General features: G+C 43.8%; 7 protein-coding genes across 8 annotated transcripts; all 7 read left to right on the forward strand.

Moving 5' to 3' along the window:
• Nucleotides 1–3,035: 3,035 nt before the first annotated feature.
• Nucleotides 3,036–16,103, forward strand: LOC120033025 (myc-associated zinc finger protein-like). The gene is made up of 7 exons (XM_038979315.1): nucleotides 3,036–3,867; nucleotides 4,161–4,311; nucleotides 10,426–10,793; nucleotides 10,959–11,227; nucleotides 14,675–14,738; nucleotides 15,362–15,533; nucleotides 15,751–16,103. Exons 1-7 carry the CDS (start codon nucleotides 3,835–3,837, stop codon nucleotides 16,080–16,082), a joined length of 1,389 nt encoding a protein of 462 aa, XP_038835243.1. The 5' UTR covers nucleotides 3,036–3,834; the 3' UTR covers nucleotides 16,083–16,103.
• Nucleotides 16,104–17,460: 1,357 nt separating this feature from the next.
• On the forward strand, nucleotides 17,461–30,980 carry LOC120033006 (serine/threonine-protein kinase NLK2-like). Its single transcript, XM_038979296.1, has 11 exons — nucleotides 17,461–19,002; nucleotides 19,188–19,317; nucleotides 19,776–19,831; nucleotides 20,160–20,266; nucleotides 20,545–20,630; nucleotides 22,944–23,153; nucleotides 26,263–26,364; nucleotides 28,730–28,816; nucleotides 28,979–29,177; nucleotides 29,320–29,413; nucleotides 29,531–30,980. The coding sequence occupies exons 1-11, from the start codon at nucleotides 18,689–18,691 to the stop codon at nucleotides 29,577–29,579; spliced, it is 1,434 nt and encodes a 477-aa protein (XP_038835224.1). The 5' UTR covers nucleotides 17,461–18,688; the 3' UTR covers nucleotides 29,580–30,980.
• Nucleotides 30,981–33,161: 2,181 nt separating this feature from the next.
• Nucleotides 33,162–53,330, forward strand: LOC120033215 (ceramide synthase-like). The gene is made up of 7 exons (XM_038979500.1): nucleotides 33,162–33,741; nucleotides 36,014–36,638; nucleotides 36,817–36,900; nucleotides 40,695–40,920; nucleotides 41,374–41,469; nucleotides 41,844–41,953; nucleotides 49,718–53,330. Exons 2-7 carry the CDS (start codon nucleotides 36,514–36,516, stop codon nucleotides 49,992–49,994), a joined length of 918 nt encoding a protein of 305 aa, XP_038835428.1. The 5' UTR covers nucleotides 33,162–33,741; nucleotides 36,014–36,513; the 3' UTR covers nucleotides 49,995–53,330.
• A 4,987-nt stretch (nucleotides 53,331–58,317) lies between these two features.
• LOC120032909 (major vault protein-like) lies at nucleotides 58,318–79,779 on the forward strand. Of its 2 annotated transcripts, none has more exons than XM_038979177.1 (17): nucleotides 58,318–58,479; nucleotides 61,119–61,288; nucleotides 63,304–63,499; nucleotides 63,822–63,945; nucleotides 64,751–64,882; nucleotides 65,023–65,117; nucleotides 65,973–66,209; nucleotides 66,398–66,523; nucleotides 66,761–66,964; nucleotides 74,657–74,892; nucleotides 75,119–75,316; nucleotides 75,471–75,615; nucleotides 75,807–76,018; nucleotides 77,804–77,920; nucleotides 78,285–78,411; nucleotides 78,593–78,781; nucleotides 79,133–79,779. In XM_038979177.1, exons 2-17 carry the CDS (start codon nucleotides 61,119–61,121, stop codon nucleotides 79,253–79,255), a joined length of 2,631 nt encoding a protein of 876 aa, XP_038835105.1. In that variant the 5' UTR covers nucleotides 58,318–58,479; the 3' UTR covers nucleotides 79,256–79,779. The 2 variants fall into 2 exon arrangements, with proteins under 2 accessions (XP_038835105.1, XP_038835097.1); XM_038979169.1 differs by having other exon boundaries at nucleotides 58,319–58,479; nucleotides 66,758–66,964.
• An 11,752-nt stretch (nucleotides 79,780–91,531) lies between these two features.
• LOC120043926 (trafficking regulator of GLUT4 1) lies at nucleotides 91,532–97,632 on the forward strand. Its single transcript, XM_038988527.1, has 4 exons — nucleotides 91,532–91,700; nucleotides 93,676–93,962; nucleotides 94,549–94,681; nucleotides 97,628–97,632. The coding sequence occupies exons 1-4, from the start codon at nucleotides 91,532–91,534 to the stop codon at nucleotides 97,630–97,632; spliced, it is 594 nt and encodes a 197-aa protein (XP_038844455.1).
• An 11,039-nt stretch (nucleotides 97,633–108,671) lies between these two features.
• Nucleotides 108,672–115,748, forward strand: LOC120033043 (zinc finger protein 436-like). The gene is made up of 3 exons (XM_038979330.1): nucleotides 108,672–108,941; nucleotides 109,200–110,118; nucleotides 115,237–115,748. The coding sequence occupies exons 1-3, from the start codon at nucleotides 108,734–108,736 to the stop codon at nucleotides 115,439–115,441; spliced, it is 1,332 nt and encodes a 443-aa protein (XP_038835258.1). The 5' UTR covers nucleotides 108,672–108,733; the 3' UTR covers nucleotides 115,442–115,748.
• A 210-nt stretch (nucleotides 115,749–115,958) lies between these two features.
• Nucleotides 115,959–119,371, forward strand: LOC120033016 (zinc finger protein 235). The gene is made up of 2 exons (XM_038979306.1): nucleotides 115,959–116,248; nucleotides 116,544–119,371. The coding sequence occupies exons 1-2, from the start codon at nucleotides 116,056–116,058 to the stop codon at nucleotides 117,740–117,742; spliced, it is 1,392 nt and encodes a 463-aa protein (XP_038835234.1). The 5' UTR covers nucleotides 115,959–116,055; the 3' UTR covers nucleotides 117,743–119,371.
• Nucleotides 119,372–120,826: the final 1,455 nt, after the last annotated feature.

Raw genomic sequence — 120,826 nt, forward strand, 5'->3', positions numbered from 1 at the left:
TCTGCACTGAGACACACTACAAGGCTCACCACACCGTCCCTCTAGGAAGAGTATGGAGAAAGGAGGGCTCAGCTGGAAGCACAGGTGCAGAAGATGATTCAGGAGCGACAGCTGAAGGTTGAGGAGTACAAACACTCCGTAGAGCTCAGCAACAGAGACACAGAACTTGACATAGCAGACGGCGTGCAGGTGTTCACTGCTCTCGTGTGCTCCATTGCGAGAAGCCAGGCTAACTACATTTAGAATGTTAACGAGGAGAAGAAAAGTGCAGAGAGGTGGACTGGAGTGTGTATCGGAGAGCTGGAGCAGGAAATCACTGAGCTACAGAGGAGACGCACTGAGCTGGAGCAGCTCTCACACTGTGGACCACCTCCTACAGAACGTGTCATCCCTGCGCCCCCCCACACTCACCCAGGTCCAGGACTTGTCTGAGATCAGTTTTCACAGTGCTCTGTGTGGAAGGGGTGTGAAGAGAGGAGTGAGGAGCTCTTTGTCTCAGCTGGAGGAAAAGGTGAGGGGGGCTTTTTATGAGCTTGAGGAGAAATGTCTTAACTGAATGGGGAAGTTTCCTGATTTGATGCTGAAGAAGATGCAGTGTATGTGACTCTGGACCCTGATACAGCAAATCCCAGACTCTTCCTCTTTGAGGACGGCAAAACAAGTGAAAGATTAATTCACAACAAATAAACCTTTTCCTTATGAACTACAATATGATCCAGAGGTGGCACCACAGGTTCAAATGTATGTATTTTCTGGGGCCTGGAGTTCTCTTGATCTGGTGACCTGGTCAGGTAAAACTCCTATTCGTTGGCTATTCTGGAAAATAATTATTTTCAACTTTCATTTAGAACTGAAAATGAACCTGGTTTCAAAGTCCGGAAAGATACCATTTCAACATCCTGGAAAATATGTACTCTGAAAAAAATATATAATCGCAACATGTAAAGTATTGGTCCCATGTTTCATGAGCTGAAATAAAATATCCCAGAAATGTTCCATTTGCACAAAAGGCTTATTTCTCTCGAATTTTGTGTGCACATTTTTTTACATCCCTGTTTGTGCGTGTTTTCCCCTTTGCCAAGATAATCCATCCACCTGACAGGTGTGGCATATCAAGAATCTGGTTAAACAGCATGATCATTACACAGGTGCACCTTGTGCTGGGGACAATAAAAGGCTCTAAAATGTGACGTTTTGTCACACAACATAATACCACAGATGTCTCAAATTTTGAGGGAGTGTGCAATTGGCATGCCGACTGCCACCAGAGCTGTTGCCAGAGAAATGTAATGTTAATTTCTCTACGATAAGCCGCCTCCAACGTTGTTTTAGAGAATTTGGCAGTACGTGCAATTTCACTGCACAGAGATACCGTGACGAGATCCTGAGACACATTGTCATGCCATTAATTCACCGCCATCACCTCATGTTTCAGTATGATAATGCACGGCTCCATGTCTCAAGGATCTGTACACAATTCCTGGAATCTGAAGTCGTCCCAGTACTTTCATGGCCTGCATACTCACCAGACATGTTAACAATTGAGCATGTTTGGGATGCTCTGAGTCGACGTGTATGACAGCGTGTTCTAATTCCAGCAACTTCGCACAGCAACCCCCAAGTGACGAAAAGCATTCCACAGGGATGCTGGTCCATGTTGACTCCAATGTTTCCCACAGTTATGTCAAGTTGGCTGGATGTCCTTTGGATGGTGGACAATTCTTGCATTCTTGATGCACACTGGAAACTGTTGAGTGTGGAAAAACCTAGAAGCGTTGCAGGTTTTGACACAAACCGGTGTCACCTGGCACCTACTACCATACCCTGTTCACCATCTAAATGATACACATACACAATCCATGTCTCAATTGTCTCAAGGCTTAAAAATCCTTCTATAACCTGTCTCCTCCCCTTCCTCTACACTAATTGAACTGGATTTAACAAGTGACATCTATAAGGGATCATAGCTTTCACCTAGATTCACCTGGTCAGTCTATGTCATGGAAAGAACATTGTTCATAATGTTTTGTACACTCAGTGTATTTATCACAGAACAACCAAGAAATGAAGAGTGACATCAAGGCTGTCATTTAGGGCTTTTATGTAGCTCTGCAATGATATTATTTAAAGACAGGACAGGAACACATCAGTCTTCAATGCACAAGTTGTTCTTTCTTGCTCAGTATTTTCAAGGACTGAGAAGAAAGGGGGCTACGAGTAGTAACAGGGTGCTAGCAGTGATGTAAGCACCCAGATGAAATAAAATACATTCAATGAACTAAAAACAGAAGATGGTATCTTCCAGCTACTGTAGCTGCCTCCTAAACATCAATAGGCACTACTAGTAGCGCAACAAATGAAAATATAAACCAAAAGTTAAGTTCCTGGAGATAATAGCAATCTGATTCCCCCTCCTGTCTGAACTGGGCTTGGGCCACTGACCATTAACCTAGATGTTCTGTTCTGCCTTGTGTACTGTTCCAGTAATTTGAAGTTTGATGGAATAACCATTGTAACTCTCCTACAACAGTCAAATTTGCAGCAGCATTATTTTACAACCAGAGATGCAGATATGAGTAAGAAGTCCAGTATCTCTGGAGCATTAGCCTACCTCACTTCTAGCCTTAACAATCTATTGAAAACAAAAACATTTTTGTCATTTTGATGTATATTCCTATTACTATGAAGCTGTTGCACCTGAAGCATGTATATTTACCTTTAAGATGCGTGTGATCTTGTTTTATTGCCTTAATACGTTTCTATTGATGTCACCCAGTTGGGTATTCTCAATATTATCTTACTATAAGGATGTTGTGATATGTAAGTTTGGAGTTGTGCAATCTTACGCAATTTTATTGCATTACTAGCTGTTGATAAAATAGGTATTTATGTCGGCCCAACTCGCGGGGGCAAGAAGACGGACGCACAGGTCTATTGAAAACAGCGCACGCCACGGAGGAGACGGGAACAGAGAGGAGGGTGCATAAGCTACACTAAATACTTTCCCTTTAAACAGGGGACACGGCGGCGGGGGATAGATAGAGAGGGGAGAGGAGAAGAGATTTAAAAAAAATAAAAGGAAGAAAGACAGCGAGGGTGGGAGGGAGAGAGAAATAGAAAAAAAAAAGAAAGATGTCGTCCTCTCGTTTGAAAAGCCGAGGCGAAGCTTTGGATTGCGGCCGATCGGGAACTCTCTAGTTAGGGACACGATTTTACGCAACACCGAGGCTTTGGAATCCACCACCGCTTTGGCCTCTCGGAGCTATCGAAATAAATGACTCTTCGTCCACGTATTTACAAACAACTGCGGACTTATTATTATTACTTTTTATATATTTTTCGTTATTTGTAATAACCAAATTCTGCATGGATTTGAGAATAGGATTTCTTCTTAGGCTATAATATAAATATACAATGTAAATTGCATTGTAAATGCATCATTAAAAGCATGCATCAACCATTTTGTCGCATTTTAGTTATAATATCATGTTGCATCCTTTCGTCCCACACCATATAACAACATTTTAGTTGAACATTATCATTACTGTGATATAATATTGTCATATGGCTGACAGCCTTTCAAAATTGATCATTCATCTTCAATAATAATTTATGCTATTGAATGCACCGCGATTTAAACTTTCACACAGAGATATTCACCTTTGATATCTGAAACTGCAGAGAGGAATTAGGTAGACTGCAGACATTATAGCAGGTGGAGTGATTCATCAGTTGGCCCCAGCCTATGGTTGGTTGGCCACCAAGTCTCAGGCGGATATATATTTCTAGTTTTGACTCTTGGACTAAAAGTATCTGACATCATCCTGCTTCAAAATGGATTCTTCTTGGAGTAACTTTCTGTTTCAGGTAAGTTTGTGTGTGTGTCTGAGAAAGAAAGATATAAATTGTGTTTATTGTCTCATCAGAGTGCTATGGATGCAGGATCCTGGGATCATACACATGCTTATTATGTTTGTGATGTCACATAAGTCTTAAGCTGACAATTTGCCAACTGTGCCCCTTACAGATTTGTTGTAGTATTGATTATGAGGGCAAGAGTGAGAGCTTGTGTGTGTTCTGATTGGGGTCAAAGGTGGCATGATCCCCCAATGATGTGTATTTCAAGCCTCAGCAGCTAATTCCTGCTCTCGTTTCCCCAGACTCCGCCCTCACAGACCCAGTCTGAGACAGCCCTCCGATCAGAGCTGCTTCCGGACATGACTGGCTCCGCCCAGAACCCCCCTACAGAGCACATAGCCCCGCCCCCATCCACAGTGGACACAGCCGCCCTGAATGAAGAGCCTTTACCTGGTGAGCATGCAGGTTCTATATCCCAAAAGGCACCCTATTCCTTATATAGTACACTACTTTTGACCAGCAGCCATACGGCTCGGGTCAAAAGTAGCGCACTGTGCATGGAATAGGGTGGCGGTTGCCATTTGAGATACAGCCAGGATCAGGTACAATTTACTCAATTGATCAATTCTACACAGTCTATAATGATAATATTAGGATAATAAAATATGCCATTTATAAGACACTTTTAATCAAAGCGACACACATACATTTTTGTATGCGTGGTCCCAGCGGATATCGAATCCTGGCATTGCAAGCGTCATGCTCTACTGACTGAGACACGGAGGACCACTATGTTTATTCAATATTATTCTAATTCAATAAACACATATGGAATCCACAATAAACTACTGGATAGGAGAGGAGTGAAGGGGCAGAGAGAGTTTTTCTTGTTGTCAAGAGTCAATGCTGCTGCAGACTCAGCGGAAGCACCTTGATGTCCTCTCTTTACATATCAAAGCTGAAAACACGCACATACAATCTGATATCTCATCAGCCCCACCCTGAACCATGGGATTTCTTACCTCAGGAAATAATGTCCTTTTCACACTCCCTGTGTCTGTTGCATATGTTTGTGACAGACAGAGGGGGGTAGAGAGGGAGGTAGAGAGAGAGAGAGAGAGGGAGAGAGAGAGAAGGACTAAAGAGAGAGGTTGTGAGAGAGATGAAAAGACAAAGAAGAGAGAGAGAGAGAGAGAGAGAGAGAGGAGGACTAAAGAGAGAGGTTGTGAGAGAGATGAAAAGACAAAGAAATTTAATAAAAAAATAATGAGTGAATCGTCTACATCTGTGATGGTGAGAGCAGTGCAACAATGCTACATCACAGTTTCTGCCCAGCACGCACATAATGTTCTGAGAACCATACACTACCGTTCAAAAGTTTGGGGTCACTTAGAAATGTCCTTGTTTTTTAAATAAAAGTACATTTTTTACCCATTAAAATAACATAAAATTGACCAGAAATACAGTGTAGACATTGTTAATGTTGTAAATGACTATTGTAGCTGGAAACGGCAGATTTTTTAATGGATATCTATATAGGCATACAGAGGCCCATTATCAGCAACCATCACTCCTTTGTTCCAATGGCATGTTGTGTTAGCTAATCCAAGTTCATTATTTTAAAAGGCTAATTGATCATTAGAAAACCCATTTGCAATTATGTTAGCACAGCTGAAAACTGTTGTTCTGATTAAAGAAGCAATAAAACGGGCTTTCTTTGGACTAGTTGAGTATCTGGAGCATCAGCATTTGTGTGTTTGATTACAGGCTCAAAAATGTCCAGAAACAAAGAACTTTCTTCTGAAACTTGTCAGTCTATTCTTGTTCTGAGAAATGAAGGCTATTCCATGCAATAAATTGCCAAGAAACTGAAGATCTCGTACAACGCTGTGTACTACTCCCTTCACAGAAAAACGCAAACTGTCTCTAACCAGAATAGAAAGAGGAGTGGGAGGCCCCGGTGCACAACTGAGCAAGAGGACAAGTACATTAGAGTGTCTAGTTTGAGAAACAGACACCTCACAAGTCCTCAACTGGCAGCTTCATTTAAGTAGTACCCGCAAAACACCAGTCTCAACGTCAACAGTGAAGAGACGACTCCGGGATGCTGGCCTTCTAGGCAGAGTTGCAAAGAAAAAGCCATATCTCAGACTGACCAATACAAATAAAAGATTAAGATGGGCAAAAAAACACAGACACTGGACAGAGGAACTCTGCCTAGAAGGCCAGAATCCCATTCATTATTGGTTTTGGGTGTGTTATGCCAAGGCCAGAGTGACAACTAACAGGACGGTTGACCCCCAGGGCCAGGACTGAGCAGTCCAGCACCTAGGGATTGCCTAAATAGGTATCTCCCCTGACGTGGGCATGTTTTCAATACCGACTCCTTTTGTCATACTGTATTCCATATAAGGCATGCAGACCTTATGAAAGTTGCCCAGTATATACCTTTAATCTTGGATGGCAACAACAACTGCCTGAGTTACACCAGGAATGCACAATCCCTCCATCAGTGCTCAGACTGTCCGCAATAGGCTGAGAGAGGCTGCACTGAGGGCTTGTAGGCCTGTTGTAAGGCAGGTCCTCACCAGACATCACCGGCAACAACGTCGCCTATGGGCACAAACCCACCGTCGCTGGACCAGACAGGACTGGCAAAAAGTGCTCTTCACTGACGAGTCGCGGTTTTGTCTCACCAGGGGTGATGGTCGGATTCGCGTTTATCGTCGAAGGAATGAGCGTTACACAGAGGCCTGTACTCTGGAGCGGGATCGATTTGGAGGTGGAGGGTCCGTCATGGTCTGGGGCGGTGATTCACAGCATCATCAGAATGAGCTTGTTGTCATTGCAGGCAATCTCAACGCTGTGTGTTACAGAGAAGACATCCTCCTCCCTCATGTGGTACCTTTCCTGCAGACAATGCCACCAGCCATACTGCTCGTTCTGTGCGTGATTTCCTGCAAGACAGGAATGTCAGTGTTCTGCCATGGCCAGCAAAGAGCCCGGATCTCAATCCCATTGAGCAGGTCTGAGACCTGTTTCATCGGAGGGTGAGGGCTAGGGCCATTCCCCCCAGAAATGTCCGGGAACTTGCAGGTGCTTTGGTGGAAAAGTGGGGTAACATCTCACAGCAAGAACGGGCAAATCTGGTGCAGTCCATGAGGAGGAGATGCACTGCAGTACTTAATGCAACAGGTGGCCACACCAGATACTGACTGTTACTTTTGATTTTGATCCCCCTTTTTTCAGGAACACATTATTATTCAATTTCTGTTAGTCACATGTCTGTGGAACTTGTTCAGTTTATGTGTCAGTTGTTGAATCTTATGTTCATACAAATATTTACACATGTTAAGTTTGCTGAAAATAAACGCAGTTGACAGTGAGAGGATGTTTCTTTTTTTGCTGAGTTTAGTACGTTCTATGGACGGTCTTAAACTGCAGTAATTTATGTCTAAGATTATATGAACATGACTGGGCATTCAATCATATTTGTATCCATGCATGATCATCAATATCTTTTACCAGGTCTTCCTCACATTGTTGTTTTACATGCTTTGTGTCATCGGGAAAAGCCTATTTTAACCCTTGTTACAGTTTGGAAATGAACTTTGGAGGTATGTCAGACTGCCTTAAAATAGTTTCAATCTTTGAAGTATCTGGCTTGTCCATTGTTTGCTGCACAGAGAGAATAAAGTGTATCGGCTAAAATTCACCTCGCTCTGTCACAGACTGGTCTTCCATGGCTGCCTGACCCTGCTGAGACCCATCACCATCTGGTCCTCCTAAAATGAGGCATGACAAAGAATTACCTTGGTGTACATTTATACATTTTATTATCCAAGAATAGAATCAGTGGTTCAATAGTTGAAATGACCATTATTCCCAGATCCCAGACAGAAGCTTTAAGCTTAACATGTTGTCCTGTAGCTACTGTAGGTCTACCCAGCAACTCAAGATGGAAATTCCCTGATGTTGTGAATATACTGCAAAATTCACCTGAGCTCCGTAGACTGGTCTTTCCTGGCTGTCTGACCCTGCTTTGTGTGTTATGGGGCTCCTGAGTGGCGCCCCCGAGTGGCGCAGCTCTTGCATTTCAGTGCAAGAGGTGTCACTGCAGTCCCTGGTTCAAATCCAGGGTGCGTCACATCCGGCCGTGATTGGGAGTCCCATAGGGCGGCGCACAATTGGCCCAGTGTCGTCAGTGTTTGGCCGGGGTAGGCCGTCATTGTAAATAGGAATATGTTCTTAACTGACTTGCCTAGTTAAATACAAATAAAATTAAACTGTCGCCATCTGATCCTGCTAAGACATGATGATCATAGTGTTGTGTACTGACGGTGCACCATGACAGTGAAGCCTGTAGAGCTGTTTATTACTGTGTCAGTTTTAAAAATAGGGAATTAGTTAGGGAAACTGACAAATCAATAACATTACATTGCTATACTGACTCTAATAAAAAGTCACATTCCACAACAACAAAAAACATCAGAGTTATCAGTCTTCAATCGTTTGGCCGCTGGTTTCATCGTTTGATTCAGGTCTAATGTGAATGAGGCATAAATAATACCTACTTTTGGCCAGCTCTCTCTTTGATGGTACATCAACTGGTGAAAGCTAGCTAAGTTAATTTACTTCTGTTGAAATGGGACAAAAGGGCTACAGAACATTTCCATACAAACAGCTGTTAGATATTAATTAATGCCACCTCATATCGCTATCTGACAGATAGCTACAGGCTAGAGGTGAACTGACTGTGGTAGCTACTAGCTAACTAATTCATTCACCTCAGTCAAGAGGGTATAAAACATTAGCTAAAGTTACATATCAGTTACACTACTAGCTCAGCACTGGGAACACTCATTTTTTTCTTCTATTAAGTTAAACAGCAGTTACCTTTCCAGCTACATCAGTCAACTAAAGAGTAGCCAGTTTCTGCTTTGCTTGCTTTTACAACTCAGAGAAAGAGCTCAACACATACACACTGAGAGCAGCTGCCTCTGTTCAACGCTCCTGTGCTGGTTCAGCCAGTTTTCAAAAGTGTTGCCTTCACACAGCCTATCCACCCGCTCTCTGGTGTCCGTGTGGTCCTAAATCCAGCTGTCTGAAACCTCCAAACAGCCTACCCGACCGTTCTAAAGCGTCTGCATGGTCCTAAACATACCGACGCCGTTTTTGGTATCACAGTGCAATGATAAAACTAGGGGGGGACAAAAATGCAATTTCTCTCGGTGAAAGTTGTGCCCCTGACTTTAACAGAACGTTTACTAAAAGTTCAAACATAGTTACATTTAATTACAAATTTGGTAATGTTCTCCAACTGGTTTGACTTTGAGAATGTTCTCAAATAGTTCAGAGAAGGTTAAGAAACACATTCTTCTGTGGGAATTTCAGTACTTCAGCATAACGTTTGTTACAGGTTTCCTCATGGTTCTATTTGAAGTCATGTTCTCACATTGTCCCAAGAACGTTAAGAAACAACGTTCTTCTGTGGGAATTTCAGTACTTCAGCATAACGTTTGCTACAGGTTTCCTCATGGTTCTATTTAAAGTAATGTTCTCAAATTGTTCCGAGAATGTTAAGAAAACGTTCCATAAAAAAAACACAAGAAAACTTTAGTAACGTCCAGAGAACGTTCTAAGAATGTTATTTAAAAACATATACGTTCCGTTCTCAGAATAAACAAAACTCTTTCTATCCTCTTATCTTATTGAGTGTGTTGGCTGCACCAACTAATTGGCCACACCTGATCTTAATGAGTGCTTGTTTCCTTTGAAATGGGGTCTGTTTGAAAAGACAAAAATGTGAAAAAAATTGCCGTTCTAGTTCATCCTGGTGGCGCAGTGGACTAATTCTATAGATAGAGAACAGAAGATCATAGGTTTAAACCTCACTGACGTTGTGCCACAATCAAAAATAAATGTGTTTGCATGTTTAATGCCTAAGCAAATTTACTTCCATGTGTCCTATCTATGCTTGGATTTCAAAACAGTTAACCCAAACTAAGTTAGCAGTGTTATTAAAAGTTTTACAGAAACATGTTCTCAGAACATTATTTAATTACCATCAAATTACCTATAATTTCCCTTCTCAGAACGTTAATAAAATCTTCCAGGAAAACTCTCAGGAAACCATAGTAAAATGTTCTGAGAACCTCCCTGCAATATAAAAATTAACGTTCACAGAACAGGCAAAATGTTCACTTCTGTTCTCAAAACATTTAGAAATTTTTACGTTTTACCGGTCAGGGGTCAAGAAACGTATGGCTTCATTCCCAGAACCAATGGGAAATCAAAAACGTACATTCCCACAACTTCCAAGGAACCAAATGTGCTAGCTGGGTGGTCATTCACCAGATGCTTTCATCCTAAACAACTTACAGTATACAAATGTAGAGGGACCCAATAAGCTTACTTTTTCAGTATGTGGGGCCCATGTAGGAATCCAACCCACAAACTCTACCCGTAGTTCCCTTTCAGGAGTTACGTTCTCTCACACTTTTGTTTTCCCGCTTTCCCTTTCCCCTCTATCTTTCTCTCTCTCTTTATTTTCCATCTCTCCTTTAGAGAAGGCCGTCTCCAAGCCTGGCCGGCCGACACACATCTGCGCCACATGTAACAAGCAGTTTAAGAACAACTACAACCTCCGGCGCCATCAGTCGGTGCACACTGGCATCAAAATGAAGGACAGAGCAGCCAGAGAGAGGGAGGACGGGAGCAAGGGAGGAGGAGGGGGGCGGCAAACAATCCCTCTCTCCCTCCTCCACCTCTCTCTGCCCTCTCATCCTCCTCCCGCAGAATCCCTCCCCCATCCCTCCCCACATGGAAACCAGGAGGGCCAACCTGTTGCGGTGTCCATCGCCCCAGCGACCGTCACCATGGCTGCGCCCCAGGTGCTCCAAGCTGCAGTTGTGGTTGCCGGGACAATGGTACAGGTTGGTTGGTGCCTGTTTTCTCATAATTATTGAAGAATCATTTGCTGCTCCCTATGCCGTTCTCGCTCTCTCCTCGCCTACTTTATTGTGCAATGTAGCCAGAGTAGCTATACTTAACCAACAGCCAGCAATAGCCAACTGTCACTTTCTTCTCATCCAACGTAGAACCAGAACCAAGGGCCTCAACCCTACCCCAACCCTAGCCCCAACCAGGTGAGGAAGAACCATGCATGTGAGGCCTGTGGGAAGGCCTTCCGAGATGTGTACCACCTGAACCGCCACCGGCTTTCCCACTCGGACGAAAAGCCCTACCACTGCCCAATCTGCCAGCAGCGCTTCAAGAGGAAAGACCGCATGAGCTACCATGTACGCTCACACCAAGGAGGGGTGGAGAAACCTTACATCTGCCCCCACTGCGCCAAGGGATTCTCACGGTGAGAAGGGGGATGACTGGGTGGGGGGGGGGGGGGGGGGGGGGGGGGGTTCAATTGTGAAACAAGTATACACACATGCACATACAGTACCAGTCAAAAGTTTGGACACACCTACTCATTCCAGGATTTTCTTTCTTTTTTCTATTTTCTACATTGTAGAATAATAGTGAAGACATCAAAACTATGAAATAACACATATGGAATCATGTAGTCACTAAATAAGTGTTAAACAATATATTTATATTTGAGATTCTTCAAAGTAGCCACCCTCTGCCTTGTTGACAGCTTTGCACACTTGGCATTCTCTCAACCGCTTCATGAGGTAGTCACCTGGAAAGCATTTCAATTAACAGGTGTGCCTCGTTAAAGGTTAATTTGAGCCAATCAGCTGTGTTGTGACAACGTAGGGGTGGTATACAGAAGATAGCCCTATTTGGTAAAAGACCAAGTCCATATTATGGCAGGAAACAACAGTCCATCATTACTTTAAGACAGGTCAATCAATCCGGAAAATTTCAAGAACTTTGAACATTTCTTCAAGTGCAGTCGCAAAAACCATCAAACGCTATGATAAACTGGCTCTCATAAGGACCGCCACAGGAAAGGAAGACCCAGAGTTACCTCTGCTGCAGAGAATGAGTTCATTAGAGTTACCAGCGTCAGAAATTGCAGCCCAAATAAATGCTTTACAGAGTTCAAGTAACAGACACATCTCAACATCAACTGTTCAGAGGAGACTGCGTGAATCAGGCTTTCATGGTCGAATTGCTGCAAAGAAAGCACTACTAAAAGACACCAATAAGAAGAAGAGACTTGCTAGCAATGGACATTAAACCAGTGGAAATCTGTAATTTGGTCTGATGAGATTTTTGGTTCCAACCGCCGTGTCTTTGTGAGATGCAGAGTAGGTGAACGGATGATCTCCGCATGTGTGGTTCCCACCGTAAATCAAATCAAATGTATTTATATAGCCCTTCTTACATCAGCTGATATATCAAAGTGCTGTACAGAAACCCAGCCTAAAACCCAAAACAGCAAGCAATGCAGGTGTAGAAGCAAGGTGGCTAGGAAAAACTCCCTAGAAAGGCCAAAACCTAGGAAGAAACCTAGAGAGGAACCAGGCTATGAGGGGTGGCCAGTCCTCTTCTGGCTGTGCCGGGTGGAGATTATAACAGAACATGGCCAAGATGTTAAAATGTTCATAAATGACCAGCATGGTCAACTAATAATAATCACAGTAGTTGTCGAGGGTGCAACAAGTCAGCACCTCAGGAGTAAATGTCAGTTGGCTTTTCACAGCCGATCATTGAGAGTATCTCTACCGCTCCTGCTGTCTCTAGAGAGTTGAAAACAGCAGGTCTGGGACAGGTAGCACGTCCGGTGAACAGGTCAGGGTTCCATAGCCGCAGGCAGAACAGTTGAAACTGGAGCAGCAGCACGGCCAGGTGGACTGGGGACAGCAAGGAGTCATCATGCCAGGTAGTCCTGAGGCATGGTCCTAGGGCTCAGGTCCTCCGAGAGAGAGAAAGAAAAAGAGAAAGAGAGAATTAGAGAGAGCATACTTAAATTCACACAGGACACCGGATAAGACAGGAGAAATACTCCAGATATAACAGACTGACCCTAGCCCCCCGACACATAAACTACTGCAGCATAAATACTGGAGGCTGAGACAGGAGGGGTCAGGAGACACTGTGGCCCCATATGATGATACCCCCGGACAGGGCCAAACAGGTAGGATATAACTCCACTCACTTTGCCAAAGCACAGCCCCCACATCACTAGAGGGATATCTTCAACCACCAACTTACCATCCTGAGACAAGGCCGAGTATAGCCCACGAAGATCTCCGCCACGGCACAACCCAAGGGGGGGCGCCAACCCAGACAGGAAGACTACGTCAGTGACTCAACCCACTCAAGTGGGACGGCATGGAAGAGCACCAGTAAGCCAGTGACTCAGCCCCTGTAATAGGGTTAGAGGCAGAAAATCCCAGTGGAGAGAGGGGAACCGGCCAGGCAGAGACAGCAAGAGCGGTTCGTTGCTCCAGAGCCTTTCCATTCACCTTCACACTCCTCGGCCAGACTACACTCAATCATATGACCTACTGAAGAGATGAGTCTTCAGTAAAGACTTAAAGGTTGAGACCGAGTCTGCGTCTCTCACATGGGTAGGCAGACCATTCCATAAAAATGGAGCTCTATAGGAGAAAGCCCTGCCTCCAGCTGTTTGCTTAGACATTCTAGGGACAATTAGGAGGCCTGCGTCTTGTGACCATAGCGTACGTGTAGGTATGTACGGCAGGACCAAATCGGAAAGATAGGTAGGAGCAAGCCCATGTAATGCTTTGTAGGTTAGCAGTAAAACCTTGAAATCAGCCCTTGTCTTAACAGGAAGCCAGTGTAGGGAGGCTAGCACTGGAGTAATATGATACAATTTTGGGGTTCTAGTCAGGATTCTAGCAGCCGTATTTAGCACTAACTGAAGTTTATTTAGTGCCTTATCCGGGTAGCCGGAAAGTAGAGCATTGCAGTAGTCTAACCTAGAAGTAACAAAAGCATGGAATAATTTTTCTGTATCATTTTTGGACAGAAAGTTTCTGATTTTTGCAATATTATGTAGATGGAAAAAAGCTGTCCTTGAAACAGTCTTGATATGTTCGTCAAAAGAGAGACCAGGGTAAAGCATGGAGGAGGAGGTGTGATGGTGTGGGGGTGCTTTGCATTTAGAATTCAAGGCACACTTAACCAGCATGGCTACCACAGCATTCTGCAGCGATACGCCATCCCATCTGGTTTGCGCTTAGTGGGAACATCATTTGTTTTTTAACAGAACCATGACCCAAAACACACCTCCAGGCTGTGTAAGGGCTATTTAACCAAGAAGGAGAGTGATGGAGTGCTGCATCAGATGATCTGGCCTCTACTATCACCTGACCTCAACCCAATTGAGATGGTTTGGGATGAGTTGGACTGCAGAATGAAGGAAAAGCACCCAACAAGTGCTCAGCATATGTGGGAACTCCTTCAAGACTGTTGGAAAAGCATTCCTGGTGAAGCTGGTTGAGAGAATACCAAGAGTGTGCAAAGCTGTCATTAAGGCAAAGGGTGGCTACTTTGTAGAATCTCATATAAAATATATTTAGATTTTTTGCTTACTACATGATTCCATATGTGTTATTTCATAGTTTTGATGTCTTCACTATTATTCTACAATGTAGAAAATAGTAAAAATAAAGAAAAACCCTTGAATGAGTAGGTGTGTCCAAACTTTTGACTGGTACTTTATATGTACATGCCCACATTTGTGAAATTAGTCTGGAGTTCTAATAGAATTCAGTTCTAACTGACGTCTGTTGTGCAAGGGTAGCTCTATCGACGAGAAATTACCGATAAGACACAGATAAGACACATGTGGGGTTTTAATCCTTTCTCTTGTCTGTTCCAGACCCGACCACCTCAACAGTCACGTCAGACAGGTGCACTCCACTGAGAGACCCTTCAAGTGCCCGGTAATCCTCTTCTTTCTAACTCACTTTAACTCTTTCACTCTCTCTTTTCTACTCTCTGCATGTATTATTGACCCCCGCAATGAATCTGTCTCGGTCCATTTGTCATAGTTAATAAGTCACTTGCGATATCTCAGATGGGTCTTGCCATAAAGATCAGTCATTTACAAAATTACAATGATTGGCCAGATGGTGGCGCTATAACAAGCGATTAAAACTTTGAAAGGTCATGCCCCTCAACCAAGTCTTTACATTCGGTACATAGGTCCCGGCTCACAAGGAACACATTTTACTCAGGGACGCATAAGGTCCGTCATGATGGATTTTACGCTATTTTGGATTTTGTGAAAAACACTACTACTCTGGCACTGAATGACCGATCTGCACGAAACTGCATCATTCGTGGGGGACAACATTTTAACTCTTGCCTTGTTCTTTCTCCCTATTTTCAAACTTGTTTCCTGTCGTATGTCCCTTGCTTCTCTGTATACACTGTATGAATTTTTAGAGGCAATTTAATGACATTGACCTGCCTAGCTTCTAAAATATAATGGCGAAGAAAAATGTCAAAATGTCCAAGATTCAACAATGGTTTGTGTGTGTGTGCGGGCGCGTGTGCTACACAGACCTGCACGTCTGCCTTCGCCACTCGGGACCGTCTCCGTGCCCACCTGATTCGACATGAGGAGAAAGTGCCGTGTCACATCTGTGGCAAGCTCCTCTCTGCCGCCTACATCACCGATCATATGAGGGTCCACAACCAATCACAGCACCACGCCTGCCACCTGTGCAACCGCAGTGAGTGGACTTCCATGTTCTTTTTTACATTTGTGAAAGGAGAGGAGAATACCTGTGTAACGGAGGTGGTTACACAGGTATCCCTCTCTCATTCCTCATCTCTCATATGTCCTCTTTTGTTCCTCATCTTTTGTTCCTCGCCTTTTCTTATTTCTCAATGCTCTCCCTCCCTCTCTCTCCCGCTCTCTTCCTCCCTCTCCCTCTCGTCTCCCTCCAGGCTTCACCACCCTCACCTATCTGCGCGTCCACGCTCAGAAACACCACGGCCAGGAGTGGAAGGAGAGCGGCGGGACGCGGGGCATGTTCGGCGGGGCCGGTGCCGGCGGGGTGCTGCTGTGCCAACTGTGTGGGGTGCAGTGCAAGACACCCACCCAGCTCCAGGGCCACATGGGCACCCACGCCGTCACCCAGGTCCAGGGCGCCCCCAGCCCCAGCAGTAGCCCCGCGGGGACCGGTACCATGGCTGTAGCCGTGTCTCTGTCAGGCAGCTCAACCGTGGGCCTGCTGGTCACTGACTGCTCCAGCATCGCCACCCAGCCTCTCAGCTAGCAGCCAGGCCCATTGGAGAGAGGGAGGGGGAAGGGGGGGAGGGGATGGAGGTAAAGGGGTGCCGTGGAGACTGCAGTCAGGACAGCTTGAAAGAGGAGTGGATGTGGCTCCGGGGTGAAATTTCTCCTAAGTACAGATGTACTGTAGGATCAGTTTCCCCTCCCCCAATCCTAACCATTAATGGGGAAAATAAAATACTGGCCCCGGATCAGCATATAGGGGCATTCACCCCCCAGGGCCCCATTTGTTTTTTTACCTTTATTTTACTAGGCAAGTCAGTTATGAACAAATTCTTATTTTACAATGACGGCCTACCCCGGCCAAACCCTAACCCAGGCAACACTGGGCCAATTGTGTGCCGCCCTATGGAACTCCCAATCACAGCTGGTTGTGATACAGCCTGGAATCGAACCAGGGTCAGTAGGACTGAGATGCAGTGTCTTAGACCCCTGCGCCACTTGGGAGCCCTTTGCATTCGATCCTATTTAAGATGTTGCTGTTGTTTACGCAACAGTCACTTTATCAACTGCCATTGGTGGACACGAGAGAGAAGAGGAAAGGAGAGATCGTGGAATCCCCTTTTTAAAAATTAAATTCTACTGAGCGAAAGAGAACGTTTTCCGGTTCAATATGCCACTTTTCCATTCACATAGAACCCAAACTCCCATAACGATGTTTGGGATTTTACAAATGCATCACTATTTATTTTCCTTGGAAATATTGATTATACAGTATATGATCACACAGACACAGTATGAGCTGTGGTCCTACATTGGCTTTTTAAGATGAACAGTATCCCAAGAAAGGACTGTTGCCTTTTCAACAGAAACATGTCATCACCATGTAACTTCACCCTTTCACTTATAGACAGATAGCATCAAATGGGTATTTATTTGTCTGTATATTTGGCCACTGAATGCTCGTCTTTCTTTGCTTCCTATGATCTTGTTGTTATTATTCTGGATGCTCTGATTTTTAATTCTCTCAAAGTTGAATTGGTCTGAAAAGTATTTGTACTTTTGTGACACGTTTTTGTGAGATTGCATTCTAGACTGTTCATCTGTTGATTTAGAATCTCCTCTGTTAATGTCACTGTATTAAAGCGGTAGTATGTATAACCTATATGCACTTTATCTGTGAACATGTACAGCATCTGATATCAGAGATGCAGTAGAATAGAAAATTATTATTTCTCTGGAGAAAAATGTAATTCTTATTTAACTTTTTTTTGTTTGTCTCTATATAGATGTAGATATGATAACCTGAATAGAGATTATATGAACCGTTGATCTATTGTCCATGGCATTGTTTACACCAGTGGTCTAACCCTCCCCCACCTTTTCTCCTGTCCTTTGCTATCCACCCCCCAACTCCTCCTACTCACTATTTCAAACAGCTGTTTTCCAAGAAAGAAAGGGATCATTCGGAAGACATGGTTAGCAGATGATATAGAGAAGAGCGATGAAATATATCACACAGTAGCTGGTTTAATCTCTCTTGGCACTTTTCATTTTTATCATTGGGTATGATAGGGCTAGCTTGTTAGCAACTTAGCTAGCTGGCAACCCCGGCTAACGTTATTTAGCTAACGTTAGTGATGTAAAACTGACTTTCGTTGTGTAAAATCAAAAGAGAACTTCCTCGCGCTGCGAATTACGCTAGTTTGTTTTTCATTTCGTTTCGTCTACTGAAAGTGTTTTTGGTCAAAGCAAATATATAGGTCACGACAGTCTGCTAGCTAAATACCCGGCTGTCTATATGGGCCATGGAACAGCTGGTTAGCATTCGGGCTAATGCCAGCTAGCTAACGTTCTTCGAATCTGAATTTCATTGACCGACATCTCGAGTTGGAAGAACCGGGCGTTTGCTACCTTTTATTTGGCTACCTCTGCAACTGGTTAGCTATATAATAAGCTAGTGTAATTACTCCGCTAACTATATGCAAACACAGGTGTGTGTACTTTTCGGTTTAGCTAGCTTGTTAGTTAACAACCAGACAAAGGTAGCTATCTGAGCCCGGGCAATAAACTCATGTAGCGCGAGCTGGTAGCCAGGTAATGTAACATAGCATTGTTAGATAAGGGGAGACTTCTTACACATCGTAAAATTAGGCCACAAAACAGAAAGCACAAATGTATTAACAGTGGTAGGCATTGCTTTCCCCAGCCAGACTGATTGATTATGTGATCTCTGGTCAATTAGATAGCGTTTGTGTCGATATAGCTCAGGAATTTCTGGACCCGACAGTGTTTTCGATCACATTGCTGACGTTATATTTTTGGTTTTCTGTCGTGACCTAACGTTACTAAAGCCAATAAGTCACTAAAGCTAATAATGGTGATTCCACGACAATAGTCTAATAGCAAGCTAAATAACACTGCTCCTGTTATTATATAGCTAACAAGATAGCTGCTAACCATATAAGACATGGTTTACATTATCTGTTGCATGTTCTACAAGCAAGGAACAGAGTCACAATCATGCCTGCATAGAATACTGAAGTCAAGCTCTCGGATCATGTATATGTAATGCATGCAACGCTCAAAGCGAGTACATTATTAGACATAGCTCCAAAACTAACCCTTCTGATAGGGGTTTGAAATAGAATGGCATTCCATGGTACAGGCCTGCAGCAGACAGTATGTGGTAACCTGTTCCCCGGATCTGAGTTGGGGCATAACAAGTATTTTTGCGTCAACACCTCAACTGGATCCACTTCCACGGGCCTCAGTGCAACACCGAGTCTAACTGGACCCACTGCCCCGGCGGGGACGCCTCGACACCCGACGTCTCTTGGGGGAAGCACCGGTGGCGGGGCCGCTGTACCACAGCCTCATAGTAGTCCTGCCAGTGAAGTGCCAAGCCCTGCTGAGATGGAGCCTGATCGACCTATCGGTTATGGCGCATTTGGTGTGGTCTGGTAAGTTGTGCCATTTCAAATGAGAATGAAGTCTGATTTCCATGTGAGTTTTTGCATGTCTTTTTTCCTTTCCAAAAAGTGTGTGTATCCAACAAGGGAATGAAATAGACATACTGTGTATGCGCATGCACGTGCCCTCACAATGGTGACCAGTGCTAACAGACCCCTCCATCTTTCTCCTGCAGGTCAGTGACAGACCCTCGTGACGGGCGTAAGGTAGCCCTGAAGAAGATGCCCAATGTCTTCCAGAACCTAGTCTCCTGTAAGAGGGTCTTCAGAGAGCTGAGGATGCTCTGCTTCTTCAAACACGACAACGTAAGAATGGATAGCAGTACATCTATACACAGGACTGCACAACACACACAGGCTGCGTCCTAAATGGCACCCTATTTCCTATACTCTGGAGTAAGGTGCCATTTTGAGCCATTTTCATACAGTATTGCATCCATAATAGAGGCATAAGACACAGCGATGCGTCTCCCCACTGCTCATTGATATGTTTCCATACAGAGGCTAGCTCTACAAATAGCACTGTGAAGTTAGAGGACGAGAAGTGCCATATCAAATGTCGGCTGTGAACGCTAGATCACTTGCTGAGTGTTGACAAACGGTGGCGATTCAACGTGTACAATCATCAGAAAATGAACACGAAATGACGGCCAACGATAGGATGGCCACTCACTGCTTTTAACCGTTCGCCTGTCTGTTTTGTCTTTTAGAGCTCTAATCATTAAAACAACGAGAAGGGTGATGATGATGATGTGTGTTTACAGGTGTTGTCAGCGCTGGACATTCTGCAGCCTCCGCAGATCGACTGCTTCGAGGAAATGTATCCTTCACATGCACATTCACGTGCGCACACACACACACTTGCACACATGACTGTTATGTGTCAGCCATTGTTCACTCGTGCACTTTCTCTGTCTATGTATTATCATGTCCTCCTCCTTTCAAAACAGTCTGAATCTACATAATACATTCTACATCAAGATTAACCTCAACCGAGATGATACCATTAGAGATAGTCTTGTGTTATGATAGATAGCTACATTTTTAACTTTACTATTGATAGAAAGCTTAATAATCCATCTATGTGCTCCAGCCACACCCTATAGACGTCTGTTGTTTCCTTGACCACGGGCAATGCCTGACTGTAGCTACGTGATCACTGAGCTGATGCAGAGTGACCTCCACAAAGTCATCGTGTCTCCTCAGCCCCTCACCACCGACCACATCAAAGTGTTCCTCTACCAGATCCTCAGAGGTGAGTGGGACAGAGGGAGGAGTAGGGAAAGGCGCAGTGTTGAAAAGGAGTTGGAAGTCAAGGTTAAAGTTTGACTCCTGAGCCCAAAAACAACCCATTTGTGAGTTTGCCCCCCCCCCTAGCCTTTCTTGGTTTGCAGGTTTAAAGGAGCCAGCTTGTTTCGTGTGATGGAGCCATATTGATGGATTCATGTTGTCATTGACTGCAAACACTGAAGGGGAATTGGCTAGGGGCTATATTTGGACCGTTATGAGTAACAGTGATTCTCCTTCTCTCAGGGCTGAAGTACCTGCATTCTGCTGGCATCCTGCACAGGGACATCAAACCTGGGAACCTGTTAGTCAACAGCAACTGCCTGCTCAAGGTAACTGTGTGTGTGTACACGTTTGTTTAGGCGTGTGTCCGCATGTGTGAATCTGTGTGTGAAAAAGCATGATGCCGGGCACAGAAAAAAATTACTTGGTACAGAAGAATATAATCTATATACCTTTTGACAAACCTACAAGTGTATTATGCTGTAATTACAGTGGTCAACCTACACTGGGTATACCAAACATTACAAACACCTTCCTAATATTGAGTTGCCCCCCCATACCTTTTGCCCTCAGAACAGCCTCAGTTCATCAGGGTATGGACTCTACAAAGTGTTGAATGCATTCCACAACGATGCTGGCCCATGTTGACTCCAATGCTTCCCACAGTTGGCTGGATGTCCTTAGGATGGTCGACCATTCTTGACACACATGGGAAACTGTTCAGTGTGAAAAACCCTGCATCTTTGCAGTTCTTGACACACTGAAACTGTTGCAACTGGCACCTATTACCATACCCTGTTCAAAGGCACTGAAATACACTGCTCAAAAAAATAAAGGGAACACTAAAATAACACATCCTAGATCTGAATGAATGAAATATTCTTATTAAATACTTTTTTCTTTACATAGTTGAATGTGCTGACAACAAAATCACACACAAATTTATCAACCCATGGAGGTCTGGATTTGGAGTCACACTCAAAATTAAAGTGGAAAACCACACTACAGGCTGATCCAACTTTGATGTAATGTCCTTAAAACAAGTCAAAATGAGGCTCAGTAGTGTGTGTGGCCTCCACGTGCCTGTATGACCTCCCTACAACGCCTGGGCATGGTCCTGATGAGGTGGCGGATGGTCTCCTGAGGCATCTCCTCCCAGACCTGGACTAAAGCATCCGCCAACTCCTGGACAGTCTGTGGTGCAACGTGGCGTTGGTGGATGGAGCGAGACATGATGTCCCAGATGTGCTCAATTGGATTCAGGTCTGGGGAACGGGCGGGCCAGTCCATAGCATCAATGCCTTCCTCTTGCAGGAACTGCTGACACACTCCAGCCACATGAGGTCTAGCATTGTCTTGCATTAGGAGGAACCCATGGCCAACCGCACCAGCATATGGTCTCACAAGGGGTCTGAGGATCTCATCTCGGGACCTAATGGCAGTCAGGCTACCTCTGGCGAACACATGGAGGGCTGTGCGGCCCCCCAAAGAAATGCCACCCCACACCATGACTGACCCACCGCCAAACCGGTCATGCTGGAGGATGTTGCAGGCAGCAGAACGTTCTCCACGGCGTCTCCAGACTCTGTCACGTCTGTCACATGTGCTCACGTGCTCAGTGTGAACCTGCTTTCATCTGTGAAGAGCACAGGGCGCCAGTGGCGAATTTGCCAATCTTGGTGTTCTCTGGCAAATGCCAAACGTCCTGCACGGTGTTGGGCTGTAAGCACAACCCCCACCTGTGGACGTCGGGCCCTCATACCACCCTCATGGAGGCTGTTTCTGACCGTTTGAGCAGACACATGCACATTTGTGGCCTGCTGGAGGTCATTTTGCAGGGCTCTGGCAGTGCTCCTCCTTGCACAAAGGCAGAGGTAGCGGTCCTGCTGCTGGGTTGTTGCCCTCCTACGGCCTCCTCCACGTCTCCTGATGTACTGGCCTGTCTCCTGGTAGCGCCTCCATGGTCTGGACACTACGCTGACAGACACAGCAAACCTTCTTGCCACAGCTCGCATTGATGTGCCATCCTGGATGAGCTGCACTACCTGAGCCACTTGTGTGTGTTGTAGACTCCGTCTCATGCTACCACTAGAGTAAAAGCACCGCCAGCATTCAAAAGTGACCAAAACATCAGCCAGGAAGCATAGGAACTGAGAAGTGGTCTGTGGTCACCACCTGCAGAACCACTCCTTTATTGGGGGTGTCTTGCTAATTGCCTATAATTTCCACCTGTTGTCTATTCCATTTGCACAACAGCATGTGAAATGTATTGTCAATCAGTGTTGCTTCCTAAGTGGACAGTTTGATTTCACAGAAGTGTGATTGACTTGGAGTTACATTGTGTTGTTTAAGTGTTCCCTTTATTTTTTTGAGCAGTGTAGTTTGTCTTGCCCATTATTCAGCCTCTGAATGGCACACATACACAATCCATGTCTCAAGGCTTAAAAATCTTCTCCTTCTACACTGATTTGAAGTGGATTTAACAAGTCACATCAAAGGTAGTTTTCACCTGGTCAGTCTGTCATGGAAAGAGCAGGTGTTCTTAATGTTTTGTATACTCAGTGTATATTATTATCATGTAACTAAATTCCCCCTCTTCCACTCACCTCTCTTTTCTCTCTCCTTCCCTCTCTCTCGCTCAGATCTGTGACTTTGGGCTGGCCCGTGTGGAGGAGCCGGACCAGTCTCGTCACATGACCCAGGAGGTGGTGACTCAGTACTACCGGGCTCCTGAGGTGCTGATGGGCAGCCGCCATTATGGCTCTGCCATAGACGTCTGGTCGGTGGGCTGCATCTTCGCTGAACTACTGGGTCGACGCATCCTGTTCCAGGCCCAGAGCCCCATACAACAGGTAGAGCTGGGTAGGGCTGTTGCGGTAACCGTATTACCGCCACATCGGCGGTCACAAGTCATGAAGGCAGTCGAATTCCATGTGACCGTTTGGTCACGGGAGTTAGGCTTCTCCAAGCTCTGATGCTGTTGATGGTCATTAGTAGCCTACCAAACTTGCTAACTGCCTGGTACTCAGCACTCTATTGTCCCTCTAATCACTCTGACATCAATGCAAATGTAATTGAAAATCTAATCAAACACTTCATGAGAGCCCATGAGCTCCTGTTGCGCAACATTGATGGCCTCTAATAAAAAGAGGATCCCATCCGCTTTCTATAGGCTAGGCCTACTATATTATTTATTTCTCAACTTTCCTAATATTAAGCCAATTGCTTATCTTTGGCTGCCATGAAAATGAACCATGGGAAAAGTGTCCGCCATTCGCTATTTAAGTGCATAGATGCCATGTATTTCCCCCCCTGCCCCTGTTTCGATACAAACAATACCAATCAGAAGTTTGCACTCACCTACTCATTCCAGGTTTTTATTTTTTTATTTTTTTTACTATTTTCTACATTGTAGAATAATAAGACATCAAAACTAGGACATAACACGTATGGAATAATGTAGTAACCCAAAAAGTGTTAAACAAATCAAAAATATATTTTAGATTCTTCAAAGTAGCCACCTGGAATCAAACCAGGGTCAGTAAGACTGAGATGCAGTGTCTTCGACCGCTGCGCCACTTGGGAGCCCTTTGTATTCGATCCTATTTAAGATGTTGCTGTTTGCCTTGTTGACAGCTTTGCACACTTGGTATTCTCTCAACCAGCTTCATGGGGAATGCTTCTTATTGGTGTCCTTTCGTAGTGGTTTCTTTGCAGCAATTTGACCATGAAGGCCTGATTCACACAGTCTCCTCTGAACAGTTGTTGAGATGTGTCTGTTACTTGAACTCTGAAGCATTTATTTGCGCTGCAATTTCTGACGCTGGTAACTCCTAATGAACTTATCCTCTGCAGCAGAGGTAACTCTGGGTCTTCCATTTCTGTGGCGGTCCTCATGAGAGCCAGTTTCATCATAGCGCTTGATAATCATAGCGCTTGGTAGTTTTTGCGACTGCACTTGAAGAAACTTTCAAAGTTCTTGACATTTTCTGGATTGACTTATCTTCATGTCTTAAAGTAATGACTACCTCATGAAGCTGGTTGAGAGAATGCCAAGAGTGTGCAAAGCTGTCAAGGCCTAGGGTGGCTACTTTGAAGTATCTCATATATAAAATATATATTTAAACAAATCTCACTTTTTTGGTTCCTACATGATTCCATGTGTGTTATTTCATAGTTTTGATGTCTTCACTATTATTCTATGATGTAGAAAATAGTAAAAAATAAAGAAACTCTTGAATGAGTAGGTGTCTAAACTTTTGACTGGTACTGTATTATTTAATATATGTAAAGACAAGATTTAATTAAGAATAGTCTGATGGGTGACAATATTATTATCACTTGTGAATTATATATTATCACTTGTGAATGATGCGACTTTTTCGAATCATAGTCGCACACCTCATGTAGCTTAGCACCTAGGCCTATATGTTTTGATAAGGTTTGTGTCACAACTAAAGTGGCTAAATAACTTCTTAAAATTAAGCACATTAATTCATTTTACAAGGGGTGTGGAGCCTAACTGGCATACATAAAAGCATTACATGCATAATCGCATTTGCGGTCAGCCACATTGAGTAAAACATGATTATTTTTATGTATTTCTCGCACGAATAGAATAGTTTTGTACTATGGGGGTATAGCAGATTTGCATAGGCTAGTGCTTTTGTTGTTCGTTAGGGCTTCTCATCTTATTGGCTGACAAAATAAATGTGGACAGTTCTTCCACTATCTTTAATATGCACTTCGGAATTGGATAAGGACGTGCGCAGTTGCGTCCCCGATGTGTCGGTCTTCACTTGTAGCCTGTGAGAAAGACCCGATCACGTGATGGAGAGCAATGTGAGTGATGCAATGTGAGGTGCATCGGTGCAAGTAGCACTCAGGGAGAAGGGCACAACGCAGCACTCCGGGCCAAGGGCACAACGGCCACTGGCTGCTAAAGGCATGGATTTTTTTAGGGTGTATTACGGCCAAACAAAGGGGATGCCGCCGTGAAATTTGAGGCATTATTAAGTGCTTGTCAAGTTGTGAATGAGAGACTGATGAAGTGTGTATAGCCCGCGGAAAAAACTATGGAGCTCATTCCTTTTTTCTAGCAACTTTTTTCAAATCATCATTATTTGCATCATGCAGCCTTGCAATGTATTAAAAATCGAAATATTTAGCCCAACGTTTGTAGAACAACTAAAGTTACATTTAATAACTCTAAATTAAACATATAGGAGTATATTGCTTTGTTAACGGCTCAACACAGAATAGTTTTAATGTGTGGGTACTCCCTCAAATCGTTTGGAGAAAATATCCTTTCTATTTTATTCAGCTTTGTTCAATTGTATTCTTCATAATATAAAATAATGCCACGGAATTCTAAGCAAATTTTGTCTGCTAAATGAACTAGTGTAGCCTACAGCCATTTGGCATAGCCAGATCAGGACCTAACATAAGGACAACTCAGAGTATGCTATTCTGTTCTTCTGAAATAGACAACATATCATGCTTCTTTAGACCTGTCTAAAATAAATAATTGATTTCTTGTGAAGGTGTAGGCTATATTACATGGATTTCTAAACCTTTTAAAATGTAGATGCTCCAAAGATCTGCATCAGTGGCTTGTGTGGAAGCCAGGAGATGCGAAATGTGTTTGTTAATTAATGGTCAATTACCGTGAGACCGACAGTTCTTTGCTTGACAGTCACCGGCTGACTACATTTTGTGACCGCCACAGCCCTAGTAGAGGGGTGGGGGGCACAGAACCCTGGGAGGGAGGAAGGAGGGAAAGCCATCTAAAGGTGTAATCTGTCTGGGCAATTTTTTAAAACTTTTATCTAATAATTAATAATCAAGTAATGTATCGAATTTTTGGCACTTGTGGATGGTCGGTTTTTATTTATTTAGGTTTGTTGTCAAATTAAATCTTCTCTCTCCCCTCACTCACTATTCTCTCCCTCTACCCCTCAGTTGGATCTGATCACTGATCTGCTGGGTACCCCTCCTCTCTCTGCCATGGCATCTGCCTGTGAGGGGGCAAGAGCTCACATCCTGAGAGGACCTCACAAACCGGTACTACCCCCTCACTACTCACTAACTGATCTGACCTTTATTTTGTATTACTATGAGACAGATGTGGTCAAATATTGCCCTACTTGCACCTTACAAATGAAAACACCTTACTTCCAACTAGGGTTGTTACTGTGACCATATCACCACACCTGCGGTCACGAGTCATGACTGCAATCAAATTCCACGTGACTGTTTAGTCACGATAACTAGGCTTCTCCAAAACTGGGCTCTGCTGCCGCTGATGGTCATCAGTAGCCTACCGAACTTGCTAACTGCACTTATTGTTCTTCTAATCACTCTGACGTCAATGCAAATGCAATCAAAAATCAAATCGAACACTTCATGGGAGCCCATGAACATTTCTATAGGCTATGCAATTTCGTGAGAAAATAGAGTTTTGAAGGCCTCTATTAAAACGACGAGGGAGGATCCCATCAGATTTCTGTAGGCTAAGTCTACTGTTTATTTCTCAAATTTCCTAATATTAAGCACATTGCTTCACTTTACAACAGGAGTATGGCCTACCTGGCTGGTATGAAAATGAACTGTAGGAAAAGTGTCCTCCATTTGCTATTTGTGCATATGAGGACATGTATTATTGATTTTTTTTCCCCCGCCTCTGTTCCGACGGGTGCATGATAGTCATAGTCACACACCATGTAGCCTAGTCCATAGGCCTATATGTTTTAAGGTTTGTATCACAACTAAAGTGGCCAAATAACTCCAAACCTAGCCTAGGCATAGGACCCCTGGAACACGGTTGGAGAGCCCATAGCCTACAGAGCCTAGTGAAACGTGTTCTTATAAGCCCGGCCGTTGCGCAATCGCGTGTGTAAAGACTTTTGGCTGGCCATTATTTAAAAGAGGGTCCCAGCTTACTTGTGATGCTATATTTCTTGCTCACTTCTTAAATTGACGCACATTAATCTGCTTTACAAGCGGTGTAGCCCACCTGGCATACATAGACGGCGTGTGAGTTAACTTAGGGGAAGATCATTTCCCCCATTAAAAATGCACCTTTTATATTAAGAGCATTACATGCATAATCGCATTTGCAGACTTATGTAAGAGAGCCTACTTACTATTCGTAATGTGATGAATAGATTGGATAGTCATAATTTAGGCTAACAATAAAACTCAAATCAGTGTTAGCAAAAAATAATGGTCAATGCATGCTTTAGTATCCTATTTTTTATTGTTTTATTTATTTCTCTATATAATTTTGTCAATTCTATTTACTTTCGGGAAAGCTTAGCTTCCCCTAGTCTTATGGACGCGCCACATATTCTTGCATAATAAAACGTAACGTCCATTTGCTATTCATTTGCAGGCAACAGATTACAAGTATTATATTTTTTTGTGGGCCATTCTAAATCAAAAGTAATTCCACACATACACTATATATATACAAAAGTATGTGGACACCATTTCAAAATAGTGGATTCGTTCAGCCAGCTGTTGCTGACAGGTATATAAAATCAAGCACACTGCCATGCAATCTCCATAGATAAACATTGGTAATAGAATGGCCTTATTGAAGTGCTCAGTGACTTTCAACGTAGCACCATCATAGGATGCCACCTTTCCAACAATTCAGTTCGTAAAGATTCTGCCCTACTAGAGCTGCCCCAGTCAACTGTAAGTGCTGTTATTGTGAAGTGGAAACGTCTAGGAGCAACAACGGCTCAGCCGCAAAGTGGTTGGCCACAAGCTCACAGAACAGTCTGTCCTCGGTTGCAACACTCACTACCGACTTCCAAACTGCCTCTGGAAGCAACGTCAGCACAATAACTGCTCTTCGGGAGCATCGTGAAATGGGTTTCCATGGCTGAGAAGCTGCACACAAGCCTAAGATCACCATGCGCAACGCCAAGCATCGGCTGGTGTGTTGTTGCTCCTAGACGTTTCCACTTCACATTAACAGCACTTACAGTTGACTGGGGCAAATCTTGTCTGCTAAATGAGCTGGTCTAGCCCATAGCCAGATAAGGACTACTCAGAATATGCTATTCTGTTCTTCTGAGTTATGATGTACGCTATATTAAATACATTTCTTGTACTTTTTGTACTTGGATTGGAGGCTGTGCGTGTAAGCCAGGAGATGCCGAACGTGTATGTTAATACCCCCCAAAAAATATTTTGGAAGAAATAGAGAAACGTGCAAGGGTGCCAGAATATTACTGCTCATGGCCCAGTTTCCCAAAAGCATCTTGAAAGACTAAGTTCATTGGTGAACTTAGCCTTAGGATGCTTTTGGGAAACCGGGCCCAGATATGATCTATACCCTACCCACAATCCTTATCTAAAACTAGGTGCAGCAGTTCATGAAGTAAAATCTCCCCCCCCCCCCCCACTTCCCCCTCAGCCGTCACTCTCTGTGCTATACATGCTGTCGGACGGGGCGACCCACGAGGCCGTGCACCTGTTGTGTCGTATGCTGGTGTTTGATCCGGTGAGTACAGACAGAAGTCTATAGAGAACTGTCACTCTAAAGGCTTCCTCTTTTTAATAGGGACATTTTAAGCAAGAGCTGAAAAATGTAGTTAGCTACAGTAAGGGAGAAAATACAAGATTAGAGGGGGACCAACTTTCTCTCCATGTGTGTGCGACTCAGGCCAAACGGATCTCTGGCAGCGACGCCCTCTCCCACCCCTACCTGGACGAGGGCCGTCTGCGCTACCACACGTGCATGTGCCAGTGCTGCTACTCGGTGCCCAGCGGGCGTGTGTACACGCGGGACTTTGAACCGCCCGCCGACCGCAACTTCAGCCACAGCTACGATAACAGCCTGCTCTCTGTCTGGCAGGGCAAAGGTAGGAGCTATCTGGTGCTCTTCCCTCTACTCCTCTTTCTCGTCAGTTCTCCTGTCTTTTTTCCAACCCGGCTTGTTATTGAAATTGATGGCCTGTTGCGATCTCGTTCTCGCAATCTCTCCTCTCTCTCTCGCTCTATCAGAGCTCATCCATCACTTCATATCAGAGCACCAGCAGGGGAAACGAGTGCCGCTGTGCATCAACCCCCAGAGTGCCGCCTTCAAGACCTTCATCAGGTGAGGAACACCAAGGGAATGATGGACCAACACAACTAACATACATGCAGCTTAAAATACTGTTTTGCCATGTACTATCTACATCTCTCTTTGTTTATCTTTCTCGGTCTCTCTCAGGTCTACTGCGTGGCATTCCTCCAAAGTCTCCAGGAAGGAGGAGAGATGAAGGGGAGTGTCGTTCATGTACAAGAGGAATCGTGGGAAATTCAGTTTGATAAAAAGAACAAGATTTGATTTGGTCCATATAATAGAGATAGGCTTGGGTTTCTTTGGATGAAGGGGAGGTGTGAATGAAACCGTACGCCAACCTCTCCGAGAGAAGAACAGTGTCTGTCAGGGGAAATGCTCACTTACTAAAGACTACATTTCCCTTCAATGAAAACTACAGTTCAACTATGAAAACTACTATTGACACTGGTGAAGACTTGACGACACCAACGCTATAGGCATTTCTGAAAACTAAAATGTGCTGCTGAATTTAAAAAAAGGAATAAAAGAGCGAAGAGTGGCAGAAGAGGAAAATTATTGGAAACATTTATTACTAGAAGAGTTGTAGTTGGTTGTGTTGTGCTCCAACGTGGTTGATGGCGGAGAGACAAAGGAATAGCTGTTTTACTATTTATGTTGAATAATTGTTCTGCTCTGTTAAGTCATTCTAGCCGCGTGCAATGTGATGAAAAGCAATGTGCTCCTGGCAATACCGTACTCTCTTACCTGTGCGCTCAGTGACTTAGGCATGTTAATGTCACATTGATGACCCTACCTTTTATCATTGATTCTATTGATTTGGTTTGATAGTTTTCCTGTACCCATTCTCAATATCTTCGGTAAACTGGTCTTAGATCTGCGCTACAATGCAACCTCTGGCCTTGAGCGTCGCTCCGTGCTACTTGTGAATCTTCCATCCCAATCTGCCCTTGTCCATAAGACCAAACCATTTCCAAGACAACAAATTGACAGGGTTCTTTGATTGGGTGGGGCCACAGCAGGGGAGGAGCTTCTGGAACTCGAGGTAGATGGAGCCTCGCCCATGTTTTTAAAATCATATTATTTTAATTTATCGTTTGATTTAGCTCCTTTGAGTGGCAGTTTGAGCTTGAGCACATGTCGTGCCCATGTACTGAGTAGTCAGCCATTCCGGTGTGTGTGTGCTCACGTGTGTAGAGTTTAAGGGAATGTGCAGTTTTCTACTTCAATGATCTCATTACCTCAAACAGTTGGCGTCAAAAAGGGAACCCAGAGAGAGTCTACTGGGTAAAGTGTACATAGACCCAACTCCACTACTACGTACTGTAACGTGATGTCATTCCTTTGTACTAAATATCTGTCCTTAACCTCTCTCTGTCACTCCCCTCCTTTCTCCCTCTTGGAGAGAGAGAGAAGGATGGAGGATGAGGGACAGATGGCAGGAAGAACAGCTTGTTGAAATGTATTGGTGAAATGCTGCTGTGTTTTTGTTTTCCTTTATTGGTTGTTGGTTTATTTCCAGTTGAGTTCACGGCTCAGGTGTTCCATTGCAAATACTGTGGACCCGACCACACAAATACACACAGATATTATTCACCGATAACATTGTGCCTCAATTTTTTTTTACCCACAAAGAGGAACCGCAAAGCTCTGTGCGCTGAAGCTCTGACTGGAGCTAGTACTAACTAAAATGAGGCTCCTGAAGACGCTGTACTGTGCTTGTTGGCATTGCTGTCATGGCAGTGGTCAGGCCCTTGTCCCGCCACTTGATGGTGCTATTGGCAGTGTAGGCTAGGGGGTGATGGGGATTGCCAAAATGTTTCACTTAAACCTGCATGTGTGTATTTATGATTAAAAAAAAGGAAGAGGATTTGGATACAGTGCAATGGGAGTTGTCGCCATGGACAAACCTTCCTTGTGGTGATGTTAATTAGATTTTAGGAAATATTATTTGTTTTAATGTGTTTTTATTTAGTACTGTTTTGTGATGTGATTCATTTAAAAAAAAGTTTTTTTGGTTTCACAAGTTGGCTATTGTCTTTAGTAGAGAGCCCAAGCAGGCTGGGTTTTAGAAGAGATCCCCAGGGTCCGTCTCTCTCTCTCTCCCTTACACCCTCCTTTCTTCTCTCTATCCCCCTCACACTGTCCTCTCGTCTCTGTTTGCCTTTATAGCAGGGTCATATTCACTAGGCACCAAAAAGAAAAGACTAAAACTGTGAGGGACTACTTGAACTTGTCCAATAAGAAACTTGATGCAAAATGTTTTCCTACAGTGTGCACTAAGGAATATGACCCAGCTATGCTTGAGGTAGAAGCCAATAAGGACATCTTCCTCATTGGAGGAGCTTCCTCTGGCAGTTAAATAGTTTAAAGCAGCTTTTCATCATCTCCTTCTTCCCTTTATTGGCACTGACAGGAGAAGACGGGTTAAAGCAATGTAGTAGAGAGAAGCTCAGTTGGGGAGTTGCTTTCACATGTCCAGTTCTCTTCAGGCCAGATCTAGGATCTGTCCCAAATGGCACCCCATTCCCTTTCTAGTGCACTACTTTTGAGGGTCAAAAGTAGTGCACTATATAGGGAATGGGGTGCCGTTTGGGACGTACACCCTACTGAAGGAAAGGAAGCAAGTCTATCCTTCGTTTGTGCCATCAATAGGCACGGGAGAGAGACTACACCTGGGAATGTAGATGTTAGAAAAGCGGGAGAAAAAACTGATACTTGTGTTTTTGATTGTTCTGAATATGAAACTGATGTTTTGAAGAAAAGAAAAGAAAAATTGTCATGATATTTTAGGAAACGTCTTTGACTTGTGTTCCCAACAAATACTTGAATTTCTTAAGAAAACAACTAGAGTATAGTAGTGGATGAATAAATGGATAGTCACTGGATAATATTCCTGTATGGTGTCTGTCCGCTTATCAATGGGGAGGGGGCTCAAAGGGCAACGTTACAGTGTACTGTGTCAGGTTGTTGACTTCAGGGCTGCTGTCTCAAATTACTAGTTATTTTTTTGCCTAGTGTTTTATTTTTTGAGGGTTGTATTTTTCTCGCGTTCAGAGAGGTTGGTTGTAATGTTCATTCTCTATGGCAATTTTTCAACAGGTTCAATTTCAACGTGTCTGATATTAACTGCCTATTATGTCTATTGCATTATAGCCCTAATATATGATACTGAGATATAATCAGTTTATACATATGACAAGTGTGTATTATCCTTCAGTAAAGTGTTACCCAATTTATCACACATTATTGTACAGCTTATCAGTTTGAGGTTGACCCAACTGCGGATGTTGTGCAAATTTAGATTGCTTCTGTATTTTCTATCCTTGTGCTAAACATAATTTCCAAGATCAGACATGTTTAGGGAGATGTAGGCCTATAGACCTATTTAAGCACTGTAGGCTGGTTTGTTTATCGGACCCCACTGTTTGTGGAACTTTTACAGTCCTATCTGATTGAGCATAGCTACTTTCATAGTCAAGTTAATAATTCAACCCATGGTTTGACAACTTGCAGTTTGATGTCTTATAAAACTAAAGGACTTTTTCCTAGCCAGCTTGATCTGAAAATGACACAGGCTATTATTAGTCCGTTGCCCTTGAAAAGCAAAATTCTTTATCCAGGGACAGCTGTGGTCTATCACAACACGGCTAGTCCTAGGAGTCATAGCCAATGAGGCGACCTCATCCGCCAATTACACTTGGATATTAGCCTACCATACCCGGGAGCAAGGGGGAGGAGATAGAGGTGGTAGCGAACGGGCAATGTAGCCGGTTTAATGGCAACACTTTATCCACAGCGTGACTGTATCATGCATACACTAGGATTTTTTTTCCTAGACTGTTTGCTGACATTAGTTGTACGACAGGTCCTAAAATAATCTGCAGCGAAGACTTCACAGTGAATGTATCGAATATTATCCGCCAGGCAATAGGGTCGGTCGATATGGCATAACGGTTCAGATATCAGTAGCCGAGTACTGCGGCCAAAGGCGAGAAGAGCAGTGCCCTCGCAATATAAATCAAAACACTCGAGCGAACCATCGACTTCAAAAGCATTTCGCCTCGGAAATAAAATTGCTGAAGCAGCGATCCGACAGCAGCACGTCGGGCGGGAGTCATATTCTGATTCGGACCAAGACAAGAGACCATACGCCAGAAGCGGGGAGGACACACACATCAATTTGTCTTGCTTGACGCACGTTCTCATTTCTTGAAGATATCCCAAATACGGAATAAGACAAAACACAAAGAGAATGTGGAACAATTCTCGATTTGAAGTCTATCACCTGGACCAAACACATTGATTTCCCCTTGATCCGACCGACCGGGCCGCAGAACGGGACGCCGCAACAACCAAATGTAAATTTAGCCTATCCATCTCTTCTTGTTTTACTCTCCCTTTTAGTACCCCCAACACCCAACTCTTCTTCATTCTCACCAACCCTGCTCCGAGGTTAAACAAGAAACACCATGTCTGTAATAAATGTTGTGCCTGTGTGTGTCGCAACGGTCACGTTTTAGCCTATACAGGCCTGAATAATCTGTCATCCATCGCATGTTGGTAAGCAAGCAAGCATGCATTGTCTGTAAAAAACTGAACCCAGGCTAGACAATTTATCCCTTGCGTGTGTGTGTGTGTTGTTAATAGACAACCCGCGTGCCACGCAACCTGTTACAAGCTTCAATCACTCTTGTGCATGAAACGACTGTAGGTAAAAATGTATCGAATGCAAATCTAGCGAGCTCGCAGTCACACTCATAGTTAAATTGATTTGTCCGGTTTGTAGTCTACACTGGCCTACAGTAGCTAGCAAACATGACAAAGGTTAGCCTATGCAGATTTGGAGCCGTGCCAAGACCGGCACAAGTCTCCCATTTTCAAAACAATATGTTGCTTATTTTTGTTGAGTTTACTCGTATTTAGTGCAAAACAGACTTGTCCCGATATTTTTTAATAGAGGACCGTGTTACTTAGGCTACTTACGCGCATTGCGTATTTTGACAATTAAGTCTGAGACACGTTTTTGCACGGGCCTGCCAGCTAGGTTTTGACGCAAACGAGCCTGTGTTTTCTGCCAAATTAGCGATATAGCAACGTCAAGATATGCTTGGGGTTATGGAGGGGGCCAGTGGTTTTATTCCCCCCTCCATGTAAATTGCTGGTAGTCTACTGTCAGAAGGTGCAGCCTATGCACTGCTGTGCAGAACAAAAGAACACAGCTAGCCAAGATAAATCTGAAAGTATTTATATTATGACCAGATAGGCCTTTATCAAAACCGCATGCAAGTGCACCCATTTGTGTTGGTTATGGGATGAACCTGTTGTGTTGTGATTGTGCATCACCTTCCCCTATTGTCCAACAGCCTAGGATGGAACAATAGGCCCCGCCCCAACATCCTCTTCCACCCAACCCCTCATATCCCTCATCATATCCCATCTGTACTGTAGGTACTCCCCATTGTCAACTGTCCTTCCATCTCCTCTCTCTCTCTCTCTCTCTCTCTCTCTCTCTCTCTAATTCCCTCTCTCCCAGCTGTAATCTGTCTAAATCTCATGCTTTTCTAATCCCTTTCTAAATCTATTTTGGTTTCAGCCACCTTTTTTCTTCTCCACCTATTCATCCCGTCTCTCTCCAGTCCCTCTGTGACTACATGCATTTACCTAGAGAGCGTTGACAGTGGAAAACCTAAATTAATTCATTCCCCCCAATGGAGTCAGCGTATAGCTGGTACATCCAGCCGACACATGACGCCTACAGCGTAGTCAATGGATTTGTCAGCATTTGTGAGATTAGAGTGTAGTGTAGGGCTGTCTACACACAAGGTAATTAAGTACGATTTTCATAATGTTTTAAAGGCTGCATGATGACGCTGAATAAATGTGACATTCATAGGAACACTACGCTGACAGTTTTTATATGTGCATATGTAACGATGTTAATCGTACTATCCTTGCATCGTGTTTAGTTCATAGAAATCATCCCAGCCAGTGGTCCCAGTTGACCGTTATTTATTATATGTGATTAAACAGGAAACGGCACGTTAGTTGTGCAGGGCTTAATGATGTTGATGGCTGTCGATGGTCAAATCTGTAGCATGAAAACAACTGTGTTAGCAGTGAACTTACGTGACCTATTACATCGGTGCATGCTGGCTAACGCACTTATATACAGGCAATCATATACCAAAGCACATCCCCAAAAGCCCCTCAATCCTTAACAGGTACCATATACCCACACATGTATGAATCAGGAATGTACACATTGTAAAATAGAATACGGTATTCAGAACGTGACCTACCCCTTGCATCACATTTTCATACTAGGGAGACCTGACATTCACGATCTCCCCCTATCTGCAAGCAGGGCCAATAACAACACGCCTTATAGTCATCGGAATTGAACCAACCAATAAGAGTGCTTGAACATTAAATACACATTTCTTTAGAGGCAAGTGGGAACGACCAACCCTGTTACACATACCTGATTTCTTGTACATTTACTGCACTCTTAATCGAGGTGTGTGAAACGGATTTGATTGATTGTGTCTCTTTTTTTTTCTCCCTCTGTTCCTCATCCCCCCCACCATCTCTCTGTCTGTTTGTTCTCTCTCTCTCTCTGTGTGGACCCAGAAGCCACCCAGGCCTCTGCTGGTTATGAGCAGGGGGTTGGGAGGGAGGTGTGGGGAGTTAACAAACATACCACCCACGGCTGTATCGTAGCCCTCTCTTTCTTTCCTTATGTATCTGTTTTATTAACATTGACCGTAACCACTAGCAAGTCCATTTCCATTCCCAAAATATCCCCAGAACTAGCCTACTAAAAACAAATGCAGCATTTGACCACATACTGCATTAGCATAACATAGCATAACATTACTACTAGCATAACAGTATTATTAGCATAACATTACTAACATTTGTGTTCTATTGACAATACTTACACGCTGCCACGCATTTTAATGATATACCTTCCACCATCTAGCAGCAAGTGATAGTTGGAAACTCTGCTACAATAGCTTTGAAAGTACCCTGCATAGATCAGTCATTCAACCTTTCCCACTTGTCAAGTGGTTTGAGGGCAGTAGTGAGGCACCTGTTAACACACACACACACACACACACTCTGGGACCATGCTGAGGATCCTGGCTGCCGGCTCCATCTTCTTCCCGGGCCTGTTCCTGCTGTCTAAGAGATGCCTGAAACAGGCCCCAGGCCTGGGCTTGGGCGAGGGAGACGCCGCCATCGTGTCTGCCAGGTACACACACACACACTTACAAGTCAGATACATGAGTCAATGTGAGGACTATGCCTACCTATCATACCTTTTATCTTATGCTATTCTGCTTTGCTGGACATTTTAATACTATTCTGAGTTGTGGGTATAAATATGTCAATTGAAACCCCACTCTCTCTGACCTCTCTCTCCCCACTAGGCTGGTGTCATCCATCCAAGCAATCATGGCTTCCTCAGCTGGCTACATCATCGCATCCTCCTGTGAGGACATCATCGAGGATCAGTAAGTACAAAATAATGATAATGCATTAGTAGTTGCTGTAAAGTTGTGTTCCAGGTGTGTGTGTGAGCACATGCGTCTTTGCCCTTCCAGTCGCTTAAGTGCCCTTTGTTTTGGGTATACAGTTTTTGTCATTGTTGTTTTGAACCCACTGCCCGCATGTCATTGTTAAATAAATGTAATTGAATTAACCATTAAGATGTGGCCATCTATTGCCTTTATGTAACTAAACAATCAGTCATAATTGCTCAACGAATCATTAACCGCAGTTTACGAATGTTTTTTTTTTGTGTGTGTTTTTAGCACTTGTGTCCCCCCCCCAAAAAGTCTGCACGGCCCTGTGTGTGTCTGTGTATCAGAGGTGTGACATCTAAAATATTTGGGTCCTTAACTACACAGCAAATTCTCCAGTGTTAAATCAACACTAGCTAGGTTTCCATCCAAATTGGCGACAGATTTTCATGCGAATATTCTAAAATCTGCATAAAGAAAATATGCATATTTTCGCACCAATAGTGTGTTTCCACCAAATGGACTGGTTGCAGATGAAAGTCAATGTGTGATGACGTAGTGCACACAAAATGTGATTTTTCACTTAAGTTTTCATGTACCGAATAAGTCTAAAGTTCAATGTTTTTCCCTCGTATTTTAAACTCTATGTATAGTTTTGTCACAAAGACTGGTCTTGGCACGTGCGCTCTAGCCAACAGCTTGCAGATACAGTGGTATGGCTATACAGTGGTAGGCTGGTCTACATGATGAAATGTATTGTTTTATTTGTCAGACGGCCTCATGTCACCAGAATAAGACCCTCGATATTTATTGGGACGGAGCATCAAGATAACCATGTACTTTCACCAACCTGTGAAGTTAATTATCATTTATTTAATCTGAAGCTTAATAAACTGCATGGTTTCCCGAGTCATAGTGGGAGGACCACACACCATATCATCGCGTGACTCCAAGTTTACTTTAATATGATGGTTATTATATAAATATTTGTGCGTAAAGCCGTTTCCACCACCATTTCTCACATAATTATTTTTACCAACACAAAAAGATCACACGATGTCCAACGAACACATTCTGTCTGCATTTATAAAATTCTACCTAAACTACCTATTTCCATCAGCATATTCCAATTTATTTTATACGGTATGACTTTACTCGCATAAACCTGTGGATGGAAACGTGGTTACTGACAGTGTTAAATTTAACACTGGACTAGTGTCTATACGGGTCTACACTTTTCAGTGTTAAATTAACACACTTAGTGCTGACGCTGTTACACTTTGTCAGTGTTAGGGAATTAACACTTTTAGTGTTATGCAATAACACCCCCTATAGTATTTTTAACCATTACGCAAGAGGTCCGAATCTCTTGACAAGGTCGCTCGTGTTGGATTAAGGACATAACAAGTCTTTTAATGCCACATGCTCTTATGTAAGCATTTACAAAGACTTCAGGACTGGTAGCAGACATGCTCAAACTTTAACATAACCGTAGACCAGTTAAACTGGTACAACACTTCTACTCACGGGTGGCCAAAAGCAACAAATTGAAAGCCGCTCCCCCACTTAGCCACTCCTCCAATATAATTTCCCAGTGTGCCTTGCCTTTTCGAGTGAGTTGTAGAGTTACACCCATGACTGTATTTGTTGGTGACAGAGATATGGTGGTTGAATTTGTTAATTTTCAGTCCTGTGGACTTCACCAAATTAGTTCCTACTGTAGACAAATGTTATCATTAAAATTAAGCTCTTTAGGACAATACATTACATATATCATAAGGCCTTAGTTTGATAGCCAAGTTTTACTCTACCACAGTGGCGTTAGAAACCTCCTGGTTTACAGGCCACATCAGGCCTGAAAGTCACATTCTGCTGGCTTGCAAAGTGATATGATTTCTATTGGAATTCAGCCAGTTAGGACATCCAACAGTTGGACATTTTTATTCACCCACAGCTGCATTCAGAATGACTGTTAGGGTTAGTGACATTGTGAGGAGACTACCTAAATCAGGGGTTCCCAAACCTTTTGGTCCGTGACCCCATTTTGATATTAAAAATGTTTCACAACCCCACCATGTAAAAAAGTGACGTAATCAGCAACCAATGTTAACTTCTTTAATTGGCGCTATGACAGTCTGTCAAACATTGTTTTAGACTCATTTGTAATAATGTTTCAATCTGAAGTAGGGTTTAAAATGCATCCGAAAGGATTTGGGAAGTTCAGGATTTAGTATGATGTGTATGATTTTCAGTGTAGAAAAGAACCATCATTGATCATGTTATTTTTTTTTTTTCACCAGTCTGATTTACTGCCTGGTCCTGTCCACTCTATTCTGAGGGAAACAGAAGACACGTGTGTTTCTGAAAGTCTTATGTTTTCAGGGGTCATAATATTTTGTAGCTTCAACCATTTAAAAGTTAGAGCAACATTTCTAGGAATAAAACGGAAACTTACAGCCGCACCCCCCCCCCCAGAGTTTCTTTCGCGACCTAACCAGTTTAAACTGGAACAACCATTTTGGTAAATTGTGCAATAAATCTAACTGATTGGATCAGTTTAGAAGAATGTATGTTATTTGTCTTTGTGTAGCATAAGATTTAATCAGTCAATGTACATGCAAAAAAAATATTAAAAACAATCCTGAAAAAGTTTACCTGCAGTAGAGCATGCTGGGAAATCTGATAATGATGGGTGTGGATTGATGGGAATGTTTTACTCTCCTGAGTAAAACTGACACTCACACTCAACACTAGTTATAAACCCCCACATTGGAGAGATTTTAAACCACTGAGTGTTAATTTCACTCTTACAGAGTTAATTTAACTCCACAATCAACACTAGAAATGTGACATTGAAAAATCAACATGTTAACTCTGGGCAATTTACTGTGTATGTTTAACTTTCGATCCAAATAAAGTATTCGTGCGTGCGCGCGTGTAATAATCTGTCATTCTCTCCCTGCTCACCTTGTCCCTGTTAACCGAATTAGTATTTCAACCCAATTAACCTCTATTTGTCCCAAAGCCAGCAGCACTATTTTAGTATCTGTAATGCAGTCACTCAGAAGCTAGAAACCTAGACTGCAGCATGCTGCTATGGAACTGTAGGAGTAGCTACTCAAACATGTCTCCACTGGTTATACAACTGCAACTTTGTTAACAGTGGACTACAGCAAAACTATATGAAATGCACACTGAAAGTGTCATGTTTTTGGTTAGAGGAGGAAGGTTTGTTTTTGGTTGAAGGAAGAGGAGGATTGGAGGAGAGGAAAAGGAGAGTAAGAAAGGAAGATTCTTTAGACTAGTGAGATGCTGTGATTCTCTGAGTCAGACACTGTTGTCCTAAGAACTCACAATGTGACACAGCTGCTCTTCTTAACCCCCTCCCTCCCTCCCTCCTCTTCCCCCTCATCTCTCCATCAATTAGGAGGAGGAGGAGGGAGATACTGCCAGTCACCGACTCCCTCCCTCCGACCTCATTTGCCAATCAAAGTCGGGAGGTGCGAGTGCCGGCTCATTTGACTACCAAATCACGAACCCATCCAAATCACGCACGTGCCCAGAGCAGTGCATCCTGGCCAGTCACTTAACCCCCTGATGTCTAGGCTGGAGCCTCACTGAAATAGGCAATAGTGTATTTACATGGTAGTCACATAGGCAGCTACAGTGTACACGTAGGTACACATTGTTGCATAGAAAATTAAACTGTTGCACCTTCTCTCTCTTTCGCTCTCTCCTTTCTCACTTTCTCTGTCTCTCTCCCCCCTTGCGCCCCACCTTTCCAGACACTGGCTTACCAGTACCTACATCCTGTTTGCGGTGCCCTACTTTGCGTACGACATCTACGCCATGTTCCTGTGCTACTGGCACAAGCTGCAGGTCAAAGGGCACGAGGAGGAGGGCGGCAGGCCTAAGCCAATGGGCTCGGCAGTGGCCAGCTACCTGCGCAGGGAGTTCCTCATGGTGCTGCACCACGTCGTCATGGTGACCATCTGCTTCCCCGTCTCCGTGGTAACTATCGCTGTAACTAGGGTGGCTTTAGCGGACTATTTTGTTAGTCTACCGTGGCATGGTGTGTCTTGTCTAAAGGGGGAAAAAATAACTAATGGTAAATTATACACATGTACACACACTAACCCTTTAAGTCTTGATAGAAAGAGATGAACCGTTGGTGATTTGGTTTCTGATGGCTAAAATTGTCCCTAACCGGCAGCCATCTGCAGACTAGACTCTCTCTTGCTCCAATCCCCATCTGCCTCCCGTTGCTACTGGCAGCGGCATGGGCAGCCAATGTTTAACATCCCTTCTATGGACATGTGTTTTTAAGGGGAGATGAGGTGTGCGTGTTTTGAGTTTTCTTTCAATGGTCTGTCTATAAACTTTATCAGCCATATCATGGCCCTCTATCTCACTCTTGCCCTCTTTCCCCCCCCACTCCCCTCTTTCTCGCTCTCTTTATGTTAGTTCTGGAGGCAGGGAAAGGGGGATTACTTCCAGGGTGTCATGTTCATGGCTGAACTCAGCACTCCGTCCGTCTGCCTGGGGAAAATCCTCATCCAGGTAATACTCACTCACTCCTCTACCTCTCCCCCTCTCTTTTAACACCTGTTCTTTCTTTCGCTCGCTCTCTTTTGCTCTCTTTCTCTCTTTCTCTTTTTCTCTCCTTCTCTTGCTCTTTCTATCTCTTTCTTCCAGCTTTCTCTCTCTGCACCTCTTCTTCCTTGGTCTCTTACTCTCCTTGCAGCAGTCTAAGAACCTTAGAAGTCTCTCTGATTTTGAAGTGCTCACTTACTAGCTTTCATGTTAACATTCTTGTCTCCTGTGATTTTGGGTTAACATTTACCCAAGCTCTTTCTCTGCCCTTCCCCCTGCTCTTGTTTTCCCCCTCCCTTGTTCCTGCCCTCTCTCTTTCTATCTCTCTTTGTCCCCCTCAGTACAAGAAGCAGCACACTCTTCTTCATAAAGTGAATGGCGCTCTCATGCTGGTCACTTTCTTCATCTGTCGAGTTCTGCTCTTCCCCTACCTCTACTACGCCTACAGCAGGTAACATACTGAACTGTCTGCCTGTCTCTGTCTGCCTGTCTCTGTCTCAAATCAAACTTTATTCGTTCACATGCGCAGAATACAAAATATCTTTGATAAGATGGCGCCGAAAGAGGATGGCTGACGTTTTACATGCTCCTAACCAAACTGCTATTTTGTATGTTTTTCTTTTGCGTTTAACTTATTTTTTACATAATGTTGCTGCTACCGTCTCTTATGACTGAAAATAACTTCTGGATATCAGAACAGCGATTACTCACCTCGAACTGGAAGAAACGTTTTCCTTTAACTAGTCCGACGAGAAGGATATGCTGCTTTTTCAGAAACAGGCCCAAATCCCTGTCATTTGCGTGAAGACGGAGTAAAAGGGGGCGCAGGTCGGGCTGCCTTCTGAGAATTCGTAGGTTGAGCGAGTCAACTCCCACTGCCATCCGTTCTATTGGCTAAAGTGCAATAAAATTGATGACCTACGATTTAAGATTATCCTTCCAATGGGACATTAAACTGTAATATCTTATGTTTCACCGAGTCGTGGCTGAACGAAGACGCGGATAATATAGAACAGGTGGGATTTACCATGCACCGGCAGAACAGAGAAGCTACATCTGGTAAGACGAGGGCTGGGGTGTGTGTCTATTTGTCAATAACAGCTGTTGCGCAATGTCTAATATTAAAGAGTACTTTATGATAAGCTGTAGACCACACTATCTACCAAGAGTTCTCATCTATATTATTCGTAGCTGTCTATTTACCACCACAGACCGATGCTGGCACTAAGACCGCACTCAACCAACTCTATAAGGCCATAAGCAAACAAGAAAATGCTCATCCAGAAGCGGCGCTCCTAGTGGCCGGGGACTTTAATGCAGGCAAACTTTTTATCCGTTTTACCAAATTTTTACTAGCATGTCACATGTGCAACCAGAGGGGAAAAAAACTCCAGACCAACTTTACTCCACACACAGAGATGCATACAAAGTTCTCCCCCACTCTCCATTTGGCAAATCTGACCATAATTCTATCCTCCTGCTTACAAGCAAAAACTAAAGCCGGAAGTACCAGTGACTCGCTCAATATGGAAGTGGTCAGATGACGCAGACGCTACGCTACAGGACTGTTTTGCTAGCACATATTGGAATATGTTCCCGGGATTCATCCAATGGCATTGAGGAGTATACCACCTCAGTCATCGGCTTCATCAATAAGTCCATCGACGACGTCGCCCCAACAGTGACCGTACATACATATCCCAACCAGAAGCCATGGATTACAGGCAACATCCACATCGAGCTAAAGGCTAGAGCTGCCGCTTTCAAGGAGTGGGACACTAATCGAGACACTTATAAGAAATCCCTCTATGCCCTCAGACGAACCATCAAACAAGCAAAGCGTCAATACAGGATTAAGATTGAATCCAACTACACCGGCTCTGACACTCGTCGGATGTGGCAGGGCTTACAAACTATTACGGACTACAAAGGGAAACCCAGAGGTGAGCTGCCCAGTGAACGAGCCTACCAGACGAGCGAAATGCCTTTTATGCTCGCCTCGAGGCAAGCAACACTGAAGCATGCACGAGAGCACCAGCTGTTCTGGATAACCGTGTCATCACGCTCTCGGTAGCCATTGTGAGGAAAAACATTTTAAATGGGTCAACATTCACAAAGTTGCGGGGCCAGACGGATTACCAGGACGTTTACTCAAAGCATGCGTGGACCAACTGGCAAATGTCTTCTGACAACCTCTCCCTGACCGAGTCTGTAATACCTACATGTTTCAAGCACACCACCATAGTCCCTGTGCTCAAGGAAGCAAAGGTAACCTGCGTAAATGATTACAGCCCCGTAGCACTCACGTCGGTAGCACTCACGTCGGTAGCCATGAAGTGCTTTGAAAGGCTGGTCATGGCTCACGTCAACAGCATCCTCCCAGATACCCTAGACCAGGGGTGGGCAACTCCAGGCCTCGGGGGGCCTGATTGGGGTCACACTTTTTCTCCATCCCTAGCAAACACAGCTGATTAATCAAATTGCATTCTAAACTGAAGATCGTGATTAGAGTCAGGTGTGCTAGCTGGAGCTGGGGCAAAACTGTGACACCAATCAGGCCCTCGAGGACTGGAATTGCCCACCCCTGCCCTAGACCCACTCCAATTCGCATACCGCCCCAACAGATCCACAGATGACGCAATCTCAATCGCACTCCACACTGCCCTTTCCCACCTGGAGAAAAGGAACACCTGTGAGAATGCTGTTCATTGACTACAGCTCAGCGTTCAAAACCATAGTGCACACGAAGCTCATCACTAAGCCTGGGACTAAGGACCCTGGGACTAAACACCTCCCTCTGCAACTGGATCCTGGACTTCCTGACGGGCCGCCCCAGGTGGTAAGGGTAGGCAACAACACGTCTGCCACGCTGATTCTCAACACTGGGGCCCGTCAGGGTTGTGTACTTAGTCCCCTCCTGTACTCCCTGTTCACGCACGACTGCGTGGCCAAACACGACTCCAACACCATTTAAGTTTGCTTAACAATGCTGACGACACAACGTGGCCAGATTGACGACAACGATGAGACAGCCTATAGGGAGGAGGTCAGATACCTGGCAGTGTGGTGCCAGGACAACAACCTCTCCCTCAATGTGAGCAAGACAAAGGAGCTGATTGTGGACTACAGGAAAAGGCGGGCCGAACAGGCCCCCATTTAAAACGACGAGACTGTAGTGGAGCAGGTTGAGAGCTTCAAGTTCCTTGGTGTCCACATCACCAACAAACTATCATGGTCCAAACACACCAAGACAGTTGTGAAGAGGGCACGACAAAACCTTTTCCCCCTCAGGAGACTGAAGAGATTTGGCATGGGTCCCCAGATCCTCAAAGTTCTACAGCTGTACCATCCTGACCGGTTACATCACCTCCTTGTACGGCAACTGCTCAACATCTGACCGTAAGGCGCTACAGAGGATAGTGCGTATGGCCCAGTACATCACTGGGGCCAAGCTTCCTGCCATCCAGGACCTATATACCAGGTGGTGTCAGAGGAAAGCCCATAAAATTGTCAGACTCCAGTCACCCAGAGACTGTTTTCTCTGCTACCGCACGGCAAGCAGTACCGGAGCGCCAAGTCTAGGACCAAAAGGCTCCTTAACAGCTTTTACCCCCAAGCCATAAGACTGCTGAATAATTAATCAAATGGCCACAGGACTATTTACATTGACACCCCCTCCATTAGCTTTGTACACTGCTGCTACTCGCTGTTTATCATCTACGCATAGTCACTTCACCCCTACCTACATCTACAAATTACCTCAACTAACCTGTACCCCCGCACATTGACTCGGGAACCGGTACCCCCTGTAATGGCCTCGTTATTGTTTTATTTTCTACTATTCGGCGCATGTGACTAATAAAGTTTGATTTTGATTTTAGCTGTCTTTTTCTGTCTGAGTGCTTGTCTGTTCCCAACTGTAAAAACATGTGTTTTTGGAACATGAGTCGTTATGTTTCACAGTGCTTTTAACATAGTGTTTTCAACTTACATATTTGACACACTTTGACATACGGAGTGTACAAAACATTAGGAACACCTTCCTAATATCAAGTTGCTCCCCCCTGTTCTGAGGACCAAGGTTTAATTTGCTGGTCCTTGTTGACTCCTGCTCATTGCATCCCACAGTTGTCAAGTGGGCTGGATGTCTTTTGGGTGGTGGACCATTCTTGATACACACGGAAAACTGTTGTGTGAAAAACCCAGCAGCATTGCAGTTCTTGACACACTCAAACCGGTGCACCTAATACCATACCCCGTTCAAAGGCAATAAAAAAAAAATCTTGCCCATTAACCCTCTGAATGACACACATACACGATCCATGTCTCAATTGTCTGAAGGTTTAAAAATCCTTCTTTAACCTGTCTCCTCCCCTTCATCTACAGTAAGTGAAGTAGATTTAACAAGTGACATCAATAAGAGATCACAGCTTTCCCCTGGTCAGTCTGTCATGGAAAGAGCAGGTGTTCCTAATATTTTGTACACTCAGTGTACAGGACTACATTGTGTATGTTTATTGATGTGTCCTAACCTGGGATTTGCACTCACAACCTCTTGGTTCACGGCATCCCGATCTTTGTGCTACGTCATTACGTCGGTGTCAACTGATTTCACCTGTATTTCTACACTTTGGACATCAAAGTGAATCTCAGCTTTGTTTAAAATACTCAAGAAAACTAATATTTATCCTAGTTATTCAGGAGTAACATTTAAACAGAATATTATGCCACACCAACATTAGACAACTACACAAAAAAAACTCAAATTACTGAAATAAGTCAATGGAATCAATGATGAGAGAATAGTCAGATTAAATGATAACTAAAATAGCAGTGCAGATGGCACTCTTGTTAAGTGCAGAGATGTACTTTATTATAGGTTATTAATGTGTAGGGAAGTGCTACAGACTGTGGTGCAGCAGATAAGTCAGTGTACCTCAAATCCAGAGGTTGAGTTCAAATCCTAGGTGGGGTCATATTTTAGCTAAACAGCGTACTACCCCTTAATTTAAAACCACTAGAGCTGTCCCCAACTAAAGAAAATCTTAGTCGACCAAGAGTTGTCTGTTCTTTCAACCAATCCTTTGGTGTAAATTTTAAAACGTGTGTTCTTCCAAATGTAGACGCATTCTATGTGTTTTAATCAACTATATTCACTGAGCTTGTCTGATGCTTTAAGCACACTGTTTGATTAAATAATTATTAAATGACTAGAGGGAGTCCGACCAGCAATTGAATTGATTTGTGCCAAGCTCAGACTTGCTGCACTGTGTTAAAAAAAGACCGAGTGACTGTGTGACTAGCAACCGTTGTCTCTCTCCTCCCTGCTGCAGTGACCACCACAGTGTTTATCGCGCTGTCCGTGTTGCTGAAGCTGCAACACAGTTACAGCCATTTCTGACTGAAAAGTTCTGTTACAGAAATCCCTCATCCGTTTAGGAGAAACATTCCCTATTACCTCAACCTTGGTCTTGTTACGTGACCAATAGTGCCTGACCTATAGCATACCATAATCACATCAATAAATTGGTTATAACAAACTCTGAACAAGTAATAGCAAAATAGATGCAGAGGATGTGACCAACTCGAAAGGGGGATATGTTTAGGCTACTGGTTGCTCAGGCGGTAAAGGGGAAGTCAGATGTGTGGAATAAATGTGACTAGTTGTGGAAAATACTGGAGATTAAGAAAAATAAGGTAAGGAGCCAGCGCTGCATAAATATTATGTTTGCTAAACAGGTGTTAGATTACAATATAATTTTTCTGTCTGGAGCAATGTAAAGAACACTAAATAAATGATAAGCGTACCAGTCTACTTTTTTTTTTTGTTACAGCGAAGACTAAAAACAGTCGCATTCATTTGAAAATGGAATGGTTTATTGTTTAAGCTAATTATTCAAGGCTTGCTTTATTTTATTTGAAAAGTAAAATGCTGGGTTGCATTTCACATCATGAATGTCTCATATGCCGTCTGACAAACAAATAAATTATTGATTGATACAGTAGGCTACATAAGTATTGAAATATAGGCCTAAGTAAGTTCTGGTGTTAAGACTTAACAGGATGTGCTCTTAGGCCTACAGCTCAATGGTGGTTATACAAGGCTGCTATACTAAGCATACTAATAATCATGACAAAGCAAAGATTAAAAGGAGCTGAATTTGTGAAATTATTGTGAGGCTTGGTGCTCACAGAATCAGTAGGCTATTAAACAAACAAACAGGCCACAGAAGTAGGATCTGTCTTATTTCTGTATATATATATATTGTGGATTTATAAAGCACATTGATTATAGACTTAAGTTGGGGTTTCCTCTCCTCACTTTTCTTAGACAATTAAGGCAAGGTCTGTTTTCTCGTCTTCTAACTCTGCTACTGCCTCCACCGCATTGTTCTCAACACCAATATGTTGGTTAACTTAGCTATTATGCACATAGCAACATGGTCTAGGAAAAGGCACCAATTCAACAGAGCACTGTGTTTTAGAACCACGGACAGCGACCACTATCCAATTTTTATTAGTGTTGCACCATTGTTCTTATGTAATACAACCACATACAATTTCAGTTGTACATGTCAGAGTGATGGACTCGAAGGCCTCCACAATGGATTAGTCCACTCAGACAGGCGCGTGTCAGACGGGTGTCTTGTACACCATGAGATATACGGTTGAAGTCAGAGCAACAGTCCTGAATCTTCTCCATTTGTAGACAATTTTTCTTACCGTGGATTGATGAACGCCAAGGTATTTAGCAATGCTTTTGTAACCTTTTCCAGCTTCGTGCATCTCTATAATGCGTCTTCTAAGGTCCTGTGAAAGTTGCTGGGATCGTGGCATGGTTCACACTAACCAATCTTTCTGGGGAAGAACAGATTTGTCAGTAACCAGGCTTTGTGTGCCTTCATTTAAAGGGCAGGGCGCCTGTGCAACCCACAACTCCAAACTCATCTCCTTAATTGAAACACCTGACTCCAAATATATTTTGGAGAAGTCGTTAAGAGGTTCACTTCTTCCAGCCTGCACTGTGAATGATTACTCAATGTCTTCAATAAAAATGTGAAAAGTACAACTGTTTGTGTTATTAGTTTAGTCAGATTGTGTTTGTATATTATTGTGACTTAGATGAAGATCAGACCACATTTTATGAGCAATCAATGCAGAAATCCAGGTAATTCCAAAGGGTTCACAAACTTTTTCTTACAACTGCTACTAAGGAGGCTGTTGGTCTACTGAGATCTATCAACCAAACAATAGACCAGTCGACTAAATGGGGTCAGCCCTAAAAAAAAAACACCATACCATTTCATTACTTCACTTATAATGGTTGGTGATGATTTGTGACAATCTGGGACCATCACGCGATGTCCTGACGACTGTTAAAAACAACAAATGCCTTGCAAGCGTCTTAGCATGGTCCCAAAACGACTTGAATTTCACGATCTTATGTGAAGTTAATGTGACAACCTGTAAAGCAACGTGATAACATGAATCTACACGTTACAACGTGAGTACATGTGAAAACATGATCTCGTGGGAAAAATGTGACCCATGGGGATGCAAATATGAAACCACACGTGACATGTCAGCACGTGTGACATCATGATCTCGTGAAGTGTTCCAAAAACATGTTTTCACATGTGAAATTTACATGTGAATTGTTCTAAAAACACGTTTTCCCATGTGAAATGTTGTCACGTGTAGTTTGATGTTATCACGTGTTGCTTCACATGTTTTCACATTAACTTGTGTTTCACAATGTGAAATGCGTGTATTTTATCTGTAAGGGAAGCATTCTTCCTTGATTATTTGTATCAAATCAGATTGTTCAGTTTAAAGTCATTAGCCATAAACCAACATCCTTAAAGATAGGGGTGGCAGGTAGCCTAGTTGTTAAAGCTTTGGACTAGTAACCGAAAGCTTGCAAGATCGAATCCCCGAGCTGACATAGTAAAAATCTGTCATTCTGCACCTTAACAAGGCAGTTAACCCTAGGCCGTCATTGAAAATAAGAATTTGTTCTTAACTGACTTGCCTAGTTAAATAAAGGTTAAAAAAAATAATTGCTAGCTTGAAACAAGGTGTCTTGTTTTAGAACTTGTTCAAATGAACAAGTTTGCAATAATTACATTTTAAAAATCTGGGTAAGCTTATTAGCTTGCAACATTTTAAGTGAACATTAACCCTCATTCCTCCCCTCCTCCTCCTTCTGTTGCAGGTATGCCTCCATCCCCCTCTACACAGTGCCCTTTGGGGCTCCCTGGCAGTACAACGTGGGGGCCTTCTGTCTCATGGCTCCACAGATCTACTGGTTCACCCTCATCTGCAGGGGCGCCTTCCGCCTCTTCACCGGGGCCTCACGCTCCCGGCCCCCGGCTGCACTCAACAAGCCAGATGGGGGCTGCTGCTCCAGCCAGGGAGCCCCTTTACCTCCCCCAGCCAACGGCTACAGTCCCGTCCCCCATCAGGCAGACAGAGAGACCGACACGCACTGAGAAAGAGGGAGGCAGAGATGGAGAGGAAGAGAGATCACTGTGGGGACGGGGTCAGCCAGACCAGGCCGGGGGAGAGAAGACCGAGGTCTATCAAGGGAATCTATTGTACTGTATTGCAATGACACTGTAACCTAGGAGAGAGGGAGAGAGAGATTGTTTCTCATCCTCTACCACTCTCTCCCTCCCTCCATTGTCCCTTTAGAGTTACACGGACCTCTGGAGGAAGAGAGCAACAGATTGAAAGAGGAGAGGGTACAGAAAGAAATGAATAAGGGAGCGAGATGGAAGCATAGACAGGAGAAAGACTTGTGAAAGGACAAGTATTTAAATATTACGTGTCTGTACACACTGATTTCAAACAATGGGGGGGAAATGAATGGATTGAAAAGCAAAAGGATGAGAGAACACATTGAAGAGCAATAGTGATAGTGATGCAGAGAAGAATACAGGCGGTTTAAGCAAGAGTGATAATCTTATTTGACTGAGTTAAAGGAATAGATAAAAAGTATTCTTCTCTTGAAAGAGAGATTCAACTGCTGTTCTAGATTAGGGAAGGATGCAAAATGAATATCAATGTATAGAAATATGTAGTAAACTATTATTTGGTGACCAGTTGATTTTGGTGACTGCGAAAAGGGGGACAAAGACAATACCAGAATTTCAACTTGTGATCCTGGTACTGTATTATTTGTCCACCAAGATGATCCACTCTGGATCGATTTGAGTGGGTCTTGTCTTTGAAAATGACAGATGGACACGCAACAGCGCCTCTGGTATCGCTTCGTTCAGCCTTCTCTCCCCTCTGAAGTTGTCTTTCTCCCTTTTCTCCTGTTAGAAAACTAATGTGGGCGGAGGGTGAAGGGGGTTTATAATAGTAGATGAGTAAATGTAATTTTAGGTTTTTATATTGCTCTCATTCAAAGCATTTATTTATTTATTTATTCATGTTGATCGTTTTTTTAATGTATATTGTGATTTCCTCTTGTACTCACTCCCCACTTCAATCAAAAGAGGAGAGGAAGAGAGAGAGAGAGAGATTGAATGTTGGAGAGATTCATAGAGGGGGAGAGAAGGGGGGAGTAGTAGACTCAAATGGGACAATGATGCAGCTACGCTGTCCCAGTCTGCCTTCCAGCGTTACTCAACTTGGGTGGCTGTCTTCAATACACGACTGGGTGGGTCTGTGCAGCTTACCAGATCTTTGCAATGCCTGGAGAGGTGTTTAATGTCTCAGAACCCCCCCCCCCATCAACATGATATAATGATCAGGAACACTGCTACCATCACCATGGTTCTGTGATGATAGGGAAGGCTGTTGTGGAATAAGGTCTCCTGCCGGCTAAACAAGGTAACCACATTTTAGAATCTAGATGTGTTCTCCAGGCGTTCTACAGTCTGCTGATGTAAGGGATTCCTAGATGATCTGAAGCAGTATTATGAAGGATTTAGAGAAAGTAAGTTGTAGTGTGTTCAACGGTATGGGTGGAATTCGAAGTAGATTGCACTGGCAACTGTGGTACTCTCTTTTATGTATTGAGGGGTTTGTGCGATAGGACCGAAGAAGAAACACATTGACGATGCACTGAGAGAAGGGACTGATAAGGTTGGATGGGGGGGAGGGGTGCAAATACAGGTTCCAAGTTCTCATTTTTCACCACTATTTTGTTTTACTTGGGATTTTATTTCTGTTTTGGTGCCGTTTACTCATGTTGACACAGTGTGCAATGGCACCAATGTAGCTATCTACTGTATCTAAGGTTGTTTGATAAACGCCATTTGGGACGAAGCCTAAGTCAAGAGGGTTGAAATGTGGTCCTTGAAGCTCAATCCCAAGGTGAACGGACCTTGAACACTTGACCACTGCCTTGGGTTGTGACTTGGGAGTTGGTTGACATTGGGACTCTACTAGCCTGATCCCAGATCTCTCTACCGGTACATGGAAGAAAAGTGAACAGATAGAGGGACTACTGTATAATACGCTGGACTATACTTATTGCATCAGGCTGTTTTCTGCTGTGTAGCTGCATGATAGGAATGAGAGAATGGCTTTTTGACCATTGGCCGATATTAACCTGGGAACACTGTAACACTTAACTTAGTTACTATTTACAATGGTCAGTTATGGTACTGTTTATAATGGCTTATTGAGGACTTATTCATCTCCGCACCCAGAACCAAATCAGTTACTCGATTTTTAACATTTTGAAATGTTTTATGATGGATATTTTTTTACATTTTCATTCATGCTTTATAACTGATTTAAAGGCACTGATTTTAAAGGTACATTGGCAAATTGTATGATCAACATTATTTTCCATGCCAAAAAGTAGACCTAAGCGTCCGGCAAGGGGTATAAAACTGTGGAGTTGATCATACAAAGCAAATGTCATTCCTCAAATGAATGATCATACAAAGCAAATGTCATTCCTCAAATGAATTATGTTCACAAATGTCAGTTGTAACAAAGAGTAGGGTCAAAGTTCAGCTTTACAGCGTGATTGAGATGTAAAGGCAGTGTTCCTCGTCTGACTGAAAGAGGTCGCTGAAACTGCCACTGAGTATCATTTGCACTCGATTGCAAAGTTTAGTTCCAGAAGATACGCTTTGAGTGAGTGAGATAGGTGTTGGAGTTAAAAGACAAGATGGTGATGATTTAAACCAAAACCTGTATCTTCTTCTAGTGTCTACTGTTGCAACTAACCCCCTCTAGTCTATTATAAATGATGCCTTCATGTTAAACCCTATGAGCAAAAAAACGTATTTTCACCAATTTTGCTCACTGGGAAGTGTTAACTCCCAAAAGAAAACAACATCATTCATTTTACCAGTGTACATGTCCTCTGTCATGGAAAGTATTACAAAAACAAATCTTCCATATTGTTTATTTTATTAATTTATTTTAATGTGTCTGTTATTTATTGAATGGGTTTGAATGTACATACGAATACATGTATAAATGATATATATCCTGTACGTATGGGTTTGTTGACTGCTGCCTGACTAACTGTGGGCTCTACTGTGTAAACTCCTGTCTATCTGAAATGGCAACCTGTTCCCTACATAGTGCACTACTTTTGGCCAAAGCCTTGTTAAAGTAGTACACTACGGTATGTAGGGAACACTGGGGTGCCGTTTTGGACACAGAACTGTTCTGTTGGCTGACATATACTCTGCTCTCCTCTTCTGCTCTGACTACCAACATGACATCCGGATTCTACCATTCTAGCACCACTGCACTGCTTTTGAAAATAAGCACCAGTCTCATCGTGGTGAAGAACTTTGAGTGAAGTTTTGCTTTACATGCAACAGATTGACCAATAAAATCCTCCCCATTGTTTGTCCATAAAGGAGATTCCTGGAGTCCATTTATTTCATTCAAGAATCACTATACTTTGAACAATGATATCAATTTAAATGGCATTCATTGATCAATTCTCTCAAGACTGCGGTTGGGTGTACTTCCTACTGTCCATGGCCCACATTCATAGAGTAAGTGCTGATCTAGGATCAGGTTCCCCCCCTGTCCATGGAATCGTAATCATTATGATCTCAAAAGCTAAACTGATCAGAGTTCAGCACTTTCTCTGAGACACTATGAATATGTACCCAGGGCTCTGCAATTCTGTTTCTCAAGGGTCAAAGTAGGACTACTGCTGGTTGTTAAATACTGCCAATACTGTCTGAACTGCATGTCATGTCTGTACCTATATTTAGAAAAGAATGATTTCATTTCTATTATAGCTCAATTTGAGGGTAGGCTAGTCTGAAACTTGAGTGGGATTCTATAAATGGAAAATATTCTAGGCTACTGTATTATTTTTTTCATATATTGTATTTTAGTTGAACATAGACTAATTCCTTTTAGCAGATAGAAATATAACATATTAGTTTGTGGAGAATTGTGTACAGTGCCAATAGAAAGTCTACACCCCCTTGAACTTCTTTCTCATTTTGCTGTCTTAAAATCCAATCTAAAAAGGGATTCAATTAGATTTTGTTCTACAATTCTACACAACCTACTCCAGATATTCAAAGTGAAAGAAAGTTTTTGAACATTTTCCAAATTAAGAAAAAATAACTATCCATCCCCCTGAGTTAATACTTGTTGTAAGCACCTTTGGCAGCCATTACAGCTGTGAATCATTTTCATTAAGATTTTACCAACTTTGCACCACTCATAGGGCATTATATATCCATTATATATCCATATTTTTGGTCAAATTTGCTTAGGCTCAGTACATTTGGTTGGGCATCATTGATGGACCGCTTTATTTAAACCTCTCTGATTTCTTAAGCAGGACTGAGACTAGACCACTCAGGAACACTTAACACCTCTTGGAAAGCAATTCTGGTGTGTATTTGGCATTACATTTTGTGATATTGTCTCGCTGAAAAATAAACCTCTATTCCAGGTTTAGGTTTTCAGAAGACTGAGGCAGTTTTCCTCTAACCTTTTACCTAGCCTTTGCTCCTTTCATATTTATTTTGATCCTGACAAACTCCCCAGTCCCTGCCGATGACAAGCATACCCATAACATGATACTGCCAACACAATACTTGGCTTCTTATATAAATAGTCTGGAAGCTGCTGAAAAGGCCAGATATTTAAACAAACAGGATTAAGTGGGCCTTGAAATGTGTCCCTTTGCTATGGGAGATGCCGACTGGACAAACGATCTGAGTCACCATTATCTCACACATATGATATTCCAATGATTTATATATGCACTAGATGACAGACAGGGGGCGCTGTTTTGACACCACCGCGCCTCCATCTTTGCACTCCCCCACCGTTGTAAATCAAATATTTTGGAAGCTATCGAAATGCATTTACTAATGTCTACATTAGCTTTTGCAACGTGTATTTTCTTACATTCCAATGCATACTTTTAAATTATATTATGTGAGCTAAATCTTTTTATTCTTCCTTAAAGTATAATTTTTGGAAGTTTTAATTTTACTGTCCCCACTACAACAAAAAATACTTAAATACATGTAATTATGTCCTTGAACCATTAAACATGAAATACTGTATAATTCCATTCATTCCTATGGAGGACTGCTTTTCTGAGGAGTGCCAATATGGCCAATCAATGGCTTCGAAGCATCTCATTGGCCAAAACATAGCATTACACGGAACCCAAACCGGCTGCGCGCGTGCGCTATCGTGCATTCATTTATTTTGCCCCCCCCACACCAAACGCGATCACGACACGCAGGTTAAAATATCAAAACAAACTCTGAACCAATGACATTAATTTGGGGACAGGTCGAAAAGCATTAAACATGTATGGCAATTTAGCTAGTTAGCTTGCACTTGCTAGCTAACGTTAATTTGTCCTATTTAGCTAGCTTGCTGTGGCTAGCTAATTTGTCCTGGGATATAAACATTGACTTAATATTTTACCTAAAATGCACAAGGACCTCCGACAATTAATCCACACATAAAACGGCCAACCGAATCGTTTCTAGTCATCTCTCCTCCTTCCGGGCTTTTTCATCTTTGAATTTATATGGTGATCGCATCTAAACTTTCATTGTATTACCACGACAACCGGCAACAAAGTTTGTCTTTCAGTCACCCACGTGGGTATAACCAATGAGGAGATGGCACGTGAGTACCTGCTTCTATAAACCAATGAGGAGATGGGAGAGGCAGCACTTTCAGCTCGATCTGCGTCAGAAATAGGAATGACTTCTATTTTAGCCCTTGGTGTCGCAGACGCTCGTTGGCGCGCACGAGCAGTGTGGGTGCAATAATTGAATAACATGAATTTCTAAATTTATTTTGCGACGCTCGCGCACGCGACGTGTCCGGTCTGGTCAGCATGTTAGCAATCCAGGGTTTATATACATTATTGGTATCATCACACAATTATAAAGTTGCCATGGCACCCTAGTAGCAGCCTAAGCAAAGACCTCCTGTAAATGTGTTGCTACATATTTAGATATTTTTTAGGTGTTTTCAATAATTGTTTTTTATGCAGCTCTTTTGTTTTTGATAACATTGAGATTTTATTGGATTTTTTATTTATTTAACTAGGCAAGTCAGTTCTTATTTACAATGACGGCCTACATTGGCCAAATCCTAACCCGGATGCTGCCCTATGGGACTTCCAATCACGGTCGGTTGTGATACAGCCTGGAATCAAACCAGGGATTGTAGTGACGCCTCAAGCACTGAGGTGCAGTACCTTAAGCTTCGAACACACCGACTGTGCCATTGCGTTTTGGTACACCAGAAGTACATTCATTTCCAATGGAATGCTGCGTTTGCCTTGCAGCATTGCGTTGGAGAGGCAGTTGCAGGCCGTTCTGTGTGGTGCAGATGCATCAAATTGTACGGTAAACTTGACAGAAAGTAGCAAATTGTGAATGTTGAATTTTGTTGCAAACATATCCAGTAAAAACTGTAATTACATTATAAAAACATTTTGATTGCACCATTTCTTTACATATGTTATTCATTTATTTGCCAAGGTGCATACATATTATTTATTCGATGACATCTAAAAATGTATTGTGAGAGCCTACAATATAATTCCCCTCCAAAATGCATAGTTTTGGAGTAAGATGCAATAATAAATAGTCAAGATAGCAGAGAGTAGGCTCTTCCAACAATGATACCAACGTTGAGGAAGGTGGTATTGATCGCGTTGTTGGGCTGGGACCAACCCCGCGGAAAGCACATGTCTGTGTGGGTCCAGAGATGGTTGAAGTCCCGAAAGCATGCAGGTGAGTTCCACCGTCTCATTCAAGAGCTTCGACAATTTCGAGAGGAATTTAGAAGTTACCTTCGTCTGGACCGAAGCGATCACCTGCTCCAGATGGTTGGAGCCAGGATCGCCCGGATGGATACCAACTACCGGGAGTCCATTAGCCCAATTGAACGCCTGGCGATTGTCTCCTGTAAGCTAAATTCTAGTGGATTTTTAAACCCTTTGATACCGTAATTTATTGATATTAGATACCTAGCTAGCTAAAGGGCTCTCTAGTTAATAGACCCTATGTGACATGAGATGTACTTTTATAGAATGTTCATTTGGACTATAACTTTTCCCAAAGTTGGTTTAAAATCCTTATTCGGAGCAAGGTTAGTTTTTGAATGCGCCTTTGGGATTCTGGCAGCCCGGTGGAGAATGTATCGGAGAGTGCTTGGTCTCAGCCACTCAAATGTCGATGCCTGCGTGAAGTTCTCCACAACGACCTGCAGAGGTCATTCCAGGAGCCGCTCCGAATGGAGAAGGGGACGCCAAATGGTCACCTACCTGATGTCACCAGGGAGGGGCCAACAACGCCCCCAGACAGGCACTCCAGGTGAGAGAAGCTGACCACCTACTTCTCATCGCCAGCAGGTGAAGTCCCATGGCAGCATCCCGTGGAGTGGAACGGCTCTTTTAAGAGGCCCCTAACACCACGTTTATTTTAAGAACCATCCACCATTGTACATAAAATTGTATTTTTGCCCCCAGATTATTTTATGTCTCCTTGTCTTTCTTCATTTGGAAGTTATATTTAAGTGAAATTTGGGAGCAAAGACCACACCTTAACCCTTCCCTCTCCCATTAACATCAGGTGAACAGGACCTCTAATTAGGTTATACGACATACAGTTAATATGATAACAATGGGAAAAGGTAACCTAGGGTCCAACCGCATGCGACCGTCTGCAAAAGATACCTGCATCAGTATAGTTGCCTAGCTGTGCAAAATGTTATGCAGCATTGATGCAATGACACAGTCGGTGTGCTGTGTTCGAAGCGACTGATGACGTGAAAGAAACCGAGCGATGGTAGCCTACCACAGGGTTATGCCGCGTTCGTGTACCAGTCGGAACTTGGAAACTCGGATATTTCAGGCTTGTTAACCGTTTGAAGTTATACACGTACCGCGTTCACCAGTCGGACATTTCTACGTTTCCTTGTTCCGACTGGCACTTGAACGCAGCATTTGTTATAAAAAACATGTGTCAGTACTGCGTCAATAGGCTCCTAGAGCAAAGGAACTAGATAGTACGAAACCCATTGTAGTATCAAGCGTATCTAGTACATTTATGAATATCTACATAACAGCAGTCGTCCAGTAAATCACGTTACTCGTAATCGTTCTTCCGGGATTGCTTCAGCATGGTTTCCACTAGATAGCCCAGCCACAAAGTCAAAATGGTCTATATCGTAAAAATTCATGAAAACAAAAGTACTTTTTGGTCTTAATTTGAGGTTCGTGTTGGGCATGAGGTTGGCAGTGGGGTTAAGGTTAGGTTAAAATCACATTTTAAAGAAGAGAAATTGTAGAAATAGGCGGGGTTCATGACTTTGTGTTTGTGGTAACTAGTGACGACTCTTCTGCATAGCCTAGCCAGGCACGCCCACCAACCCACACAAAAGCGTAATAAAAGCTGTTAAAAAACAGGCGCATTGACCATCTGACTACAGACGTTTGCCAAGCTAGGAGAAGTGAAGAATTTGCTCAGTTAGTCAATAAAGGTAAGAAACTCGCATAGCTATTCTAGATTAGTTAGTAGCCATACTCCCGAGTGGCGCAGCGGTCAAAGGCACTGTATCTCAGTGCTAGAGGTGTTACTACAGACCCAGGTTCGATCCTGGGCTGTATCATAACCGGCCGTGATTGTGAGTCCCATAGGGTCGCGGGGTTAGGGTTTGGCCGGGGTAGGCCGTCATTGTAAATACGAATTTGTTCTTAACTGACTTGCCTAGTTAAATAAATAAAGTCATGCTCTAGTAGTGGATAAGTAACCTTCTACAACGTGTGTTTGTGAAACAGATTATTCAGATTGCTCTTTCAATTTAAAAAATAACATTTACACCTCAACTTGGTCCAATGCATTAGGCTTACATTCTGAACTTTTGGAATCTGCTCTCAAGACATTTCAAAAGTCGCTAATAAAACGGCTAGAACAGAACTTTTCTTCCAAATGAAAATGCGTCATCCTTCCTTGGAGTTGACTGTTCACCGCAATTTAAGGGATACACAGTGACCGGTTTCCCAACAATATCTTAAGGCTACAGTCACCCTCCCTCTAAACAGCAGAGACGAACGTTATGCTCTTTGACTCATTCTGGATCATTTTATTTACCACTGTGGTGTTCAATGTAGGACAAGCTAACTCTTCTGCCGTTTGGAAGTTGAATGTCAGGCTTAGATTTTACCCAAGTTGAAAAGGGAGATTTATTTTGGAGACACATGCACACTTACATCTGCATTTCTGCCTCTAGAACACAGAGCATTATCAATGTAAAACAAGTTGCTGTGGAGACCATAAGCATGACTGGTCATTGAAATTTGAAATTAGGACAGAATTGGGATTGTTTCTGTGAGATGGTGTGGGTGACGATGGTTACTGTACCTTCACACCTAGTACAGTACACAGCGCACACCTTATAACTACATGAGCTCAATGTACACGCTATATATATAGTACATGAGGTGTGTGTACTGTCCCTCTTGCTTGATAGTTCTTGAGTGGGTGGAGGCACTGGAATGTACAGTGAAATGGCAATAGTTTTGGGCGTGCCAGTTTGAAAGGTGTGTGTCTGTATGACTGATTTGTCATGTGTTTGACACAGATGTGTGTACATGGTGGGAGTGTCCATAGTTTTGTCTTGTATAAAGAGACCTGTACTTACTTTTGTTCTGTCAAGCCCCTCTGTGTAACTATTACCAGGTCCAGCCAGTTTGCGTCAGTTGCTCAGTAGTGTTATTGTCAGGTGTATTTGCTCTCACAATTCAGGAGCGCTCCCACAAATGTATGAGCATGTCGGAAATAGGACACTGTCCAATGGGAATATTTTTCTCTTGAGTTATAGCATACACTCTAGTAATAAAGAATAAGTCCCTAAATGCAGACAGTGGTGGAAAAAGTACCCAATTGTCATACTTGAGTAAAAATAAAGATACCTTCATAGAAAATTATTCAAGTAAAAGTGAAAATCACCCAGTAAAATACTACTTGAGTAAAAGTTTAAAAGTACTTGGTTTAAAATATACTGAAGTATCAAAAGTAAATGCTCAAATATACTTAAGTAAAAGTATAAATGATTTCAAATTGCATATTAAGCAAACCAGACGGCACCATTTTATTTAAATGTTAGTTTTTGGATAGCCATGGGCACACTCCAACATCATTTACAAACGGAGCATGTGTGTTTAGTGAGTCCACCAGATCAGAGGCAGTAGGGATGACCAGGGATGTTCTCTTGATAAGAGTGTGAATTGGACAATTTTCCTGGCATGTTAAGCATTCAAAATGTGTCAGGGCAAAATGTATGGTGTAAGAAGTCCATTATTTTCTTTAGGAATGTAGTGAAGTAAAAGTATTATAAAAATGTATACCCCCCCACACACACACACATCTGATAACCCCCCAAAAAACAACTTGTATTTTTACTTCAGTACTTTACACAACTTAGCACAGGTAACAGTAAGCCTTGTCCTAGACTGAAAGACACTTTTCTTACACGTGTTTCAAAATACAAAATGGCAGAGCGAGAAGCTGCTTGAGAGGAGAGCTAGATAATGTCCTAATGGGGGATCATCTTTCACCTGGTCAGCACCTTCAGATCAGAACCACTGAAAGAAAAGAGGCAACAAGGGGAGAAACATTTAGACATTTTGGACATTTAACAGACTCATCTAGAGGGACTTGCAGTCAGTGCATTCCACTTACGGTAAGAAGGGTACAGTCAGGGGAGGAGGAGGATGAGATTGAAATCCACACAATGAGTCCGGAGGTCAGTGGGTGTGTTAGACATTGCAGCTGACTTTAAAGGCGGGTCGAGACGGACTGATCTACAAATCACCTTGCATCATAAATAACTACGCAATATTATTTGTAGGTCAGTCTGTCACAATTGACCTATGATACATTGTGGTTTTGATGCTCTCGAACATGGCCAGCGTCACCTTTAGGCAGTAGGGCAGGCTACTTCAGGGGTCTGTTCTGGAGGACATAACATTACTGCACTTTTCAGATAATCATATATTTGTTCTATATCTTGTCTATCTGTCAGAATAGGAAATTGTGTCAGCTCTATTCATTATATTTTGGTACGTTTCACATCACTGAATAGACCCCTGTTAACTCTTTCCACTCCGGCCGTTCCAGATGGCATTCAAGAATGGCGGGAGCAGAGGCGGGATGGACTTTATGGGGCTGGTGGATGCGTCAATCATCCGTATTCCGCCCCACCACTACATCCATGTCCTTGACCAAAACACCAATATTGCCCGTGTGGAGATAGGACCACTCACCTACATCAGACAGGACAATGAGAGGTGAGGAGTGTGTTTGTGTGTGTGTTTATCTGATAAGATCTGCATGTAGTTTCCTAATTACTAGTGCGATTGGTTGTTTTCAGTTTCTTCTAAGCCTCCTGATGTCAAACAAGCCGTTTCTCTCTGTGGTTACAGCATCACACACTATTTGACAGCACACTTCGAACGTTACCAAATATCAAGTTTAATGGCACCTTTTAGGTGTTTCTTTACAGGTTTAGATTAGTCAACATATGCCTTGTACAAACACGTTTACACTCCGTTCTGGACGACTGTGTGATCACGCTCTCCGTAGCCGATGAAAGACCTTTAAACAGGTCAACATTCACAAGGCCGCAGGGCCAGACGGATTACCAGGACGTGTACTCTGAGCAGGCGCTGACCAACTGGCAAATGTCTTCACTGACATTTTCAACTTGTCTCTAACTGAGTGTGTAATACACACATGTTTCAAGCAGACCACCATAGTCCCTGTGCCCAAGAACACTAAGGTAACCTGCCTAAATGACTACCGACTCGTAGTACTCACGTCTGTAGTCGTGAAGTGCTTTGAAAGGCTGGTCATGGCTCACATCAACACCATTATCCCAGAAACCCAAGACCCACTCCAATTTGCATACCGCCCCAACAGATCCACAGATGATGCAATCTTTATTGCACTCCACACTGCCCTTTCACACTTGGACAAAAGGAACATCTATGTTCATTGACTACAGCTCAGCGTTCAACATTATAGTACCCTCAAAGCTCATCACTAAGCTATGGACCCTGGGACTAAACACCTTCCTCTGTAACTGGATCCTGGACTTCCTGACGTGCCGCCCCCAGGTGGTAAGGGCAGGTAACAACACATCTGCCACGCTGATCCTCAACACGGGGGCCTCTCCTTTACCCCCTGTTCACTCATGACTGCATGGCCAGGCACGACTCCATCACCATCATTAAGTTTGCCGATGACGCAACAGTGGTAGGCCTGTTCACCGACAACGATGAGACAGCCTAGAGGGAGGAGGTCAGAGACCTGGCCATGTAGTGCCAGGATAACAACCTCTCCCTCAATGTGATCAAGACAAAGGAGATGATTTTGGACTACAGGAAAAGGAGGACCGAGCACTCCCCCATTCTCATCGATGGGGCTGTAGTGGAGCAGGTTGAGAGCTTCAAATTCCTTGGTGTCCACATCACCAACAAACTGTCATGGTCAAAACACACCAAGAGTCATGAAGAGGGCACGACAAAGCCTATTCCCCCTTAGGAGACTGAAAAGATTTGGCATCTGTCATCAAATCCCTAAGTTCTACAGCTGTACCATCAAGAGCATTCTGACTGATTGCATCACTACCTGGTATAGCAACTGCTTGGCCTCCGACCGCAAGGCACTACAGAGGATAGTGCGTACCGCCCAGTACATCACTGGGGCCAAGCTTCCTGCCATCCAGGACCTCTATACCAGGCGGTGTCAGAGGAAGGCCCTAAAAATTGTCAAAGACTCCAGCCCCCCTAGTCATAGACTGTTCTCTCTGCTACCACACGGCAAGCGGTACCGGGGCGCCAAGTCTAGGTCCAAGAGGCTTCTAAACAGCTTCTACCCCCCCAAGCCATAAGACTCCTGAACAGCTAATCAAATGGCTTCCCAGACTATTTGCATCCCCCCCCTTTTCCGCTGCTGCTACTCTGTTTATTATCTATACATAGTCACTTTAACTCTACCTACATGTACATATTACCTCAATACCGGTGCCCCCGCACATTAACTCTGTACCGGTGCCCCCTGTATATAGCCTCGCTACTGTTATTTTACAGTTTAATTATTTGTAATTCTTTTACATATCTATTTTTTACTTAACACCTATTTTTCTTAAAACATTGTTGATTAAAGGCTCTAAGTAAGCATTTCACTGTATGGTCTACACCTGTTGTATTCGGGTGCATGTAACAAATACAATTTGATGTACAGTATCGGTGTAGATTAGTGTGTCAGTCATTAGGTGACTGTATTGTCCCCTCCTTCCCAGAGTGCTGTTCTCCCCCACGCGAATGACCATGGTCCCTCCTCGCCACTACTGCGTGGTGCTCAACCCCGTCGCTCGCGACGACAACGGACAGGTGCTCTTCGACCAATCGGGACAAGCCAAGCTTCGCCATGCTGACCTGGAGATCCGGCTCACCCAGGACCCTTTCCCCCTCTACCCCGGCGAGGAGATCCAGCAGGTACTGTCTGTCTGTTAGACGTCAGCGCTAAAGCCTAGGTGTTAGCAGTGCAGGGTGCTAATGCAAGTCTTCAGGTGTCCGAGCAGAGGTTGCTCAGCACACAAGTGTGGTTCACTGAAACCCCTCCATTATGATCACATTTAGCTAAAGCTTAGGCATTCACTTGGATAGATAATATAACTGTCTGGGACCTGGGTGCTAGCCCTGTTCTCCTGCATGCCACAACTGTGTTAGCCTGCAGAGTTAAAGCCTAGGCATTAGAAGTTTGGAGAGTTAAAGCAATTTTTTATTCATTTTTATCTCTATCCCCACCCACACCCAGAACGTGACAGCACTGCAGATCGTCTACCCAGACACTGCTCTGCGCCTGCAGGCTTTGCTGGACTTTGAGGACGTGGGAGGAGAGAAGAGGGTTGCCGGAGATGAGTGGCTGTTTGAAGGGCCAGGTGAGTTCTCTGGGTTCAACTCCTAACACTTCCATTACAACTTTCCTTGGGTCCTTACATACATTCATATTGATATTTATAAATGCATTTTTTTGGGGACCAAATCAGAGCATCGTTTTAACGAGATAGCTAGTGCTCTTTCAATTTGTTTCTGATTTGACTGGCTGAAGTCAAATCCAATTTTATTCATCACGTGCACAGTTTACAGCAGGTATAAAAGGTGCAGTGAAATACTTTATTGCAAGCTCCCTCGACAGTGCAGTATAAATATCAATATAATCAAAGTCAAGTAAAAAATAACAAGTAGTATGCAAGAAACGTAGTACATTCCAAACAGTATGTAGTACCCGATTCCAAACACAGCCTGGTTGTAAGAGGTGTGTGACTGGTTGCAGGGAAGTCATATGCAGGAGAGCAGAACTGGGAAATAACCGGAGCAGTTTAATATGCAAGACCAACGGCATCCAGAACAACAAAATATGGGTTCAAAGAACCCGTCACAAACCAGTCAGAAGTGCACAATCACGTAACAACAAACAATTCCACACACAGACATGGGGGGAACAGAGGGTTATATACAAGACAAGTAATGAGGGAATGTAAACCAGGTGTGGGAAAACAAGACAAAACAAATGGAAAATGAAAGGTGGATCGGCGATGGCTAGAAGACCGGTGACGTCGAACGCCGGCCGACCAAGGAGAGGAACCGACTTCGGCGGAAGTCGTGACACTGGTTGCCTAATAATGCTTCTTTAACCCCTGACCCCTAACCTCTTTCCCCCCCCCCCCCCCCCCCCCCCCATAGGGACGTACATCCCCAGGAAGGAGGTGGCGGTGCTGGAAACCATCAAGGCCACGGTGATCAGAGAGAACCAGGCCATTCGCCTCCGAGCGCGCAAGGAGGGAGTGGACAGGAGCGGAGTCCGCAGGGTCACTGGTGAGACACTTGTACTGTATTTTATATTTTTATTGTACATATAATGTATGTACACAAGTAGCAGATGTTGTATCGCTATCATACACAGACGTGCGCACACACCTACCTAGCTGAGTGATTCCCTGTGTGTGTGTGTCCAGGTGAGGAGTGGCAGGTGAGAAAGGTGGGGGCGTATCTACCAGGGGCTCATGAGGAGGTCCTCGACATCGTCAACGCTTTCATCCTCACTGACAAGGTAACTCCTCTCTCGCCCTCACTTTATCCAGAACTCCCCACCTCCCTCCTTCTCTCTTACACTTTACCTATCACTTACTCCCTCACTTCTCTCTACCTTTCCCTCCCCTCCCTCCTTCACTCTCTCCCTCTCTTTACCAATCACTCCTCCTCTCTCTCGTCACCATTTACTTCCCCACCCACCCTCCTTCTTTCTTTCCCTCTCTTTGACCTATCACTCACCTTCCTTCTCTCTCCTATATCTCTTGTATTAATGCCAAAATGTGGGGCTCAAAACGGGTGGGGCAGCCCTGAATGACGGGTCGCCACTGAGCATGCAATAATGTAGCCTAAATCAAGAGTAGGCCTATTATTTTGCTTGCGTGTAGCCAACTCCAAAAACCCGCGGAGGTTGTGAAATATGAATATGACACTCGCATGCTTTTGAAAATAGGATTGGTATTATTTTATATCGGTATCACGATGACTATAAGATCCTACGTCTTCTCCCTAACGAGGTGGAGTGAGGTTAAGAAAGGGCTGAAATGTGGATAAAAAATGATTGTTTCAAAATATAACTTTTTTAAAATATATATAACAGCAGTTCCACACATCCCTGTGGGAAAAATGTTATTTGTATTTTATTCTGTTATATTCTTACTATAAAATATGTCTGACTGGATAGGTGTGTCTTGTCTGTTTTAATAAACAAAACAACAGACTATTGATTTGAATGGCACAGCCATGGCTGCACTGACCCGTAACATAGGCCTAATTAAACTCCATACGCTCTTCTATTCTTTTGAAAATACATCTTATTAGTCTTATGATGTTTCTTAGGACCTGCCTAAACAAATGTGGGGTTTTTTTCACTCAGAAAGCACTGCACGTGCGAGCAATACGGCCATTCCGTGACGCCGGGGGGCGGGACCGGCGCACTGGGGAAGAGTGGCTCGTTACCATGGCGGAGCGGGAGGCACACATCCCGTCTGTTGCCGAGGAAGTGGTGGGAGTGGTCAACGTGACCACGCTGAGCAGCCGTCAGTACTGTGTGATCCTGGACCCGGTGGGACCAGACGGTAAACCACAGCTGGGTCAGAAGAGGGTGGTCAAGGTGAGACTGAAAGAGAGCTCTGTGTTTCACTCCTTTGTTTGGTCAATTGTTTGTTGAGTCACTCATTGGTGTTTTACACACTGGTGAGGAAGTTCGGTGACTTCTGTTTGTTCATTCATTCGCCTTTGTAGCTTTTAGTCACTTCCCCAATGAGCTTTAATTTAACACTGCTCTCTCTCCTCTCTCAGGGTGAGCGTTCGTTCTTCCTGCAGCCCGGGGAGCACTTAGAGGAGGGCATCCAGGACGTCTATATTCTCTCTGAGGAGGAGGGCCTGGTGCTGAGGGCCGTAGAGGCCTTCAACGATACACAGGAGGTGAGGGGAGAGGGAAGGCTGGAAGAATTTAAATGCAGATGGGAGGGGAAACAAATGGACCTTAGTCAAATACAACGACAATCCTAAACAGGACTGTCTGGTTTGGCTGGTACACAATCCATTCAATGTACATTCGGTCCTTTCACACTGTCTCACTCTTTCTCTCTCTCTCTCACTTTCCCTCCCTCTCCTTATCTCTCTGTCCCTTCTCTCTCTCCCTCTCCTCTCTGCTAGCAGGAGGAAGAGGAGGATGAGGGGGAGGAGGAGAGGGCCAAGCTCTCCCGGAGGGGTGGAGTCCAACGTCGCCCCGGTGACCGCTGGATGCTACGCGGACCAATCGAGTACGTCCCCCCGGCGGCCGTGGAGGTGATGCTACGGCGACAGGCCATCCCATTGGACGAGAATGAAGGGATCTATGTCCGAGACATCAAAACAGGAAAGGTGAGTTTTTACCCAGCGGAATAGTTGAAGACAGGGGCTACGTCCCAAATGGCAACTTCACCGTTAAGTTTAGGCAATCATTTTGCCTGATAAGGTTTGGGATAGGGTTAAACTGAACATGACAGTACGTTTTTCACATTAATTCCGACTGGTTAAGGTTTGAGATGTGCCTACCACTGGGATTGAACCGACCATCTTCAGAGCCGTTGCTCACAGTTGAACTTCTTATGGCTGCAGGGGCAGTATTGAGTAGCTTGGATGAAAGGTGCACAGAGGTGCCCATAGTAAACTGCCTGCTCCTCAGTCCCAGTTGCTAATATATGCATATTATTATTCGTATTTGATAGAAAACACTCTGAAGTTTCTAAAACTGTTTGAATGATGTCTGTGAGTATAACAGAATTCATATGGCAGGCAAAAACCTGAGAAAAAATCCAAACAGGAAGTGGGATTTCTGAGGTTGGTCAATTTTCAACACAGCCCCTATTGAACACACAGTGGGATATGGATGAGTTTGCACTTCCTACGGCTTCCACTAGATGTCAACAGTCTGTAGAACCTTGTCTGATGCCTCTACTGTGAAGTGGGGCCGAAGGAGACAGGAAATAGTCAGGTCTACCATGACCTGGCCATGCTCTGACCATGCGCGTTCACATGAGGGAGCTCTGTTCCATCGCACATCCGAAGTCAATGTAATTCTACGGTTGGAACTTTATTGAAGATTTATGTTAAAAACATTCTATAGATTGATTCAATACATCGTTTGACAAGTTTCTACTGACTGTTACGGAACGTTTTGACATTTCGTCTGCTTTTAGTGAACGCGCTTCCTGACTTAGCGTGTTTGGTAAACAAATCCAAACAAAAATAGCTATTTGGACATAAATGATGGACATTACCGAACAAAACAAACATTTCTTGTGGGAGTCCTGGGAGTGCATTCTGACGAAGATCAGCAAAGGTAAGTGAAGATTTATAATGCTTTTTAGGAGTTTTGTTGACTGCACAATTTGGCGGGTAACTGTATGGCTTCCTTTTGTGGCTGAATGCTGTTCTCAGATTATTGAATATTGTGCTTTTGCTGTAAAGCTTTTTGAAATCTGACACAGCGGTTGCATTAAGAACAAGTGTATTTTTAATTCTATGTAAAACATGTATCTTTCATCAAAGTTTATGATGAGTATTTATGTTATTTGACATAATTGGTTCTCTGCAATTTCTCCGGATATTTTGGAGGCATTTCTGAACATGGCGCCAATGTAAACTGAGGTTTTTGGATATAAATATGAGCTTTATCGAACAAAACATATATGTATTGTGTAACATGAGGTCCTATGAGTGTCATCTGATGAAGATCATCAAAGGTTAGTGATTAATTTTATCTCTATTTCTGCTTTTTGTGACTCCTGTCTTTGGCCGTAAAAATGACAGTTTTTCTGTGATTTTGCGGTAACCTAACATAATCGTTTGTGGTGCTTTCGCTGTAAAGCCTATTTGAAATCGGACACTTTGGTGGAATTAACAACAAGATTACCTTTAAAATGGTATAAGATACATGTATGTTTGAGGAATTTTAATTATGAGATTTCTGTTTGAATTTGGCGCCCTGCACCTTCACTGGCTGTTGTCATATCATCCCGTTAACGGGATTGCAGCCATAAGAAGATTAACTAGATGGTATTTGGCGCTCACATTGCCCCTAGTGGACAGTATCCCTCCATGTCTTGGGGACCAGGGGCCTCATTTATAAACTGTGTGCGTACAAAATACACCCCGACATGTGTGTGTGCTCCAATTTTCACGCATAATTTGGCATTTCAAAAATCTTGATGTGAGACTGTGCTCACCTTCCTGCAAACTTTAGACCATGCTTATGCACATCTGCTAGTGGTTGAAATATTGTATTGCAAGTGAGTAGGCTATTTTGTGCAAATGTGGGATATGATGAAAAATAAAAGCAGGAAAGCACAAACAAGAATTCAGCCATTTGCCGTTAGTAAATCTAAAATAATTAAGACCTAGAACTCATTTTATCTTCATAACCATTGCAGAATAAATTTCTCATATTTTCTGGCTGTGCTGAGTTCATATTCCCGACGTAGCCATACAACAAATTACCATGTGCATCTCTCACTTAATTGGACCTAGTAAATTAGATATAGCCTATATGTTTAGCAAGTTTTGGAATCCCATAGGCACCACGGTTTATAATATAGAGTCAAATTGAACAGGTAAACCGCTTATATTTTGCATTGAAGTAGGCCTACTGTATGCTTCTGTAATTGCATTTTTGTTTTAGTAGCCAGGTGTAGACAACGTTTCAGAATTTGCGGGCAGTCCATGTTTTAGGTTGGGGAAAAGTCGATGCGAAACATTGTTGAATTCAAACGTTCTGCTGACAGGTCCACAACAATTTTGACACTGTCCTTTGCCAGATACAGTGTGTAACGGCTTTCTTCCTGGGATGAATGAGAGGACCAAAATGCAGCGCAGTTAGTGTTCAACATGTTTAATCAGCAGATAAACGGTGAACATTAACCCATAACAAAATAACAAACGTGAAAGCCGAGACAGTCCTATCTGGTGCAGAACACAAACACAGAGACAGGAAACAACCACCCACAATCCCCAACACAAAACAAGCCACCTATATATGATTCTCAATCAGGGACAACGATTGACAGCTGTCTCTGTTTCTGTGTTCAGCCTAATATGGTTCACAGACGAACTAGACACACAACATAGAATTCCCACCCAGCTCACGTCCTGACCAACACTAAACAAGCAAAACACATAAGAACTCTGGTCAGGACGTTACACAGTGTAAATTACGCAGGTTGACATTTTGTAATGAGTCTGGCCCTGGAAGCAGAACTGAGTAGTTTGCGCTAGATGGGTCAGCTGCATAATCAAAATTGACTATTGTTCAAATTCATTAAAACAAAAATGTACTTTTTGGTCTTTAATTTAAGATATTGGGGTTAGCAGTGTGGTTAAGGTTAGAGTTAGGTTTAAAATCAGATTTTATGACTGGCTTTGCCAGCTAGTGACCATTCTGCAGGGCTGCTTCCAGTCCAACTCAAAAAATGCCAACATACAGTTGAAGTCGAAGTTTACATAGACTTAGGTTGGAGTCATTAACTTGTTTTTCAACCACTCCACAAATTTCTTGTTAACAAACTATAGTTTTGGCAAGTCGGTTAGGACATCTACTTTGTCCATGACACAAGTAATTTTTCCAACAATTGTTTACAGTGAATTATAAGTGAAATAATCTGTCTGTATCACAATTCCAGTGGGTCAGAAGTTTACATACACTAAGTTGACTGTGCCTTTAAACAACTTGAAAAGTTCCAGAAAATTCTCATGGCTTTAGAAGCTTCTGATCGGCTAATTGACATCATTTGAGTCAATTGGAGGTGTACCTGTGGATGTATTTCAAGGCCTACCTTCAAACTCAGTGCCTCTGCTTGACATCATGGGAAAATCAAACGAAATCAGCCAAGACCTCAGAGAAAAAATTGTAGACCTCCACAAGTCTGGTTCATCCTTGGGAGCAATTTCCAAACGCTTGAAGGTACCACGTTCGTCTGTACAAACAATATTACGCAAGTATAAACACCATGGGACCACGCAGCCGTCATACCGCTCAGGAAGAAGATGCGTTCTCTCTCCTAGAGATGAACGTACTTTGGTGTGAAAAGTGCAAATCAATCCCAGAACAACAGCAAAAGACCCTGTGAAGATGCTGGAGGAAACCGGTAGAAAAGTATCTATATCCACAGTAAAACGAGTCCTATATCGACATAACCTGAAAGGCCGCTCAGCAAGGAAGAAGTCACTGCTCCAAAGCCACCATTAAAAAAAGCCAGACTACGGTTTGCAACTGCACATGCGGACCAAGATACTTTTTGGAGAAATGTCTTCTGGACTGATGAAACAAAAATAGAACTGTTTGCCCTTAAGGACCATCGTTATGTTTGGAGGAAAAAGGGGGAGGCTTGCGAGCCAAAGAACACCATCCCAACCGTGAAGCACGGGGGTGACAGCATCATGTTGTGGGGGTGCTTTGCTGCAGGAGGGACTGGTGCACTTCACAAAGCCCTGACCTCAATCCTATAGAAAATATGGGCAGAACTGAAAAAGCGTGTGCGAGCAAGGACCTGACTCCGTTACACCAGCTCTGTCAGGAGGAATTGGCCAAAATTCACCCAACTTATTGTGGGAAGCTTGTGGATGGCTTCCCAAAACGTTTGACCCAAGTTAAACAATTTAAAGGCAATTCTACCAAATACTAATTGAGTGTATATAAACTTCTGACCCACTGGGAATGTGATGAAAGAAGTAAAATATGAAATAAATCATTCCTTCTACTATTATTCTGACATTTCACATTCTTAAAATAAAGTGGTGATCCTAACTGAGCTAAAACAGGGAATTTTTACTAGGATTAAATGTCAGGAATTGTGAAACTCAGTTTAAATGTATTTGGCTAAGGTGTATGTACATTTCCGACTTCAACCGTATATAAATTACTGCAAAATATTAACTTTCTGCCAACACAGTAAATATACCGGTAACTTATGTAAAATATTTGACAGTATGCCTATGGATAGGCTATTGCTGTGCTATATGAGCACGGCATCGTTTCCTATTAATCTCAGAGCCTATACCATGGCAGGACCTAGAAACATAATCATTTATTGGTCATCAAGTGTTTAGCGTACTTTTAAATTGTTTCGAATATACAATCAATCTTGCTGAATGCACAGACAGGCACTCGCCATGGGCAGCATGCATGTTTAATTTGAAAAAGTCTGCAAAATATCAAAACATTCTGCCCACACCGCTACAGAAATGTGATCCTAGTTGCCATTGCTCTTTTAGAAACTGCCCTGGCTTAATTCCAATTAATACTGTAAATAACAGGCGTTATTTTCAACATTTAAAGGTTGAACGGAGGGCGTTTTCCAGGCTGAGTTTTAATGCTTGTTCACGCACGCAGAGTTTTACGACCGGTCTGATTTTATAACGAGAAACATGCATATTTATAGTATGGTGTACGCCAAGTACAACATTTTTGTACGTGCGCCGATTTAATAAAATAAATAAATGTATTTTTTATTTGTTTTCAGAAATGGCACACACAGAAATTGTGACATTTTAAGCAACGATTATAAATGAGGCCCCTGGACAAACGTCTAATACTGCAGTGGATCTGGTGTGACCTGGCCGATTCTCTATAGTGCTTGGGCACCTGACTGTCAAACACTTTTTTTTTTTTTTTACCATTTCCTGCAATTCCACACTGTTTCTTCAAAAGGGGAATCCATATGAACAGAATACAACTATTTATTAGGTTCTGCCACAAGAAATTATATTGAACTCGAATACTCAAATTATTAGAATTTATTTTTAAACACAAGGCCAGAAAAAAAGTGTGCATATCTATATGCCAACAGTGCGCAACAATGGTTAATTTATCATAACATTACAGATAACCAATCCTAATGGCTAAATTGCCCCATATACAGTATTGTCAATAAAATAAATAAAAAAAATGCCATTTTAAGATGAATTTATTGAAACCGTAATATATCAACTGGTTATATTATATTTTGGAACACAATCTTCAAAAGGCAGTAGCCTCAGCAGTTGCGCTTGCTTGTAGAAGCCTGTGGCTGTTCAATGGCATAGCCTTTTTTTTGTTAATTTAGCAGACAAAGATGCTCTTATTTCCCGAGCCCTTATCACAGTCAAGACGCACCTATTTTATAGTAGTTTAACAGAATAAAATAGAACAACGCCACCGCATACAATCTCATTCTAGATGATTCTGGGCTTCCAACTCTGTGGCAACAGTTTGGGGAAGGCCCTTTCCTGTTTCAGCATGACAATGCCCCGTGCACAAAGCGAGGTCCATACATAAATGGTTTGTCGAGATCGGTGTGGAAGAACTTGACTGACCTCAAATCCACCGAACACCTTTGGGATAAATAGGAACGCCGACTGCGAGCCAGGCCTAATCGCCCAACATCAGTGCCTGACCTCAATAATGCTCGTGGCTGAATGGAAGCAAGTCCCCGCAGCAATGTTGCAACATCTAGTTGGAAAGCCTTCCCAGAAGAGTGGAGGCTGTTATAGCAGCAAACGGGGGACCAACTCCATATTAATGCCCATGATTTTGCAATGAGATGTTCAACTAGCAGGTGTCCACAGACTTTTGGTCATGTAGTGTATTTGATGCAATGAGGGTAGAAATTGTTTATTTGGACGATTATTCCATACAAAGCAAAGCAGAACTGTTTCATCGAGCTACAAAAATCCTGTGCCTTTTTTCCATTTTGCGCGTACAGACAGCTTGGCCACATAACTGCGAAGCGGCTGCGGTCCGCTAGCATATGGGGCTCAGTCAGGGCTGTTACTTTTGTAACTGAATGAAAACAACATTTTAACTGATTTTAATGTTGGGAAAATATATGATGCAAATGCAGAATGGTGTTAAATGCCTCTAAACAGCTTGGAGAAATTTTTTCAGATTTAATCATGTAATATTAGGCTTACTGATTATTTCTCAGTATCTTCTTGTAAACTGCTCATTGCGAGCCACCAGACATGCAGTTTTCTGCAAAGGTGCAATCTTTTTTCGGCTGGTGGAAGGTTACTTTGAGTCAGTGGGAGAATCTCAATTGCGTACGCCTTGCGTCCTCTCTCCTTCTCAAAACCCATTGGATGAGAAAGCCAGCGAAGCCTAATCAGACATGCCTGTGCTCACCATGGTTCTTACAGGCAACATGAACTGGTGCACACCTCTCAAATGATATGTAACAACACTGACTGAGTGCATCGGACATGAAACGATGATACATTTGTAACGGCACAACGAAATGGATACATTTTATTTTGCAGGTGCCTTTTTTCATTTTAAACACCAGTGGTGCAACTAGTGCTTTCTGACAGCACTGAACCAAAACTTTCCAGTGGGCAAAACATTCATCTTGAGGTGATGTGGAGCGTGTGCAAAATGCAATCTGTTAAAGGTGCAATATGTAGAAATCGCTCCATTGGTTGCTAAAATCCTAATAGGTCTCCTAATTTTTGTTTGGCAAAACAAGCATTATTGTACCATCTAAACCACTGTGAAATATCTTTTCAGTAACCAAAAATATTTTATTTTTCTGTTTTTGAAGCTGTTTAACAAAACCGAAAGTCAAAGATGCAAAAATTAAACTTAACAGGAAGCGTAGAAATAGCACACAGAACAGATTTACGCTTCTTAGACTTGCTTTCAGTGAGAATGACCGATCTATCTATAACTCCCACTTTTGCCGGGTCGCCCAAAAAGTTACATATTGCAGCTTTAATTATTATATAAAACAGACATGTATTTTAATATAGACTAACTAAAAAACATGACTAATCATTGAAAATGACATGGATACTTTTCTGGTATAAAAGTGGGATTGCACCTGCTCCATTGCTCAGGCGCCTATGATATAGTGCACGATTTACCAGGGCCCACAGGACTCTGGTCAAAAGTAGTGCACCATGTACTGTAGGGGGGCCATTTGGGACATACGCTAAAACACCTGATTCAAATGATCCAGGGAATCCATTCACCTGTTATTTAACAACCTTAAATCCCCACCCACCTCTCACCCTCCCTCTCCCCCATTGGCTACCTGGCTCTAGGTCCGTGCTGTGATTGGCCACACTTACATGCTGACGCAGGACGAGGAGCTGTGGGCGAAGAATCTGCCTCAGAATGTTGAGACCCTCCTGACCTCCACAAAGGAACCGCTGGCTGAACGCTCTGACCGCAGAAAGGAAGTGGAGATGAAGGCCCGGGACAAGACCGAGGTGGTGTCCTACAGGGTTCCCCACAACGCTGCTGTGCAGGTCTACGACTACAGGGAGAAAAGGGCCAGGTAAATATGGCTGACAGGCAGACGGACGTGGAGGGACAATGACACTGGCCCTGTCCAGAAACAACCCATAAAACTAGCCTGCTTTCCAAATGGCACCCTATTCCCTATATAGTGCACTCTTTTCACCAGAGCAACATTGAGCCCCTAGTGTAAACTTTTCCCTTTCGCCCTCCCTCTCTCTTCGCATCCCCTCTCCTCTCTTGCCCTCTCTCCTCCCCTCTCTCAGGGTGGTGTTTGGGCCAGAGATGGTAATGCTGGGTCCTGATGAGCAGTTCACCGTGCTTTCCCTGTCGGGGGACAAGCCCAAGAGGACCAATGTCATCAAGGCCGTGTGTCTGCTGCTGGGGCCGGACTTCTTCACTGACATCATCACCATAGAGACGGCCGACCACGCACGCCTGCAGCTGCAGCTCAGCTACAACTGGTAGGGTTTGTGGGTGGGGGGAGGGAGGGAGGGAGGGGCGTATGTGTGTGTGCTTGAGAATCCTCTGCGATTTGGTCTGTTTCTCTGTCTCCCTAGTCTAGTCTGTAGGCCAGCTGATGTATTTCATATCGCTCTCTCTCTCTCTCTCTCTCAGGCACTTTGACCTGAAGTCTCCTGCGGACCCGTCCCAGGCTGCGGCTCTGTTCTCGGTGCCAGACTTTGTGGGGGATGCCTGTAAAGCCATCGCCTCCCGCGTCAGAGGAGCCGTCGCCTCCGTGCAGTTTGACGACTTTCACAAGGTCCTTCCCACACCTCAGTCATCTAAATCTGCACTGTTCTGCCTTTTCAACGCACTTTTTAATTCTGCATGGCCTCCAGCCCTTAGCGTTTGTAGTTTAGGTAGGCCTATGGAAAACGTAAGCCAATTGATTCAAAGACAACAATAACACCCCATGCGTTAACCTCTTCTTTAACCCCCTCCACTCTACAGAACTCCAACCGGATCATCTGCTCCTCTGTGTTTGGCTTTGATGACAAGCTGGCAGTGCGTCCAAGCCTGCGCTTCCACCAGAACAGTCTGGTCATCAGCAGTGTTGACATCCAGTCAGTGGAGCCGGTGGACCAGAGGACCAGAGACTCCCTGCAGAAGAGTGTCCAGCTGGCCATCGAGATCACCACCAACTCCCAGGAGGCTGCCGCACGGTAGGACACAATACACGCGCGCACACACGGGGGGGAGATTTCCCCCTCTGAAGCCATCGAAGTTCAAGGCCGACCGTGGTACTGCAGGAATTATTAGCATAAAACAGGACCCCCCCCCATTATAGTGAATGGGAAAATGTCTATCTCTGTATACAAATTTTGTATACAATCATGACTTCTAATACACTAGATATATTTACTTGAACTGATTTCTTTTAAAATCTCATTATAGAAGTTATAAGAATAATTTGTTTGCTAATGGCAGCCTGCAGTATACCTGTCTGCCTTCAACTTTAGTTATTTAACGAAAGTTGGCACCACTGAGCTAGCCTGCAACTCACTTCTTGGAGTAGCTCAAGCTGCACATGTTATGTCTCCATGAGACGCCATCTTAAGACTTCATTTGGCTTCAATGCGCCTTCACACAGGAATGAATGGTGTCACGTGATCGATGGCTTTGTCCATATGTCATTCAATCAATCAAGTTTATTTTATATAGCCCTTCGTACATCAGCTAATATCTCGAAGTGCTGTACAGAAACCCAGCCTAAAACCCCAAACAGCTAGTAATGCAGGTGTAGAAGCACGGTGGCTAGGAAAAACTCCCTAGAAAGGCCAAAACCTAGGAAGAAACCTAGAGAGGAACCAGGCTATGAGGGGTGGCCAGTCCTCTTCTGGCTGTGCCGGGTGGAGATTATAACAGAACTATGCCAAGATGTTCAAAAATGTTCATAAGTGACAAGCATGGTCAAATAATAATCATGAATAATTTTCAGTTGGCTTTTCATAGCCGATCATTAAGAGTTGAAAAACAACAGGTCTGGGACAGGTGGCGGTTCCATAACCGCTGGCAGAACAGTTGAAACTGGAATAGCAGCAAGGCCAGGCGGACTGGGGACAGCAAGGAGTCACCACGCCCGGTAGTCCCGACGTATGGTCCTAGGGCTCAGGTCCTCCGAGAGAAAGAAAGAGAGAAGGAGAAAATTAGAGAGCCAAGATTTTCAAAATGTTCATAAATGACAAGCATGGTCAAATAATAATCAGGAATAAATCTGTTGGCTTTTCATAGCCGATCATTAAGAGTTGAAAACAGCAGGTCTGGGACAGGTAGGGGTTCCGTAACCGCAGGCAGAACAGTTGAAACTGGAATAGCAGCAAGGCCAGGCGGACTGGGGACAGCAAGGAGTCATCATGCCCGGTAGTCCTGACGTATGGTCCTAGGGCTCAGGTTCTCAGAGAGAGAGAAAGAAAGAGAGAACGAGAGAATTAGAGAGAGCATACTTAAATTCACACAGGACACTGGATAAGACAGGAGAAGTACTCCAGGTATAACCAACTGACCCTAGCCCCCCGACACATAAACTACTGCAGCATAAATACTGGAGGCTGAGACAGGAGCGGTCAGGAGACACTGTGGCCCCATCCGAAGATACCCCCGGACAGGGCCAAACAGGAAGGATATAACCCCACCCACTTTGCCAAAGCACAGCCCCCGCACCACTAGAGGGATATCTTCAACCACCAACTTACAATCCTGACAAACACGCATGTGCACACACACTTACAGGAGCAATTAGTGTTAAGTGCCTTGCTTAAGGGCACATTGACAGATTTTTCACCTAGTTCGGCTAAGGGATTCGAACTAGTGACCTTTTGATTACTGGCCAACCCACTCAATTTCTAGGCTACCTGCCACCAGACACACACACACTGTTCATTTTCAGATTGGGTTGTTTTTGCCTGTTGGTGTAAGCGTTAACTTCTCTCTCCCCTCCCTCCCTGCAGCCATGAGGCAGAGCGTCTCGAGCAGGAGGCACGTGGTCGTCTGGAGAGGCAGAGGATCACAGACCAGGCGGAGGCAGAGAAGACCAGGAAAGGGCTGTTGGAGCTGGAGGCCCTCAGGTGACCATTAATGCTGTGCCGCTAACACTAACGAATGTTAGCATCGCTTATGGGAAATGTAATGGCAGGGGGATAGCATTAGCATAACGCTAACCCATGTTAGCATCGCTGATGGGAAAATGTTATGACAAGAGACTAGAATTAGCATGGCTAGCGTTAGCGTCATGCTGTTCTTAGTAGTGTGACTGTGAAGTTGTACCGAATAAGATTTTAGATCAGAGATCCTAACATAATGCTATTGTGAGTTGTGTAAATGCAGAGGTTAGATATGTGGTGCTGGGGTGAAGAAGTTTCCCCAAGGTACAGCTCTAGGATCAGTTTTCCCAACCGTAACCAGCTAACAGTGTGTCGTTGTGTGTTGCAGTGCGGCGGTGGAGAGTACAGGGGCAGCCAAGGCAGAGGCCCAGGCCAGAGCAGAGGCAGCCCATATCCAGGGAGAGGCAGCAGTCAATGAGGCTAAACTGAAGGCTGAGGCCCAGAGGATTGAGGCTGTACGTATCCTCTTGCTGTGTGTTCTACATTGTGTAATTCTGAAACAACCAGTAGTTCACCTGTAATTGCTGACCTGTGTGGGTCTGTTTTGTTTGATAAATGTTTGAAGGTGTTCTACATTGTGTAATGCTGAAAGGTTCACATACTACGTGTAGCTGACCTGTAATTGTGTGTGTGCAGGAGGGCGAGCTGAACCGTCTGTCCAAGGCGAGAGAGCAAGAGCTAAACTATAAGTCAGAGATGGATCGTTTGGAAGTGGAGAAACAGCAGAAGCTGGCTGAGATAGAGAGCAACCGCTTTAAACAGCTGGTGGACAGTATCGGCGCCGACACCCTGCAGGAGATGGCCAGAGCCGGCCCCGAGCTACAGGTACATAACTCCTGACATACCATAACACTGTCATATTTGTGCTACACAATACATTTTGTCTGAACAAAAATGGCACCTGGAGAATCCTTAAGCTCTTGCTCTGGTCAGAATTGTTCTGTAATGTTTTACTTTACTGTAACGTTTCACAGAGCAGGTCTGTCTTTCTCCCACACAATCTCAATTTAAATAAATTAGCTATATTAGCGTGACAAGACATTATCAGGATGTATAAGATACCGTTTAAGATATTGGAACTGGAACAAGGGATCTTATTCAATCAGTTATAACGGAAAGGAACAATTATCATAGTAAATGTATCATCTCTCTCGCTTTCTGTCCTTCCCTTCCCAGGTCAAGCTGCTCCAGTCTCTGGGTTTGAAGTCCACCCTGATCACAGACGGCTCTTCTCCCATCAACCTCTTCAGCACAGCCAACGGCCTTCTGGGAGCTCTATCTAAGAGCCCGGGCCAGTGAGAGGAGGAAGAGAATATGAAGAGGAGGAGAATGTCCAGTCTGAAAACATCCCCTACAGATGTAGGATTTCTGATTGTTTATCTATTTTGTCTGATGTAGTAACTGACAATTTAAGGATATGATATGGATGACGTGTGTGTGTGTGTGTGTGTGTGTGTGTGTGTGTGTGTACACATAGCTGTGTGTCTGACTAAAGACGTCCACGTGAACATTCCCTTGGTTTACATGCTTTTTTTTTTACCCATCTCTTTGGTGTCGTTGATGCCCTATAAAGTGCTGTCCAACTCATGTGTTGCATATCTCTACTAACCGGAATGCTGGATAGTAAGGAATCTTTCCTTGTCTGCGTTTCATGCAAATTTCTTTCATTCATTTGTTGGTCCATTTTATCAAAGAAATTAAAGCATGAGTTTTCCCCAAAACAATGAGTGCCAATTCTTCCATTTGTATCCATGTTCTTTCTGTACACACAATGGATAATGTGTCTCAATCTATTTGAATAAATCATATTTTTGCAATTACCACCATGCATCGAACTCTTCATCTACAGCTTATGTGTTTAGCTTATTCAGTAGTAACTAATAAAAACAACATTTAAGCTACATGCTTTGGCCTGACTTATTTATTACAGAGCTTGAAAAATCTATTGACTCAAATTGTATCATATCATTAATTGAAATGACCATTGGACAACATTACAAATCTTACTGATTGCACCTTTAATCAATGATTTGACACTGATTACGTTTTTATTAGAAGACCACTGGATATTTTAGCACAGATTTTTTTCCCCCTCAACTTGATAGCCTATTTTCGACAATCCCAATGCATATTTGACCATGTAAAATACGAAGAACAAAGTGTGGTTTAGCTAAAGATAACGTTAGCTGGTAACGTGATCAACGTGTTTTGTTTTTCCAAAGAGCAAACAGACCCACTATAACTTGGCCTACACTCCCGAGTGGCGCATCGGTCTAAGGCACTGCATCACAGTGTTAGAGGCGTCACTACAGACCCTGGTTCGGCAATGATTAATAGTCCCGTAGGGTTGCGCACAATTGGCCCAGCGTCTCCCGGGTTAGAGGGTTTGGCCGTGGTAGGCCGTCATTGTAAATAACAATTTGTTATTAACCGACATGCCGGGTTAAAGGTTAAATAAAATTAAAATAAACATGAGGTAGGTCCCTTGTGTAACTCTATTGTATTTTTTATGTTTAGGCTGTGTGTGTGTTTGCAATTTCTGTCCACGGGACGTCGCTAGCATACAACACCAAAGTATCCCTCATGGCTCGGCCTGGCTGGTACTGTATATCTCCACTTCAGGTGCGATGAGCAAAGTTGGGCCAGACATGACCAAATAATAGCCAAGCATGCACTGTATTTTCAATTGCTGATGAATACTGTCAACAATATTGACCACATGATTATAGGAATAAGTATAGGCTAACATAAGTCGGTCAGTGCACCAGCGACAAAGGACCGCTGGAGGGGGTATGACTAGCTAAATTGGTATGTGGACGGCGCAAGTGGCGCGTTGGTATACTATTTGCCCCATCAGCGAAATAGAGCATGAGAGAAAAAAAATAAAGGAAAGCAGGGCGAGAGAGATAAGCGAGCGAAAGCATCCTATTGCATGTGCTGCGTCGACTTCTCCCTCTCTCCCCTCCTTTCTACCCGCCTCCGGGCACAGGAGTTTCCTGCCTCCCCTTCCCAGCCTCCCCCTCCCTCTCCTCAATCTTGCAGCGCCGTTGAACAAAAGAGAGAGAGAGATGAGGTAGCAACATAGCAAGCACAAGAGCGCAATTTGACATCACACGGCGTGGTCTGTAGCCTAATTTTACCGTTACCGTTTACCATAGCTTGTATCAAAAGAAAAAGACAATTCGGCGAATTCTGGGTGGAGATTTGAATCGTAGTTTATTGAACTTGTGTTCTCTTTTTTACTACACGTTGCATTTTCTGTAATATTTGGAATTGTGATCAAGAAAAGCAAAATGTTAAGGATAATGTTTCATGTCACTCAATAAGATCAGGTAGGCCTAGGTGGATAGCATGCGGTTTCTATGTGATTTTGTTCATATTTTGCTATCTGTAGTGTACAGTAGCCAATCTGTAGTGTACAGTATGCACTGCATGTGCGGTTTAAAGTGGGTGTGTCATCATTGTGTGTGCATGCAGACTATGGTGCTCGCGCGTGTGTCTGAGAGAATGCACCAGTCATTTGTTCATTCTGCAATTTACTCCTGTACATGAGAGAAAGCGCGAGGGAGGGCGGGGAGAGGGTGCATGTGTATTTATGCCTCTCTTTCTCTCTCTCTCTCTCTGTCTGTGTGTGTGTGTGTGTGTGTGTGTGTGTGTGTGTGTGTGTGTGTGTGTGTGTGTGTGTGTGTGTGTGTGTGTGTGTGTGTGTGTGTGTGTGTGTGTGTGTAAGGCAGGCAGGCATGCATGTATCTGTGTCTGTAGGCATCTTTATTATGCATTCAGTGGTTTTCCAAACATATATATGTCTGCATAAGTCATTGTTAATCTTTACATAGAATTTGCTAGAATTTACAGTGTTCCTGCTTTTTTGATGAATTACATGTGCAATCCACCGCAAGTCCTTCTCCATCTTCCTTCTCCCCCCCCCCCCCCCCCCCCACACACGTCTAGGTGGGCTAAGATCACATTTTCCATGATGTGCTCATTCCCCTTTCCTCCCCTCCCTTCTCTCCTCCATCCCCTCTTCATTCTACCAACATCTCCTCTAGTATGTCAGTCTCACTCCCTGCATTAATTGCAGATAATTATTCTATGTAAATGTCATCATAATGTACAATATTTATTATAATACCCATTACATTTCCCATATATGTTTATATTTTCACAACATTCATCTTTGTAAAGCGGGTTTGGGTGGTACTTAGATTTGATTTTATGACTCAACAACGCCTCTTAGCGAAGCCGAACACTTTTTATAAATGACATGTACATCCTTAATTCGTTTTTACAGCCAAACAGCAGACCAGCCAATTGGTTTTTCGATAAAGCTGAGGGATGGAGCTGGAGAAATGTAACCGCTCTCAGATTCATAGATGGAGCTATGTTGAGCCCGAATGGATACACACAGTATACTCTAACAACCCTGTAAATGGAATGAAAGTATTTACAGGACAGAGAATATACAGATGTCAAGTTGTTGAGGAAGTAAGGCCGGGAGTCAGTCAAAGGCACCTTATCGGCAAACGCATTGCACCTGACTTTTAAAGGTAAATTACGTTAGATAGCAGTGTTCCCCTTTTGTTGGGCTTTCGAGATCAAGTGCGCTTATATGTGGTGTCTCAATTAAATAGCCTGTAGGCTATATGCATGGGGGGAAAAGACCGAGGCAGTTGTCTTTCCAATGACATTAACTTCCGAAGTATGACAGGCGATAGTTTCGGTTCCTACATTGACTAGATATTAAGTATTGATAACACATTTATTTGTCTGCCTGCTAAAAGTATTGCAAAACGTAGTTCAAGTGAAGTGCAAGTGTCTACTCTCCTATTCTATTTCAACCCCACTCTGGCTCTCTTTCAAACTACGTCTAGCCTATTGGCTGATATAGCCCAATAATACTTATAGCCTAAGCAATTAACCGAAATGTCGTTTTTTCCCCCCGATTATTAAACAACTAATTGACCAACTTCGGTTAAATGACTTAGTTCCTTTTTTTTATGAGCTCAACGCGCTGTTTCTCTAGAGATAAATCCTATCAAGCACGAAAGACATCAAATCAAAAACGCTGTAGGGAATTTCGTTTTCAATAGGCAAATATTAAACCTAGTAATTTGGTAATTCACTACAATGACCAGAATCCATTGCGCATATTCTTCCCGGCAGACCGCTTGAGAGAGGAATGTACTCAACACAGCAATGAGAGGGATAGAGAAAGTTTGGGAGGCATAGTTATACTACCCGATTGATAGTTGAAAGTATGCCATATCTACTTTGAAGAACTACTAAAATTGTGATTTCGTCAGCTCTTCAACGTGGGCAGATGTGGCAACCCAATGATCACGTATAGCCTTTTCGCTAGCCAAGGAGAACTTGGCTCGTTGGGGAGAACAGAAATAACATTAGATGGTTCTCTGGCTGTTGCTGCCTGAGCAGAGATGAGATGATGGAATGAAATAATAGAGTAATGTACACAACTGAAATATTTTATTTAAATAAAGTAATGTGAATAAATGATTGTTAATAATAAGTGATAAGCAGTAATGGGCCGTCACTACTATCATGGGGCTCTTATGAATTGCTTTATTCTGAGTTGTTAGAGACAATGGAATCTTTTTTATGTTTTGGCAATTGAATGTTCTCAATATGTGGCTTTGGAATTAAAATTTAAAAAGCTGTAAATAATTTAAAGGTCATATTTCATAATGCATTTAATGAAAAAAAAGAATATATATATCGAAACAGAAAACCGTTAATATATAATTTTTTTTTAAAACGAACTTACCTCAAAAAAGGACTAATCGCTCAGCACTAGGCCCAAAATCAATGGTACTTTATCCTCATATTTCTTAGGCTATTTTCGCGCATTTTGATCTTGCCTAGGCCGGCAAAATTGCTGGGACCTGTGTAACACACACCTAAAATAACATTGCAGGACTGTTGTCAGGTTCGGGACCAGTTCTTGCAGGAGCGGGTGGGAGTCAGACAAGAAGCCAGTGGGAGCGGGCAAAAGCAGCAGGAGTGGGATGAAGAAATCAGTCCTGCGCAAACCTCTTATTTAAGTTTAAACCAAAAATCCACAGTGTTTACAATGAATGTGATCTCCACAAGCGTCGGGAACATTGTCTTTAAGAGGTGCATTGTCGACAGTGCAATGCGCTGGTCTACAACGCACCTTTAATCCATTTACTGCAGTGGGCAAAATCGGCCACACAGTGTTTCTTGGTGGTCTTAAACAAATCTACGTTGAAAAAAAGTATATACCTCACACAAATGGTTATGAGCTTAAAAAAAAGAAGATACCTGTAACATGTCAGATATAGAGTTTAAATGTATTCAATTGGAGTTTGCATTCCAATATTACACTTTATATACTGTACATCACAGAAGACTGCCGTTTGACATAGAAACACCAGATTTTCGGTGTAAAAAAATAAATAATGTTTATTAATTATTAAATTATTAAAATATTAATAACATTCCACCTATGAGGCCACTCTGTCATTTGATTGCAGGAAAGGGCAACTTAAATCCCTGCCTAAGTAAGGAAGTGAGGGAAGGGGTGTAAGTTTGTCTTGTAGACAATATGTAAGAGCCAGGTTAGGTTGATTGCTTGGGGAATTCAAACCGTCCCTACCCTAAACCGTGTTTATAATAATTATAATTTCATTAACACTTTGGACTCAATTCAATAAAACCCGCATTGCAGTATTTATGCAGTAGCTCTTTTTCCAATGGTCAAATTGTCTAACCAACTACTACCAGCTCACTGGACACAGACGTCAATTTAATGTCTATTCCATGTTGGTTCAACGTAATTGAATTGAAATGACATGGAAACAACATTGATTCAACATTGATTCAACCAGTGGGAGCCAGGCCCAGTCAATCAGAATGAGTTTTTCCCCACAAAAGGGCTTTATTACACACAGAAATACTCCTCAGTTTCATCAGCTGTCCTGGTGGCTGGTCTCAGACGATCCCACAGGGGAAGAAGCTGGATGTGGAGGTCCTTGGCTGGCGTGGTTACACGTGGTCTGTGGTTGTGAGGCCGGTTGGACGCGGCTTATGGTAGAGAAAGGAATATTAAATTCTCTGGCAACAGCTCTGGTGGACATTCCTGCAGTCAGCATGCCAATTGCTCGCTCCCTCAAAACTTGAGACATCTGTGGCATTGTGTTGTGTGACAAAATTGCACATTTTAGTGTCCCCCAGCACAAGGTGCACCTGTGTAATGATCCTTCTGTTTAATCGGCTTCTTGATATGCCACACCTGTCAGATGGATGGATTATCTTGAAAACGAATAAATCCTCACTAATAGGGATGTTAACACATTTGTGCACAAAATTTGAGAGAAATAAGCTTTTTGTGCATATGGAACATTTCTGGGATCTTTTATTTCAGCTCATGAAACATGGGACCAACACTTTACATGTTCTGTTTATATTTTTGTTCGATATATATTATTGATCGATTGACTATGACTTTTCAAATAACCTAGCAGTGCTATTTGCAAAGTTAGCTCCAAGTAAATGTTCCAATTCTTCAGCCATTCCTGAACCTGCGACCAAAAACCAAAACAAGTGATCCAATGATTCTGTCTCTATGGCAGGTTTGAATGTATCCCAGCCTTACTATTCGATACGGACTAATCCTTATTACCTCTAATCCTCACTCTAACTCTTATTCAAAATGATAAGAGGGTTGATAGAATTGTGTTATGTCAGATTTGGTCGGTCAAGTGACTGTGATATGTGGTTGTCTAACTTAGCTAACTTAGGGTGTGTAACTTATGTAAGGGAATAGCGCCACGTAAGTGTGACGTCACCTGTCGGAAGACTTTGGTCGCTTACCAGGTCGACTACATTGCAGACTTTACGTTTCACCAACCAATGGCTGAGTGCCACATCATCGACTGCGGAGTCAGGCATCAGATTGTTCTATCATATGATGTGGTTAGCAGACATTTAAAACACCTATCAAGGTGTTGTGAGATCTGTCAGGCGTCTGAAATGTAGTCAGCCTGGAACACGACCAAAGGCTGAGAGAGGTGTGCAGATAGGAGGGGTGTGGCATAAAGGTTAGAAGGGTGAGGCTTGATGGGTGTGGCTTATCTTAAGGAGGAGTCAGATACAGCTCAGCGTTCAACACCATAGTGCCCACAAAATTCATCACTAAGCTAAGGACCCTGGGACTAAACACCTCCGTCTGCAACTGGATCCTGGACTTTCTGACGGGCCGCCCCCAGGTGGTAAGGGTAGGTAACAATACGTCTGCCACGCTGATCCTCAACACTGGGGCCCCTCAGGGGTGCGTGCTTAGTCCCCTCCTGTACTCCATGTTCATCCACGACTGCATGGCCAAACACGACTCCAACACCATCATTAAGTTTGCTGACGACACAACAGTGGTAGGCCTGATTACCCACAACGATGAGACAGTCTATAGGGAGGAGGTCAGAGACCTGGCAGTGTGGTGCCAGGACAACAACCTCTCCCTCAATGTGAGCAAGACAAAGGAGCTGATCGTGTACTACAGGAAAAGGCGGGCTGAACAGGCCCCCATTAACATCGACGGGGCTGTAGTGGAGCGTGTCGAGAGTTTCAAGTTCCTTGGTGTCCACATCACCAACGAACTATAATGTTCCAAACACACCAAGACAGTCGTGAAGAGGGCACGACAACACCTTTCCCTCTCAGGAGACTGAAAAGATTTGGAAATGGGTCCCCAGATCTTCAAAAAGTTCTACAGCTGCACCATCGAGCGTATCCTGACCGGTTGCATCACCCCCTGGTATGGCAACTGCTCGGCATCTGATCGTAAGGTGCTACAGAGTGTAGTGCATACGGCCTAGTACATCACTGGGGCCAAGCTTCCTGTCATCCAGGACCTATATACTAGGTAGTGTCAGAGGAAAGCCCCAAAAATTGTCAAAGACTCCAGTCACCCAAGTCATAGACTGTTCTCTCTGCTACCGCACGGCAAGCGGTTCCGGAGCGCCAGGTCTAGGACCAAAAGGCTCCTTAACACCTTCTACCCCCAAGCCATGAGACTGTTTATTATCTATGCTTAGTCACTTTACCCCTATCTACTTGTACAAATTACCTCGACTAACCTGTACCCCCGCACATTGACTCGGTACCAGTACCCCCTGTATATAGCCTTGTTATTGTTATTTTATTCTGTTACTTTTTATTACTTTTTACTTTAGTTTATTTGGTAAATATTTTCTTAACTCTTTCTTGAACTGCATTGTTGGTTAAGGGCTTGTAAGTAAGCATTTCACTGTAAGGTCTACACCTGTTGTATTTGGCGCATGTAACAAATAAAGTTTGATTTGATTTGATACTTCATGACATCCTACAAGGGAACCGATATTGGTCAACAGCTAGATATTAAAGCATAACCAGGGGTTGGAACCATTTTTTCCCCGAATCGTTTCGTTCTGAACAGAACCATAATTTTTTTGGTTCCGTTCGAATGTTCTGACCAGCAAAATAAAGTTCTGAACCAGTTCGAACACAAAAAAAGTATGGGTTTATATCGTTCCTTTCTGTTCCCTTTTAAACCTCAGAAATATATACAGTACCAGTCCAAAGTTTGGACACACCTCCTCATTAAAGGGTTTTTCTTTATTTTTACTATTTTCTACATCGTAGAATAATAGTGAAGACAACAAAACAATGAAATAACACATATGGAATCATGTAGTAACCAAAAAAGTGTTCAACAAATTAAAATTTATTTTATATTTGAGATACTTCAAAGTAGCCACACTTTACCTCGATGACAGCTTTGCTGAGTCTTGGCATTCTCTCAACCAGCTTCTTCATGAGGTATTCACCTGAAATGCATTTCAATTAACAGGTGTGCCTTGTTAAAAGTACATTTTTTGAATTTCTATCCTTCTTAATGCGTTTGAGCCAATCAGTTGTGTTGTGACAAGGTAGGGGTGGTATACAGAAGATAGCCCTATTTGGTAAAAGACCAAGTCCATATTATGGCAAGAACAGCTGAAATATGCAAAGAGAAACAACAGTCCATCATTACTTTAAGACATGAAGGTCAGTCAATCCGGAACATTTCAAGAACTTTGAACGTTTCTTCAAGTGCAGTCGCTATGATGAAACTGGCTCCCATGAGAACTGCCACAACAAAGGAAGATCCAGAGTTACCTCTGCTGCAGAGGATAAGTTAATTAGAGTTACCAGCCTCAGATTGCAGCCCAAATATATGTTTCACAGAGTTAAAGTAACAGACACATCTCAACATCAACTGTTCAGAGGAGACTGTGTGAATCAGGCCTTCATGGTCGGAATTCTGCAAAGAAACCACTACTAAAGGACACCAATAAGATTAAGAGACTTGCTTGGGCCAAGAAACATGAGCAATGGACATTAGACCGGTGGAAATCTGCCCTTTGGTCTGATGAGTCCAAATGTGAGATTTTTGTTTCCAACTGCCGGGTCTTTGTGAGACGCAGAGTAGGTGAACGGATGATCTCCGCATGTGTGGTTCCCACCATGAAGCATGGAGGAGAAGGTGTGATGGTGTGTGGGAGCTTTGCTGGTGACACTGTCAGTGATATTATTTAGAATTCAAGGCACACCTAACCAGCATGGCTACCACAGCTTTCTGCAGTGATACGCCATCCCATCTGGTTTGCGCTTAGTGGGACTATCATTTGTTTTTCAACAGGACAATGATCCAACACACCTCCAGGTTGTGTAAGGGCTATTTAACCAAGAAGGAGAGTGATGAAGTGCTGCATCAGATGATCTGGCCTCTACTATCACCTGACCTCAACCCAATTGAGATGGTTTGGGATGAGTTGGACTGCAGAATGAAGGAAAAGCACCCAACAAGTGCTCAGCATATGTCATTCAAGACTGTTGGAAAAGCATTCCAGGTGAAGCTGGTTGAGAGAATGCCAAGAGTGTGCAAAGTTGTCATCAAGGCAAAGGGTGGCTACTTTGAAGAATCTCAAATATAAAACATTTTGATTTGTTTAACACTTTTTAGTTAATACATGATTCCATATGTATTATTTTATAGTTTTGATGTCTCCATTATTATTCTACAATATAAAAAATATAAAAAATAGTGAAAATAAAGAAAAACCCTTGAATGAGTAGGTGTATCCAAACTTTTGAATGGTACTTTATGTATTTTACATTTTAGCTCAACACTAAATTACTTTACCGGATAGAGCAGCTTTTCTGGAGTGGGTAAGTCATTTAATCTGTATAGGAAAGTCGTTAAAAGCAAACTTTATTTTGCCGTAAAAGCATGGTTTAATCATAATGAAAGACAAACACACACACTGTGCTACCTGCCACAATGTAGGGCGAGATGCAACTGCAATTTTGAGAGTGAGAGAGGATGGAGGCTTGCCTCGAAGCGCTGTGTATCTAGTTATGACATGCATAATCTTAATTAGTTCCACAGAATCATACCTACGAAGGAGCGGCTTCTCTGTCCCAGCCAACCATACTTCATTGTGGATGTGGCGGAGCCGGTTCCTGGGACTGAAAGATTTTTCGGCGTAGTAGTTGTCACAAGCCGTACCACCCTCTCAAGCCCTAGAGCCCGAGAAGGGAGATTTGAAGGAAGGAAGAAGTAGGAGTTTTGTTTTGGTTTTGTCAATGTACTATTTTTTTGGGGGGGGGGGGGAGGGTGGATCAAGTTAGTTTTCCCTATCATGTATGGATTTTCTTTTTACCCAGTTTTTTCAACCCGTCCAGTTGGTGGCAGCAATACACCTGGAATAAGTTTCTGAGTGACAGAGTGAGGGCTTTGCATAGGCAGTTTGTTGCGATTTTTGTGGGACTGGGAAAAAAAATCCCGGAGCCTAATATAACGTTATTAACCGTTTACCATGCATTTAAAAGAACGGTTCTGTTTCGGAACAGAATAGATCACTTTCGTTTTTGGTTTGGGTTCTGTTCCTCAAATAATTTCCTTTATTTTACGGTTTTCGGTTCTGTTCCCTGAACCAGTTCCAACTAGTTATAAGAGAAGTGCCTTTTCCTCTGCCATTTACTCTGTCTAACATTGCAGGTCTTCAGTCATAGCCTACTCCTTGCTGTTTTATTGCTTTATTGTATTGCATAGTTGTAAAAAACATTTTATTTTCCAAACATTTCCTCTCTTTGAAGAACATCTGGTACATTCCCAGAGGCTTCATACCTATGTGGAAAGGTATTCTCATTGGTCAGTCAGTCGGTTGCTACTGGCAACAGTGCATTATTAACAGAGCAGGTACAATGTTTATTGGCAGTAGTCTCAAATAGCACCCTATGTCCCAAATAGCACCCTATTCCCAACAGTATATGCCTTCAGAAAGTATTCACACCCCTTGACTTATTACACATTTTGTTGTGTTACAGCCTGAATTTAAAATGTATCCATCTACACACAATACCTGTGTGAATACTCATTAACATAAGTATTCACACCCCTGAGTCAATACTTTGTAGATGCACCTTTTGCAGCAATTACAGCTGTGAGTCTTTCTGGGTAAGTCTCTAAGAGCTTTCCACACCTGGATTGTTCAAGCTCTGTCAAATTGGTTGTTGATCATTGCCATAGATTTTCTAGTAGATTTAAGTCAAAACTGTAACTCAGCCACTCAGGAACATTCACTGTCTTCTTGGTAAGCAACCAGTGTAGATTTGGCCTTGTGATTTAGGTTATTGTCCTGCTGACATGTGAATTCCTCTCTCAGTGTCTAGTGGAAAGCAGATTAAACCAGGTTTTCCTCTAGGATTTTGCCTGTGCTTAGCTCCATTCCGTCATTTTTTTATCCTGAAAAACTCCCCAGTACTTAACAATTACAAGCATACCCATAACATGATGCAGCCACCACTATGCTTGAAAGTATGGAGAGTGGTACTCTGCAATGTGTTACATTGGATTTGCCCCAAACATAACACTTTGTCTTCAGGACAAAAAGTGAATTGCTTTGCCAAATTGTTGTAGTATTGCTTAAGTGCCTTGTTACAAACAGTATGCATGTTTTGGAATATTTGTATTCTGTACAGTCTTCCATCTTTTCACTCTGTCAATTAGGTTAGTACTGTGGAGTAACTACAATGTTGATCCATCCTCAGTTTTCCTTTATCACAGCCAATAAACTCTGTAACTATTTTAAAGTCAACATTGGCCTCATGGTGAAATCCCTGAGTAGTTTCCTTCCTATATGGTCCCCGGATGTTGCTTACCCGCTCCTCAGATGGTTAGCTGACTACGATTTGGTAAAATGTCAAGTTTAATCTATGCAGTCCCAATGAAGAAAGACATTGCTTGCTGGCTGGTCCCTGGTATACCTGTATAAAATGTTTAGAAACGCTAGACTATAGTATACTGTATGGTTGATCAGAACATTGCAGGAGCTCTAAGACTTCCATGCTAACAAACTGGTAATTCGATAACACCACAATGCAAGTAACTGTCAAATGAATTATGTTCTCTATTTCCCCTGTTAATTTCAGTTGAAGAAGATCAAAAGTCCAATCAAGACCAATCATCAAACAGGCCCAAACTACCAGTGAAAACAACATCGTCCGCATTCTGCCATGGCTTCCAACACCAATGCTGCCCCCAGTGGAGCGGAGGGAGAACAGCAGCCGGAGCAGACTATCACCTCCCAGCCAACCAGCGCTGAGCACCAAGAGACAGCCCATGACTCCAGCCAATCGGAATCCAAAGACCACTTGGCAGTAATCAGCGAGAAGATGGAGACCAGTAAATAAATATTCCACAAACCCCCCCCCCCCCCCCCCCCCCCCTATCCTCCTCCACCCTTACCCACCCCAACTTCAAATTAACACCCCTCTCAACACTTTGAGCTCATCTCTGTTGTTGTGATCTACGACTCTACGAATGTTTGTGTTCTAGAGATGTCCCTTCACTTCCTCTTCTCATTACCCTGAGTGTCTGGCACTATCCATCCGGGAATCACTTAAGACAGATGCATGATTTACAGATAGCAACCTTCTCTTCTCTTCAGCACCCTTTCTTTTTTCAATGACTCAATCCCCCCCTCCCTTCACTAGTCTTTCAATTAAACCCTTTCTTTCTATCCCTTTCCAAACGAAAAGTAAATGTAGATTATTGGCTTGACCAGACCATACGTCAATCCCTTGTGCCCTTCCAAACAAAATATTTAAAGTTTTGAAACTGCAGTAAAAGGGCAGTAATTGCAATCAACTGTGGTACTTTGGATGCAGTTTTTGCAGCATATAGCAACTATACTGCACTCTGAATGCAATATTTTTTCAGAAGGGGTTTCAGAGCCATTTGAGAATTGTACAAATATATTGATGTGAACCACAAAAAAAATGCCTCTGTCTAGGCCTACATGCACTCACCTGCTCTATCTAGACTGCCTCATGAATTACTGTTGTTGTCAGGTTGTGCAGCATAATTCAACAAGTGTGTCAATAACAGGATACCCCCGGATTAAAAATCAACACGCTCTAGAACAGTTTTGAACAAATTAATTTCTTCCAAAATGAAGGAGAAGCAAGAGCGAGAGCTCTAGATTACACCTATCTATACATCAGTGGTGGTCGGTGCCATTTAAGATGAGGGAGGACAATTTTTCATGAGCATGGCCTTATTTCTATTACATTCTATTGTCATTCATATTCCATTCACCCAGTTCAATGTAACATCGATAGGTTTAGGCTACTACATGATACTCAAATTTCCCCTATACCCATCATGAGGCTGCTATAACCTAGCCTATGAATGAAAGTTTACAATGTAGGTGCACACAGGTTGAGAGAAAAATTTGAGGAGTCAGACAGAGACACATTCACATGGACAGACAGTGACACATTCAATACCGCCTTGCACACTCTTTCCTGCATCTAGCTGATATCGGGTGTAATCATTAGTCCAACAGTTGCAAACAAAAGTTTCTATTGGACAAATTCAGGTATGTTTGTCCCCATTTTGTTCCGTTTGCTTCCATTTAAGAAACGTTTTTCAACAGAATTTGCGGAATGAATATATCCCTGATCACGCGTAAACACAGTTCACTTTCATAGCAGCCTCGTTCTATTCCTTCTCACATCTATTCACTCCTCACACCTTTTTCCTTCGCTTGTGGACTTCAATGCACAACACATCAGCTGTATGTGACCAGGCGAAAAAACCTTTCCAAGCCGAACCATAACCGCTACACACAGTCTACATCGTTGTCACCATATTAGCTAAAGTAACATCATAGTCAACATAGCTAATAGAACTAACGCGTTAGTAAACCTGCTACAATCATGCAGTAACGTTACAGTGTACAGTCAGTAAGCAGTTACGCCGGCAGGCCCCGGTGGCAATACATTTGTAAAACCAAAAGCTTACCTTGACTTGGAAGAGTTCCAGTGTTGTGTTGGATAGTCATAGCCAGCTAGCTAACATAGCATCCCTCTGTTTGAGCAGGGTGTTTGAGTAGGCTAAACTAGCTAGCACATCGGCTTCTTGTCATTGTTGCTAGTTATCTGGCTGTTCAGAATCATAACACACACCTTCCGGCCACATTTATACACGCGCATAGTTTTCGTGACGTTGTCAGCCAACCCGTCTATAGATGTTGAATCATGTCTGGATTCCCGATTTTGGTGACAAAACTATGAGGACATTCTCTCGTTCCTTCTTTGTCCCTCCTTTTCACCCTCCTTCCCCTCCTTGCCTCCCTCTACCCACCCTACTACAGGTAATGGAATGTGTGCTGCCGACTCCTCGCCCACATCTTCCATCTCGTCCCCCAAGCGACTGCAACACGCAAAACCAACCAACGGCCGTGCCCGGAAAGGAAGCCGCTCTGGGTCCCTGCTGGGTCATGGGGCAGGGTCTCCCAGGCCTTCAATCAGCCGTCAGCCCAGCACCGTGACAGAGGAGGACAACGGCAAGCCCCCTAGAGACTACCTGATCCTGGCCATCCTGTCCTGCTTCTGCCCCTTGTGGCCCATCAACATCGTGGCTCTCGTCTTCTCTGTTATGGCGAGTGGAACTTTTAAGTATTTGACATGTGGTTTGTAAGTGTTGTCTGTGAAGGAATGTGTGTGTGTGCATGAGTGCGTGTGATATCTAAGAAACACCACAAAGATGAACAGCTAAAAGCAGTGGGAGGCCGCGATGTGTTAGTGATCACCTGCTGGGAAATGAACAGAAAATGATGGCCAATGTTCTGGTCAGAAGAGATAGGACTGCCACCCACTGCTTTTAACCTTTTGTCTTCACAGTGAGTTTTGCCTGTGTGTCTGTCTCTCCGTCTGTCTGTCTGTCTGCCTGCCTGCATGCATGGGTATATTTGTGTGTGTATGTTGAAGCAGGGGTATGTGAATGAATTACTGTGTGTATTTATTTACGTGTCATATCTGTGTTCTTCATGCTTTATATATACCAACTAGGGTCCCAAAATTCCCAGGTTTTCTAGAAATCCCAGATTATGGATTCCTGGTTTTCCTGCTTAATTCCCTCCTGATTCTAGGAATCTTCCAACCAGGATTTCTGAACAACCTGGTAATTTTGGTAAACTTACTAGCATTTTGTAACCTAATCAATAACATGTCTCCCTATTCTCCAGTCGAGGAACAGCCTGCAGCTGGGGAACATTGACGGGGCGCGGCGTCTGGGCCGGAACGCAATGGTGCTGTCCATCGTCTCGTTAGTTGGCGGGGTCATCATCATCATCGCAGCCATCGTCTTAAACTGGGGAAGTGAGTGGCCAAAGTGGCTGAGCTCTCGAGTTCTCGTTGCGGTGCTGTTTTGTGTCTGTCGTTACGTGCAGCTTTTGTTTGTTTGTTTGTGTGTGTTCTATCCTGCTTTGGTCATGTCTGTGTTTGTGTTTGTGCAAGATTTTCAGTGCTGGGTTAGGTTAGTGCCCGTTTGTAACGGCTTTCTTCCTGGGATGAAGGAGAGGACCAAAATGCAGCGCGGTTATTGTTCAACATGTTTAATAAGACGATAAACGGTGAACATTAACAAATAACAAAATAACAAACGTGAAAGCCGAGACAGTCCTATCTGGTGCAGAACACAAACACAGAGACAGGAAACAATCACCCACAAAATCCCAACACAAAACAAGCCTCCTAATATATGATTCTCAATCAGGGACAACGATTGACAGCTGCCTCTGATTGAGAACCATATTAGGCTGGACACAGAAACAGACAAACTAGACACACAACATAGAATTCCCACCCAGCTCACGTCCTGACCAACACTAAACAAGCAAAACACATAAGAACTCTGGTCAGGACGTTACAGTACCCCCCTCCTGAGGTGCGGACTCCGAACGCACCCCTAAAACTCAAGAGGAGGGTCTGGGTGGGCATCTGTCCGCGGTGGCGGCTCCGGCGCAGGACGAGGACACCACTCCACCATTGTCTTTGTCCCCCTCCTTAGCGTCCTTTGAGTGGCGACACTCACCCCCGACCTTGGTCTAGGAACCTTCACCAAGGCCCCCCCTAGATAGAGGAGATAGCTCAGGACAGAGAGGTAGCTCAGGACAGAGAGGTAGCTCAGGACAGAGAGGTAGCTCAAAACAGAGAGGTAGCTCAGGACAGAGGGGCAACTCAGGACAGAATGGTCGCTCCGGACGAATGGCAGTTCCGGACTGAGTGGCAGCTCCGGACTGAGTGGCAGCTCCGGACTGAAGGGCAGCTCATGACTGAAGGGCAGCTCATGACTGAAGGGCAGCTCATGACTGAAGGGCAGCTCATGACTGAAGGGCAGCTCATGACTGGAAGGCAGCTCATGACTGGAGGGCAGCTCATGACTGGAGGGCAGCTCATGACTGGAAGGCAGCTCATGACTGGAAGGCGGCTCTGGCAGCTCCTGACTGGCTGGCGGCTCTGGCAGCTCCTGACTGGCTGGCGGCTCTGGCAGCTCCTGACTGGCTGGCGGTTCTGGCAGCTCCTGACTGGCTGGCGGCTCTGGCAGCTCCTGACTGACGGACGGCTCTAGCGGCTCCTGACTGACGGACGGCTCTAACGGCTCGGGACAGACGGGCGGCTCTAATGGCTCGGGACAGACGGATGGCTCAGACGGCACTGGGCAGACGGATGGCTCAGACGGCACTGGGCAGACGGATGGCTCAGACGGCACTGGGCAGACGGATGGCTCAGACGGCACTGGGCAGACGGATGGCTCAGACGGCACTGGGCAGGCAGGCAGCTCAGACGGCGTTGAGCAGACGAGCAGTGCAGGCGGCGTTGAGCAGACGGCCGACTCTGACCTGCTGAGGCGCACAGTAGGCCTGGTGCGTGGTACCGGAACTGGAGGTACTGGGTTGGAGACACGCACCATAGGGAGAGTGCGTGGAGGAGGAACAGAGTTCTGGAGAAGCACTGGAAGCCTGGTGCGTGGTGTAGGCACTGGTGGTACTGGGCTGGGGCGGGAAGGTGGCGCCGGATATACCGGACCGTGAAGGAGTACACGAGCTCGTGAGCACCGAGCCTGCCCAACCTTACCTGGTTGAATGGTCCCCGTAGCCCTGCCAGTGCGGCGAGGTGGAATAGCCCGCACTGGGCTATGCTGGCGAACCGGGGACACCATTTGTAAGGCTGGTGCCATGTACACCGGCCCGAGGAGACGTACTGGAGGCCAGATATGTTGAGCCGGCTTCATGGCACTTGGCTCAATGCTCACTCTAGCCCGGCTAGTGCGGGGAGGTGGAATAACCCGCACCGGGCTAAGCACACGTACAGGAGACTCCGTGCGCTCTTCCGCACAACACGGTGTCTGCCCGTACTCTCGCTCTCCACGGTAAGCCCGGGAAGTTGGCGCAGGTCTCCTACCTGACTTCGCCACACTCCCCTTTAGCCCCCCCCCCAATAAATTTTTGGGTGAGCCTCTCGGGCTTCCAGCCGCTCTGCCTTGCTAGCGCCTCATAATGCCGCCTCTCCGCTTTTGATGCCTCCAGCTCCGCTTTGGGGCGGCGACACTCCTCTGGCTCTGCCCAGGGTCCTTCTCCGTCCAGAATCTCCTCCCATGTCCATTCCTCCTTGTACCACTGCTGCTGTCGCTGCTGCCCGTTTCCACGCTGCTTGGTCCGGGTTTGGTGGGTGATTCTGTAACGGCTTTCTTCCTGGGATGAAGGAGAGGACCAAAATGCAGCGCGGTTATTGTTCAACATGTTTAATAAGACGATAAACGGTGAACATTAACAAATAACAAAATAACAAACGTGAAAGCCGAGACAGTCCTATCTGGTGCAGAACACAAACACAGACAGGAAACAATCACCCACAAAATCCCAACACAAAACAAGCCTCCTAATATATGATTCTCAATCAGGGACAACGATTGACAGCTGCAGACAAACTAGACACACAACATAGAATTCCCACCCAGCTCACGTCCTGACCAACACTAAACAAGCAAAACACATAAGAACTCTGGTCAGGACGTTACACCGTTGTTGTACCTTTTTGTTCGTTTTTTCCCCTATCTTGGCCAGGATTCAATCTGATTGCGTTGTCAACAATGCGCCATTTAAAGGTAATTTCCTATTGAGTCGACATGTGCAGCGTTTACCGTGAATGCGAACGCGGGATCATTGCCTTTAAAAGTTGCTTTGTCTACAAACACGATCAGATTGAATCATGGACTTTGTAGCTCTGTTAACATCGGTTTTTGATTTTCTGTTTGTTGTGTAGGTTGAGGTTTATTGGGAGGAATCTTGTCCTGGAGGCAGAGCTGAGCGGTTTCCGCTAGATGGGTCAGCCGCAAAGTCAGAATTGTCTATATCGTAAAAAAGTAATGACATTTTTTTAGGCATGTGGTTAAGGTTAGGGTTAAGGTTAGGGCAGGGCCAGCTTACAGAATGGGCACACAGTGCACGTGCCCCAGGGCCCCCAACCTCCAGGGTTGGGAGGGGTGCCCTGGAGGTTGGTGCCCAGGGGCCACTTTGTGGCTTGGCCAGCTAGTGACCACCCTGCAGAGCTGCCTCCAGGACAAGATTCATCCCAATAAATGCCAACCTGCGTTTGATGTGTCTGGTTCTTTATTTGCGTCCATCTGTGGCTGGTTTGAGTCAGACCGTTTTCAGTGTTTGTACTTTATAACATTATTGATGACATCTTTACAAACACCCTTGTGTTTTCTCTTTATTATTAGGTATAATAAAATCCTGAGGGTCACCATGGAAACCAAGAGCAAGATCGCAAGACAGCACACAAACAACCATCCCAACCAGACTTTTCCCCTTTCCTACGATCAAAACACTATTCTACAAAAGCACCTGCAACCTACAGTATAGTCCCTCGTCCCCGTTTTTTTGCTGCACGAGCATGTATGGCCTGTAATATGTTCTCTGAAACAGATAGACAAGTCCCTCATCTCTACCTCCTACACCACGGACCCCAACGCTGCCACCAGTGGTGTAGTGCAGGGTAAACGTATGTAAACGCCGGATACGCACGTTTTTAATTTTGCTCGAGTGTTTACCCACCTTTTGCAGACAAATGCATTATTGACCGTGAACAGTGATAAGGAGTTACCCACCTATTTTTTGGACCACTCGTCACTGGCTGCCGCCATTACTCAGAAAGTCGAAGGCGTCACGCAGAACAACACTGAGGTAGGATAGACAAGAGACAGCCAGACTGGTTCCTCTGAATGAGAGAGACACGTCTAACAAGTCTAACTCTGGTCAACGAGGCCATGATCCCCTGCAATGGTTGCATGAGTCTCTCAGACTGTATTTAAAGTCTCTGCATAGTATTCCAGGACCAGGCTGCTCCTCCCGAGCTGCTCCGAACGTGACAAAACACGGTGTCGCCGAAAGGACATCTGCTTTTCTCTGTAATGGGATTATTTTCTTCCACTGTACCATTAATCTCCAGTCTGTCCACACCACTGTAACACAACCAAGGGATCCTTTTAACTGTGACGTCAAAACCATCTCACACTATAGGAGCATGTTAAAGAAGTCAAAGGAAGAGTTAGGGAGGGAGGGAGGTGACAGGGATTGGAATTGATCTTTGATCAATGTGAGGATGTTGATGGGGGGGGGGGGGGGGGGTTGTTGTTCTGAATTTGTTCCATATTGTTATTTTCTGTGAAGGGAGGGAGGAGTTAGAGACAGATGGGACCATCTGTAGTTTGATTTAGGGAAAAACCTGGGGTATCCATCTATCTTTGCTTCATCGTCTTCGTTTAAACATACCTGGAATCTGGGGAGAATGAGCCACCCTGGGTTGGGGATTGAGGCAGGGCTGGTAACTCGCATGCACTCTGAAACACACTTGCTTACCCCCCCCCCCCCCCCCCCCCCGCACACACGCACAAACACCCATACACACAGAGTGTGAGAGAAGACAGATGTACGCAGTTACACACAAGAGACACAGGCAGGCACACCCATACGGCAGAATGACATTCTCATTGGCTGAGAGAAGGAGGGAGATAAAGAACAGGAGAGGAGAGGAGGGAGGGGAGGATTGGGGATAGCTGCATGGGCTTCAGTCCTTTGTTTGGCACAGATAGAGGCAAAGAGGATGTGTGTGTGTGTGTGTGTGCGTGTGCATATGTGTGTGTGTGTGTGTGTGTGTGTGTGTGTGTGTGTGTGTGTGTGTGTGTGTGTGTGTGTGTGTGTGTGTGTGTGTGTGTGTGTGTGTGCGTGTGTGTGTGTGTGTGTGTGAGAGAGAGACAGAGAGAGACAGAGAGAGACAGAGAGAGACAGAGAGGGGAAGAGAAAGAGAGATGGTGTGGTGCTTGATACTGATGCAGGATAAAACGTCTGAGAATATACTAGACTCTAGAATAAACACAAAAGACAAGCAGTAATTTTTCTTTTTACTCTTCATTTTCCCCGCTTCTGTCCAGTACATACCTCCATATCATCTATTCCTTATTTGGTAACTTATTTATTCATTTTACCTTTACTTTAACATGGTGTCCTATTGAGACCAGGGTCTCTTTTGCAAGGGAGCCATGCATCTTCCAATTCCACAACAACAATGTTATGACAGTCTGCTTGACAGTATTTACACAATTCTAAACATAGTCTACCATCTCTGGTCAGTTTGAATTCATTCCTCTCACTTCATTATTGCAAATGTATTGCCCACTTTACCTCACACCTCTCTAAGTATGTATTCATTATCTTTGATGGTTGCCTCTTTTGTTCAAATTCTATACAAATGCCTCACTGGGGTGTTTGGTCAGTTGTTACTCTCTCTCCTCCCTGGTCAGTATCAGCTCCTATGTGCTTAGTGTTTGCCCTTGTCTGGTTGTTATTCACAGAGCAGAATGACCTCTTCTCCCTCTGGGAGTCAGTCAGTGTGTCACTGTGTGCCAAAGCCTGGAATGTGAGCCAAGCCACATACAGTAGGGGCAAGGCAGTATTTTGCTTGACTCTGGCTAAGTGCTCTGTCGGTGTGTGTCTGTGTGTGTGTGTGTGAGAGAGAGAGAGAGAGAGAGAGAGAGAGAGAGAGAGAGAGAGAGAGAGAGAGAGAGAGAGAGAGAGAGAGAGAGAGAGAGAGAGAGAGAGAGAGAGAGAGAGAGAGAGAGAGAGAGAGAGAGAGAGAGAGAGAGAGAGAGAGAGAGAGAGAGAGAGTGTGAGAGAGAAATGCAGTGTAACACTGTGTGTGTGTGTGTGTGTGTGTGTGTGTGTGTGTGTGTGTGTGTGTGTGTGTGTGTGTGTGTGTGTGTGTGTGTGTGTGTGCGTGTGTGTGTGTAAGACAGTCTTTAAGAGTGTACATGTGTGTGTGTGTGTGTCTGCCCCCGGATGCTGTTTTTAGGGAGAAGCAGTTGAGTCAGTCCCCTCCCACTCAGTTTAAAGGTGTCATATTCTACTTGGCACCCACACTCCCTTCACTTCCTGAGCCCAGTCCCCTGTGCATGTTTACAGTATCGTTTACAGTGCGTTTATACTTAAGAGTTTTTAATGGAGGCTGGGTTAACTCGAATGCTTTTACACCAAGGACATCTTTATGTAGCTGAGAGGCTCGTTGACCCGTACAGCGCGTTGTAAATAAATCACATGCATATTTATTTGTCATGACGACACATGATATTCACGTCCAAAGTTGACTTTTTTCACTGCGATTTGTTTGGTAGTCCAGAATAATCTATGCTAATTTGTTATTTTGAGACTGCTCCACCTGACCGTTTGGAGCACTTCCTCAGAACCACCCTTGAGGTCTACGCTAGCTACCATAGAAAGGCTACAATATGGTTGAAAACCAAAGGAGAAGGTTTCCCATGAGTGAGAATGTTCCACTCTGACAGTGCCAGAGTTTGATGTTTGGAAGGTTAGTGAGGGGGTGTGTCCCAATAATATATCCTTTCTACTGAAGTGTACACTCGTTCACTACTTCCCACAAATCTAAAAGCATTGGATTAGTGGAGGCATGCAGGATGGGAAATTCAGTTTTTAGTCCACCAGCCGTGGATGCCCAAATTTGACCAGCCACAAAAAAAATGAAGATAAATCACAGAAAACGCATGCACAAATATGTTTTTTTCCTAAATATTTTTTACATGTGGGCTTTGGATTGAACAAAAATAAAACTGCTCCCAAATGCTCTGTGTGATCACCCGCCAATGTGGCTGGTAAGAATAGACATTCTACCAGCCAATGGCAAAGTCTACCAGCATTTGGCTGGTGGCTGGTTTTCATTTCCCACCCTGGAGGCATTGGCTAGAGGGAGTTTCTACAATATGTATTGTACCAGTTATTTTATTTTCAAATCAGTGAAGGGAAGTTAACAAGTGCACACTTTGGGAGGAAGGAGAGATAATTAGAACATTGCCCAAGTCTCCTGTAACCCCATTCACGCCAAAGTGTAGCATGTCAGTTCGTACTAACCACATAAGCGAAAATATTTTCAGCTGAAAGTGAATGCTGAATTTTTGGCTTCTTTTATTTCCATTTCTCAATGGTTGTGCGCAACTATGGATATTTAACCTGCTTGCACTATATTGTAGATGTATGTATATATATTTATTTATATACCTGATTATGCCTTTGGTTTGATATTGACTGTTATTGAGCTATTAGTGCTATTATTTGTATTATTCCATTATTATCATCACTAGTAGTACTATTGTCATTATTATGGTTACTATTTCACTGTTATTTCTACTAGAGTTGTTGCTCTCTTTATGACAACAGAACAACACAACACAACACAAAGAAAACAACATTCTACAATGGCCTTCGCTGTTATTCAACTGGTTGTTTCTGAGCTTCCTTGACAAGAAAACGGCGCAACAAAAAAAAGCATGTTTACAGTTAGTTACACAATTCATATGCTTCGAAGATAGATACCCTATGTGATGACAACGATGATGACCAACCAGTTCATGAGATAATTTATACACACACACACACACACATAAATGTCTTGAGTAATCCATATTTTCTTCATGTCTTCTTAGTAATTTCCTATTAAGCTCTCAGGTCTTTCTTTCTCCCACCAATTCATTAATTCCTTAATTAAGAACAGAATTATTCCCAACTAACTCATGTTCTTCTTCTCCTTCTATTTTCTATAGTTCATTATTATATGCTATTTAGCATACGTTTTTATCCAAAGCGACCTGCATACAATGTGCATACATTTTTACATATGGTTGGTCGTGGGAATCGAACCCACATTCCTGGCATTGCAAGCGCCATACTGAGCCATACAGGATCACTTCACAATTATCTATTTGATCCCCTTTCCTGTTTGTTATAAACTACATCCTGTCCAATATAATCTATATCCTGTTTGATATATTATCTCTTTGGAGGAGAGCTCTTGGTTGACTCCCAAATGAAACCCTACTCCCTTTCTAGTCCCATAGGGCTCTGGTCAAAAGTAGTGCACTATATAGGGAATATGGTGCCATTTGGGAGGTAGCCACAGACTGCAGCACCGGTGGTACCAGACCCTCGGCCCACTTAGTTAATCAGTGTTGTTGTTCTTATTGTCGTTGATTACAGATCTATACTATAATCCTGAATCAGACATCTGTGCAGACTTGCCTGACTGTGCATGCCTTAATTGACTGCTTTATAAACATACAGTATGAGTATGTATGTACACTACTATGTTAATCCAATATATTGATAAAGCACTCTGTATTGATCTTGATCCTGTTTGATTATTAATGATTATTGATCAAGTTTGAAAGGAACCTTGTGAATAAACCCTAGTTGAGTACGAGCTCTGTTTCACATGGTACATTGCTACACTGAAAAAAAATGTAAACGCAACATGCCACAATTTCTACGATTGTACAGTTCATATAAGGAAATCAATAAATTTAAATAAATTCATTAGGCACTAATCTATGGATTTCACATGACTGGGAATACAGATCAGCATCTGTTAGTCACAGATACCTAAAAAAAAAAGGCAGGGTGGATCAGAAAACCAATCAGTATCTGGTGTGACCACCATTTGCCTCATGCGGTGCAGCACATCTCCTTTGCATAGAGTTGGATGGCGGCAGATGAATGGCACGACAATGGGCCTCAGGATCTCGTCACGGTATCTCTGTGCATTCAAATGAACATTGATAAAACGCAACTGTGTTCATTGTCCGTAGCTTATGCCTGCCCATACCATAACCCCACCACCTCCATGGGGCATTCTGTTTACAATATTGACAGCAGCAAACTGCTCGCCCACACGACGCCATCTGCCATCTGCCCGGTACAGTTGAAACCGGGATTAATCTGTGAAGAGCACTCTTTTTCAGCGTGCCAGTGGCCATCGAAGGTGAGCATTTGCCCACTGAAGTTGGTTACGACACCAAACTGCAGGCAGGTCAAGACCCTGGTGAGGATGACGAGCACGCAGATGAGCTTCCCTGAGATGGTTTTTGACAGTTTGTGCAGAAATTCTTCGGTTGTGCAAACCCACAGTTTCATCAGCTGTCCAGGTGGCTGGTCTCAGACGATCCCGCAGGTGAAGAAACCGGATGCGGAGGTCCTTGGCTGGCGTGGTCTGCGGTTGTGAGGCCAGTTGGACGTACTGCCAAATTCTCTAAAACAACGTTTGATGCGGGTAATGGTAAAGAAAGGAACATTAAATTATCTGGCAACAGCTCTGGTGGACACTCCTGCAGTCAGCATGCCAATTGCATGCTCCCTCAAAACTTGAGACATCTGTGGCATTGTGTTGTGTGACAAAACTGCACATTTTAGAGTGGCCTTTTATTGTCCCCAGCACAAGGTGCACCTATGTAATGATCATGCTGTTTAATCAGCTTCTTGATATGCCACACCTGTCAGGTGAATGGATTATCTTGTCAAAGGCAAAATGCTCACTAACTGGTAAACAAATTTGTGCACAGAATTTGAGAGAAATAAGCTTTTTGTGCGTATAGAACATTTCTGGGACCTTTTATTTCATCTCATGAAACGTGGGACCAACAATTTACATGGTGCGTTTATATTTATGTTCAATAATACATCTCGCTACATGTTAGTCCTGAACTGCGTCAGACTTGCTCTCCTTCCATCGTTTTCCCTACCTTAAGAATGTGCTTGAGATAGGGTATCCGAGAAACCCACTCTTGTCTTGTGTGTGTGAATTTCTGTTACGTGTTTCCAGGATGTTGTGGTTGTCAAGGCAACAGTTGGCAGGGAGGGAGAGCAACCGGAGAAGCGGGGATGGAGCAGGGAGGGAGTGAGGTCTGACTTCTCAGTGTTAATAAAAATTCTATCTCATTTACATTTGAAATCCATATGAATTATTAAAAGCTTCTGCCTCTGTGGCTGGAAATAAGGAGAGAGAAAACATGATAGGGGAAAGAGAGGGGGCTGCAGAGAAAGAGGGATAGGCTGGATAGAGAAAGAGCGGTGTGAGGAGTAGAGAGAAAGAAAAGGAAGGGAGGGAGAAAGGGGTAGAGGGGGGAGCACGACGGTTTGGGGAGAACAGCTACTGGAGATGGCAGTAGAGAGAAAGGAAAGGTGATGGAGGTAAACTAAAATAAATGGGGTAGCTACAAATCACGGGAAAAAACAAGGCATTATCAGACAGATAATGAGATGGATAGACTTGTTCTGTTTGTAAGGAGTGGTGAGGGTGGGGAGGCAGAGAGCAGAGTGGGAGTACAGATGGCGAGAGAGAGATAGAAAGAGGGAGATAAATAAAAAAAAACAGGTGGAAGGACACAAAAGCAGAAAAGGAAGGAACTAGAGAGACAGGTAGAGGTAAAGATAAAGGTAGACATATCGAGCAAGGGAGAGAAAGAAAAAAAAATCTGGAATATCACAATGCAGTTGAACGCAGAGAGGAAAGGGGGAGAGGGAGGGGTCTGAACCAAAGGTTAAAAAAAAAAGAGAGCTGTAAAAGAAGGAGAGAATGAGAGAGGGAAACTAAACAAGACATAGTGTACTGTATGTGCTGTGCCTTTGATGTTCTGAACCAAGAGCCATGAAACAAACACACACACACGTCTTAGGAGAGTTCAAAGGAGGGTGTGTGTATGTAGGGCACAGGATCCGAGCAGCAGTAAGAAGGGATTGGTGTGTCTACAGACTAAACTCTGTGAGGAGATAGATTCTGACTTGCCGGTTTTAGCAGATGGAGAGAAAGAACGCAGTGCGCTGCAGAGGACAGGGGAAAGGAAGGGAGAGGAGATCTCTTGGGAGACACCATTTGGGACTGTTACACCGGCCGCTACACTCCATATTCTCTAAGAGGATTTTCCCCCCATTGGATGCAACGCTTTATCGAAATCCTACCCCCCTTGAATGTAACACAGACCATCCCTGTACAACCCGGGATTCCATCCCACTTCAACAACACTGTGCTCCAGAAGCTAGCGTGCTAACTTCCCAATGTACATTGTCAAATGTTAAAGGGTCCAAATCCAAATGATTCCAGGTAAATAACTATTTCAAAATTGTTCTGAAATGACTGATTCAAAGAGTCTTTCAGTTCAGGCTGATAACGCAGTACGCAGTCTTTTAACCTCCTAGGAGAATCAGTATTCAATTCATTGCAGATAGTGGCCTTCCAGAAAGTCAGATATTTCATATTTTAAAAGTGTGTTTGATTTGTACAGCAGCTTGACCTTGGATAGAGGGAGTCAATTCGATCCCATTCAATTCAAAACACTTCATTTATGCAACAGGGGCCAATAATGTTAACGGTAGTGTAGATACGTAAAACCCAGATAACATTAACATACGACATGATCACAGCAACAACAACACCACCAAAATGACATGGAAAGGGGCAGACCTGCGGTGGCCTGACCCGTTCAACTCTGATGACCACCATATCTTTAACCTTTCTATATAGAGTGTCGACTCTCTTCATCACCCAGGACACATTGCTGTGCGAAATAAATGCACTTCTGAGAGGGCGCCATAGATCCGGAAATCCACTATTTGCAATCTGACTCCTGGTGTTGTATCGTTTTTTTACTCCCTAACATTTTCTTACGACTTTTTCTACTGTTCATGCTCTTTACATGAACATGCTTGTGCATTATTGCTTACAAATGCAATGAAAAGACAATAAACATTCTGCATCTTGCTTATTTCACAGTTTCCTACTTGGGGGGGTTCTGTCAGTACAATATGCAGTAATATCTTTTCTACCCTTAATATATTTTCCTGGTTCACCAATAAGAGAAGGAAACAGAGAGGAAGCGAGAGAGAGACTATGGGAAGATCTAAATTGCATACTCCTCACGTCTTCTCTCCTCATCTCCTTCTCAAAAACAATTGGAGGAGAAAGCAAAATGTCCCGCCCCTCTGATCTTCTCCTCCAATCGGGTTTGAGAAGGAGACGAGGAGAGAGGACGTGAGGAGTATGCAATTGAGATCTTCCCAGAGAGTAGGAGAGAAGTAGAGGGAAAGAGTGACAGAGAGAGGGAAGTCAAGAGAGAGGGAGAGAGTTAAAGAGAGTAAAGGAGACATTTAGAGAAGGTTACAGTTAACCTTCAGGGATTTCATTTGCTTCTCTGACTGAATTATCTCATCGATAAATCTGACTGAATTATCTAATCAATAAATCCGATTAAGGGACTGCAGCCTCTCCCACACAATCTGCATCTCCTCTCCTGCATGGAGGATGGCAGTGGGCAGTCCAGCCCAGAGAGTCACGCACCTCTTCGTCTCCCGATAAAGCCCTGACGTTGATACCACAGGAAGATTAGAGGCAGACCTGGGATGCGTCCCAAATGGCACCCTATTCCCTATATAGTGCCATTGGGCCCTGGTCAAAAGCAGTGAATATGGAATAGGGTAGCATTTGGGATGCAAACCCAGACGACCAATCCCAGTCCCAAGGGGTTTGGTGGAGGACCTGGGCTGGCAGTGGCTCACTCTGTCCAGTTACCAGTGTCTGAATTCTCTTGGGTGTTTTACTTAAAATGTAGCTTCTGTTATTAACCTTTCTTAGACACTCAGGTGACACTAGACACTTTCTTTTGTACTTACCTGCATTTTCCCAGGAGAGCCACCGCCTGTAATGACCCGGGGAAGAGTTGCAGAGGAGTAGAGTTGATGTCGATATAGCCCCCTGCTACGTGGCAAAGATAAGGAGTTATATTTGAAGAAAGGAAATATTCTGTACGTTTAAATGTCTTATATTTCAGCAGCAGTGATCAAAACAAACGGATGCGTTTCTTTCTTCCAGTATAAGTCTTTGGAACCCAGCACTCAAGTCATTTTTTGGACTACAAAACATTTGAGCTGAGCACGCCAATTTCTCTTTCAAAGAGTTTCATTAAATATGCCTACTACGCCAGTGTGATGAGTAACCGTTCCTGAGACCTGAAGCCTTTACTTACAAGCGCTTAACCAACAATGCAGTTTTAAGAAAATAAGTTAGGAAAATATTAACAAAAAAATAAAACAAACGCAATAAAATAACAATAACAAGGCTATATACAAGGGGTAGAGTCAATGTGCGGGGTTAGAGGTCAGTCGAGGTAATTTATACATGTAGGTAGGGGTAAAGTGACAATGCATTGATAATAAACAGCGAGTTGCAGCAGTGTAAAAACAAGGGGGGGGGGGGGTCAATGCAAATAGTCTGGGTCGTCATTTAATTAAATTGTTCAGCAGTCTTATGGCTTGGGGGTAGAAGCTGTTAAGGAACCTTTTGGACCTAGACTTGGCGCTTCGGTACCGCTTGCCGTACGGTAGCAGAGAGAACAGTCTATGACTTGGGTGACTGAAGTCTTTGAATTTTTTGGGGGCCTTCCTGTTGACCTGTATAAAGGTCTTGCTCAGCTCTAGCCTTTAGCTCAGTGCAAATGTTGCCTGTAATCCATGGCTTCTGGTTGGGATATGTACGTACAGTCACTGTTGGGACGATGTCGTTTATGCACTTATTGATAAAGCCGGTGACTGAGGTGGTATACTCCTCAATGCCATTGGATGAATCCCAGAACACATTCCAGTCTGTGCTGGCAAAACAGTCCTGTAGCGTATCTGCTGGCTTCACTAGGTCTGTCTGTTTAGTCTTATTTGTGTTTGGGCTTCTGTTCATAGACCTACCTTTTTGATTAAGGGCTGAATGATAAGTTAGTTGAGTAGTTGAATCAGATGTTGTTGGGATGGACCAGGATTGAGGGATCATGTTATAAAACTACTGATTCAGATGAAATTATAAATGGTTGCACTTCCCCCTTGTGGCTCAACGTAAACAAGACAGACATTTCACTTCCCAAACAGCAGGTGGCGATAAAACAACATACACACTTCCTAGTCACCCAACTACCAACAAACGAAGAGTAAAATCACAACATCAGCTGAGAGAGAGACGAGACATTATTCTGCACTATTTTACGTCTTTAAAATGACCAAACTGCAGCTGTTGAATGCTTACCTGACAGAACGTTTAACGGTAGTGGTGCGGGAGATTCTGGACGTGGTCGGGGACACAGTGGCCGAGTACCGAGAAGAGACGGCTAGGACGAAGAGAGAGAATGAAAGCGCGAGGAGACAAAATGAAAGCCTGCGGCGACAGCTTCGGGACATCCTACTCTTGGCGGAGACAGACTGGCGTAAGAACATTTTGTTGGATAATGCTAATTTAATGGTCATGCCAAAAATGAATTGGCAACCTGTCAACTAGTTAGTTACTTTGGGTGATGTCTGTCTGTTGACGATTGACAGTAACGTTACGTTGGCTCGCGAGAAGTGCCCGAATTCCAAATATCCCTCGCAGCAAAAATTTACTAATAGTAGTGCATGATTAATTACAATGTCATAACTATTTACTAAATGACAGCACTTTGTCTTTGTACCCTCTTTCTATGCAGGATCCACTAGCCTTTCTCTCTCTGGGCAGCAGCAGCTCTGTGAGCAAGAGTGGAGCTCCAGTCAGGAACATGACCCAGAGCCCCTGCAGCAGACCCAGGTCAACAGACGAGGGCTACAGACACAGAGCCAGGTAGCGTTGGGTAAGGATGGGGGTCTCACAGGACCAAACCAGGGACACACTGAAACAGTCAGAGTAGAAGAGAAGCCCAGTTCAGGGGAGGCAATCCCAAAGACCGAGCACAACTCAGACCCAGAACCAAAGGGTTTTGGAAACACCTCGTCCTTGGCCCCATCTCCGTTCTCCTCCAATGCCCACTGTGCCACAACAACTGGAGCAGCCAACGCTGAAATGCCCGTCCTTAGGACAGATGGAAAGACGTCCTCTCCCATCGACCCAATCCAGGGACGGATCAAAATGGAACCCAAGGAATGTGACGTCACACTGAACCTCACCAACCATGAACCTCAATCCAGTTCAGACTACACAGGTCGTCCTATAACACTACTACCCCACAACCATGAACTCTCAGGCGAGACTGGCTTCAAAGACCTTCCAGATATGAACATCTCAGAGCTCCATAACACACCCGTACATGACCAGCAAACATATGCAACAGAGCCTGGGCCCAAGGACAGGGTGTTGCCATACAACGAGAGTAACAACTTCACCCCCGCCGACCACCAGGAGGGACGCCCACACCGCTGCACCCGATGTGGGGAGAGTTTCAGCCAGGCGGCCAGCCTCCACCTCCACCTCCAGTACAAGAAGCCCTATGCCTGTGACTGGTGCTGTAAGTCCTTCGCCCAGTCGGCTGACCTGCGGCGCCACCACCGCATCCACACGGGGGAGAGGCCCCACCGCTGCTCCTGGTGCTCCAAAAGCTTTACCCAGAGAGGCAACCTGAGACGGCACCTGAGGTTGGCATACATTGTTATGTTGTGTTCTCATACAGTGAGCTCCAAAAGTATTGGGACAGTGACACATTTAGTTGTTTTGGCTCTGTACTGCAGCACTTTGGATTTGAAGTGATAGAATCACTGTGATGTTAAACTGTCAGCAGACTGTCAGCTTTAATTGGGTGAACCATTTAGAAATTACAGCACTTTTTGTACATAGTCCCCATTTTTAGGGGACCAAAAGTATCGGGACAAATTCACTTATGTGTATTAAAGGAGTCAAAAGCTTAGTATTTAGTCCCATATTTCTAGCAGGCAATGATTACATCAAGCTTGTGACTCTACAAACGTGTTGGATGCATTTGCTGTTTGTTTTCATTTTTGTTTCAAATGATTTTGTGCCCAATAGAAATGAATGGTAAATAATGTATCGTGTCATTTTGGAGTTAATACATTTTTGGGTCAATAAGAATATAATATGTTTCTAAACAGCTGTCAATCTTTACATAAAAGCTAAGTACTGACATTGTGGCTGGGTTATGGGCCTGGGCATTGGGCAAGTATGGTAGTATGGGCTATATAGGTTGGAGCCCTGTGACAACTTGTCCTCCATTGAATGTTGATTACCTGGTTCATCCTTATCACCAGGGCCGGCTCCAGGCATAAGCACCATAAGCACCGCAGTTGTGGTCTCAACTTACTATTGAGAGTTAGAATAGTAGAACACACAAGGTGCAAGTTCGAAATTTGGACGTGCGTCAGCAATTTTTCTCTTGTTATGTCATCACTGACAGTCACTCAATTAGCCATGTCGGCTAGCTGTTTTAAATGAGTCTAGCAAGCTATCTAGACTTGTAGTAATCATGGCCGACTACCGACCACGTGCCCAGGTGTCCTGACCTCCAGGTGTCCCCCATTTGATTTTGTTAAGTCACTCTCACTCAGATATCATTAACATTGCATAAGTCACGGCAAAATGTGTAGAATTGCAGGAAATGCACTTTAAAACTGAAAACAATTATCTCCATCACATGGCAAAAATTTAAGAATTTAAGAAAATGAGCTGTAAAATTATAAACAGTTTTCTCTTTGCCCCATGGCAAAAGGAGTAGAAGTAATGTGAATGTTACCATGACTACGGATAGTCCTGAGTGATGATGACGATATTTATGCATCTGTAACTTTCTCACTCATCGCTATTCACGAATAATTCAGGACTATCCGTGGTCATGGTAGCATCCGCATTAATGTAGAAGTGTTTAGAAACCTATTCGATTCTTATTTACAATAAAAGTGACTCCAAAACAACACATTACATTACCATTCATTTCTATTGGGCACAAAATAATCTGAAACACAACCAAAACAAACAGCAAATGCATCCAACAAGTTTGTAAAGTCACAAGCTTGCTGTAATCATTGCATGCTAGGAATAGGGGCACACATACTAAACTTTTAACTACTTTAATACTCATATAAGTGAATTAGTCCCAATACTTTTGGTCCCCTAAAATGGGGGGGACTATGTTCAAAAAGTGCTGTAATTTCTAAACGGTTCACCCGATTATGGATGAAAATACCCTCTAATTAAAAGCTGACAGTCTACACTTTAACCTCAGTCATTGTATCATTTCAAATCAAATCAAATTTTATTGGTCACATACACATGGTTAGCAGATGTTAATGTGAGTTTAGTGAAATGCTTGTGCTTCTAGTTCCCAACAGTGCAGTAATACCTAACAAGTAATCTTAACAATTCCCCAACAACTACCTAATACACACAAATCTAAAGGGGTGATTGAGAATATGTACATATGAGTATATGGATGACCTGTGGCCGAGCAGCGTAGGCAAGATGCAGTAGATGGTATAAAATACAGTATATACAGTGTTGAGACCCAATCACTGGACACTTTAATAAATGGATCACTAGTCACTTTAAACAATTCCACAATTTACATATCTTACATTACTCATATCACATGTATATACTGTATTTTATATGTGATATGAGTCATGTAAGATATGTAAACATTATTTAAAGTGGCATTGTTTAAAATGACTAGTGATCCATTTATTAAAGTGTCCAGTGATTGGGTCTCAATGTAGGCAGCAGCCTCTCTGAGTTAGTGATTGCTGTTTAGCAGTCTGGCCCTGAGATAAAAGCTGCTTCTCAATCTCACGGTCCCAGCTTTGATGCACCTGTACTGACCTCACCTTCTGGATGATAGCGGTGTGAACAGGCAGTGGCTCGGGTGGTTGTTGTCCTTGACGATCTTTTTGGCCTTCCTGTGACAACGGGTGCTGCAGGTGTCATGGAGGGCAGGTTGATGCGTTGTGCAGACCGCACCACCCTCTGGAGAGCCTTGCGGTTGAGGGCGGTGCAGTTGCCGTACCAGGCTGTGATACACCCCAACAGGATCCTCTCGATTGTGGATCTGTAAAAGTTTGTCAGGGTTTTGGTTTGCAAGCCAAATTTCTTCAGCCCCCTGAGGTTGAAGAGGCGCTGTTGCACCTTCTTCACCACACTGTCTGTGGGTGGACCATTTCAGTTTGTCTGTGATGTGTACACCCAGGAACTTAACTTTCCACCTTCTCCACTGCTGTCCCTTCGATGTGGATAGGGGCTCCCTCTGCTGTTTCCTGAAGTCCACGATCATCTCCTTTGTTTTGTTGACGTTGAGTGAGAGATTGTTTTCCTGACATCACACTCCGAGTGCCCTCACCTCCTCCCTGTAGGCTGTCTCGTCGTTGTTGGTGATCAATCCCACTACTGTTGTGTCGTCTTCAAACTTGATGATTGAGTTGGAGGCGTGCATGGCCACCAACTGTCGTGGGTGAACAGGGAGTACTGGAGAGGGCTGAGCACACACCCTTGTAGGGCCCCAGTGTTGAGCGTCAGCGAAGTGGAGATGTTGCTTCCTACCTTCACCACCTGGGGGCGACCCGTCAGAAAGTCAATGACCCAGATACACAGGGAGGGGTTGAGACTAAAGTTCGACCGATTATGATTTTTCAACACCGATACCGATTTATTGGGGGACCAAAAAAGCCGATACCGATTAATTGGCCGTCTTAAAAAATGTAATATATATATTTTTTTTAAATTAATAATAATAATAATATATTTTTTAATGTATTTGTAATAATGACAATTCCAACAATACTGAATGAACACTTATTTTAACTTAATATAATACATCAATAAAAATCAATTTAGCCTCAAATAAATAATGAAACATGTTCAATTTGGTTTAAATAATGTAAAAACAAAGTGTTGGTGAAGAAAGTAAAAGTGCAATATGTGCCATTTAAAAAAGCTAATGTTTAAGTTCCTTGCTCAGAACATGAGAACATATGAAAGCTGGTGGTTCCTTTTAACATGAGACTTCAATATTCTAAGGTAAGAGCTTTTAGGTTGTAGTTAATATAGTATTTATAGGACTATTTCTCTCTATACCATTTGCATTCCATATACCTTTGACTATTGGATGTTCTTATAGGCACTTTAGTATTGCCAGTGTAACAGTATAGCTTCCGCCCCTCTCCTCGCTCCTACCTGGGCTCGAACGAGGAACACATCGACAACAGCCACCCTCGAAGCAGCGTTACCCATGCAGAGCAAGGGGAACAACTACTACAAGTCTCAGAGCGAGTGACGTTTGAAACGCTATTAGCGCACACCCCGCTAACTAGCTAGCCATTTCACATCGGTTACACCAGCCTAATCTCGGGAGTTGATAGGCTTGAAGTCATAAACAGCGCAATGCTTGAAGCACAGTGAAGAGCTGCTGGCAAAACGCACGAAAGTGCTGTTTGAATGAATGCTTACGAGCCTGCTGCTGCCTACCATCGCTCAGTCAGACTGCTCTATCAAATATCAAATCATAGACTTAATTATAACATAACACACAGAAATACGAGCCTTTGGTCATTAATATGGTCGAATCCGGAAACTATCATTTCGAAAACAAAACGTTTATTATTATCGCATATACCCTGACTCTGCGTGCAATGACCGCAAGAAAAGTGACACAATTTCACCTGGTTAATATTGCCTGCTAACCTGGATTTCTTTTAGCTAAATATGCAGGTTTAAAAATATATACTTCTGTGTATTGATTTTAAGAAAGGCATTGATGTTTATGGTTAGGTACACGTTGGAGCAACGACAGTCCTTTTTCCGTGAATGCTCACCGCATCGATTATATCGATGGGACACGCTAGATAAACTAGTAATATCATCAACCATGTGTAGTTAACTAGTGATTATGATTGATTGATTGTTTTTTATAAGATAAGTTTAATGCTAGCAACTTATCTTGGTTTCTTACTGCATTCGTGTAACAGGCAGGCTCCTCGTGGAGTGCAATGAGAGGCAGGTGGTTAGAGCGTTGGACTAGTTAACTGTAAGGTTGCAAGATTGAATCCCCGAGCTGACAAGGTAAAAATCTGTCGTTCTCCCCTGAACAAGGCAGTTAACCCACCGTTCCTAGGCCGTCATTGAAAATAAGAGCGTGTTCTTAACTGGCTTGCCTAGTTAAATAAAGGTGTAAAAATAAAACAAATCTGCCAAATCGGTATCCAAAAATACCGATTTCCGATTGTTATGAAAACTTGAAATCGGCCCTAATTAATCGGCCATTCCGATTAATCGGTCGACCTCTAGTTGAGACCCAGGGCCTCCAGCTTGATGATGAGCTTGGAGGGTACTATGGTGTTGAATGCTGAGCTGTAGTCAATGAACAGCATTCTTACATAGGTATTGTTTATGTCCAGATGGGATAGGGCAGTGTGATGGTTATTGCGTCATCTGTGGATCTGTTGGGGCGGTATGCAAACTGAAGTGGGTCTAGGGTGGCCGGTAAGGTGGTGGCGATTTCAAATCCCAAGTGCTAGAGTTCAGAGCTAAAACAACAAATAATGTGTCACTGTCCCAATAGTTTTGTAGCTCACTGTATATTGTAGCGAATCTAGGCGGTAGCTCTGACCAGCGACTGTCAATCCAACACCTTTGCCGTTACGCCCCAAAATCCAAACCTCTTGACGAGGTTGCTAGGTGTTGGGTTAAAGTCTCTTCACTCCATTTATATACTATTATTTTTATATATATTTTCTATACTTATTTATATATTATAGGATCCACACCGGTGAGAGACCCTACAGCTGCCCCTACTGCCACAGGACCTTCAGCGACGGAGACACCATGAAGAAGCACAAACGGACTCACTCTGGGGAGAAACCCTATCGCTGTGTCCAGTGTCCCAAGAGCTTCACTGTGGCCAGCGGCCTGCGGGTACACCTGAACACACACCTGACAGATGCAGGGCAGCTCATCACATGAGGTCAATGCGCTAACTAATCAGCTACTACTGAATCGGCTGCACCATTTCAAACACAGGACGACATGAAGGGATTGTGAAACGTTGAAGTGTTTTAGCCATAGGAATATTTCCTAAATGTATTTATTGGGATTAATAAAAACAGTGCAGTAGAAAACTAATGGATAATGTCATCGTGGCTGATGTTTCCAGCTTGATTGAAGAGTGTGTGTCTGTGAAAATGAATTAAATCAGTCCATCATTTAATTATTAAAATCACATTTCTAATTCTGTATTTCTTTTGTATTAAAGTTGAACCCTCTTTCAGGTTGTTTATTTCCAAAAGGAAGATGCCAGATGCTTGACTCACGTTACCTTCACTCAATGTATTTATTATAATACTCAGTAATAAGGGTGCAAACCCAACATATTTAAGTGGAAAATCCCTTTAATAAAACTCTTGCCTCCCCTTTTTCATGAATTACGGTAGCGTTTTTATCACATGACCAAGGAGAGTCAAATAACCCGGAAGTGAATGCTTTCGCGGATATTTTTACAAACAGTCTAGCTTGGGTCGTTATTAGTAGGCTTTAAGTGGATTTTAACAAAAATTTTGGTCAGGCAAAATTTCTAGAAAATGGCTAAACTACAGCTTTTGAATGCTTACCTCACCGAGCGGTTAATGGTGGCTGTAGATGAGATACTGGAGGTGGTCGGGGGGACAGTGTCAGAATTCGAGGAGGAGACTGCCCGGACGAAGAGAGAGAATGAAGTCCTAAAACGAAGGTTACGAGAAGTTGGACTCGACACGGGAACGGAATGTTCAGCAGGTGATGATACCAATGGCTCTTTGTCTATTTTCTGCACTCAGCCAGATGACCTCTGTTGCCCACACTGTTTTCATCTAGATAAAGTGTAGATAAAGGGGATGCAGGTTTTTCTAGAATATTATGATATGGGGCATTTGGACAGTCTCAAGCCCAGTAGATCACCACATTACCCAAACAAGCTCATCCTACAGAATGCCTGTAAACTCATGTTTGGATCGTTGCTTCTGTAGTTGTGTGAATGTAATCAAGCTAATTTCTCTCTCTTTTCTGTCTGTTTGTTGGTCGGTCCATCCAGTCTCGACCAGGCCTGTTTCTCTCTCTGTGTCTGGGCAGCACCAGTGGAGTTCCGACCAGGGTCCAGACCTTGAGTCTACACAGACCCAGAACCACATGGTAATGAGCCAGGATGAGATGCCTGCCACACATAGCCAGCTACCCACAGACTGCACCGAGTGGAAGAGTCTGTGTAACTCTCCACGTACCATGTCCTCACAACAGACCGATACATCAGCTACCACCCCAGTAGTAGCTCCATTGACTTCAGCGTCCGTGAAAAGGGACTTGGACGAAGAAGACGACCAGCTTCTACTTCCCTCTGCAAATCCCTTCAGCAGCACATCATGCCCCGTGGACAGAGTGGTTTTACACTATAACTCTGAGAGCATCAAAACAGAGCCTAGTGATACTAGCCCTATTGACTTGGGGTCAGTATCTGCTCAGATGGGGTGTGGTGAACTAAACCCCAGTTCGGACCCTGGACCAGCCACTGTTGAAACCAGGTACATTGTTTCAGACCTGAGCGCTGACCTGGAATCAGTGGTTACAGACAGCAGCAGGTATGGTGCCTCCACTGCCTCGGGTGTCCCAACTGACCTGGTATCAGCTAGTGCGGCCATGATCCCAGACGGCTTTTTCCGTCAGATTGGCAGCGATGGTTGTGTAACAACAGGGCCAGAACTAGACTTCGGGGACACCACCACCACCAGTACCGTAGGTCCCTTGACCTCCCTGTTCTATCCGGGTCAAACCAGACGTCAACAACAAACAAATAGATCAACAAATAGGGGTCATCAACAAGTAAACAGGTCCACAAACAACAGGGGTCAACAACCAACAAACAGCAGGGGGGATCAGAAGTCCCACCCGTGCCCTCAGTGCGGTAAGATATTCAGTCACGTGTCACGCCTCAAGATCCACCTCCGCATTCACACAGGGGAGAAGCCGTACGTTTGTGCACTGTGTGGCAAGCGATTCAACAACGATGGCACACTGAGGAACCACCGGCGCGTTCACACAGAGCTGCGGTTGTACGGCTGCCCTGTCTGCGGCATGAGCTTCAAGGACGCCTACACGTGTAGGAAGCACCAGCGCGTACATAATGGAATGCGGCCTGCCGGTGGCGGGGCCCACACCTGCAGCTTGTGTGGCAAGGCTTTCAGTGAGGCAGCTAAGCTGACCAAACACATCAGGACTCATGTCTCAGACATTGGATGAGGGCAGTACAATCTATAAAGACTTTTTATAGCATACACAAAGGCTTTATAAGCACTATATAAATGCTTCACAAATAATCTATAAGTGTAAGTGTATGTCATACATGGTGTATAAAGGGTGACAAAACAATTCCCACTGTAGAGTTTATTGCCAAATGTAAGTTAATACACTATTTATAGATTATGACATATGCTTATGATTTGTAAAGCATTTAAATAGTGTTATATAAAGCCTTTCTTTATAAGTTTTTCTTTGCAACGGAGCTCCCGAGTGGCGCATCCTTCTAAGGCACTTCACCCAAAGTGCAGCGGGGCGTCACTACAGCCTGACGTGACCCGGGAGTTCCAAGGGCAGTGCATAATTGGCCTAGCACTGTCCGGGTTAGGGGAGGGTAGGGTTGGCAGGGGATTCCTTGTCTTAACTTGCTCTAGCGTCTTCGCATGGCGGACTGGGCGCCTGCAAGCTGACTAGGGTCGTCAATTGAACGGTGTCCCCTCCAACACATTGGTCCGGCTAACTTCCGGGTGTTTATAAGAAGCAGCGTGTTTGTCCGATCCTCACCTCTCCTGAGCCCGTTGGGGAGTTGCCATAATGGAACACAATTGGATACCACAAAATTCTTTCATTTCTAAATGGCAAAACAGATATATATGAAAATCTCTAATCCAAAATGCTGGAGTATAGAGACACATTTTATTTTAGCTTCACTGTCCAAATACATATGGAGGGGTGTGTATGACCATGGCTGCACCGGCTTCAACGGGACATGTCTTTGTGTACTCTGTCTGTGGCAGACGGTGTGCATCCCGCATCTGATTATACAGTCATCAGCGATCCCACAAGGAGTAGTTGAAGTCATCATCAGATGTGATGGACTACCTTAAGCAAGCAGCAAGTGTGTGTAGACGTATTCTTTTTTTTACTGTGCGTGTGTGTTTTACTTTACTGCATTTGTGTTTGTGCACCAGCCCGTCCAAAGGGCAGCGGGTCCCAGTCTGTCAGTCTGTTACAGGGAGGTTATTTACTTTTGCTGTGTTGTAGTATTGATCCACTTCCTGCTTGTGACTCGGGGGTTGGAGCCTACTGACCTTAGAGACTGCAGAGGATGAACCATAGGTTGAAGACACTGGTGTCAAACACAATTCCTTGAGAGCCACAGTCAGTGTCTGCTTGTTTTTTATCTTAAAAAAAAAAAAAACGATTTTAGGATCTAGATCTGCAAGAAAAACCGGGGTCATGTTGACTTGGCATAAAACGGATATTAACTGAAACTATTTGAACTTGTCCAATAACAAACACTGATTAATTAAGTAAAAGGCAGGAACCAAAACCCACTGACACCACAGTGCAGAATCTAAGGACTGGAGTTTTACTTGTGTGGTTTAGGAGTCCAAAACCACATTCCTTACCCCAGGACACTTCATAAGGTGACTATCCAGGAAAATGAAAGGAAAATGAGCACCCCGTGTCTGCACTGAACTAAGGATTTTATTTAGAGAGACACAAACCGGCTTAGGATGCCTTCATTAGAGTCTCATCATGGTCTCTCATAGCAAGTGCTCAGACTTTGACTTATTGTGGCGCTGATAGTTCAGAGCCTTATGTACAATAAATGGGTTTATTTTTAAATGTGTGCTGTTTTATTCATGTTTCCAGTTGCCTTTAATTGAAAAGTTTGTCACATAAAAAACAGCAGTGTCTTATTGATTCTTGCTTGATACTTGTTCTGGGCAGTTGAAAAGTTAGTGCTATCCGGGGTCCTTGGGACGTCCCTAATCATAACCCCGACTTTAATCCTTACCTTATCGTAACCATTGTACACTGCTCAAAAAAATAAAGGGAACACTTAAACAACACAATGTAACTCCAAGTCAATCACACTTCTGTGAAATCAAACTGTCCACTTAGGAAGCAACACTGATTGACAATAAATTTCACATGCTGTTGTGCAAATGGAATAGACAAAAGGTGGAAATTATAGGCAATTAGTAAGACACCCCCAAAAAAGGAATGGTTCTGCAGGTGGTGACCACACACCACTTCTCAGTTCCTATGCTTCCTGGCTGATGTTTTGGTCACTTTTGAATGCTGGCGGTGCTTTCACTCTAGTGGTAGCATGAGACGGAGTCTACAACCCACACAAGTGGCTCAGGTAGTGCAGTTCATCCAGGATGGCACATCAATGCGAGCTGTGGCAAGAAGGTTTGCTGTGTCTGTCAGCGTAGTGTCCAGAGCATGGAGGTGCTACCAGGAGACAGGCCAGTACATCAGGAGACGTGGAGGAGGCCGTAGGAGGGCAACAACCCAGCAGCAGGAGCGCTACCTCCGCCTTTGTGCAAGGAGGTGCACTGCCAGAGCCCTGCAAAATGACCTCCAGCAGGCCACAAATGTGCATGTGTCTGCTCAAACGGTCAGAAACAGACTCCATGAGGGTGGTATGAGGGCCCGACGTCCACAGGTGGGGGTTGTGCTTACAGCCCAACACCGTGCAGGACGTTTGGCATTTGCCAGAGAACACCAAGATTGGCAAATTCGCCACTGGCGCCCTGTGCTCTTCACAGATGAAAGCAGGTTCACACTGAGCACATGAGCACATGTGACAGACGTGACAGAGTCTGGAGACGCCGTGGAGAACGTTCTGCTGCCTGCAACATCCTCCAGCATGACCGGTTTGGCGGTGGGTCAGTCATGGTGTGGGGTGGCATTTCTTTGTGGGGCCGCACAGCCCTCCATGTGCTCGCCAGAGGTAGCCTGACTGCCATTAGGTACCGGGATGAGATCCTCAGACCCCTTGTGAGACCATATGCTGACACATGCACATTTGTGGCCTGCTGGAGGTCATTTTGCAGGGTTCTGGCAGTGCACCTCCTTGCACAAAGGCGGAGGTAGCGGTCCTGCTGCTGGGTTGTTGCCCTCCTACGGCCTCCTCCACATCTCCTGATGTACTGGCCTGTCTCCTGGTAGCACCTCCATGCTCTGGACACTACGCTGACAGACACAGCAAACCTTCTTGCCACAGCTCGCATTGATGTGCCATCCTGGATGAACTGCACTACCTGAGCCACTTGTGTGGGTTGTAGACTC

Source organism: Salvelinus namaycush, chromosome 3 (assembly GCF_016432855.1).
Source record: "Salvelinus namaycush isolate Seneca chromosome 3, SaNama_1.0, whole genome shotgun sequence".
In the NCBI taxonomy this organism is placed as follows: domain Eukaryota; kingdom Metazoa; phylum Chordata; class Actinopteri; order Salmoniformes; family Salmonidae; genus Salvelinus; species Salvelinus namaycush.

What these genes read in the sequence shown, in the direction of transcription:
- LOC120033215 (XM_038979500.1), top strand. Translation starts at nt 36,514, where the DNA reads ATGCTGAGGATCCTGGCTGCCGGCTCCATCTTCTTCCCGGGCCTGTTC. An exon ending in GCCGCCATCGTGTCTGCCAG is followed by an intron (nt 36,639 to 36,816) that starts GTACACACACAC and finishes TCTCCCCACTAG; the next exon opens with GCTGGTGTCATCCATCCAAG. An exon ending in TCTGCTTCCCCGTCTCCGTG is followed by an intron (nt 40,921 to 41,373) that starts GTAACTATCGCT and finishes TCTTTATGTTAG; the next exon opens with TTCTGGAGGCAGGGAAAGGG.
- LOC120033025 (XM_038979315.1), top strand. Translation starts at nt 3,835, where the DNA reads ATGGATTCTTCTTGGAGTAACTTTCTGTTTCAG. An exon ending in GAATGAAGAGCCTTTACCTG is followed by an intron (nt 4,312 to 10,425) that starts GTGAGCATGCAG and finishes TCTCTCCTTTAG; the next exon opens with AGAAGGCCGTCTCCAAGCCT. An exon ending in CTGCCACCTGTGCAACCGCA is followed by an intron (nt 15,534 to 15,750) that starts GTGAGTGGACTT and finishes GTCTCCCTCCAG; the next exon opens with GCTTCACCACCCTCACCTAT.
- LOC120043926 (XM_038988527.1), top strand. Translation starts at nt 91,532, where the DNA reads ATGGCTTCCAACACCAATGCTGCCCCCAGTGGAGCGGAGGGAGAACAG. An exon ending in CAGCGAGAAGATGGAGACCA is followed by an intron (nt 91,701 to 93,675) that starts GTAAATAAATAT and finishes ACCCTACTACAG; the next exon opens with GTAATGGAATGTGTGCTGCC. An exon ending in CTCTCGTCTTCTCTGTTATG is followed by an intron (nt 93,963 to 94,548) that starts GCGAGTGGAACT and finishes CCTATTCTCCAG; the next exon opens with TCGAGGAACAGCCTGCAGCT.
- LOC120032909 (XM_038979169.1), top strand. Translation starts at nt 61,119, where the DNA reads ATGGCATTCAAGAATGGCGGGAGCAGAGGCGGGATGGACTTTATGGGG. An exon ending in CGGAGTCCGCAGGGTCACTG is followed by an intron (nt 64,883 to 65,022) that starts GTGAGACACTTG and finishes GTGTGTGTCCAG; the next exon opens with GTGAGGAGTGGCAGGTGAGA. An exon ending in CTGCAGCTCAGCTACAACTG is followed by an intron (nt 75,317 to 75,470) that starts GTAGGGTTTGTG and finishes TCTCTCTCTCAG; the next exon opens with GCACTTTGACCTGAAGTCTC.
- LOC120033016 (XM_038979306.1), top strand. Translation starts at nt 116,056, where the DNA reads ATGGCTAAACTACAGCTTTTGAATGCTTACCTCACCGAGCGGTTAATG. An exon ending in GGGAACGGAATGTTCAGCAG is followed by an intron (nt 116,249 to 116,543) that starts GTGATGATACCA and finishes CGGTCCATCCAG; the next exon opens with TCTCGACCAGGCCTGTTTCT.
- LOC120033006 (XM_038979296.1), top strand. Translation starts at nt 18,689, where the DNA reads ATGGCATTCCATGGTACAGGCCTGCAGCAGACAGTATGTGGTAACCTG. An exon ending in ATCGACTGCTTCGAGGAAAT is followed by an intron (nt 19,832 to 20,159) that starts GTATCCTTCACA and finishes GCCTGACTGTAG; the next exon opens with CTACGTGATCACTGAGCTGA. An exon ending in ACAGCAACTGCCTGCTCAAG is followed by an intron (nt 20,631 to 22,943) that starts GTAACTGTGTGT and finishes TCTCTCGCTCAG; the next exon opens with ATCTGTGACTTTGGGCTGGC.
- LOC120033043 (XM_038979330.1), top strand. Translation starts at nt 108,734, where the DNA reads ATGACCAAACTGCAGCTGTTGAATGCTTACCTGACAGAACGTTTAACG. An exon ending in CTTGGCGGAGACAGACTGGC is followed by an intron (nt 108,942 to 109,199) that starts GTAAGAACATTT and finishes CTTTCTATGCAG; the next exon opens with GATCCACTAGCCTTTCTCTC. An exon ending in AACCTGAGACGGCACCTGAG is followed by an intron (nt 110,119 to 115,236) that starts GTTGGCATACAT and finishes TATATATTATAG; the next exon opens with GATCCACACCGGTGAGAGAC.